At 44.5% G+C, this 144179-nt stretch overlaps 1 protein-coding gene across 1 annotated transcript; it reads right to left on the bottom strand.

Moving 5' to 3' along the window:
• Window positions 1-61726: 61726 nt before the first annotated feature.
• GPR176 (G protein-coupled receptor 176) lies at window positions 61727-143341 on the bottom strand. The gene is made up of 3 exons (XM_044272744.1): window positions 143152-143341; window positions 69584-69836; window positions 61727-62837 (listed from the first exon to the last, which is right to left on the bottom strand). Exons 1-3 carry the CDS (start codon window positions 143339-143341, stop codon window positions 61727-61729), a joined length of 1554 nt encoding a protein of 517 aa, XP_044128679.1.
• Between the last annotated feature and the right edge of the window lie 838 nt (window positions 143342-144179).

Raw genomic sequence — 144179 nt, 5'->3', positions numbered from 1 at the left:
TCATTTTTATGGGGCTGCACAATGTGCTGCCCGGATCCGGAAATGCGGACTCGCACTTCCGGGTTCGCAATTCCATTCCAGAAAAAAATAGAACATGTCCTATTCTTGTCCGCATTTGCAGACAAGAATAGGCATATTCTATTAGTGCCGGCGATGTGCGGTCTGCAAAATGTGGAACGCACATTGCCGGTGTCCGTGTTTTACGGATCCGTGGATCCGCAAAACACACACAGATGTTTGACTGGACCCTTAAATTAATGGGGACGTGTGCTGTCTGTGGAGAACACGTACAGTACACGTCCGTGAAACACTGATGTGTGAATGAGGCTTTAGACCGCATTCACATTTCCGTGTCTGTTTGACGTCCTTGGAAAATCCATCCTTGTTTCTCCTGTGAAGATGTCCGTGAAGAATCTGTGTTTGGTCCATGTGTCTGTTTTTTACCCTCTATGTGTGATAAGGGGATTTTAGCTTCTTGGAAATTGGAGATTTATGTACAGTACAGACCAAAAGTTTGGACACACCTTCTCATTCAAAGAGTTTTCTTTATTTTCATGACTATGAAAATTGTAGATTCACACTGAAGGCATCAAAACTATGAATTAACACATGTGGAATTATATACATAACAAAAAAGTGTGAAACAACTGAAAATATGTCATATTCTAGGTTCTTCAAAGTAGCCACCTTTTGCTTTGATTACTGCTTTGCACACTCTTGGCATTCTCTTGATGAGCTTCAAAAGGTAGTCACCTGAAATGGTCTTCCAACAGTCTTGAAGGAGTTCCCAGAGATGCTTAGCACTTGTTGGCCCTTTTGCGGTCCAGCTCACCTCAAACCATCTCGATTGGGTTCAGGTCCGGTGACTGTGGAGGCCAGGTCATCTGGCGCAGCACCCCATCCCTCTCCTTCATGGTCAAATAGCCCTTACACAGCCTGGAGGTGTGTTTGGGGTCATTGTCCTGTTGAAAAATAAATGATGGTCCAACTAAGCGCAAACCGGATGGAATAGCATGCCGCTGCAAGATGCTGTGGTAGCCATGCTGGTTCAGTATGCCTTCAATTTTGAATAAATCCCCAACAGTGTCACCAGCAAAGCACCCCCACACCATCACACCTCCTCCTCCATGCTTCACGGTGGGAACCAGGCATGTACAGTCCATCCGTTCACCTTTTCTGCTTCGCACAAAGACACGGTGGTTGGAACCAAAGATCTCAAATTTGGACTCATCAGACCAAAGCACAGATTTCTACTGGTCTAATGTCCATTCCTTGTGCTCTTTAGCCCAAACAACCCGATTATTCTGTGTATAATTACACCTCCTCCAGTCCTTCATATTCCCCAGGAGCAACACACAACCCTCGCAGATACTTATATATAAAAATAGTTTACTAATAACATAGACATGACAAAGCAATGGACATTATACATAAAGATACAGATAACACAATACATAGAGGACACCACCACACACAGCCACCTCCGTTCCTGTCCACCCTGGATGCTAAGCAAATGTGGCCAATAATGTGTATGTATATACAGTATCTCCAGAGTCCACCAATATACAGTCTGCTGGATCTACTCTTCTAACCAACTCCTTATTCCACGGACACTGCTCAGCTGAAAATTTATTTCCAGAGCATCTCCTACCAATGGTCAGAGGCGGATTGCGAACTAAAAGTGGCCCTGGAAAAAAGGTTAAAGTGGCCCCATGTTGCAGGTGGGTCCAAATTGACAGAATGTGGGGCAACATAGTTAGGTAAGGCCAACAGAAGTAGACAGGGCTAGCAATACCGTACTGCAGAACAATTTACCACCCCAGCTGAACCAAATACCACAGTGCAGCACAAAATACAGCCGCACCACAGTATTCCACTGTATCGCTGTCCTGACGATGTCGATACAGTTGAATTCAAGATGGCACCTGCGGCTGCTGGCCATCTGCGTAAGAGAGTATCAGATCATTATGAACCTGACTGGCGGCCATGAAGAGGGCTTGGTTGGCCCTCCTAGGCATCAGCCCACCAATAAATTTCCCTGTAGGGTCTATGCCCAATCCGCCCCTGCCAATGGTCCATGAAAAACCAATGACAGAACACGAATGTCATCCATGGTGTGTCAATAATTTTTCACAGACCCATAGATTTCAATGGGCATATTTGGTCTGCATCATGGACCAAAGTGGTGCATGTCTCCCTGATTTTTCACATGTATGCTGTCTGTGGAGAAAATAGACGGCACTCGTCTTTAAATTACAAAAGTGTGAACAAGGCCTTAGCCATCTTAGCCTGTCCAGATCACCTGTCTTGACACTGCATAACATCTTTTTGCACCCATTTATCTTTCACATGTAGAGGTGCCTAAAATTGTACAAAATGAAACAATCAGAGCAGCTGACCCTTGTAGGCTGATCGCTGGCATATTTAGATAGCTCATTTATCTGGAAAGAGCATTGAAACAAACATTCATTCCTGACAATTGGCTCAATTATCAGCCTGTGTAAGGTCCCTTTCACACGGGCGAGTTTTCCGCGCAGGTGCAATGCGTGAGGTGAACGCATTGCACCCGCACTGAATCCGGACCCATTCATTTCTATGGGGCTGTGCACATGAGCGGTGATTTTCACGCATCACTTGTGCTTTGCGTGAAAAATCGCAGCATGCTCTATATTGTGCGTTTTTCACACAACGCAGGCCCCATAGAAGTGAATGGGGCTGCGTGAAAATCGCATAGCATCCGCAAGCAAGTGCGGATGTGGTGCAATTTTCACGCATGGTTGCTAGGAGATGATAGGGATGGGAACCCGATCTTTATTATTTTCCCTTATAACATGGTTATAAGGGAAAATAATAGCATTCTTAATACAGAATGCTTAGTAAAATAGTGATGGAGGGGTTAATTTTTTTTTAAATTAAATTAAACTCACCTCATCCACTTGTTTGTGCAGCCCGGCTTCTCTTCTTTCTTCTTCTTTGAGGAAAAGGACTTTTGGTGATGTCACTGCGCTGATCACATGATCCATCACCATGGTGATGGACAATGTGATGAGCACAGTGACATCACCAAAGGTCCTTTTCCTCAAAGAAGAAGGAAAGGCTGATAACAAGTGGATGAGGTGAGTTTAATTTATTTATTTATTTTTGTTAAACTTTACACAACATCTAACCCAAACCCAAACTTCTGTGAAGAAGTCCGGGTTCGGGTCTGGGTCCAAACATGCCGATTTTTCTCACGCACGTGCAAAACGCATTAAAACGCTTTGCACTCGCACCCGCATCTGTTCCCGCACGTCACCCGCAACGCCGTATGAACCCAGCCTAAGGTTACTTTCACATATGCGTTTGACATTCTGGTTTTGAGATCCAGCAGAGGATTTCAAAACCGGGCCAAAACGGTTCAGTTTTGTCCGCATGGAAAGAGAATTGAAAGAGATCCTTTCAGGATGCATCAGGATGCTTTCCGTTAGCATTCCATTTTCCATGTAAGTCAACTGTGATGGATCAGATTTTTTAGGATCCTAAAAAAACAGATCCATCTCCCATTGACTTTCAATGTACTTAGTTACGGATCCAGTTTGTTCTGTTTCGATTTCACACAACTGCAATCTAACGGAACGTATGCCTTCTGATGTGTAATCAAAATGGAACCGTTTTTGTCAGGTTTGGAAATCCTCTGCCGGATCTCAAAACCTGAAACCAAAGCGCATATGAGAAAATTGCCTAAATGGGTGCTGTCGGCTCACCTTTTCAGAATCATCTATTCAACCCTAGACTTTCCCTTCTGATGTCATAGATCATTTGTAGCTATTCCCCCATCAGTAAGGTAAAGGGAGCCTGTCACCTACAAAACACATCTGCACCTGCAAATTGTTCCCCGCTGCTGTGAGTTTGTTTTCAATGGCTCAATGTGCAGGAGCAGGCTCTGGAATGGCGAGGACACAGCGCATGCGCAAGATTTCAGGCTGAAGGGGAGAAAGGGCTTTATTTCAAGGGAGAGCCGCTGCCTCCTTAATTTCATGATCCTAATTGACATACCGCCTGGGGGGCAATAAAAGTCTTTTTTCAGGGATTGGACACAGCAGACAGCAAAGACAAAAACAACTTTGGAAACAAGATGAAGATAACTGTAAGGTAAATGCTGGCGGTTTAATATATTACATTAATATACCATATTGCTATATTACAAAATATAGTTTTGTAGGTGATAGGCTCCCTTTAAAGGGGTTGTCCCATGAACAATAATCTACATTCTTCAAACCAGCACTTGGACTGAGTTATTCATTGAAATCTATCTGTATAGCGCCACCTGCTGTTTGCCCTTTTTCGAAATTCTCTGTCCAGCTCACTGAGGTTGACATACATGCTCTGTTTCATCCTTCAGCCGCCACCAGCTGCAGCAGAAAGGACATGCCTCCTGAAAAGTGCACCCTCCCTGAGCTGCCAGCTGGAAATAAATCTAGCAGAACAATTGGAGCCATGAATGGAGACATCTCTGGATCCATGGGAGGTACAGGGCTGGTTATGAGTTTGTTAGAAAGAGGTTGTCCTGTACTATATGATGTCTGATTTTCATTTTTTACATTAATTATGGGAGAACCCCTTTAACCTTTGTACAAATTGCACCACTATCTGCAACATGTGGGTAAGTCGGGGCATTGGGTCAGCAAAAGGTTTATTAGGTATGTTTTTGCTTTAGCTGTTAAACCATCTTTCAAAACTTCATGGGTGACTGTACTAAATATCCCAAGGAGTCTAAGAAGCGTGGATTTGGATGGAAGAACTGTGCGGTTCTTACACTACAGAGCTCTTTGGCCGTCCCTGGGCCCGTGTGTTACATGGCGGTAACATTGTGGTCACCAATGGTTTTCTTTCTTACGCTGGCTTAGCATCACAACAGATTGTGTTATGTCTAGTGCATGACTTAAATATTCAAAAAACACCAAAGAGGTGGGCCTGTGCCTGGGTCCTTCACCTTCCTCTCAAGCCCTGTATAATGCAATGGATGTGTTTTGCATGGAGTGTTCCTTTACATTTTTACTGGGTCTAAGTACCAAATGCAATCTAGTACCATGCGATATGATATAGAGCTAAATAAAACCACACTACTAAGAAAAGATACTTGTTTAACCTACATGCCAGAATCCATTATTAGACAAATAACAGCTCTCACACTTTTGTGTAGTTTGATTACCTGATGAACGAGCGAAATGTTTGTTCATCAGGTAATCTGATCCTTTGTGCACACACAAAAATTATGTTTTGCTGGCAGTGCTGTGTAAACACCATCTGCTGCCGGCAAACAAGGAGTCTGTATGGGGAAGAGCGATGGCATTGGCGATCACTCCTCCCCATACTGTGGAGGAGATCGCTGCATGTAAATGCAGCTGTCACGGACGGTGTACAGGAAACAATACAAAGCAACATGCATATATGACTCACTAGATCCAAAGCTAAGGAACCAAAAGGGAGACCCCTGCACAAGACCTAGCACTTTCCCTGGCTGCTCAGCCTATGCAAAGATCCCAAAGGTGGATGGTTGCATATCCACGTACCTCGGCTAGATAACCCCTGAACACCCTACAATAGTGAGGGGACATGACCACCGGCTCCCTACACCAGACACGGAGGGAGTCAGGGTCACCTGGGATCCAGCAAACAGAAAATAACAGATAAATGTACAGCACTTAACTTTGTAGCAGACTGGGAAACAGGATCAGCATGCACACACACTCCAGGAAGAAGTATAAGCCGCCCAGTAATGCATTATGGGGCGGAATTTAAAGGGATGCAATCAGTCCAACTACATGACAGCTGAGAGAGGCTAACGAGATGAGGAACTGAATACCACAACAAAGAAAACTCAAGGAGGAGGTTCTGAAAGGCTTCTGTCAGAGCTTCTCAGCTGTCTGGTTGTGACAGCAGCGCTCTCCTCCACCAGAGAGCAGCAAATTGTTGGGAAGGAACGTTTCCCTCCCACCAATCTGCTGCTCTGTGGTCCCATGTAAAGGGACCTTTAGACTTATAACACCTAGAGCCAACTCACTGTTTCAGTGAAAAAATAAGCAGATAAGATTCCAAATGTAATGCAGTTATGCATTAATAAATACACCTCTTTTCAAAGTTAAAGGGGTTTTCCAGGACCCCGGAAGAACATCAACCCACCTTAACTTGCCTGCAGAAAAACGTTTCCAATAAACTTACTGTCTCAAAGTTGCATGGATCGGCTGCTCTGGAACCTCTTCAGAAATCCTACATCTGCTGATGTCACATGACACAGCTGAGCATCAGAAGGAAGAGGATAATACAGTTTTCTGTAAAAAAAAACTATTACCTTCACTACAATTTACATCAGGTACTTTTCTAACTGGCCAGAGAATTAAATATTTGTTGGAGTTCTCCTTTAAAAACAAAAGTCAGGATATTTGGGGGTTTTATTGCCTGGTTTATAGATGTTGTTTTCTGGTTATACTTCGTTTTTTGTGTCTGTCGGAGGTTTATGTCAAGAGTTTTCGAATGCAAAGCACCGGAGGCCTCCGATATAAAGTGGCATATGCAGACCGTGTGGTATACGTTTTTTGATGTATCGATTTGTATAGAAATGCCCAGTGAATTTAAAAGTATGCAGACATATACACGGAATGCATCCTGCCCCAAGGATATGTTCGTAGTATATGTTGCAAGTCGAAGTGTAAATGATTTTCGTTACGTTAATGTTGCTAAATAGATTGGTTCTTCTCACTGACGATCTGTTCCATCACAACAGAGATTATCCAATTAACCCATGAACGAAGAGCAGAGACATAAGAACCGTCTTGCAGCAGCCTAATGGAATACATTGTAGCACTTTAAATAGACTCACACAATATTTCTATGAAAGTACAGAAGCAATTTCATTCAATATTTGGGGCCCGACTATGGGAAGGGCGAAAGGGAAAATTAACCAGCAGACTGCACCATCCAATTCCCTAGAAGATACTGGATAATATGCATCTTATAATATGACATACCGGCCTTTATCTTTCCAAACAACAGACCCTGTGGGAAAGTGGGCCAGCTGAATGCACATTAAATTGTTGTCGGGTCCTCAGTATATTGATTGGATATGCTGAGAGTTATCCACATTTTAAGTTTGGAGTAAAGGCCCCTTTACACAGGCCAACACAGCTAGCAATTATCAGGAATGATCTGTTCACTCCAGATAATTGCCTGCTTGTCAGAGGTGGTGAGAGCTGCATTTACATGCAGCAATCACATCCGCTGTATGGGGAGTAGGGATCACTGCTGCGATCGCTCATCTCTATACAGAATCATTGTTTCTGTTCAGACAGGGTGATCAGCTGCCCAGAAATGATGATTTACATGACTGTATCATCCATGCTTTCACCCGATGAATGAGTGTTTCCTTGTTCATTGTGTCATCGGCTGCAATTATACTAGGAATGCTCCTTCCTGATGATTGGCCCCTGTAAAGGGGTCTTTAACCACCTCAGCTCCCCTAGCTTAAACACCCTTAATGACCAGACCACTTTTTACAATTCTGCACTACACTACTTTCACCGTTTATTGCTCGGTCATACAACTTACCACCCAAATGAATTTTACTTTTCTTCTCACTAATAGAGCTTTCATTTGGTGGTATTTAATTGCTGCTGACATTTTAACATTTTTTGTTATTAATCGAAATTTACCGAAATTTTTGCAAAAAAATGACATTTTTCACTTTCAGTTGTATTTTTTTTTTTAAAAAAACGACATCTATATATAAATTTTTCTCTAAATTTATTGTTCTACATGTCTTTGATAAAAAAAATGTTTGGGTAAAAAAAAAATGTTTGGGGTAAAAGTTATAGCGTTTACAAACTATGGTACAAAAATGTGAATTTCCGCATTTTGAAGCAGCTCTGACTTTCTGAGCACCTGTCATGTTTCCTGAGGTTCTACAATGCCCATACAGTAGAAAAACCCCACAAATGACCCCATTTCGGAAAGAAGACACCCTAAGGTATTCACTGATGGGCATAGTGAGTTCATTGAACTTTTTATTTTTTGTCACACGTTAGCGGAATATGATGATTTTTTTATTTAATTTTTTTTCCTTACAAAGTCTCATATTCCACTAAGTTGTGACAAAAAATAAAAACTTCCATGAACTCACTATGCCCATCACGAAATACCTTGGGGTGTCTTCTTTCCAAAATGGGGTCACTTGTGGGGTATTTATACTGCCCTGGCATTTTAGGGGCCCTAATGCGTGAGAAGAAGTCTGGAATCCAAATGTGTAAAAAATGCCCTGTAAAATCCTAAAAGTACTCATTGGAATTTGGGCCCCTTTGCCCACCTAGGCTTCAAAAAAGTGTCACATATGTGGTATCGCCGTACTCAGGACAAGTAGGGCAATGTGTTTTGGGGTGTATTTTTACATATACCCATGCTGGGTGAATATCTTTCTAAAAGTCAACTTTTCCTATTTTTTTTTATACAAAGTTGTCATTATAGAGAGATATTTCTCTCACCCAGCATGGGTATATGTAAAAAGACACCCCAAAACACATTGCCCAACTTCTCCTGAGTACGACGATACCACATGTGTGACACTTTTTTGCAGCCTAGGTGCGCAAAGGGGCCCAAATTCCAATGAGTATCTTTTAGGAGGGCATTTGGATTCCAGACTTCTTCTCACGCTTTAGGGCCCCTAAAATGCCAGGGCAGTATAAATACCCCACATGTGACCCCATTTTGGAAAGAAGACACCCCAAGGTATTCTGTGAGGGGCATGGCGAGTTCATAGAAGGTTTTTTTTTGGCACAAGTTAGCGGAAATTATTTTTTAAAAAATTTTACATGAACTCGCCATGCCCCTCACAAAATACCTTGGGGTGTCTTATTTCCAAAAATGAGGTCACATGTGGGGTATTTATACTGCCCTGGCATTTTAGGGGCCCTAAAGCGTGAGAAGAAGTCTGGAATATAAATGTCTAAAAAATTGTACGCATTTGGATTCCGCGAGGGGTATGGTGAGTTCATGTGAGATTTTATTTTTTTGTCACAAGTTAGTGGAATATGAGACTTTGTAAGAAAAAACAAAACAAAAAAAAAAACAATTTCCGCTAACTTGTGCCAAAAAAATGTGTGTTTTGCGGATGCGATCTATGGATCCGTGGATCCGCAAAACACATACGGACCTCTGAATGGAGCCTTACAGGGGGGTGATTAATGACAGGGGGGTGATCAGGGAGTCTATATGGGGTGATCACCCCCCTGTAAGGCTCCATTCAGAGGTCCGTATGTGTTTTTCGGATCCACAGATCCATGGATCGGATCCGCAAAACACATACAGACATCTGAATGGAGCCTTACAGGGGAGTGATCAATGACAGGGGGGTGATCAGGGAGTCTATATGGGGTGATCACCCCCCTGTCATTGATCACCCCCCTGTAAGGCTCCATTCAGACATCCGTATGTGTTTTGCGGATCCGATCCATGGATCCGTGGATCCGCAAAACACATACGGACATCTGAATGGAGCCAGTCTTACAGGGGGTGATCAATGACAGGGGGGTGATAAGGGAGTCTATATGGGGAGATCACCCCCCTGTAAGGCTCCATTCAGACGTCCGGATGTGTTTTGTGGATCCGGACCCATGGATCCGCAAAACACATACGGACCTCTGAATGGAGCCAGCCTTACAGGGGGGTGATCAATGACAGGGGGGTGATCAGGGAATCTATATGGGCTATATGTCATTGATCACCCCCCTGTAAGGCTCCATTCAGACGTCCGTATGTGTTTTGCGGAACCGCAGATCCTTGGATCGGATCCGTAAAACACATACGGATGTCTGAATGGAGCCTTACAGGGGGGGTGATCAATGACAGGGGGGTGATCAGGGAGTCTAATATGGGGTGATCAGGGGTTAATAAGGGGTTAATAAGTGACGGGGGGTGTAGTGTAGTGGTGTTTGGTGCTCTTTATTACAGAGCTGCCTGTGTCCTCTGGTGGTCTATCCAAGCAAAAGGGACCACCAGAGGAACAGGTAGCAGGTATATTAGATGCTGTTATCAAAACAGGGTCTAATATACCTTTTAGGGGTTAAAAAAATCGCATCTACAGCCTGCCAGCGAACGATTACCTCCGGTTCCTGTGAACGCGCGTGCCTGTGTGCGCGCGTTCACAGGAAATCTCGCGTCTCGCAAGATGGCGCCCCGGCGCGTCTAGGAGGAATAACAGGGCCGTGTAGTGGTTAAAGGGGTTGTCCCATGAAAAATATTCTACTGTTTTCAAACCAGCTCCTGGACCTGAATTCTTTTGTAATTGCTTGTAATTAAAAAATTAGCATAGTCAGTGAGTTATTAAAAAAAAAGTATCTGTATAGCACCACCTGCTGTTTGTTCTGTTTCTTATTTCTTTGTCCAGCTCACTGCAACTGCCTCCTGAGCTGTGATAGGGAGAGCATGGACACGCCTCCTGAGCTGTGATAGGGAAATCATGGACACGCCTCCTGAGCTGTGATAGGGAGAGCATGGACATGCCTCCTGAGCTGTGATAGGGGAAGCATGGACACGCCTCATTAGCTGCAGCAGAAAAGACACTTCCCTTGAGATGCCAGCTTGATATAAATCTAGCAGAGCAATGAATGGGGAGATCTCTGGATCCATGTGAGGTACAGGGCTGGTTCTAGCTTTGTTAGAAAGAGCCCCTTTAATTCATGATAATTAACATCAGATCTGAATATGTAAGAAGAATAATAATCATAGTGAAGATAGGCCTAGGGAAATTAACAAACTGCATCAAGAGGTAGGTAGGAAACCTGACTTACTGTTAACATAGAATACAGTAGTTACAAAGTTGATTAGGTTTAAAAAAAGACACCGATCCCTCAAGTCCAACATTGTGATCCAGATGCAAAAAACCTCTATGAGGCAGATGCCAATTGCCTCAGATTAGGAGAAATTTCTTTCTAAACTTTAGTTATCCTGATCATAATAAAACCACATATCAATGTCCTATTCCCAGAAAATTATTTGCGTGTAAATGCATCTCTTCACCTCCATTGATGAGCAGACAATTGTCGGGAAGAAACGCCTCCTTCCCAATAATTGTGTGCTTGAACACTGCACGTAGAGGCAGCATCAGTGCTTCCAGCTCCCACGGGTCCTGTTGAGGGTCAGTGAATGGTCCTGACTCTTGACTGAAGCCTGACTTGGACTTGAAGCAAGCAGGGTAATGTCTCTGGAAGGAATATCTTCTGTCAAACACAGACTCAGAGCAAAATGTAGGCTAATCCCCCTTGTATAAGCTGTATAAATTAAATACTTTTAAGTCATTTTGAGTCAAATTACCTTTTAATATTTAAATTGATCTCTTACGTTAAATTGATCTCTTACGTTAGCTAATGAGGCGTGTCCATGCTTCCCCTATCACAGCTCAGGAGGCGTGTCCATGCTCTCCCTATCACAGCTCAGGAGGCGTGTCCATGATTTCCCTATCACAGCTCAGGAGGCGTGTCCATGCTCTCCCTATCACAGCTCAGGAGGCAGTTGCAGTGAGCTGGACAAAGAAATAAGAAACTGAACAAACAGCAGGTGGTGCTATACAGATACTTTTTTTTTAATAACTCACTGACTATGCTAATTTTTTAATTACAAGCAATTACAAAAGAATTCTACTATAGAAGAATTCTAAAGTATGTACTATATGATGTCTGATTTTCATTTTTGAAATTAGTCATGAGATAACCCCTTTAATTATACAACCATCTTATGCTATGCAACTGGGGGAAGGGCCCTCCACCAACTATTTGCTGAAGGGCTTCACCAACCTTGATCTATTCCTGATTATCATGAATTAAAGGGGTTCTCCGGGAATTAAGAAAATTAAAATACTTAAATATTACTTTGTTATAAATATATTCTCAAATACCTTTCACTATTTATAATGGCTCGTTTTGTCTGTGGAGCAATCATCAGGGGAAACAAAATAGCCGTTGTCTCATTAGCTCACACAAAACCTGTCCTGATCACACATGAGGACAAGTTACTTTACAACACTGAGGTAAAGAGCTGCCTCATCCCCCTCCTCCTCCTCTGTACTTGTCAGGGATTATGATCCTGAATACAGATGATAAGAACTTTAGCTGAATCTCTGGGGAATTTGGTTCATGAGGAGACATGAAGTACAGAGAGGACGGACAGGACAGGCTGTGGTAATGTGTTGCTGTGGTAATGGAGACTGTAAACAAGTGCTGCTGCTCATTAGCCACACCTCACCCTCATGTCTCCTCATCATCTCCATTCCCACAGATATTCACCTGTATTCAGGATCATGATTCCTGACGAGCAGAGCAGAGAGGAGGATGAGGCAGCAGTATGGCTCGTTGTGGTGAAGTGACTTGTCCTTCTGTGTAATTAGGACAGGTTTTGTCCTAATTACACAGTGTGCACAACGGCCATTTTATTTCTCCTAATAATTGCTTCCTAGACAAAACAAGCCATTATAACTAATGAAAGGCATTTGTGAATATATTATACAATAATATTTAAGTATTTTAATTTTTTTAATTCCTGGAGAACCCCTTTAAGGTGGGTTGGCCGATTATCGGGAACAAACGTTCATACAAACATGCATTCCAGATAATTGGCCCGTGTAAAGATGTCACAGATCACCGGATGAACACACCAAACAATCAGTAGCCATTGCTTGTCCCCAAACATTGGAAGCGATCTTTGCGTGTAAATGCATCTCTTCACCTCCATTGATGAGCAGACAATTGTCGGGAAGAAACGCCTCCTTCCCAATAATTGTGTGCTTGAACACTGCACGTAGAGGCAGCATCAGTGCTTCCAGCTCCCACGGGTCCTGTTGAGGGTCAGTGAATGGTCCTGACTCTTGACTGAAGCCTGACTTGGACTTGAAGCAAGCAGGGTAATGTCTCTGGAAGGAATATCTTCTATCAAACACAGACTCAGAGCAAAATGTAGGCTAATCCCCCTTGTATAAGCTGTATCGTTTAAATACTTTTAAGTCATTTTGAGTCAAATTACCTTTTAATATTTAAATTGATCTCTTACGTTAAAGCAATGTTCCTCCATTCCTCTGGGACCTGAGAAATCTTCAGTCATCTCCTGCTGCAATTCTATATAATTATCAGGCTCCGTGATTCAGGCAGTCATATGCGGTGGGGAGAATCATTAACATCAGATCTGAATATGTAAGAAGAATAATAATCATAGTGAAGATAGGCCTAGGGAAATTAACAAACTGCATCAAGAGGTAGGTAGGAAACCTGACTTACTGTTAACATAGAATACAGTAGTTACAAAGTCGATTAGGTTTAAAAAAGACACCGATCCCTCAAGTCCAACATTGTGATCCAGATGCAAAAACCTCTATGAGGCAGATGCCAATTGCCTCAGATTAGGAGAAATTTCTTTCTAAACTTTAGTTATCCTGATCATAATAAAACCACATATCAATGTCCTATTCCCAGAAATCTGGTACCATAACCTGTAATATATTTTTGAAAATAACATTCTTGAAAAATATTTCAAAAATCTTCTCAATGAACCATCATAACATTGTGTGAGAAAGGTTTCCATAGTCTCATTGCTCTTAAAGTGTAACTGTCATTTTTTTTCCTAATGTGTAGGGACAGAGATAGGGAATGTTTTTGTAATATACTTTATTTAGTGAATTTGTACATTTCTATTGCTCTGGTGTGGCCCTTTAGCAGGGCTCTCTAAATGAGCATTGCTAAGGAAAGTCCGTCTTCACAGTTCAGCACACCTCAGTACTAAACTGTTAAGATGCATCAGTAATAGATACTGCCCCCTTTCAGTAGTACCCATTTACAGTAGTTATGCCAACATTGTGCCCCCTTCATAGCAGTTATGCTGACATTGCGCCCTCTTTCACAAGTTACACCCACATTGTGCCCCCCTTTCAGTAGTGCCCCCTTTATACTATTTATCACCACATTGCTGTGAACAGAAAACTAAGCTGTAGAAACTAGTGTCAGGCAGCTGCTGCCAAGGCCATTAAGATAATGGGTTGCATCAAAAGGGGCATAGATGCCTGTGATGAGAACATAGTCCTACCACTTTACAAATCACTAGTCAGACCACACATGGAGTACTGTGTACAGTTCTGGGCTCCTGTGAACAAGACAGACATAGCTGAGCAGGAGAGGGCCAAGAGGAGGGCAACTAAAGTAATAACTGGAATGGGTGGACTACAGTACCCAGAAAGATTGTGAAGATTAGGGTTATTCACTTTAGAAAAAAAGACGAGGGGTCAGTACAAAGATCTCTCCCATCATCTATTTATCCCCAAGACTGTGACGAGGGGACATCCTCTGCGTCTGGACAGGGCTGGTGCAAGGATTTTTGCCACCCTAGGCAAAAGCTAATTTTGCCGCCCATTGACTCTGCCCATTGACCACGCCCCTTTACCCGTCCCTTTTTCGGCCACATATTGCATGCAACATTTTACTTGACCAGCTTATTTTAGATATTCTACAGAAGTCTGTTACAATCTCTCCTCCCCCCAATCAGCCTTTCGAGCAAATAATAAAAATAGTAAAATAGAACATTTAATTAAAACATTTTCATTATAAACATTTTCTCATATGCAAAACATAAAATGGCAGCATTGCACATACAGTACAGACCAAAAGTTTGGACACACCTTCTCATTTAAAGAGTTTTCTTTATTTTCATGACTATGAAAATTGTAGATTCACACTGAAGGCATCAAAACTATGAATTAACACATGTGGAATTATATACATAATTAAAAAGTGTGAAACAACTGAAAATATGTCATATTCTAGGTTCTTCAAAGTTGCCACCTTTTGCTTTGATTACTGCTTTGCACACTCTTGGCATTCTCTTGATGAGAAAACTCTTTGACTGAGAAGGTGTGTCCAAACTTTTGGTCTGTACTGTATATCAAGTACCAACAAGATTTCCAAACATAACATAAAAATTACAATAGAAATAGAAATATTAAAACAGTATAGAAGGGCAAAATAAATAACCAAAAAATGAAAAACACTTTGAGACAGGTGAGATATTAAAGACTAATATTCCAATATTTCTAACACCTCAAATACATTACAAAAAATAAAAATAATGTCAATAAACTGAAGTACAAAACTGCAAATTGTGATTAGATTATAGTGCAAAACAACAAAGTGCAAACTAACATAACAGTGCATAACAGTACAAACCTAAATACAATCAATAATGCAAGTGCCAAACTGTGATCTTTATGCTGTAAAAGTATAATGTCACCAAGGTTATTGGGTCTACAAAAAATTGACTTTTCTTGCTTTAGCATTAGCAAAGTCCTTCAGCAATATTTCTAAATCAATATCTTGAGCAATATCATTCTCAATAGACAGTATGGCAAGACCCACCAGCCGTTCTTGAGACATTGAAGATCGCAGATAATCTTTTATGATTTTCAGTTTTGAGAAGCTTCTTTCACCTGAAGCCACTGTGATGGGGAGTGTCAGCAGTATTCGAAGTGCTATTGCTACATTTGGAGCAAAACCATTCCTGACGGCATAGCCCAGAACGTCAATTGGTTTCATGCTTGGTGATACAACAGGAGCCAAAATAATGAGCTCTTCATACAGCTGCATTCCATCAATATCTTCATCCTTGGACTTTTTGTCAGTTAATACGGTTTGTAGCTCCATACAGCTCTTTAAGAGTTGCTCCTTATCCTAATGTCATACAAAAATTGAAAATTGTTGCTATTATCTTTAAGCTGTTCAAATCTCTCCAACAGATTTGATTACATCCAAGATGGTATAGAAACACTCAACCTTAAACTGTTTTTGTGGATCTTGGATTGGTTCATCTTGTCCCTCGTAGGAAAAAAGTCTCTTCTTTTTTTCTGTGCCTGTGCAATGTAGAAGGAAACACAGGATCAATTTCTATTTCTGATCCCATCGTTTTTGCTTCTGTAAGTAACTCCTCAAATCCAGTGTCAGACCGATAATTTTCCAAGTAGCTCTTGCTGGCTTCTAAAAGCTCCACCACATCTGGCAAGTAAATAGTTTGACTTTGGAAAAGTTTGCTTACTCTGTTTATGCGATTTAATATGCTATACCACATTGCTGTCAAACACACAAATGTAAAGTTGTTTAGCTCTTGTGCCAATGATGCAGCCTCATTTCTTGCAAGAGAAGAAAATGCTGCATCTTCCTCAATTTCTGTCAGTGTGTCATATATTTCTGACATTTGAAATCTAAAAGGACAAATTGCATCAATTCTGCATCTTGTGTCTGATAGTGGCTTCACAGTCAGCCTACTGATGTGCTTCTTTAGAATGTCCCAATGATTTGTCGAGCCAGACAAAAACACATAGATTTTCTGCAAAGTACCAACATATGAACTGGCTTGCCTACAACTCATAGCAGTGTCATTGACAACACGGTTTAACGAATGAGCACTGCAAGGAACATAGAATGCATGTGAATTCAAATCTTTGATTCTTTTCTGGACACCAGAGTGCTTGCCTTTCTTGTTAGACCCGTTGTCATAACCTTAACCTCTCAAATCCCTTAATGGTTTCTCAAGCTCTGCCAGAATTGATTCAGTCAAACTTTCTCCAGTTGAACTATATACTGAGATGAATACCTTTCTTCAATTTTCACTTCATGGCTTGCAGTTATTGAGTCCCCTTGTGTGATCGACACAAATCTAACAATGATGGTCATCTTTTCCACAAGCGCAACATCTGGAGGGCAGTCAAGGATGATAGAATAGTATTTGGCATTTGTTAAAAGTAACACAATCCGTCTTGTTATTTCTTTGGAAATGATGCCAATCAATTCATTTTGGATATCCTTTCTCAGGTAATGGCAATGCATTTCTGAATTAGTTATTTTTGTAAGGTGGTTCTGCATCACTGTATCAAAGGTAGCCAGCATCTCCACAAGTTTCAAGTAATTGCCGTTGTTTTCACTGTAAAGTGTATCATTGCTTCCTCTGAAAGCCAAGCATTGCTTACCAAGATATTGGACAATGGCTACAAGGCGCTGGAGAACCCTTTGCCAGTGCTGAGTTTCTGCTGTTAACAATCTCTGGTAAGACTGGTCAATAGTTCTTTCTGATCCAAGCCTCCTCAATAACTCATTCCACCTTCCCACAGAAGCAAGATGAGATGCAGACTGTTCGTGTGCGTGCAAAATATGAGATATATTTCTCCAGTCATCGACACCTCCAGCAGTCAGACTTATTTGTTGCTTTGCAAACAGTTTTCAACAAAAACAAAACACTCTGTTTAGCGTGGTAGAGTAAATTAGCCAATGTCTGTTCTGCACTTCTCCATTTCCAAGGTGTCGTTTGTAATGGACTGCTGTAAAACGTCTCTTAGATGCATCTCTTGGAAATGCAAAGTCTTTGCTTGGCATGGTATCCCGAAATGAGGTAGTAATGACATCTGGCCAGTTTGCTGAATCAGAGATATCCAGTGGTAATGCAGTGATCTCCTTTTCTTGTTCTATTCGTTTTGATGATTTTGGAGAGGTCACTTCTTCAATATCTGCGTAACTTTTCTCTATAACAGATTACTCACTAACAGTTGTTGATGTCATGCTTGTTGAAGGTCGTTCATCTGTGTCCATATGCACTGGATCGTCTTCAGCTACACAATATGATTCCTCATCAGCTTGTGTGGCTTGCTTTTGACCAACACTGAAGAATTTGCTTAACGATCCAGGCATTTTCTTGGCTTCTTCTTCTTGAAGTTTTCTTTTCCTGCACCTGACAACTTCTTATGTGGTGGTCCAGACATTGCTCAGCATGAATCAATCTACTGCAAAGGTGGCGTCGGCCCTGACCTAACCACAGGATAAGGCCTCATGCACACGACCGTTGTGTGCATCCGTGGCCGTTGTGCCGTTTTCAGTTTTTTTTTTTGCGGACCCATTGACTTTCAATGGGTCCGTGGAAAAATCGGAAAATGCACCGTTTGGCAGCTGCATCTGTGACCGGTGTTTCCTGGCCGTGAAAAAAATAGGACCTGTCCTATTTTTTTCACGGCCAACGGTTCACGGACCCATTCAAGTCAATGGGTCCGTGAAAAATCACGGATGCACACAAGATTGTCATCCGCGTCCGTGATCCGTGTCCGTGATCCGTGTCCGTTTCTTCCTATCATTTCAATGGCAAACTTGACTTAGATTTTTTTTTCATTTTTCATGTCCGTGGATCCTCCAAAAATCAAGGAAGACCCACAGACGAAAAAACGGTCACGGATCACGAACCAACGGAACCCCGTTTTGCGGACAGTGAAAAAATACTGTCGTGTGCATGAGGCCTAAAGGATAACAAGTTAATTGTTGGGGTTCGGACTGCTGAGCCTTCACCAATTACGAAAATTGTCTCCCATGGAGTGGCCAGTTATTAATCATCTATGTTTGGAGACCCCATAGAGAATAAACTAATTGCTGGCTGCGCATGTGCACTGAGGCTGCATTCCTTCAGGAACAATTGTCTTCCATTCTCAGCAATCTTTAATAGTTGCTGCTCGCCGCCAAGTAGCCCGAGCTGCGGGGCATGTAGTCACACTTCCTCCGCTCTCCTCTTAGCCTCCCCTGCTTGATTGACACTCCGAGTGTGCACCCTGAAGCACAAACACACACGCCGCACGTGTATGTATGTATGTATGTATGTTATATATATATATATATATATATATATATATGCCAGAAATAGGACAGCACTCCAAGACCGCAGCGGGCCGCAGCACGGGCACGGGTCAGTTCGTGTGAACTCGGCCTTAATGAGTGTTTATGATCTCTTAGTAAATTAGAGATAAGGGTTATTAGAGGACCACCATTCATACAGCTAGAGAAAAAGTTAACCCTTTGTGACAGAACGGTTCTATATTTGTAATACTGACAAATGGAAAAAATGATTTTAACCCTAAATGAGTAAAATGCAATCATAAAAAAAATTGCCTCCAAAGGGGTACAAATCCTTTAAGCCCTGTTACAAACAGCAATTTGCAACCAATAGCTCCCCCTGTTTGGGTAAGATGACATAATACAAGAGACTTGAAAACATTACACAGAATTGCATATGAAATGTACAAAATGCTGTAATTAAAGAACAGAAAAGTAATACCCCAAACTTTGGGGTATTACACATACTCCTCCTACACAGCCAAGCAAGTACAATGTGAAACCGCATTGTGCCTGCTGTGGAGCACGGCAATTAAGTTGAAGGGTGAAGCAGGGAGTGGCCAGCTAAGTGTTTCTGCATCCTAAAGACGCAGAGACAGTTGAGAATGGGACATACTTCAGCTGTCCTGGGACTGCAGGACAGCACTAAAATCCAAGACTGTCCTGCTGGTTCCAGGATGGTTGGGGGGTGCTTGTTTGTCAGCTGATCGCATCCTTTATGCAGACTAAAAACCAGTTCATTTGTAGAAAGGGGGTACTGTCATGCCCTGCTCAGGTTATGTGCGGAGGTCTGCCAGGTTAGCAGCATGTGTGTAGTTTTTTGTTTGTTTTGGGTTTGGAGCTGAGCTGTATCCGCCTTCCTTCAGGTGCACTGGGTGGGGTCGTTTGTGTGAGTTTAAATTACGCCCCTTCACAGTGTCCTGTGCGGGTTATAGCTTCTATCTTGCTTTGAGGAAAGGTGGATTTGCTGTTTCTGCTCTGCTACAAGATAAGTTGGTTTTGGTTCCCTTTTTGTGTTCTGTCTAGGCTTTTAGAGAGACACCTGCCTTTTCCAGGACTTGAGGAAGCAGGCTGCCTCTTTTCCCCTTTCCACCATCTCAGGGATTTTAGGGAATCTTCAGCCTTAGGCACGGGGGCATGTTTACTCCCACCTTTAGGGTCTGAACGTGGGCACAGAAATCCAGGGAGAGCTGGTAGGGAATTGTCAGGAGGTGACCTTTATCCCCAGCTTCTGGCCTAGACGCTTGTTCTGAGGTTTTCTGTGTGTTTATTGTATCTTGTATCCTACACCCTTTATCTGTGTCAATAGACTTGTAATATTTGCAGATGGTGTTTGTGAAAAGATTCTTACTGTAAAGGATGACCATGTATGACGACTGCAAAGCCTTCTTTCCTCTAAACGTAGAAGATGCCCACTTGTCATGATTACAGACCTAGGTGAAAAAGATCATTAGACAGGTCTCTGTACTGTTCAATCATCGGCTCGTCACAGGTGGCTACTGTTTCAATAATGGTTCTTTTAGTCAAGTCCCAGAAGGTTTTTCTCCTCTTTGGCGCTAGATTAGGGCCAGCATCTGATCATTCTGTGTGGGTGCAGCTAACATGGTATCCTCTCACCTAGCCGTGTTTGTTTTCTCTGCCCCATCATCTGTCTGCACCACCTCCATGTGGTGTATGACCCGACCACCATTCCAGCAGACTTGAAGAACAGATATGGCCCCAGACATCAGACTTCTTTCAAGCAGCTGGCCAGCTCCTGCTGATGGACTGACTGCAAAATAGAGCTCTGCTAGTGGTTGATTCATTGGTTTGGGTAAGTCTGTCTTAGTCCGTGAAGCTGTGATAGTGAATGATTGCTGCCCAGATCTCATGTAGATGGGGGCTGGAAAAATGAGTGACAATCATTAAATCATTAGGTGCCCAGTTAGGAGGCTTAAGTCACCCAGCTGGATGCCCTGGTATGGGGAAAAGCAAATGAGTCACCATTGGTGGCCCACAGAGAATGGAGGCCATAGAAACTAGTTTTTGGTGCCAGAATAAGGGACCAGATAAGGGACACAGACTGTGAAAGAGTGGCACTGCTGCAAGGCTGCTGTACTGTATTTAACTCCTTAACCTACCATGATGTGCCAGTACATCGTGAGGGTTAAGGGAACATATACAGTGAGCTCACATGCTGGTGGGAGCCAACTGTATAATACAGTGACCTCCGTGAAACAGTGCCTTCTCAGCTTGGGAAATCTGCCAGCATCTTCTTATTTGATATAAGCCCGGTCCTCTAACAGGATTATAAAGGGTGAGAAACCAACCCGAGGTACCTTATAACCAGGCCAAAACACGGACATGGGCACACTAGATATAATACAGTATACACAGAGAATATTTACAGTGGTCTGAGGTTACAGATACAGATTATTTGGGTACAACATGGTTAAGCAGAGCAAAAGTCAGTTACCGGGTAGATGAAAGTTCCTTTGGGTTATAATGGTGGAATAGTCCTTGGCTGCAGTCACGTAGGGCAGTGATGTCAGCTGGTTCTGGTCTCTCCAAACACATTGGCATGATGTGACCCCCTTCAGAAAAGGTACCACCCTCTGGCTTGCATAGGCTGATGACCTGTAGGCGGCCGCTCTCCTCACCGCCTATGGGTAGAGTCCACTTCTCCTTCTCTGGTGCTGGCAGAAAATGACCCATAAAACCCCCTTAAGGCTCATAGCCCCAGATCAGAATATCGCAGGAAGATGGTTCCGGGCTCAATTGATCCGCCTGGGTTTCGGCTACAACTAGAGTCCAAGCATGGTACCGTTATTTGGTTTCTGTGGGGAGATATACATATCTCCCCTCCTGGGCATCCTAGCATCAAGCCAGGACCACATGGATGTTTGGCTTTGCCCCAGGATCGCAAAAAGATAACCAAATTATGCACGGGATGGATGGACGATTAATAATTCCTTATAAAATGTAGGTGCCAACATGTCTGGGAGGCATCATTGATCCTGGGCAAAGGCTGAGACCTCCTGCTGGGGGTTTTCCTGCAGGATTAGCTTGCCTCCAACCTGTCTGGTTGAGGTGTGACTTTATCCACCTGGGGCCTTCTTGAAGCCTGGACCCCTGGGGCTTCCTCCCTTGCTAGCTGACAGCAGATGGCTGGGGGTTGAGAACATATTTTGCATGTAGACTGACTGTGTACATGCCAAAAGGTGAATCAAATGACAATCAGGGCTGCCAATAAATGATAATCCATATTACTCACAGTCATGTTTAGGGATGAGCGAATCGACTTCGGATTAAACATCCGAAGTCGATTTGCATTAAACTTTGTTCTAATACTGTACAGAGCAGGAGCTTCTTATAGTATTAGAACCTATTGGCTCCGATGAGCCGAAGTTATTACTTTGCGTACTCTTGCAGGACTTCTCACAAAAACTTCATAAATTAATTTGTACTGTAGAAAAACATTTCCCGAACTCAGGTTCGGTTCCAAGGTACCACTTATCCCTAGTCATGTTGCCCCACACCTCCCAAAAAAATGTAAGATTAAAAGAAGTGATCAAAAAGTCAAATTCATCACAAAATTGTACCAATAAAAATTACAGCTTGCCTGCAAAAAATTAGCTCTATAGGTGGAAAAATTAAAAGTTCTGGATGCCATAATATGGCAGTGCAAAAAAAAAAAATGGTTTCAAGATTTATATTTTTTATTAAAGTAGTAAAACATAACAGAAAGCATATAAAATTGGTATTGCCAGAATGGTACTGACCCACAAAATAAGAATGTCAGTAGTAAGAGGGGACAGCTCTTGTCAAACTCAAAGTGACAGGTGATCACGCCCATTTTCCGCCCATAACCCTGCTCACTCTGCCCATAACCCCGCCCACAATCCCACCCAAACCACGCCTAAACTAACGCCCATTCAAATTCCCTTTTATTCTTTCAGATCCTATAAGGCGTCAGTAATTCAATTAAGTTTTAATATGTTTAAAAATAAAATTATATTAAGCTTATATTAACCTCTTATTAAGCTATATTTGGCAATAGTTATTTGATCCGTCTAGCTTTGCTAAAGCTAAATGACCTTCGATGATGTCACCGAAGGTCCTGGAAGGTATACGATGCAGTCCAACATGTCAGTAATTTAGTTAAGTTTAATATGTTTAAAAATAAAATGCTATTAAGCTTGTATTAAGCTTATACCAACCTCTTATTAAGCTATTATAAATATTGGCAATAGTTATTTGATGCTTCTATCCAACTATCTATAGGACCTTTGATGATGTCACCGAAATGCCCTATTTTCTGACCATAACCCCACCCCACTCCGCCCACAACCACGCCCATCGTGATGTAATCGAAGGTCCCGCAAGGCAGCATAGCTATCTCATATCTATCTATCTATCTATCTATCTATCTATCTATCTATCTATCTATCTTTCTATCTAATATTTTATCTATTTATCTATCTAACTAACTATCCATCAATCTATCTATAAATCTATCTATTGCGTCCCATCTATCTATCTATCTATCTATCTATCTAACAATTTATCAATTTATCTATCTATTTACCTAGCTTCTAACAGCTATCAAGTTATCTACACTCACCTAAAGAATTATTAGGAACACCATACTAATACGGTGTTGGACCCCCTTTTGCCTTCAGAACTGCCTTAATTCTACGTGGCATTGCTGATAGCATTCTTTAGAAATGTTGGTCCATATTGATAGGATAGCATCTTGCAGTTGATGGAGATTTGAGGGATGCACATCCAGGGCACGAAGCTCCCGTTCCACCACATCCCAAAGATGCTCTATTGGGTTGAGATCTGGTGACTGTGGGGACCATTTTAGTACAGTGAACTCATTGTCATGTTCAAGAAACCAATTTGAAATGATTCGAGCTTTGTGACATGGTGCATTATCCTGCTGGAAGTATCCATCAGAGGATGGGTACATGGTGGTCATGAAGGCATTGACATGGTCAGAAACAATGCTCAGGCAGCCCGTGGCATTTAAACGATGGCCAATTGGCACTAAGGGGCCTAAAGTGTGCCCAGAAAACATACCCCACACCATTACACCACCACCACCAGCCTGCACAGTGGTAACAAGGCATGATGGATACATGTTCTCATTCTGTTTACGCAAATTCGGACTCTACCATTTGAATGTCTCAACAGAAATCGAGACTCATCAGACCAGGCAACATTTTTCCAGTCTTCAACAGTCCAATTTTGGTGAGCTCGTGCAAATTGTAGCCTCTTTTTCCTATTTGTAGTGGAGGTGAGTAGTACCCGGTGGGGTCTTCTGCTGTTGTAGCCCACCTTTCTTTCCCATTCTGACATTCAGTTTGGAGTTCAGGAGATTGTCTTGACCAGGACCACAACCCTACATGCATTGAAGCAACTACCATGTGATTGGTTGACTAGATAATCGCATTAATGAGAAATAGAACAGGTGTTCCTAATAATTATTTAGGTGAGTGTATTTATCTATCTATCATATATCTATTATACAGTTGAGACTCGAAAAATTAGAATATCGGCGTGCAAAAGTTCATTTATTTCAGTAATGCAACCTAGAATTAGAATATAGTGAAAAGGTTCAATATTCTAGGCTGAAAGTGTCACACTCTAGTCAGCTAATTAATTCATACCCCCTGAGCAAAGGGGACCTCAAAATTGTGACTTTGGGGTTTCATAGGCTGTAAGCCATAATTATCCAAATTATAACAAATAAAGGCTTGAAATATCTCGCTTTGCATGTAATGAGTCTATCTCATATGTTAGTTTCACCTTTTAAGTTGCATTACTAGATTCAAATATTCAAATTTTTCGAGTTTCACCTATCTATCTATCAATCTATTTATCTTTACATCACATATCTATTTATCTGACCATCTATCTTTTTATCCATATATCTATTTATCTATGTATACGCATATCTATTTATCAAGCTTCTAATATCTTTATATATATATATATATATATATATATATTTATATATACAGTACAGACCAAAAGTTTGGACACGCCTTCTCATTCAAAGAGTTTTCTTTATTTTCATGACTATGAAAATTGTAGATTCACACTGAAGGCATCAAAACTATGAATTAACACATGTGGAATTATATACTTATCAAAAAAGTATGAAACAACTGAAAATATGTAATATTCTAGGTTCTTCAAAGTAGCCACCTTTTGCTTTGATTACTGCTTTGCACACTCTTGGCATTCTTTTGATGAGTTTCAAGAGGTAGTCACCTGAAATGGTTTTCACTTCACAGATGTGCCCTGTCAGGTTTAATAAGTGGGATTTCTTGCCTTATAAATGGGGTTGGGACCATCAGTTGCGTTGTGGAGAAGTCAGGTGGATACACAGCTGATAGTCCTACTGAATAGACTGTTAGAATTTGTATTATGGCAAGAAAAAAACAGCTAAGTAAAGAAAAATGAGTGGCCATCATTACTTTAAGAAATGAATGTCAGTCAGTCCGAAAAATTGGGAAAACTTTGAAGGTGTCCCCAAGTGCAGTCACAAAAACCATCAAGCGCTACAAAGAAACTGGCTCACATGCGGACCGCCCCAGGAAAGGAAGACCAAGAGTAACCTTTGCTGCGGATGATAAGTTCATCCGAGTCACCAGCCTCAGAAATCGCAGGTTAACAGCAGCTCAGATTAGAGACCAGGTCAATGCCACACAGAGTTCTAGCAGCAGACACATCTCTAGAACAACTGTTAAGAGGAGACTGTGTGAATCAGGCCTTCATGGTAGAATATCTGCTAGAAAACCACTGTGTCACCACCAGATCTTTGAGAAGTTCTGATAGACGTTCTTCAGTACTTCCTGCATGATCTTCTTTTGTTTTGCTTTCGTTTTGACATCTCTCCTCCCTCTCCCAGCTGTCATCTATTAGCAGTGATTGCCTCCCTATATATCTCCTCCCCATACTGCCTCACCTTGCGGTTTATACAACTTCCTGGACTGTGCTGATGCTAGAAGCTGCTACTGCTGCATCCACAAGATAAGTCTGTTCCTTTATTTCTGTTTTCCTGTGGTCTTGATCCTAGGTGACCCTGACTCCCTCCGTATTTAATGTAGGGAGCCGGTGGTCGTGTCCCCTCACTATTATAGGGTGTTCAGGTGTCATACAGTCAAGGAACGAGGGTATGCAATTATCTACCATAGAGATTTTTGCATAGGCTGAGCAGTCAGGGAGAGTGCTAGGGCTGTTACAGGGCTTACCCTCTTGTTCCTTAGTTTTGGATCAAGTCAGCCGGATCTTCATTTGTGTCTTCTAGTTTTCTGCAACACCATCCTTGACACACTGCTAAGGACAGGCAACAAGCAGAAGAGACTTGTTTGGGCTAAAGAACACAAGGAATGGACATTAGACCAGTGGAAATCTGTGCTTTGGTCTGATGAGTCCAAATTTGAGATCTTTGGTTCCAACCACCGTGTCTTTGTGCGATGCAGAAAAGGTGAACGGATGGACTCTACATGCCTGGTTCCCACTGTGAAGCATGGAGGAGGAGGTGTGATGGTGTGGGGGTGCTTTGCTGGTGACACTGTTGGGGATTTATTCATAATTGAAGGCATACTGAACCAGCATGGCTACCACAGCATCTTACAGCGGCATGCTATTCCATCCGGTTTGCGTTTAGTTGGACCATCATTTATTTTTCAACAGGACAATGACCCCAAACACACCTCCAGGCTGTGTAAGGGCTATTTGACCATGAAGGAGAGTGATGGGGTGCTGCGCCAGATGACCTGGCCTCCACAGTCACCAGACCTGAACCCAATCGAGATGGTTTGGGGTGAGCTGGACCGCAGAGTGAAGGCAAAAGGGCCAACAAGTGCTAAGCATCTCTGGGAATTCAGTTTTTTTTGGTGTTGCTAAGCTCACGGGTGCGTTCCTTCTTTTTAAGAATTTTCCAAACAGTTGTTTTTGCCACGCCTAATGTTTTGCTATCTCTCTGATGGGTTTGTTGTGTTTTTTCAGCCTAATGATGGCTTGCTTCACTGATAGTCACAGCTCTTTGGATCTCATCTTGAGAGTTGAAAGCAACAGATTCCAAATGCAAATAGCACACTTGAAATGAACTCTGGACCTTTTATCTGATCATTGTAATTGGGATAATGAGGGAATAACACACACCTGGCCATGGAACAGCCGAGAAGCCTATTGTCCCATTACTTTTGGTTTCTTAACAAGTGGGAGGCACATATGCAAACTGTTGTAATTCCTGCACCGTTCACCTGATTTGGATGTAAATACCCTCAAATTAAAGCTGACAGTCTGCAGTTAAAGCACATCTTGTTCGTTTCATTTCAAATCCATTGTGGTGGTGTATAGAGCCAAAAATGTTAGAATTGTGTCGATGTCCCAATATATATGGACCTGACTGTATATATCTATCTGCCAATTATTCATTTATATCTTAATTTCTAGGAAGAAATAACACAGTAACAATATATTGTTCTAAGAAAAAAATGGAAACAGCCTTTTAATTTCATGAGGAATACAAGAATTTAGTAAAAAAAGGCCCTTCATGAGAGATAACAAGACCTCTTTAACACAAAGTAGCGGTGTATTTATTGTCAAAAGAAAAACGGCCTGCATTTTTATTTGTTTTGCATATCTTTGTTACAGAAGGTTTAGTTAACGTTGTAAATTTTACTTCGCCTGTATATAAAAATGTATGTAATATCTGATAATGTTTTTTTTACATATCTGAAATATTGAGAAAAACAGTACTACAAATTTGGAATAAGAAAAGACGCTATAAAAATTGGTGCTGCTCGTGCTTTAGGCTGACTTTACATTGAGGCCTTCTAAATTTGGCAGGTGTTTGTACAAAATGATCGCCAGCTGGCTTGTTAGAAGATAGATAGATCTTTTAAAGATTCTAAGAGGTTTGTGAAATTCATACGCTTTTATTAATAGCTTTATAGGCTTTTATTAGCTTGATGGGATTTAATAGCTTTGGGAAAGCTGGGTACTTCAAAGAAACCTGCTAGATAATAGATAAAAAGATTCCCCTGTTCCCCTGTGGGCGAGTCCAAGCCTGCTCATATCTATCTACAGTCGTGGCCCAAAGTTTTGCGAAAATAAACCCCCAAAAACTTTCCACTGCATTTCATTGCTGTCATTAAAGGACCTGCTGAGATCATTTCAGTAATCGTCTTGTTAACTCAGGTGAGAATGTTGACGAGCACAAGGCTGAAGATCATTATGTCAGGCTCAGGGGCGTAACTAGAAGTGACTGGGCCCCACAGCAAATATTTGCAAGGGCCCCCCCAGCGCCCTCTCTCCTCCTGTGTAAACCCCACTCCTTTGGCACAGTGTAGCGGTATACTGTATATTGTGGGGCACAGTGTAGCGGTATACTGTATATTGTGGGGCACAGTGTAGGGGTATACTGTATATTGTGGGGCACAGTGTATGCTATATGTGTATAAGATAAACATATTTCATATGAAAATTTACAATTACTTGGCATGACCCTTGGGATCTCGGACGCCACTTCAACACTTTGGCCGGGGGCTCGGCGGAGCTAATGTTGGGCTTTATCCTAATGAGAAAGATTTCATAATAAGGATTTGGAGAAGAGGCAGAGACTAGCAGAGCAGGGAGAGGCTGGTGCTGCTACTAGGGGGTCATACCATGGGGGAGTAATAATAAAGCCCACCATAATGCCCTCCAGTAGAAATAATTCTCCTTATAATGTGACAATGCAAAAAATACCCGCTTGTAATGCCCCCAATTGATCTAATGTCCCCATAGTGCCCCCATAATGTGCCAGTAAGTGTCCCCATAGATGCCCCTCCATCATGTGCCAGTTTTAAGTGCCTCTCCCCCCCCCCACATGTCCCAGTATCATAGTGCCACCTCCCCCCCAATGTGCCAGTATCAAGTGCCTCTCTCCTTCCCACCCCCCCAATACCCCTATATAGTGTCCCCAGTAAATGCCTCCATAGTGCTCCTCTCCCCCCTTCCTCCTAGTGCCCCCATAAAATGCCCCATATATAGTGCCCCAGTAGATTCCCCTCAGTGTCCGGCCTCTGATAGGCTGCCGGCCTAGTGTCCCCCATAATGCCCCCCATTAATGTGCCAGTAAGTGTCCCCATAGATGCCCCCCCATCATGTGCCAGTTTTAAGTGCCTCTCTCCCCCCCCACATGTCCCAGTATCATAGTGCCATCTCCCCCCCAATGTGCCAGTATCAACTGCCTCTCTCCTTCCCACCCCCCCATGTGCCAGTATCATAGTGCCAAACCCCCCCCATGTGCCAGTATCAAGTGCCTCTCTCTTCCCCCCATGTCCCAGTATCATAGTGCCATCTCCCCCCCCAAAAAGTGGCAGTATCAAGTGCCTCTCCCCCCCATGTGCCAGTATCATGGTGCCAAACCCACCCATGTGCCAGTATCAAGTGCCAAACCCCCCACGTGCCAGTATAAAGTGCCTCTCTCTTCCCCCCATGTCCCAGTACCATAGTGCCATCTCCCCCCCAAAAAAGTGGCAGTATCAAGTGCCTCTCCCCCCCATGTGCCAGTATCATAGTGCCAAACCCCCCCATGTGCCAGTATCAAGTGCCTCTCTCCTCACCCCATGTCCCAGTATCATAGTGCCATCTCCCCCCCCCCCAAAAAAAAGTGCCAGTATCAAGTGCCTCTCTCCCTCCCCCCATGTGCCGGTATCAGGTGCCAACCCCTCCCCCCATGTGCCAGTATCAGGTGCCTCTCCCCCCCCATGTGCCAGTATCAGGTGCCAACCCCCCTCCCCCATGTGCCAGTATCAAGTGCCTCCCGCTCCCCCATGGCAGTAACAGTCGGGTATTAAAAAAAAATAATAAACACTTATACTTACCTCCATGTCAGCGATGTGATGCAGCCTCTTCCTGTATGTCCATATATGGAGTCAGTGCTTGCATCTCAGAAAAGTTTCTGCTGGGAAACCCACAACCTTCTGTATCAGAGGCAAAGCACCTAACCACACGGCCATAAGAGCTGCCTTGCCACTGATTGAATAAATATGGGACTTCTACTGTTATAGCTGGCTAAGTGTACATCTATACACATGACAGCTGTCCTAGCACACTCAGCTATGCTATATCTCTATATATGATAGCTGCCCAAGCACACCCAGCTCTGCTACATCTAATACACATGACAGCTGCACCAGCACACTCAGCTGCTCTACTATATCTCTATATATGACAGCTGCCCCAGCACACCCAGCTCTGCTACATCTATATATCTCTAAGTATTGCTATACAGTAGATAGATATATAGAGATATAGCTAAGCTGAGTGTGCTGGGGCAGCTGTCATGTGTATAGATGTAGCAGAGCTGGGCTTGCTGGGGCAGCTGTCATATATAGAGATATCGTAGAGCTGAGTGTGCTGGTGCAGCTGTCATGTGTATTAGATGTAGCGGAGCTGGGTGTGCTGGGGCAGCTATCATATATAGATATATAGCAGAGCTGAGTGTGCTGGGACAGCTGTCATATAGATATATAGCAGTGCTGCGTGTGTTGGGGCAGCTGTCATGTGTATAGATGTACACTTAGCCAGCTAAGTCTCATATTTTTTAAATCAGTGGCAATGGAGGTTGTGGGTTCGAATCCCAGACACATCAGGAGACTTCAGAAGACAGTAAGATTAGATCACATTAGCGAGGGGGCCTGGTCCGCTGCTGCTGTGAAGGGGCCCTGAACATTAAGACAAGAATCAATCGATCATATTTAACTAACTTGAAAATAAACTGTCACACACGCTGTCGGGGCGCTGGGCCCCTTGGCAGCCGCTTCCCCGGTAGTTACGCCACTGGTCAGGCTGATTGGGTTAAAATGGCAGACTTGACCTGTTAAAATGAGGGTGATGCTTGAAATCATTGTTCTTCCATTGTTAACCATGGTGACCTGCAAAGAAAAGAGTGCAGCCATCATTGCGTTGCATAAAAATAGCTTCACAGGCAAGGATATTGTGGCTTCTAAGATTGCACCTGAATCAACAATTTATAGGATCATCAAGAACTTCAAGGAAAGAGGTTCAATTCTTGTTAAGAAGGCTTCAGGGCGTCCAAGAAAGTCCAGCAAGCGCCAGGATCATTTCCTAAAGAGGATTCAGCTGTGGGTTCGGAGTGCCACCAGTGCAGAGCTTGCTCAGGAATGGCAGCAGGCAGGTGTGAGCGCATCTGCACGCACAGTGAGGCGAAGACTTTTGGAAGATGGCCTGGTGTCATAAAGGGCAGCAAAGAAGCCACTTCTCTCCCAAAAAAACCCATCAGGGACAGATTGATCTTCTGCAGAAAATATGGTGAATGGACTGCTGAGGACTGGGGCAAAGTCATATTCTCCGATGAAGCCTCTTTCCGATTGTTTGAGGCATCAGGAAAAAGGCTTGTTCGGAGAAGAAAAGGTGAGCTCTACCATCAGTCCTGTGTCATGCCAACAGTAAAGCATCCTGAGACCATTCATGTGTGGGGTTGCTTCTCATCCAAGGGAGTGGGCTCACTCACAATTTTGCCCCAAAACACAGCCATGAATAAAGAATGGTACCAAGACACCCTCCAACAGCAACTTCTTCCAACAATCCAACAACAGTTTGGTGAAGAACAATGCATTTTCCAGCACAATGGAGCACCGTGCCATAAGGCAAAAGTGATAACTAAGTGGCTCGGGGACCAAAACTTTGACATTTTGGGTCCATGGCCTGGAAACTCCCCAGATCTTAATCCCATTGATAACTTGTGGTCGATCCTCAAGAGGCGGGTGGACAAACAAAAACCCACTAATTCTGACAAACTCCAAGAAGTGATTATGAAAGAATGGGTTGCTATCAGTCAGGAATTGGCCCAGAAGTTGATTGAGAGCATGCCCAGTCGAATTGCAGAGGTCCTGAAAAAGAAGGGCCAACACTGCAAATACTGACTCTTTGCATAAATGTCATGTAATTGGCGATAAAAGCCTTTGAAACGTATGAAGTGCGTGTAATTATATTTCACTACATCACAGAAACAACTGAAACATAGATCTAAAAGCAGTTTAGCAGCAAACTTTGTGAAAACTAATATTTGTGTCATTCTCAAAACTTTTGGCCACGGCTGTATATTTCTATCTATCTATCTTTCTATCTATCTCATATCTATCTATATTTATATCTATATTTCTATCCATGGATTTTTGTATATTTTAGATAGATAGATAGATAATAGATACATAGATATGTGATAGATAAATAGATAGATAGATAAATTGATAGATAAATGGATAAATTGTTAGATAGATTGATTGATAGATAGATAGATAGATAGATAGATAGATAGATGGATAGTTAGATAGATAGATAGATAGATAAAATGTTAGATAGAAAGTTAGTGAGATATAAGATAGATAGATGGATAGAAAGATAGATATAAAGATAGATAGATATGAGATAGATAGAAAGAAGCTTGATAAATAGATATATGGATAAATAGATAGATTGTTAGATAGATAGATAAATAGATATGTGATAGATAATTAAATAGATAAATTGATAGATAGATAGATAGATAGATAGATAAATGGATAAATTGTTAGATAGATGGATGGATAGATTGATGGATAGTAAGATAAATAGATAAAATGTTATATAGATAGAAAGTTAGTAAGATATGAGATATATAGATGTATAGAAAGATAGATATAAAGATATATAGATATGAGAGAGATAGATAGATAGTTAGATAGATAGATAGATAGATAGATAGATAGATCGATAGATAGATATGAGCAGGCTCGGACAGGCCCACAGGGGAATCCCCCGGTAGGCCCCCCAGTCCACCATCTGAAATAACCTATATCAGTGATGGCGAACCTATGGCACGGGTGCCAGAGGCGGCACTCAGAGCAATCTCTGTGGGCACTTGCACCCTTGAAAAAGTCTATGGTGTGGTGTACCAATATGCCTTTTCCTGCCATTCATCAGCACAGGGCGCACAATGAACAGCACTGGCAGCGTACTGAATGTAGGCAGGATATTATAGCTAAATGATAAAGTACATGGAACGTATACTACACTGGATTGTAGGATTCAGGTTAAATTGCCGTGTTGGCACTTCACGATAACTAAGTGGGTTTTGGGTTACAGTTTGGGCACTCTGTCTCTAAAAGGTTCGCCCTCACTGACCTATATCAATATAAAAACTGGGTAGACTATCCAGTTTATTAAAAATGTAAAAATCAGCGGCTCACCCCAATACTGAATGGACAGGGTGCACACCTCTCGGTCCACCCAGACCGCACAGAAGAAAAAATAATGTAATAAAGGAATGAGGGGCACTCCGTATAAGGGAACAGGAGACAATGGTTCACAATTTAAATTTAATATCACATAAATTCGCTATACATAAAATCAACCATAAGATCAATAAAATCAGATAAATTCTATAACAAATGAGAATAAGGATCCTAAATCATTGGTACTATTTCAAAAGTCCATAGAACAACAAACATCTGATACTCAATCACCACGGATGGTAAGGGCAGATTGCCGTTTCAGGGTGTCTCTTTCAAATGTATCACAAGGAGATACAAGATTTCCTCAATGTCCCATATATAACAGCCGAATTCCGACAATTTTAGGGTCAGGTATTAAGCAAGAAAGTTCTCTTGTATAATATCACAGCAACAGCCGAAGTATCTTACCCTCTGTATGTCCGCACCGCTTGCATGAGGACTCGAGGTAATGGCTGGATGAAGTTAACGCGGCGTCCCACGTGGTAAGAGTCTGACGTGACGTCTCACGTGACTCACCAACTAGATCGTAATAGCGTATTGCTGTATCGCTCACCGGCTCTGTATTCGGCTGGCTGTGTGGATGGCCCCGACCGAAGCTGTCGCTCAACGGTTCACTCGTGGTGTTTAGGGGAGAGAAGGCTCACTGTCTCGACTTGCCCAAATGCGTTTCGAGGTATACACCTCTTCCTCAGTGGTGGAGACAGTGAGCTCTGAACAGCCTTTTATATCCTCCCAGGAAGCCAGCTCAGGTGGAGCTGCATTGGTTGTAGCATCCGGAAAACATGGTATCGGAACCTAGTCCAGTTCCATATTAAATCCTGTTACCTTCATAGTATGAATACTATAAACATAAAATATCGCAACATCCTATCATCTGTATCAGAACAGCAAATGGCAAAGTGATATCATCCCACAATCTATTCAATATTTGACATCTGCAATGTCCAGTTGGACGTTACATGACAGACCACAGCTATATACGGAATGTTCCCATGGACCTCCTAGTTATCACACCAACATGAACATATCTCATTCTAATGAAATAACAATAAGAAAAATATAAAAAATCTGGCCTAATAACATTGCCAATAACACTATCATATCATTTTCAAACAAAACGCACAGAAAACGCATATGCGTTTTCAATGCGTTTTTGATGCGTTTTTATAAAAATAAAAATAAAAAATAATTTAAAAAACTTAAAATGATGCTAAAATCCCTTCAAATATAATAAAATAACCTCCTTATAAAATAAACGAAGCATCAGACAGTCAATTTCTTCCAAAATAGAGACCTGGGGAAATCCCCTCAAAGAAGCATGATATCCTTTCCAAAAAGGGGATGGAAATGTATATTTGTATATTTGTATGTAGATAGGGGAGGGGATATCCATCCCCTTTTTGGAAAGGATATCATGCTTCTTTGAGGGGATTTCCCCAGGTCTCTATTTTGGAAGAAATTGACTGTCTGGTGCTTCGTTTATTTTATAAGGAGGTTATTTTATTATATTTGAAGGGATTTTAGCATCATTTTAAGTTTTTTAAATTATTATTATTTTTTTATTTATTTTATTTTATAAAAAACGCATCAAAAACGCATTGAAAACGCATATGCGTTTTCTGTGCGTTTTGTTTGAAAATGATATGATAGTGTTATTGGCAATGTTATTAGGCCAGATTTTTTATATTTTTCTTATTGTTATTTCATTAGAATGAGATATGTTCATGTTGGTGTGATAACTAGGAGGTCCATGGGAACATTCCGTATATAGCTGTGGTCTGTCATGTAACGTCCAACTGGACATTGCAGATGTCAAATATTGAATAGATTGTGGGATGATATCACTTTGCCATTTGCTGTTCTGATACAGATGATAGGATGTTGCGATATTTTATGTTTATAGTATTCATACTATGAAGGTAACAGGATTTAATATGGAACTGGACTAGGTTCCGATACCATGTTTTCCGGATGCTACAACCAAAGCAGCTCCAACTGAGCTGGCTTCCTGGGAGGATATAAAAGGCTGTTCAGAGCTCACTGTCTCCACCACTGAGGAAGAGGTGTATACCTCGAAACGCGTTTGGGCAAGTCGAGACAGTGAGCCTTCTCTCCCCTAAACACCACGAGTGAACCGTTGAGCGACAGCTTCGGTCGGGGCCATCCACACAGCCAGCCGAATACAGAGCCGGTGAGCGATACAGCAATACGCTATTACGATCTAGTTGGTGAGTCACGTGAGACGTCACGTCAGACTCTTACCACGTGGGACGCCGCGTTAACTTTATCCAGCCATTACCTCGAGTCCTCATGCAAGCGGTGCGGACATACAGAGGGTAAGATACTTCGGCTGTTGCTGTGATATTATACAAGAGAACTTTCTTGCTTAATACCTGACCCTAAAATTGTCGGAATTCGGCTGTTATATATGGGACATTGAGGAAATCTTGTATCTCCTTGTGATACATTTGAAAGAGACACCCTGAAACGGCAATCTGCCCTTATCATCCGTGGTGATTGAGTATCGGATGTTTGTTGTTCTATGGACTTTTGAAATAGTACCAATGATTTAGGATCCTTATTCTCATTTGTTATAGAATTTATCTGATTTTATTGATCTTATGGTTGATTTTATGTATAGCGAATTTATGTGATATTAAATTTAAATTGTGAACCATTGTCTCCTGTTCCCTTATACGGAGTGCCCCTCATTCCTTTATTACATTATCCAGTTTATTATTATAGACGCATCGGAAGGTTAAGATGGGCTCTAGGAATAGAAGCAGGCCAGCTAGTATCCTCTCTTCCCTGGGACCCAGTTATTGCAGAGACCCCCATAAATCAATCATTTTGTAGCATCTTGTTGCTGCCTGCCTCCATGTAAGCAGGTAATATTTGCATGTCGCTGTTCAGTGGGCCCCCCGAATTAATTTTACTGGTGGACCCTAGGCATCCCAGTCCGACACTGTTCCCCTCCTATAACGTAATTACCCTCCCCCCAGTCCCTAGTTTAAACACTCCTCCAACCTTCTAGCCATCTTTCTCCCCAGCACAGCTGCCCCTTCCCCATTGAGGTGCAGCCCGTCCCTACGATAGAGCCTGTAGCCGATAGAGAAGTCGGCCCAGTTCTCCAGGAACCCAAACCCCTCCTTCCTACACCAGTTCTTAAGCCACTTGTTAATCTCCCTAATCTCCCGCTGCCTTTCTTGTGTGGCTCGTGGTACAGGCAGTATTTCGGAAAATTTTTACCCCTAACTTTGTCATTAGTTCCGATACGGACCATGACCGCTGGATCTTCTCCAGCCCCTCCCAGTAATCTGTCAACCCGATCTGCGATGTGTCGAACTCTAGCGCCAGGAAGACAACACACTGTTCGGCGATCACTGTCTTTGTGACAGATCGCCCTATCTGTACCCCTAATAATGGAGTCTTCCACTACCAGCACCTGTCTGGCCTGCCCTGCTCTACTGGTCCCCTGCTTACTGGAGCCGACATTCCCCTGACTGGCTGAGGAAGTGTCCGGCTGCGGCAGTGCCGTCCCTGAACTAACATACCCCTCATCTGCCAACCGTGCAAACTTGTTGGGGTGTGTCCGATTCGGGCTAGCCTCCCTGGCACTCTTCCCTCTACCCCACTTTCTAACTGTTACCCAGCTAGCTACCTCACTTTCCTCAGCCTCCTCTCTGTCACCCTCCCCCTCATCTACCCCAGAGTGCTTGCTCGGTGAGAAGCAAACTCTTTTGAAAATTGTCAATGCCTCTCAGTGTTGCAACTTGCCCATTTAGAGACTCAATTTGTGATTCCAAACGAGTAATTTGCTCACATCTTGAACAGAGATATACACCCGCGAACGCCTGTTCCAGGACTGCATACATCATGCAAGATGTTCACTGGACTGCATTGTCAATTGTGCAACACATACTAAATGGGGATTACACCAAAAAAGCGAAAAATACAATATAATGTAGTAATAAGAAACTGGCTAATTGCAGTCCCCCACTGAAGTCCCCACTTACACAACCACACACTTAATTAACCATGCGTCTGCCTATATAAATATAAATGCAGCTCACTACACCAGCCTGGTTTGTTTTCCCTCTGGATTCAAAAAACCTGTAGCACACCAGCTGTTACATTGCAGTTCACTGTGCCGCTTGTTGCCATGCAGGCTGGCTGCACACGCTCTTGCGTACTGGCTGCAGGCTGTTTTCTGTGTATGCTGGTTGCGTGGGGCTGCGTGCTGGCTACGGTCTTCTGTATGTGAACTGTGGTCTGTGGATGTGAACTCCCCGTGTCTAGGGATGAGTGAACTTCAGTTTTGAAGTTCGAGTTTGGGTTCGGGTAAATGGTAAAACGTATTATGGATTCCATTACCACGGACCATAACGCAATTCAATGACGGAATTCATAACGGAATGCCTCTAGAGGCATTTTGTTCTGCATTCCGTCATAATAGAAGTCTACGGACAGCATAAGGGATCCGTCCTGAAATTCGCTTATCCCCCTACCTGTGTCTGCATCACAATGTAGTTCCTAATACCGCTTGCCATGCAGGGTGACTGCATGTGCTCTGCATACTGGCTGAAGGCTGCTACCCGTGTATGCTGGTTGCTTGGGTACTGTGTGCATAGCATCGGATTTGAAGCGTGAGTATGCGTCAGCTTCCATCCTGACCTCCCAGCACTGATGATGATGCTATGTAACACCATTATAAATGAATATAATGCTATGCGCCCCCGTCAGTGCTGGGAGGTCAGGACAGGAGCTGCCGCATACTCACACTGCGAGTCCAATGCGTGGAACTCGCTCATCTAAAAGGGCTAATGTGCCCTCCCCGTGACGGCGTCGCAGAGTAGTTACTAACACTGCTTGCCATGCAGGCTGGCTCCATGCGATCTGCGTACCGGCTGTGGGCTGCTACCCATGTATGCTGTTTGCTTGGGTGCTGTGTGCTGGCTTTGGTCTTCTGTGTCTGAAAATGGGCCTGTGTATATACTGTAGATATTCCCTGTATCACAGGACAGTTCTATGTGTAGCCGTGTTGTCTTGCTGCCTGCGATACTGACTGTGGGTGTTTCCCATCTATGCTGATTGCTTGTGGTGCTTGCTGACTAGTGTGAACTGTCTCCTGTGTTTTGTATGTGTAACATCCCAGAGTATGTCACTAAAACTCTGTCACCCTGCTACATGATGCTAAAGTGTATATGTGTTATCATCTTGTGTAACCTGACATTACATTTGCCATATGGATTTCCTATGACTGTCTTATGTAAAATTTCTGTAATTATTCATGTACACCAGTAGGTGGTGGCAATATATAGGTAGTCTATAGAACAGTTTAGTATATCTAGGCCGGAATAGTCCATTCCAGTCTAGGCTCCCCTGTATGAGCAGAAGTGGGACGTTCCCATGTCCTGTATCATGAGGAGAAGTAGGAAGTCTAGTGAGCGTACTAGCCACCCCTGTTGGGGTAGGTTGTGTTAGAAGGAGCTCCCAGAAAACAGGGATTCCAACCCTGGATCCAACCTCGGCTGAAGTTCAGGATCCATCTTCCCAGCCTGAGTCATCTACCTCAGCTGGACGACCAGAGAAGCAGCATCCACAGAAACATAGATCTCCAGGAAGAAGACACCATACCCTGCGAGCTGTCCTGTGAGTACAGATCCCAAGACCAGGAGAAGATAAGTACCTCCTCAGCTAGTCAGGCCCACTACCAAGCAGAATACAGACAGAGCAGAAGACTAATACCTGCCAGATCTATAGGCGTATGTACCAGATGCAGAATAGATATAAAATTCCTGCCACATATTGCCAAAACCTGCTGGTACCCAAGACTATTGCTGTAACTTGTACGGATTTAAAGCTGCATTAAGTAAAGACGAGTTAGACTTTATTATCAGACTGGATCTCAATTATTTCATTAGAACTCCTATTAACAACACTCATTTTGTTGCATGTGAGCCAGGATACAGGAGTCCAGCCATACCAAGGTAGGAGACACCGTTGACACTGCATAGAGACATTATCCCCCTCTGGCATTCCTCACCTGGTATATGAGCTATACCATCTTAAAGGGCCCTGCTACAATACCTGCGCAAGCTGCAACTGGCGTCACAAACTACTACACATATAAACTGACCCACTGCATAGCAACCCCACTGACCCAGTGTCCTGCTCATTGCATATGCTCTGTGTTCACGTAGGGTTAATGTTTCCCTGGTCTGTGTGCTTGATTACCAATTGCTCAGGTGCTCTCATTAACCAGCTATATAGACCTGTCAGCTGTGTGCCTAAGGGCAGCCTGTCTTCAGCTTGGCTATGTGCAGGGTGTATGCTTCTGACCTGGGTGGTTGTCTAGTTGTTCATCGATGTCACCCTGTCTCTATGTTTTTGGCCTTGTCTGACTGGGAATGCCATACATCCGTTCCGTTGTCATGTCCATGTAGCTCTGTTTGTTACTGTCATGCATCTGTCCCGCATGTGGTCCAGGCATCTGTCTTTCTCATGTCTTAGCAGCTTTGTCTGTGACCGGCATGCATCCATTACGCATGTGGTCCAGGCATCTGTCTTTGTTTGCCTGTGTTCGCCTTATGTCCATTATTCTGTTCAGTAAGTGGTTTATGTCTGATCTGTGTCGTATGTTTCTGATTGTTTGGTTTCCAGTTCTTGTTTGTTTTTTTTTTGCAATTGGACCGCTGGTGTTATACACCAGCATTGGTTATCTTGCAGGTTTTGGCTAAGTTCACCAGGACCATTCCAGGAGGTAGCGACCTGGCAAATGGGTAAGTCTATCCCCACCATCAGTGGTACTGTGAAGATCGAGGGTTCACTAAGGGTTTGGCCCCAAGTCAAACCAGTGCTCTTAGTCCAGTGGTTATCCATCTGACACTGTTTACCTTGCCTGTTTGACCAGGTTCATGTCTTTCGTGTTTGGTTATGTTTATTAAAATCTTGTTTTATCTTCTCTGATTCATTTGCCTGGTTTTTGTATGCTTGTGATATGTGCAGGGGTTCTTTTGACTCCTGGAACATGACACCAGCCTTAAATGGTAACACAGCAAATTTGAACACACAGAGGTTGTGGTAATGTTTTGGGCATCAATGAATGACTTATTAAATGTACGTTTTTTATATACTGTAGATTTTGATTAGCACATAGCGTGGAATTTTCAATAATACAGAAAGGAAGAAAAGGGAAAATCATGAAATGGTACGACATAGCTCATACAGAGTCATTTGGCAGACCATCAAAATGCGAACATACACAATAAACATTGCTTGTAAATGTAAGATTTAATGTACAAAAGGTACAGTGCCAAAAGTTTACAGGTGTATCTCTGGGAACTGACCCTGTGTACCAGTTCATGAGACATTTTAAGGGGTCCAGGCCTGGCCCACTTAGCCCTCCCCTTCTTCATGTGCCCAGAGACTGGGTAATCATATTCACAAACGTCACTAGCTATATAACAATTTTAGATTGAGCCATAACTTTTGGCAGATCTTTCATAGAAAGATATTATGACCAGCAGGTTTCCAATCAAAGTTTCTACAAGTCAAGGGACATCAAACATTTCTATTAAATATTAAGAATTGGAAGTTGGGACCAATATCTGATTCTTAGGTTCCCCAAGGCCGAAACTTCTGGGACTTGCTACTGGAGAAGCATCTGAGTCTCTTGATTCTGAATATCTCAGTGGATTATTCCAAATGTGAACTATGACTGCGAGTTTTCAAATATTAGATGTTCTTTTGTCCTGCACAGAGCACTAGATCTTATCCACCCCCTGTGGTTTGGAGAGAAGGATGTCTTGTATGAATTTGTTAGCATCCAGGTCACAATAGCCCAAACTGCCAATGTGTAGAAGACTCTGTCTCAACTTCATTCCGCTCTGACTTGTCAGAAGGAGATTGGTGAAACATGTTGCAAATGTCGGTTTGTAGGGACTATTAGTAGCGTTAGGGCTTGGGGTTGCTCTTTCCAGAGCAGAAGCTAGCCAGAATCAGGGATAGCACTACAACACTAATCCAGAACATCTTTCTATGTTTCCATGTAGGTGTACTAAAACAGTAGATGCAAATATAATATATGGACTAAGCCCTCATTCTGATATAATAAAATATTTTGATCAAAACTTCTGTGCCCGCCTACCAGTGCCAAGGTGGTCTAAGTCAGGCAGTACCCTGTTTTGTAGCTCTGTATGTAATATTTTCCAATGTCTTTAACAGTAGGGCTGGAGGGAAGGGGTTAGGTTAAAAAATTGGCACTGGTGGGGAGGGGGGGGGGGGAATGCTGTTTCAGTTTTTGCCTCGGGCAGAAGAAAGGCTAGAGGCACCCCTCCATGTAGGTGTCTCTAAGATAAACAGTGTAGCCCAATAATTCCCAATAATTGCCCCGTGTAATCAGAAGTCAATGTTAGTCAGCAGAACAACCCTTGTTGTAAGGGAAGGGCTGCCAACAAACAATGAATCTATATAGGGACGAGGGATTGCAGTAATATGCAAAGTAAAAATCATTCATCCCAATACAGAGGAGATGATAAAGTCTAATATAGTTGAGCACCGCAAAAAAAAAAGCAGTGCTTCAGAGACCATTAGTAAAACTGTTTTTGTATAGCGAACGTGGAACCCATTATACCCCTGCCTGATTCCGGACAGCATGTATGGACGCATGGTGGGCTTGTATGCTTTACAATGCCAGGACTGATTTGTAATCCAAGTCCAGCCCTGTCAATTATTTACAGTACATGTACATTGTAATTAGATCTGTCTTTTTTCCAAACTGAATCACTCCACCCAGTCTCCTAATTTCCTTGGTAGCCCTTTTATGAACCTACTGTAGTTCAGCTATGCCGCCCTGTAGAGAGGTGCCCAAACTTGCACACGTTCCATGTCTGGTAGGCAGGCTCCGACTGGCCCACAGGGGTACAGGGTAATCCCCCGGTGGGCCCCTGAGCAAGGTGGGCCCCTAGTCTACCACCCCCTGCACAGATGGCACATAACACATTAGACTTACTGCACTGCACACATATATTCAATGTACAGCATCTCAACCAGCCTATGTTCATATAAAAAACATGTTAGATTATTTATTATATTTGAATGTATCTGTACGGTGGGCCCCCAAAATAAATTTTACTGGTGGGCCCTAGGTACCCCAGTCCGACACTGCTGGTAGGACTAGTAAAACTATGGGGGAAATTAATCATGAGGGGAATATTTGAAGACTACATTTTCAGTCTCAAGGGAGATGATAAATCTCCCTTCATAGTGTTTTAATTGTGTGATAACTTCAAGTGTGGAAGGAAAGTTTGGGAATCACAAATGCTGTGGCAGAGATCTCTACGACCAGAGAAGAAGAATATGGACCAGAGCCAGGAATTTAGCCCCTTCCCTGGCAATGTCCTAAGTCTGTGTGATAGAGTGGAAAAGGATGGGTAGGGGAGTCATCTGAATCGGCTAGTTCCAGAGATATCAGGTAATTGTTAAGATGTCTTTCCAAATGCATGAACCTTATGGCAAAGCCATATGAGGTGATAGAGATCTGCTGTATCATGCTGACATTATGGACATTTTTTTTAATTTATCAGTGTCAGAATCGGGGGCCGGCAAATCAAAGGCACGTATGGCTGCATGTATAAGTCTGAACTGGGTCACCCTCCATTCTTCTTTTATGATATGCTTATATAATTTCACCCTTCAAGTAAACGCAGTATTCGGTATATACAGGGCCCATTCCCAGGAGAATATGACTGCCTGAGAAAGCTTGACATATCTATTGTTCAGATTCTTATGTAATACAGAGGTCATTTTCCTAACCTGTTTACTGCCAACCAGCTTATCAAAGGGATTTAGGATGCTCTGCAATGAGTAATCTCGTAACTTTCTATGACAAAAGGAGGGGATCTGCAGATACTAAAAAGCCTGGGAGCGGGAAAAATGTGTTGTTGGGAGAGTTCCTCCAGCTTTATAAAGTCGGGACTCAGTATCATGTAGAATGTCTTTAAACAGGGTTTCTGATAGGGCATCAGTAACTGATCGGTGGGGGTCCAACACACAGGACCCCCAACAATCAGCTGTTTAAGAAGGCATCGAGGCTAGTAGTAGCGCCGCAGCCTTCTCTCTGGTCACCAAGCACAGCACCACACATTGTATAGTGGCTGTGCTTAGCATCTCAGCTCAACCTTGTTCATCTCAATGGGGCTAAGCTGCACTTAGGCCACATGACCGATGAACGTGAGTTCATTTGGCCTAGGAAAAGCTGCAATAAAGCGGTGGAGCAGCTGCGAGTACCGGTGCTTTCTTGAACAGCTGATTGGCGGAGGTCCCGGGTGTTGGACCTCCACTGACCAGATACCGACCCATCCAGAATTACTTTGAGTGAGTCTTACTTTTTGTTTCTATGGAGCAAAGAAGTTGTTGGACATCCTGGCAGGGAACTCACTATGGTGCCATAAGGGGAGGTACTTTGATAGACAAACCATGCATTTTCTCAGCGCCCTACACACCTTTACTGTATCATGGATTAGAATAGATTGGTCACCTCTGGAGGAGGTACAGGAGTGATCTAGTATTGCCTTAAGACTACGTGGGGTTACCAGATCTGATGCTGAGGAAGTGTTTTAGTAGAACTCTGATACACCCAGTTGATAACATGTCTCTCCAAGCACTCTAAGTTGTAGCCTTGGACCATCGAGATCCCTTGGATGATACAGATCAGTAAGGATTCGGGGGCGTTTACCTGCCCAAATATAACGTGTGAACGCAAAGTTCAGAGTTTTTTTGTTTTTTTTTGCAGAACTTTCTGCAAATAAAAATCTATTCCATTTACAAAAAGACATAGACTACTGCAAGCCCCATTGAACACAGTATATCCTGAAGGTGCTTGAAGTATGTGATGAAACCACTAGGTGGTACTGATGGACTGCGTACACAAAACTGCTCGGCTAGGTTTGCATCACGTATGTGTAGCTAAAGCTTTAAATAATATATCATAGAATTGTATAAAGAGCAATTCCCTGGTGTAATGTTTTTAGATTCTGCTTGTGTAGCTGCAGAAGGTGGAGAAAGGCTGTAGGAGATCTTCAGTCTCTTAGGTTGTGGCAGATCTTCAGAACACTCCTGAGGTTATCTACAGGAAGCATTTCAAGTAACAACCTTATATAAGAGAATTCCAGTATATGCCAGGGCTGGTACATGGTTGTATCTCCCTCCACTAGTGTTTGGAACCACAAAAGATTCAGATTGAAATAGGAGTTTTTGACATTCCCTGCAGATAAGGGGGCAAGCAGTTCTCGAAGTGAACATCTATTGTTAGTAGCACCTACAACACAGCTAATTGGTCTAATTATGACCATATAAAGGCTGGGGTTCCATGTTCAGGTTTTTGCTGTAGTTTTTGAAGCCAAAGCTGGGACTAGATTAAAAAGAATGTCCTCCCTTTTCATCGGTTCACTGCTTCCTTCCTTTTGTTCACTGCAGAGCAGCTTAAAAGTGTCTCTCTTCCCTGCAGAAAACTATTATACTAATATTTCTATTAGCTGCACTGCAGTGAACAGAGGATGACTATGCAGAGACCTGTCTATGAGGAGAAGTATTTGGATGTACACAGTGCAATACGCTTTGGACACCAGGTGGCACCATACTACATAAGTAAATGTCATAACTGTTCACTGGATACTTTTTAACAGCAAGTAAATGGCAAATATCCTTCTTGTATACAGGGTGGCCATGAAAAAGTAGCCCACCTCCAGCGATAGTATGACAAGATGAACGAGCAAGTGGATTGTTTTTTTCCATTACCCACAAGTCACAAAAGATGCTGAAAGTAGTCTCTGTTCACGTCTGTGCATCTTTGGGAAGGTCAGATTATGTTGGCTGATACTGCCTGCAGCTCTCCTGCTTTTTCCAACAAGATGGGGCAACAAGCTGCACCTCATGGAACTCACTGGCACGGGTTCATGAACTGTTTACAGAGGAGCGAACTGTGAGCAAGGGGTTATGGCCACCACGTTCCCCAGACTTGTCCTCATGCGATTTTTATCTGTGGGGAAATGTAAAACAAAAAGTGTTCGCTAACAATCTACATCTCCTGGATGAACTCAAGAAAAACCTCACAAGCACCATCCCCAGCATCACTACTGAAGAGCTGCAGGCAGTATCAGCCGACATAATCCGACCTGCCCAAAGATGCAGAGACGGGATCGGGGACCACTTTCAGCATCTTTTGTGACTTGTGGGTAATTAAAAAAAACAATCCACTTGGTCGTTCATCTTGTCATACTACCGGGGTATCGCTGGACGCGGGATACTTTTTCGTGGGCCACCCTGTGTAATCTATAAAATGACTGACATGTAATGGTGGGACAGCCCCTTTAACCCCTTCCCGCAAAATCACGTACATCTACAGTACAGACCAAAAGTTTGGACACACCTTCTCATTCAAAGAGTTTTCTTTATTTTCATGACTATGAAAATTGTAGATTCACACTGAAGGCGTCAAAACTATGAATTAACACATGTGGAATTATATACATAACAAAAAAGTGTGAAACAACTGAAAATATGTCATATTCTAGGTTCTTCAAAGTAGCCACCTTTTGCTTTGATTACTGCTTTGCACACTCTTGGCATTCTCTTGATGAGCTTCAAGAGGTAGTCACCTGAAATGGTTTTCACTTCACAGGTGTGCCCTGTCAGGTTTAATAAGTGGGATTTCTTGCCTTATAAATGGGGTTGGGATCATCAGTTGCGTTGTGGAGAAGTCAGGTGGATACACAGCTGATAGTCCTACTGAATAGACTGTTAGAATTTGTATTATGGCAAGAAAAAAGTAGCTGAGTAAAGAAAAACGAGTGGCCATCATTACTTTAAGAAATGAAGGTCAGTCAGTCTGAAAAATTGGGAAAACTTCGAAAGTGTCCCCAAGTGGAGTCACAAAAACCATCAAGCGCTACAAAGAAACTGGCTCACATGCGGACCGCCTCAGGAAAGGAAGACCAAGAGTCACCTCTGCTGCAGAGGCTAAGTTCATCCGAGTCACCAGCCTCAGAAATCGCAGGTTAACAGCAGCTCAGATTAGAGACCAGGTCAATGCCACACAGAGTTCTAGCAGCAGACACGTCTCTAGAACAACTGTTAAGAGGAGACTGTGTGAATCAGGCCTTCATGGTAGAATATCTGCTAGGAAACCACTACTAAGGACAGGCAACAAGCAGAAGAGACTTGTTTGGGCTAAAGAACACAAGGAATGGACATTAGACCAGTGGAAATCTGTGCTTTGGTCTGATGAGTCCAAATTTGAGATCTTTGGTTCCAACCACCGTGTCTTTGTGCGACGCAGAAAAGGTGAACGGATGGACTCTACATGCCTGGTTCCCACCGTGAAGCATGGAGGAGGAGGTGTGATGGTGTGGGGATGCTTTGCTGGTGACACTGTTGGGGATTTATTCAAAAGTGAAGGCATACTGAACCAGCATGGCTACCACAGCATCTTGCAGCGCATGCTATTCCATCCGGTTTGCGTTTAGTTGGACCAGTATTTATTTTTCAACAGGACAATGACCCCAAACACACCTCCAGGCTGTGTAAGGGCTATTTGACCATGAAGGAGAGTGATGGGATGCTGCGCCAGATGACCTGGCCTCCACAGTCACCGGACCTGAACCCAATCGAGATGGTTTGGGGTGAGCTGGACCGCAGAGTGAAGGCAAAATGCCCAACAAGTGCTAAGCATCTCTGGGAACTCCTTCAAGACTGTTGGAAGACCATTTCAGGTGACTACCTCTTGAAGCTCATCAAGAGAATGGCAAGAGTGTGCAAAGCAGTAATCAAAGCAAAAGGTGGCTACTTTGAAGAACCTAGAATATGACATATTTTCAGTTGTTTCACACTTTTTTGTTATGTATATAATTCCACATGTGTTAATTCATAGTTTTGATGCCTTCAGTGTGAATCTACAATTTTCATAGTCATGAAAATAAAGAAAACTCTTTGAATGAGAAGGTGTGTCCAAACTTTTGGTCTGTACTGTATGTGGGGGAATGTGGTGCCTTAGCGCATTCCCACGTGCATGTACGTGATGTGATCGGGCGGGTGCAGGCGGTGGATCCGGCCGATCCGCAGCACAGGCCTGGCTGTTACTGATAGCCTAGCCCCTGCTGCATCCGCCGGCATCGCTGTCTAACGTCCCAAAAAAAATTAAATATTATTTTCTAAATTATCCAAACATGAAGTAGACATATGGGGAATGTAAAGTAATAACTATTTTTGGAGGTATTACTATGTATTATAAAAGTAGAGAAATAGAAATTTGGAAATTTGGAAATTTTTCTAAATTTTTGGTAAATTCGTTTTTTTTTATAAATAAAAATTAAATATTTTTACTCAGTTTTGCCACTGTCATGAAGTACAATATGTGACGAGAAAACAATCTCAGAATGGCCTGGATAAGTAAAAGCGTTTTAAAGTTATCACCACATAAAGTGACACTGGTCAGATTTGAAAAATTAGACTGGGTCCTGAAGGTGAAAAATGGCAGGGTCCTGAAGGGGTTAATGTAAAGGGTAACTTCCAGTAAAGTGTATATGAAGTATAGACCACGTTATCTCTTAAAGGGAATCAGAATCATCATCATTAAACTAAAACCATTGTCTTGCAGCACTTACTACCTCCTTGCCACACGTGCTTTTCTTTCCTTGCTGCTTGGTTTCTATCTTGAAAAAATCCACTTTATTCCTTATGCAAAGGAGCCAGTAAGGTGCCCAGAGGGGTGTAATTTTTTTTCAAAGGTGCCCAGGAACGCCCCCATCGAGCGCCCAGGCCCGTCCTCCAGCAGAGCCCAAGCACACCTCTCCCCGGCTCATACTCTACGCCCCCACCAGCGCCGTTGCTGAGCCCACTACATCACTGACAGCAGAGAACCTCGCCCTGAAGGCAGGGGTGGGCAAGGTTATCTGCTGCCTTCAGTGTCACTGACAAATCCAGCCGTGCTTCTTCTCTTCGAGCAGAGGATGAAAACGTCACTAGGCTAGGGTTATCTGCTGTTAGTGATATAGTGGGGGGGGGGGGACAACGGCGCTGCTGGGGGCGTAGAGCATGAGCCGAGGAGAGGCGTGCTTGGGCTCTGCTGACGGACGGGCCTGGGCACTCAATGGGGGTTTTACCTGGGCACCTCTGAACAAAAATAACGCCCCTCTGGACACCTTACTGGCTCCTTTGCATAAGGAATAAAGTGTTTTTTTTCAAGATAGAAACCAAGGAGCAAGGAAAGAAAAGCACATCTGGAAAGGAATTAGTAAGTGCTGCAAGACAATAGTTTTCGTTTAATGGTGATGATTCTGGTGACAGATTTCCTTTAAATTTAGTTTATTGATAGCTAGTACATTGTTCTTTACCCACAAGGGTTAATTTATTTGGGCTTATTACAGATCTGTATTATATGGACCCATAATATGGCACCCATAGAAACCTATAGGTCTATACTGTACCTCTGTGTGCCACTGATTTATTATGGAAGCATGTTTCAGAGTATGCCAGTATGCCATATTATATATTTTTTTTATATAAATGTATTCTTTTGTTTTTGAAAACATATACACAATCATCACATCAATACTGCAATACAAAAATCCGTATAACAACTTTAATAAATATATTCCATATTATATTTACTGTGAGTCCTAGTTTTTACAGCATACTCACTGACGTTGGGGCCACTTCCAAGAGTGTTATCTAAGTTCCCTCCCCTTGTTTTTCAACCTTTAACCCTATACAGGGATCTGGACATCACTGCAGGGGAAACACCAGGCCACTACCTCTCAGAGTAGTCTCTGTTCAAATGGTTCCTGTCCCAGGGGAGGTCAAAAGACACCGTGGCAAAACATGGAGGGGTCAGGCAAAACCGTAGTCAGGACAGGCAGAGTACTAAACAGGAAATCCAATAAACAGTCCAAGGTCAGGGTGGGCCGCTCAGGGTCAGAAGAGAAAGCAGGCAGCGGTCAGGTCAGGCAGCGAAGGGTCAAACCTGGGAAACAGGCAGAAGTTGGTACAAGGACATACAGCACACCTTTGTAGGATACTAGCAGACTACAACCTATTGCTCAGGCACCCTCACACAAGGGAAGGTGCCTTAAAGCGGACCTGAGTTTTTAAAAACAAATGTTTGTATAATGGCTATGCTTCTTTGCACAATCATAACTGTGAAGGAACAGTTATGTTTGGGCTTCCGTAATGTTTTTTTTCAGCCATATTATTACCTGTTTGAGCTGCACAAATAGATGCATTTCACTCAGGAGCAGGGGGCGTCTCCCTTCTGCCAGCAATGTACTGCTGTGACATCCTTTCCCTCATTTCCCACTATGTTTGTTTTCAGCTCCGGAGCTCACAGAACAGATAAGGAGGGATAAATCACAGTTACAGAAAAGCAGGAGACCCCTGTAATGTTCAGAAGCAGTGTAGAAGCAGTTCTTTTATCATGCTCACAATCTCAGCTAGCTCTGACCCCCCCCCCCCCCCATTTCCTGTGAACTGTATTCCGAGTCTCTGTTACTAGGTAAGTATCTTGCCTGACAACAGTCAGTGGACTGAAACTTAGGTGGAAGTGAGACAACTAGTGGCCATGACTTTACAGCTTTTTTCCAGGTGGATGCAGGCATGTTTTTTAAATGAAGTGATTTAGAAATGTCCTAGTTACACTATTCTCTATGAAATGAAATTGTGTGAAAGTACAGTGACTTTTTAGGTACCCGTGGGTGGCCAGCCAAAGGCTGAGGAAGATTAGGATGCGCGCTGGCCCTTTAAGAACCAGAGGGAGCACGCACCTACCAGCAGTGAGAGGCATTGTCAGCAAATATCAGACCTCAGCTTGCAATCAGGATCAGCCGGTGGGTCCAGTCACATGGGAGCAGATGGTTAGTGTGGTGTCGGTGCTCGCCAGGGAGAGCAGAGCGGCGGTGGCCATAGGCCGCCGGCAGAACAATATTGTGAATGCAGTTTCTCAGAAGGGCTAATAGGGTATTAATATTAACTACTAGATACCTGATGGAATACTGCCTACACACCAGAAACATAAATATTAATATGCTTGGATACAGGGATTGAAATATGAATAAATCACAGGCTAGAGACATATGGATTAACCCATTAGACACCAGATAAATTAGAAAACACTGCATTGTTTTAGCCTGAAAAACATCAGGGATATACTGTAATTAACCCACGAGCCACCATGGGTGTTATTTAATTCATTGGACATCATATAATTAAACCAGTAAATACCAGTGATGTTATAGTTAAACCCATCACCTATTTTATTGTTTAAGGGGTTGTCTGACAGTTTAAAAAAATCTTCGGAGGAACAGAGAGGCTTAGAAAACAAACAAAAACTGTTTAATTTTATTCACGTAGATGCTCAGCAAAATCACTGCCCTCAGCAGTCATGTGCCATTTAGGCCTCTTTCACCTGGGCATGTGCGCCCCGTTGCCATATTGCGGACCGCATTTGCGGATCCGCAATACATTGGCACCATACGGATGCGGACCCATTCACTTCAATGGGTCCGCAAATCCGAAGATGTGGAATGGTGCGGAACAGAAGCACGGAACCCTACGGAAGCACTATGGAGTGCTTCCGTGGGGTTTCGTCCCGTACTTTCGTTCCGCAAAAAGATAGAACATGTCCTATCTTTTTGCGGAACGGCCGGATCACGGACCATTTCAAGTGAATGGGTCCGCGATCCGCTGCGGCTGCCCCACAGACTGTGTTCGTGCATTGCGACCCGCATTTTGCGGGCCGCAGCACGACCACGGGGCGCACACGTCCGTGTGAAAGAGGCCTTATGCAGATGTGTCCACTGAGGCCAGTGATGGCTGAACAGTCACATGAACTATGGACGTGACGTTATAGTGTTGAGCAAATCGAACTTCACGAAATGGAATTTGGTCTGAATTTCAGGAAACATTTGAGTCGTCGCGATGCTGAATATGCTCGGCGGTAAAAAATAAATAAAAAAATCATACTTACCTCATCCGTTTGAGCGCGAAGAGACGACCACCGCCATCTTGATGCAAGATCTTGCACGAAAACCTGTGCGTGGTGACGTATGATGTCACAACGCCGGGCCGACGTGAAGATCGTCATCACGCGCCGCGCAAGATTTCACGCTAGATCTTCAAACAAGATGGCAGCAGCCGGCTCTTTGAGATCAAATGGATGAGGCAAGTATGGTTTTATTTTTTTACATTTTAAACTGTAATATTACTATTATAAATATTAATATTACTATTAATATTACTATTATATATATTAAAAAGAGACTGGGCACACCTCCAGATATTTGGCCACTAATTTTAATAGTTAAGATGGTTAAAATAATTTAGACAGACAATAGTAAAAATAATGTTCAAGATAATATTGAGACTGATAATTGGATATTCAGACAAATAGTGATCATAAAACTTCCAATAGATAGTGAGCACTAGTGGATAAAATACTAAATAATCAGTATTACTAAAATACTTGACTCATAAAACTTCAAACACAATAAAAGACTTAGGTCACATGAAATATCAAAGCATTAGTGGTGGTTTAAAATGGAGCTCGATAGCAGTCATATGAGTGGCATATTGGTCATAGCCTAGTTGCGGAGAATGGCTAGCACTAGTATGGGAGAGTTCATTGAGAGTTGCCGTAAAAGGAAATAAACTCCGTATCTCACAGGCGGCTTTGTACTGCCTATATAGCGCATGCAGTGAAAGCAAGGAGAAGTTGAACAAACAGCGGCGTCCCGCTGTATGTGTGCTTCTGCAGTGGTGTCCTGTTATATTGTGGGTATAATGACCTCTAGGTCGGAATGGTCTTACCCTCTTGGTGCGGCTCCAGCCGTCCTGCAGAGATCGAGTATACTTGCGTTGTCTTTTCCTCCAAAATATCTTACCCTGGCGTAGACTTGTACACGTGGGTCCGCCGGTTTGGCTTCGGATCCAATTGAGTGTAATTTTCTACGTGGGTTTTCAATGGACACAGAATAAGGTCTTTGTCCTTGTGGGTAGTGCACTACTCCTTTGGTTGATGGTCGGACCCCCCATCAACCAAAGGAGTAGTGCACTACCCACAAGGACAAAGACCTTATTCTGTGTCCATTGAAAACCCACGTAGAAAATTACACTCAATTGGATCCGAAGCCAAACCGGCGGACCCACGTGTACAAGTCTACGCCAGGGTAAGATATTTTGGAGGAAAAGACAACGCAAGTATACTCGATCTCTGCAGGACGGCTGGAGCCGCACCAAGAGGGTAAGACCATTCCGACCTAGAGGTCATTATACCCACAATATAACAGGACACCACTGCAGAAGCACACATACAGCGGGACGCCGCTGTTTGTTCAACTTCTCCTTGCTTTCACTCCTTGCTTTCACTGCATGCGCTATATAGGCAGTACAAAGCCGCCTGTGAGATACGGAGTTTATTTCCTTTTACGGCAACTCTCAATGAACTCTCCCATACTAGTGCTAGCCATTCTCCGCAACTAGGCTATGACCAATATGCCACTCATATGACTGCTATCGAGCTCCATTTTAAACCACCACTAATGCTTTGATATTTCATGTGACCTAAGTCTTTTATTGTGTTTGAAGTTTTATGAGTCAAGTATTTTAGTAATACTGATTATTTAGTATTTTATCCACTAGTGCTCACTATCTATTGGAAGTTTTATGATCACTATTTGTCTGAATATCCAATTATCAGTCTCAATATTATCTTGAACATTATTTTTACTATTGTCTGTCTAAATTATTTTAACCATCTTAACTATTAAAATTAGTGGCCAAATATCTGGAGGTGTGCCCAGTCTCTTTTTAATATATACAATTTCCATTTTTGAGTAGTGGGGTGTTACTACTCGACTGTGGGCACCCCGTATGGTGGTCATTCAGACCTGTGCGTCTTAAACTCTCTTTAATATTACTATTAAACTGTAATATTAATGTCAGATGCCGCAATCATGTATGAATGCGACATCTGAGGGGTACAATGACGGGAGATGGCGCAATCTCCACTCCCTGTTATTGCACCCAATACTTACAAAGAAATGTGCTGCGTCACAAAGCAAATTTTTGGGTAAAATTCCGCGAAGCAGCCAAAACAATTTTTTCAATATTTCGCTCCGCTCTAGTCATCACTTGTGGTCAGCTAATATGTAGCCAACTATCGTGAGATAATTTACCAAGCAATGAAACTTAAAGGGCGCTGTCTCACATAAAAAAGTGTTTTTAAACCAATTCCTATATCTGATTACTTTTGCAATTGCATGTGAGCTATTCAATAAAATGTGTCTGTATAGCGCCACCTGCTGTTTTCTTTTTGTAATTTCTCTGTCCTGCTCACTGTGACGGACGCACATGCTCAGTTCCATTAGATGCAGTAGAAAGTGCACGCCCCCTAGGCTTCCAGCATGAAATAAATATAGTAGAGCAATTGAAGTGATGAATGTAGAGATCTCTGGATCCATGTGAGGTACAGGGCTGGTTCTAAGTTTATTAGACAGAGAATGTAATGTACTGTATGATGTTGGATCTTAATTTTTTACATTAATCGTGGGAGAACCCCATTAAGGCCTCATGCACACGACAGTATTTTTTCACGGTCCGCAAAACGGGGTTCCGTTGTTCCGTGATCCGTTTCCGTTTTTGTTTCCGCGTGTCTTCCGTGATTTTTGGAGGATCAGCAGACATGAAGGAAAGTAAAAAAAAAAGTTGTTTTGGTGTCCGCCTGGCCGTGCAAGTCAATGGGGACGGATCTGTTAATTGTGCGGATCACAGCCCCCTGTAAGAGATCGGGTGCTGCCAGGCAGCAGGGGGCAGTCATGTACACAGTTCGTAGTGTATTCTAACTTGAAGCGTCCCCATCACCATGGGAACACCTCTGTGTTAGAATATACTGTTGGATCTGAGTTTTCACAATGTGAAAACTCAGATCTGAAAAAGCTGTTATGCAGACGGATCTGCGGATCCGTCTGTGCGAAAGTAGCCTACGGACACTGATTACGGACGCGGATGACAATCTTGTGTGCATCCGTGTTTATTCACGGACCCATTGACTTGAATGGGTCTGCGAACCGTTGTCCGTCAAAAAAATAGGACAGGTCATATTTTTGGGACGGACAGTAAACACGGATCACGGACGCGGATCACAAACTGTGCATTTTCCGAGTTTTCAATGGACCCATTGAAAATCATGGAAAACGGAACAACGGACACGGATGCACACAACAGTCGTGTGCATGAGGCCTAAATAACATATAAAGCATTGTCCTACCATTGATAAATACACAAAAAGATAAGTCATTCAACTGAAGTTTATTGCAACATACAGCAGACACGGCATGGGACAACTATTCAATGTGCATATTACAATGGAGGTAACCAAAGACAGGTTAAATTAATAAGATAATCTATATTAACCCTTTACATGCATGTACTGAACCATCAGTCAGTTCTGTTGCATCCTGCTACTCTCATGCTCTTTCTCATAATGAGTCACAGTGCTAATGAGCATTAGATAGTATGCAGGTACTACAACCCCCATGATCAATTGTGCCAGCACTGTTATGTTGCTTTTTTTAATACAAAAATAAAAGTCAGCAATTACAAAAGATTCTCATTTCAGCCTGTTTGTAAAAATGGACCAGCTTGGACTTTATACAGCAAGACATCTGTAATAGAGGGCTCTCGGATCACACATTGTCACTATTGCTGGTGCAGATCAAATGACATTGGATATAACACATAACAATAAGAGCGCTAAGGCATCAGCTTGAAGACTGTCCCACTCCCACCTCTAAAAGGGCCTTAAAGGGGTTGTCCCATTTGGGACATTTGTTGCATATCTTTAGGATATGCGATAAATGTTAGATACGTGCGGGCTCCACCTCTGGGACCAGATCTCATCTCCGGGATGAGGCTTCCGAAGTGCACGGAGAGAAAGCAGCGCATGAGTGGCCACCCTCCGTTCACCACTATGGTAGAAGTGAACATTTTGCATGGTGTAATGTAAAAAGGGAGAGGTCCTCATGGTAGGACTAATGTCTTGTCTTGGTAGGCCGGGGGTAGGTGGTCGGAACATTTTTATTTAAAGGGGTTTTCCCATATCAGACAATGGGGGCATATCGCTAGGATATGCCCCCATTGTCTTATAGGTCCAGGTCCCATACCTACACCAAGAACGGAGCCCTGAAAGTGGTGGAGGGCACACTGCACATGCACAGCCGCCCTCCAATTATTTCTATGGGGCCGCCATAGAAATGAATGGGAGCGGTGGCCACGCAAGCGCGGTGCACTCCCATTCACTTCTGCGGGGAGAGTGCTTGGTGGTGGCCGGTCCCGGGATCCTCCGTCCACCACCTTTCCCACTACGTTCTTGATATAGGTGCTGGTCCCAAAGGTGGGACCTGCACCTATCAGACCATGGAGCATATCCTACTGATATGCCCCCATTGTCTCAGATACCCATTTAACGAAACTAGGAAATGTTCCTGGATCTTTTTCTTTAAAAAGCTGCACGTGTCGTATCACATGTACAAACCTCAGGAAAAGAAATTACAAAAAAATGATATCTGGATGTAAATCCTAAAGTTACCTTCTCACATGCCGGAAAGCAGCCGGATCACTGCTGGACTCCATTATAGTGAATGGGGACCAGGCAGTGAACTGTAGAATGCGGCAATACTAGATCTGGCGAAATCCGTCAGTCTGCTCTCTGCCGGAACAGCCTGCCAGATCCGCAGCCGCAGATGTGAACGTACCCTAATTAATATGTCTTTGGTGCTGATCCTTTAAAAATACAATCTTCTTTGCACAATGTAAACCAGCAAAAACAAAACGGTATATAAAACAATGACAAGAAAGTGATTATCCAAGAAATACAGCTACATCGTAATTGAGAACTAGATGCCATTTAGTCGCTGTTGAAATTTGGTCCCTGAATCCTCACATCATTGAGCACATACCAGGGAGCACTGTTTTCTTACATAAACGCATTCAAACCCATTGCATACATTATACATATAACAGTATAATAGCAAGTAAGAGCATGTATGATGCTCAGATATAAAAGCCATTGTTTTCACAAAAATGTTATGTTTCTAGATATAACTTTTACTAAATACATTTCATGCCTGCAAGAGTTAAAAGCTGCTCGATGAGAAGTAATTTAACAATGCCATTACGTTTATATCAGTTCTGATATAGGAACATAAAAACGGATCCGTCATATGTTGGACCACCAGCGCCCAATGGATCCCATTGACTATAATGGGGTCCTTTGTGGATTCTGGCATTCTGCCGGACATATTACCTGTATTTTGTTCTTGTTTTCGCCAGAATCTGCGACATAGGGTCCTGCCAGAACCTCCGCCACATTTGTGAATGTTGCTTTACAAGGGATATGGCGGTAATGAGAAATTAGCAATTATCCTAAGGCAGAGTTAGCAACATTTTTGGTTATCCACCTGTTGATGAACCTAAAGGGATATTCCAGGATTTTACTACTGATGGACATCAATTTCTGATTGGCAGGTGATACTCCGCACCCCCGCCGATCAGATTTTTCTGGCAAACTCCAGCACTGGAAGTTGACCCTGAAACTACACAGCTATGTCCACTGACACTCAGCTCAGTAGGATCAGACCTGTGTAGTTCTGGTGCAGACTTCCGCCAACAGCTACTGCAGAACAGCTGATCGGTGGGGAAGCGGGTAAAATCCTGGAATGAGCATTTAAAGAGGATCTGTCAGCTCTCTTGACATGTATGTTTTAGTAAATAATGTATTCTCCATGAAATAAAAATTCTGGAGTGAATTTTTGTGAACTATGGTGTCCCTCCACTATTCCTACTAGAAATTTCCCTTGTTAAAGCACTGATTGGTCATAGTCAGACTGTAAGGATATCCCCACCCCAATTGGTAACATCCAGTTTCCAATTTATTCTTACATTTCTGACAGGAACAGTACAACATAGAGCTATAAGTAAATGCTTCTCTGAAAAACACGGAAAACACGGATCCACAAAAAATACGGATGACGTCCGTGTGCATTCCGTATTTTGCGGAATGGAACAGCTGGCCCCTAATAGCACAGTCCTATCATTGTCTGTAATAAGGACAATAATAAGACATGTTCTATATTTTAAAAAAAATTTACATACAAAAACGGAATGCACACGGACTAACTTCCGTTTTTTTTTTTGCAGACCCATTGAAATAAATGGTTTCGCATACGGTCCGCAAAACAACGGACACGGAAAGAAAATATGTTCCTATGTAAGGTGAATACAAGGATTTACTAAAGCAGACAGATCTGTACAGCTCCATCTTTAAAGAGCCTTTGTCCACCATCCCAGAAGACTAAAACAAGTCTTGTAACCGATGCACTTCTTCTAATCAAGATCAACACAGAAGAGAGGGGGCTCCAGAGCAAACATCCCAATGGACCATCACTATGGACCTTTTTTCATGACCCTTTTTTTTTATATCAGTGCAGCTTTTTTGAAGAGGGAGCCCAAGGCCGCAAAGTGCATGGGATGAAACAGGGTTGGAAGCCCTCTCCATAAAGGATCAGCCTCTAAGCTCAGAATTCAGCTTTAAATATCTCTTAGCGTATGCTCATATGGAGTATTTTCAGCTGGGGATTCAGCTAGGATTTGGTGCCAAAAACGGTCTGAATCTGCACTGAAACCACCTCCCACACACCACAGTACATGGGGCACACAGCTTTTGCCCCACAGTTTTCAAGACTGCGCCAAGAATGTACTGGTCCATTCTTGGTGCGGTCACCGAGCTGACCCCTCGCAAAGCTGCAGCCAGAGCCTGCTCACAGTTTAGCTCCATTAAGAACAGATCCGCATGAAAACCCACTGCAGAACCGTCAGCACAGCATAGCGCTTTCTGCCATGGGGTAAGCGGGGGATTTTATCATGGACAAAATTCTCTGTGCGAACATACCCTTACAACTTTTTTTCAAAAGTACTTGTCTTTCACTGCTTATCTGCTTGCGATTGAGAACATTCTTTCTGCAAGGTTCTACTTAGTGCTTGTTAATGGGATAAACAGAAGTAATATCTACAATCTAAAGATCCTTTCACATGGACTGATATATCAGGCAATTATTGGGAATGAATCCGATGTTCCCGATAATTGCTTGATTGTCAGTGGAGAAGAGGGTTGCATTTACATGCAGCAATCACCTCTGCTGTATAGGGGCGAGCGTTCGCTAGGGCATTTGGTTGTCTCAATAGAAAATCATTGTTCCTGGGCTGCAGATCGCTGTTTAGAAAGTCGGAACGATGAATTTTGGTGCCACCAGAACGACAGGAGCACCTGATGAACAAGCGTTTGCTCATTCTATGGGTGATCACTGTTAACTTTTAAACAGGTCAATTATCGGGAACAAGCTTTTCTACAACTGCTCAGCCCTGATAATTGCCCTGAGTATCGGTCCATGTAAAAGGGCCTGCAGACTCAGTTGTTGCTTGCTCTTCTTCTTCTTGTCATCAAATGATGGAAAAGATCTCTGAAGCAGAATGCCTTTGGAAAGCCATGTCATTGATCCTTTTTATGTCATCCATTCCATTGTTTTTGGGGTAATTTTACTGAAAATTACTCTGTTTGTTGTGAACCCATAGTCTGAAAATTGCAAATTTCTAAGGCACAACTCGCCTTATGGCAAAGTGATGTTAAACCTTCAAGACGACTTGACCTCAGCTCAGTAGACTTTCCCTTCATTGCAGTCAGCACAGTGATAGATTAGTTTGAGCTAAACAGCTGCATCATTTGAGACAGTTTAGTTGCTTTGGATGTACTGTCTGACACGTACACCCATTTACATGTGGTTGTTAGGCAGCACACCCTTAAAGGAATTGTCCAGGTTCTAAATATTAATGACCTATATTCAGGAAATGGGCCATGAATATGTAATTGGTAGAGGTTTAAGCAAAGGGGTTGGAGCACTCTCTGGAGCACCATGTCTCTTCATTGCCTGTCCAGTATACAGTATCCACCAGGGTGTCTGTGCCCATTCCAATAAACAATCACAATGATGGCCTTTGAAAATTCTGGAAGCGGTTTAAAGGGGTTGGCCACCTTTTGATTTTTATTTAATTTATTTTTTAATGGCAAACACCCCTCCTGGCCGGACCTGCAAAAGAGAAACATACTTACCTGCTCCCCATCACTAGGTCCTGCCTCCTTCGTTCTCAGTCCGCAACTCCCTCGCTCAGGTCCCCCGCTGTCATGATTTAATTTGACACTGCTGCAGCCAGGGGCGTAGCTATAGGGGGTGAAGAGGTAGCAGCCACTACCGGGCCAAGGAGACCCTTGAGCCACATAAGAAGACACCGGTATTACAGAAGGTGCATACAGGCCAAGTTACATCTCTGGCAGTAGGGAAGGGGTAAGGTCAAGATTTTGTCAAAGGCTATGTACTTCCCTTCCCCTGGCCACAAAGCACTAAGGGAAGGGGGGCCCAAGCTGAAGTCTTGCACCAGGGCCCATGAGTCTTTAGCTATACCCCTGGCTGCAGCCAATCACTTTCAGCCATTCTTGCCTCATATGACCAATTAACCTGGTGCAAGGGGAGCAGGTTACTGCTGCAGCCAGTGATTGGCTGCAGCAGTGTCAAAGCGGATTTTGACAGCAGGAGACCCAAGTGAGGCAGCTAAGGACAGGAGCGAAGGAGGCGGGAACCACTGTCTAGACCAGGTTAGTATTCTTTCCTTTTGCATGTGTCGCTAGGAAGGGCATTTGCCAAAGAATCCCAAAAAGTGGCCAACTCCTTAATGTAAAAGTAATGTTGCAGCACTCTAGTCCTGAGTGTCAACATCTGCATTGGGTGTGTATGTTCCCCCCATGTTTGCATGTGTTTCTTCGGGGTTACTCTTGTTTAATGTCAAACTTCTAATAGATTGATTCATTTACTAAAAGAACAATTAGATTGTGAGCTGTGCTGGGGTCTAATGTGAACGATTCCAAATTTTGTACAGCTCTGCAGAATGCAATGATGTACAGTTGCAAGAAAAAGTATGTGAACCCTTTGGAATGATATGGATTTCTGCACAAATTGGTCATAAAATGTGATCTGATCTTCATCTAAGTCACAACAATAGACAATCACAGTCTGCTTAAACTAATAACACACAAAGAATTAAATGTTACCATGTTTTTATTGAACACACCATGTAAATATTCACAGTGCAGGTGGAAAAAGTATGTGAACCCTTGGATTTAATAACTAGTTGAACCTCCTTTGGCAGCAATAATTTCAACCAAACGTTTCCTGTAGTTGCAGATCAGACGTGCACAACGGTCAGGAGTAATTCTTGACCATTCCTCTTTACAGAACTGTTTCAGTTCAGCAATATTCTTGGGATGTCTGGTGTGAATCGCTTTCTTGAGGTCATGCCACAGCATCTCAATCAGGTTGAGGTCTGGACTCTGACTGGGCCACTCCAGAAGGCAGCAGTGGCTTCCTCTGTGGTATCCTCCCATGAAATCCATTCTTGTTTAGTGTTTTACGTATCGTAGATTCGCTAACAAGGATGTTAGCATATGCCAGAGACTTCTGTAAGTCTTTAGCTGACACTCTAGGATTCTTCTTCACCTCATTGAGCAGTCTGCGCTGTGCTCTTGCAGTCATCTTTACAGGACAGCCACTCCTAGGAGAGTAGCAGCAGTGCTGAACTTTCTCCATTTATAGACAATTTGTCTTACCATGGACTGATGAACAGCAAGGCTTTTGGATATACTTTTATAACCCTTTCCAGCTTTATGCAAGTCAACAGTTCTTAATCGTCGGTCTTCTGAGAACTCTTTTGTGCGAGGCATCATTCACATCAGGCAATGCTTCTTGTGAAAATCAAACTCAGAACTGGTGTGTGTTTTTTATAGGGCAGGGGAGCTGTAACCAACACCTCCAATCTCATCTCATTGACTGGACTCCAGTTGGTTGACACCTCAATCCAATTAGCTCTTGGAGATGTCATTAGTCTAGGGGTTCACATACTTTTTCTACCTGCACTGTGAATGTTTAGATGGTGTGTGTTCAATATAAACATGGTAACATTTAATTCTGGGTGTGTTATTAGTTTAAGCAGACTGTGATTGTCTATTGTTGTCACTTAGATGAAGATCAGATCACATTTTATGACCAATTTGTGCAAAAATCCATATCATTCCAAAGGGTTCACATACTTTTTCTTGCAACTGTATATGGAGATAGTTATACATGTGTAAATATAAAATGATGTAATAACTGATGGAGCTAAGCATCAAACAGAGTGACAGCCATTAGAAACGACACACGTGGATTACCGCAGGCTACAGTCATAGATTCTCATATCAGATGAAAATTAACCTGAGGCGCTGCTGTGTTGTGTGATGACAGTTTCTACATAGGCCTTGTACAACTCAATTTCTCTGGTTTGCCATGAAACAAGAGTCATCAGATCTGATACTGAAGCCCCGGCGCTCTCTTCCAGCACCATAGCATTCTGAAGCCATCTTCTCTGATTTGTCACAGAATGTCACAGTTGCGCAGAGAACACACAAGGAAATCTACTGCAGCACGCTGTCTGTCTTAATAAGGAACACTTTGATTGTGCGTCTCCTTCCTGCCATGTATGCTGTTTAGCATATGTAACAAGGCTGGAGCTCAGATCCATAGGATCTTTTTGGGGTTCTGTAGCTAGGCTGTGCTAGGAATCCACTTTCGGAAAAATACTAACTTTATTGTTTCGGCTGATTTTACGTTCAGCTTTACATTTGGGCTGTTTGGTCTGAATGAGCTCCTCGGGGGTGTTTCCAAGAGGAGGCAAAAGACGTTTCTTGCTGTTTCTTTTATCTGACAACCACTGTGGGGGCAACTCAAAGGGTCCATATCCAAATTGCATGGAGTACTTGTCATTAAGCAGTTCGGCTTCACCAGGCATCACCGGGGCTACTTGTGATGATGATTCTGTGCTCTGAGGAATTAACTTTTGGACCAAAGTTTGTTCTACCTCTTGGCTGGTACTGGACATTGCTTCCTTCAGTTTATAGCTTTTGGAAGCCTCTAACTTTACCTCATTGTCCTCCTCATCCTCAACAGATTTAAATATTTGTTGCTGTCCAATATGGAACATCTCCAGAAGTTGGCTTCCTGAGCGAACACTGGGCTCCAAATTCACCTCTGCCACTGATCCTAGGGTGATCACGTTCCTACGGCTGTACCGACGATGGAGTTGAACAATGGTACCCAACACACACTTGCGCACAGACTTGTTGACAGTCAAAAATAGGAGAGGATTGGTGACCAGTGAAACTTTAGGCAACCAAATGGCAGTAAGCATTAGAAAGTCTGAGATATGGGATACATTGAGCACAGTGCTATAAACAACCATTGTCAAGTAGGGAACACTGCAGAGAATGAATACAAGGACCATGGACAGCAGCATAGCATGCAGCTCTGCCTCCTTTTGGGAAACATAGGGGATCGATATGGAGTTCTGTGGGGTCCTCAAAGCTGCTATGATCACCTTTTTTTTCTGACTTGCACTTAGTGCTCTGCGTATGAGTAGCATAAATAGGAAAACCACAGCAACAGGTATTAATACAGTGGTGATATTGTACACCAGGACATATACCAAGTGACCCAGAGAGTAGCCCCAAGACTGGGAGCAGGTGGACATGGCATAGATGTCAGTCACGTTAGTCACAGCAAAAACAGGGACACTGGCGACAACTGCATGAGCCCAAATGTAGATTAGCAAGTCTCTGGCCTTGGAATCTGATATCTTCCGCTCAAGAGGGTAGAGCACAGAGTAATATCTGCAATGACATAAAAAAAGGTTTAGCTTAAAAAGACAGAAGTTTTACTAAGTAATTAATATTAAAGGCTATGAACACCTTCAGGGGCATTTTTTAGCTTTTTACTCATTTTGGGCTAAAAATATATATATTTTAATTGGCCTTTATTTAAAAAAAAATGTAAGCTACTTTTGAGATACAAGAGTTAAAAATCAATCTGTCACTTTGTCTGCTTTGAATCCCGTCTTCTGAGGGCTCATGTGTAGCTCTCATTTCTGATTTCCTGATTTGATAAACAAAAATTTAAGTCATATTCTTATCAGTTTCATAAGAATTGAGATATAACGTGGATATATGTAGCATTCCGCACTAACAGGCTGTTCTGTTGCTATTTCATGCTCCGATGCTCTCCCTTGCCCAGTGCAGATCAAGGGCTTCTTTGTTTGTTTTTACACTGCTAGGCAGAGGCTTCCTCCTAGCAGTGTTGCCAGTGTCATCACGAGCACTGATGGGCGGGCTGTAGCATTGCCCTAGCCATTTTACAGATAAAGCATTTAAAGCCTGCCCATTAGTGCCGTTGACGTCACCAGGCTCACTGCTAGCTGGAAGACTCCGCATAGCAGTCCCTATGGAGAGCCCAGTACGTCACTGGATCTCTTAAAAGCCTTTGCCCTGTGCAATTTGTAAGAGTAAAGGAGAGCATCAGAGCATGAAGTGCTCTGATGCTCATATTAGGGGGGCTGCCTGGGTGAAAATGGGGGTATGTCCGGGTTCAGCTCTGAACTCAGACAACCCCTTTAAGAGGAATCTGTCACATTCTTTTCACCTATATAGCAGCGTTGCCCCACAGAAGATTGCAAGCACATTCCACACTTACCTGTGTGTACTTTGTGTCTTTATTCCATGTACAGAAAAAGTGCTTTTATTATGCTGGAAAACAGCTCCCAAGTGCCCGGCTGGGCAGGGTTTGCTGCTCCAAGTGCCCAAAGCAAACCAGACTTAAAGGGGTTATCCGAAAATACCCCCCCCCCCATATGCCCGGGTCCTTACACTGATTCTACTTACCTGGCTCCCCGCAATGCTCCTGATCCCCGCATGGTCGCCGCTGCTTCTCCCCGTGTGCGGATGAAGCAGCTGTGGCCATGCAGCTTTCAGACAATACCACAATCACAGCATTATATCCATTACAACGGAAGATATAGCTGTTAGAAATCGAGTCAGGAGTGAAAGCAGTGAAACCTGTTTTTACTTTCACTTTAACCTGCATTCTCTGCCATCCCGATTTCTAACAGCTATATCTTCTGATGTAGTGTACTTAATGCTGTATTGTTTGAAAGCTTGGAATGTAAGGTTTCAAACAAGACCAGGCCCAAATCTCTAGCTGCTACCAATCCCAAGATATGAGCAGCTAAAGCAGCCTCCGCTCTTCTTAAGTCTGGTGTCTGGTTTTCTTTTTGCACAGGGAACAGCAAACCGCACCCAGCCGGGCCCTTGGGAGCCATTTTCCTGCAGAAGAAAAGCACTTTTTCTGCACATGGAATAAAGACACACAGTACAAACAGGTAAGTTTGGAATATGTTTGCAATCTTCTGTGGGGCAGTGCTGTTATATAGGAGAAAATGACGTGACAAATTCCCTTTAGGGCTCATGCACACAACAGTATTTTGCGTTCAGTATACTGGACGTTTTTTGAGTTCAGTATGCGGAACATATACTGAACCATTCATTTCAATGGTTCAGCAAAAAATACTAAAGTGTCTCCGTGTGCATTCCGTTTCAGTATTTCAGTATTTCCGTGCCGTGAAAAGATAGAACATGTCCTATTCTTGTCCGCAAATCACGGTGCTTGGCTCCATTCAAGTCAATGGGTCCGCAAAAAAAACGGAACACATACGGAAATGCATCCATATGTCTTCAGTATCTGTTCCGTTTTTGCTGAACCATCTATTGAAAATGTTATGCCCAGCCCAATTTTTTTCTATGTAATTACTCTATACTGTATATGGCATACGGAAAAATGGAACGGAAAAACGGAAAAACAACGGAAATAAAAACGGAACAACGGATCCGTAAAAAACGGACCGCAAAACACTGAAAAAGCAATACTGTTGTGTACATGAGCCCTTAAAGTGAGTCTTAATGAGTACTGAAGAATTTGTACACCTGTGAGAAAACCACAGTCAATCAGTCAGAGTCACTGGTCAATTCATAATTTTACAAATTGGAAGAAGCAATGTCTGGACAGCAGTTCTGCTTTCAGATTGAAACAATGCAGGGACCTCGCTACACAAGGCATCAGAGGCCCACAGAAGGAGACAGAAGGGGGTGAGCGCTTCCCTTCCAGGGCAACTTCACACGTGGCAGATTTTGTTGCCTTAATTTCTGCAACTGAAAATCATCTCCATTTACATGAATGGGGTTGTTTTGGTGAAATGCACATGGATTTCTGAAAGCTCCAATCAGGTGAGTGGAACTGATTTTCGGTAACATACATTTTTGCAAGAAAATCTGCCACGTGTGAAGGAGCTGGGTATTACCCTTACGGTGCATTCATCATTTCCTTGGTTTACAATGATGTGTGTTCTTTTTTTTTTGTTTGTTATTATGTTCTTTTAAACATTTGGCAAGTATTGAAGAGGACCTGTCACCTCTCCTGATACGTCTGTGTTAGTGTCACGACCCATCGCTGACCCTGTTGTTCCTGGGGTCAGAAGGTGGCAGCGGGTGGCTCGGTTTCAAGGGAACGCTCCATGGCCTTGTTGTGGGAATGGATTCCGCTCCAGGTTTTCTTGCTTAGGTTTGCAATCCTTTTTGTCCCATTTAGGAATCTGTAGCTTTTCCTTTCAGCTGGTCTTTGTCAGCCACTCCCAGCTACTATATATTCTCCCTTTCTACTTACCTTGTTGCCAGATGTAGACCTTTCTTCCAGATTTTCTATTCTGACCTCTGGTGGACTTCGAGGAGCTGTGGAGCTGTTGGAACAGGTGCTGTCGGATCTCCGGTTCTCTGGTTCTCTCCTGTTTGTTGACTCCCTTTGGGGATTGTTTGTGGTGTTAGTGTTATTTGTCCTTTCCCTGTTGTTACCCTAGGTGTCAGTGGTGAGGACTAGTGCTCCCACCGCAATACTCACTACCTAGGGCTTCTTTCAGGGTAAGTCAGGGACGAGGCATGTGGTCGGCATACATGTTAGCAGCCCGTCTAGGGATGTCAGGGCAGCCAGGTGCCAGTACCAGGTGAGTTAGGGGTCACCACTCCTCCCTCTCCCTACTTCCTCTTTGCGCCGCAAGTCTGTTACCTGCCATATCAGACATGATTAGTAACTACTTGTAATTGCCCCATTCTGGAGCATACCTCTAATAATAATTCTGGAGCATCTGTTGTTATGACTCTATAATGCACCGTTAACTTCTAGCAGGAATAATAAAGTATGAATGAATTTCTAGCAGCTTACAATAAAGGACCAGATGGGTGTTACCAGTTTGGGATGTGTCCCTGTACATTCAAACCCTGGCAGCACTGATTGAATCGTCTCAGACTGAGCAGGGATGCACCTCCAACTGGTAACATCCATCTGGACCTTCACTGCAAACTGCTAGCAATTCATTCATAACTTCTAGCAGGAATAATAAAGGAATGGCACATTATAGAGTCATAAGAACAGATGCTCCAGAATTATTATTAGAGGGACACCAGTAAATAGCTAAAACAGACATGTCAGGTGAGGTTACAGGTCCTCTTTTAACACATGAAGAAAAAAGAAATTCAACAGGATAATCCACTAGATGGTGCTACTCTAATAATCCCATTGTAAATAGCTGTTTCTGTGTTTCTGCACTGTACAACATAAATGTATGTTTTAGATATTAATATATTCATTGTTATAATGGATTTCTATTGTCTGTTTAATCTGAGAATCTGCAAATAAATGCTGACTATTGTTGACCAGGTAGAATAATTTGTCTTTTTTTTTTAGAGCTACTGGAAACATTAAGTGACAGAATGAGGATCAATTCCTTTTCATGTTATTACTGGAATCACTTTCTTTACAATTAGGAATGATCAAGCAATTTTCATCCCTGCGGGAATTGTTACCAAATTAAAGTTGTTCTTTACAGCAGGCTATGTTCTGAATTTAAATTTTTTAACTAAGGCTTAGTTCACACTAGTGATTGTGCGCCAAAACCAGGTGCAGGTCAAAAACACAGAACAGGTAGAAATCTTTCCATCATACCTGGTCTCTGAGTAGACGGCACTCTTGGTTTTGGCGCACAATCACTGATGGAAATCATTGATCAAATCACCGAAGTGTGAACTAGGCCCGAGAGCCCATTCACACGACCATATGGCTGTGCTGCCCATATTGCGGACCGCAAACAGCACCGTGTGAACTCTGTACTCCGGACACATTGACTTGAATGGGTCCGCGATCCGCAAGATACAGCAAATGATAGGGCATGTCATATCTTTTGCAGAGCGGAGACATGGATCAGAAGGCCACGTAAACACTCAGAAGCGCCATTCAAGTCAATGGGCCCGCGCCACAGCACGAGCTGGTGCCTGTGTAATGTGGAGCGCTATTTGCAGTCTGCAACAAAGGGTACGGCAACCATACAGTCGTGTGAATGAGCCCTAAGACGGTGGTGATGAGCTATTTGATTAAACCATCCACATAAGACAGGACACTGAGTAACATTTCCTTTATCACTGACTTGATTAATTTGGTCATTTTACTATTGATATAAATTTTTACTGTATTCACTATTTATGAATTATGAATAACAATGCTTAGTCTGTGTATCAATTATCGATTATTTATTACGTACTATTTATTCTTGACACAATTGTATTTGCACTTTGCACTTTTTTACTGTACTTAGATAAAAATAGGTATGCCTTTTTTATTTGATGTTGATAAAGAATTGGACATGTATATGGTGTAAATAGGATACAGCGAGAGACCCAAGAAAGGGCATAGGTTGAATCTGACATGATCATAGCCGTGATTTACCTGTGCCACTTGTGCGCATGACCGCTCGGCCCGTGCGTCCGTTTCCACCCTCTCTCTCTAGTGCAGGTCTGGCGGTGGCGATCAGCATCACAGCTGTGTGACCGCCCTCTCCGCCGCCGGCCTCAGGGGGAGGGCGGAAGTCAGGTGACGTGGCGGGGGCGGATTGGCCATGCGCCGCGGTAGTGACACACAGTCATGTGATACACCACATGACTTATATCCGGACATATGATTGGTAAGCGGCACGATTTTAAACTTCCCCTTTTCCCCCTGTTTTTAACTCCTCCTGAGGAAGCGAACTACACGCGGAACGCGCGTCGAGGGGCGCCATTGCCCTGGTGTCAGTCTCAGCTATTCTGGTATGTTGCTCTACCTTTTTGTGCACCTCCAGACTATTAGACTTGTTTGTTCTGAGCCCTGGTAGTGTTGCCTTGATTCATGTAGGGTATACATATACGCGTATATACACCTTACATTCCCTGATCGACCATACAGATTAGGACTTTGATTCCAATTTTCTGATCAATTGGGGGTATAATGCTTAATATTACTGTGATAGGGCTGACAGCAGGGTGATGTATGACTGTGTTAAATCCCTGCTTGTGTATGTATATTTATTACAAAATCATGTTTACTTTTAATTAACATATCAATAAAATTCATTTTATTGCTTAATATCGGTGTGTAATGCACTCCCTATTTTGTTGTGTTATCTTATATAATGTGGGAGTGTAACCTTTTCATTGAGACCACAGGTGATTTAATCCTTTACCTCAGCCAGACTGAATTATTCATTCTGTCAATACAGAGTCTAAAATAACAGCATTGTGTTAGGTCATTTCTGCTAATACGAGTGTCTACTATAATGTTTAAAGGAGAATTCCACCTAAATGTATCATATAGAAGGAATAACCCAGAAACATATTCCTCTGGTAGCATTGTAAGCTAGACAGCTGGACCTATTACAGTTTAGTACCCAAGCTTAAGTTTCACTTTTTTGGGGGTACTATCTCTCCTTGGGGAGAGCGCCTTAATCGGCATGAGAAGACTTTTAGGCCATACATGCTCCTCTAGAATTCTGGGAAGAAAGGGATGCAAATGAGCTCTTATTAAGCTCTGCCTCTAATGCCACCAGATGTAAGGCAGATATCCTATAAATCAATGTTCGACCCTTTAAACAGGCCTTGAGACATGACTAGGATAATAAATAAGCCAGCACCTCATCTGCAGACAGCTGTTTCAGGGTGATTGGCCCTCATTAGTGCAGAGCAGAAAGTACTGGCTTAACTGCTAGGCCTAAGTCAGGATTCCTTGCATCCCTTTCTTCCCAGAATTCCAGAGGAGCATATATGGCCTACAAGTCTCCTAACGTCGACTTAGGCACTCTCCCCCCCAGGAGAGATAGTACCCCCCAAATCCTGACTTAGGCCTCTCACACAGTTAAGCCAGTACTCTGCTCTGCACTGATGAGGGGCAATCACCCCAGAAACAGCTGTCTGCAGATGAGGTGCTGGCTTATTTTATATCTGAGTCATGTCTTCAGGCCTGTTTAAAGGGTCAAGCACTGACTTATAGGATAGCTGCCTTACATTTGGTGGCATCAGAGGCAGAGCTTGTTAAGAGCTCATTTGCATCGATTCTTCCCAGAGTTTCACTTTAAATGGTTATTGAGTGATTTAGTTCACAAGAAACATACACTCGTAACAAATGAATTCTAAAAGATTCTTTGACGATTATACAAAAAAAAAAAAGCATTTACCTATCCAAAGCGATGGCGGCAAAACTAAGGATGGTGACAGAGCAGAAGACCTTGTGCAAGAATTTGATGGTCTTACAGAAAAGCAGGGTGTAAATCCACCAGCAGCACTGCGGGCTGGCGCTGAGCACAATGTCAAAAGGCACACACACCAAACTGGCGCAGATACCAGAGCAAGCAAGGTTCTTCATGAAGCGGTTGGTCACAGATTTCAGGACGGTTGTTCTGCAGGTCGACCAAAGTACAACAATGTTCCCTAAAAGACAAAAGTGAAATGCATATCAAGATTATTTTACAATACAAAGTTTTAAAGTATTTTTACTATGAAAAAGCTGTATGATGTGTCAGTCATGTGCATCACAAAAAGTCCAGCGCAAAAGGTCTGCCAACTGGGACCCCGACCAATGGAAAGGCGCTCATTCATTTCAATAAACTATGCATAGAAAGATTATCATAAGGTTAAAATGGGGGTGGTTGTCCATGATATTCTGCCATAAAAGGAAAGGTTCTGGGGAAGAATACCTCCGCACATGCTGATAAAGCACTCCATAACTTGCTTTTTGTTTGATTTGTACAGAATAGACACATGCACCTATATGGTGAGTGCATGAGCCCCAATCCATGTTAGGCTATAGTCACACATGGCAGAAATTACTAGTTCTGTTCATCTCAGTGGGGTTGTCCATGCAGCAAGCACATGGATTTCTACAAGCTCAATTTGAAGGTATGGGACCCGTAAATTCTTACTGTTGGTCATAACAATTTTGTGACTTGTCTATTGCTAATCAGTGATGTATCTTTATGGTTCATGAAAAGAGTTGTATGAAATTCGCTCATCTCTACTAATCACAGTTATGAATTTCACCCTCTCCATTTCAAATGTTGAAATCCCTAGTAGAGATCCCCAGCATAAATTGACATGCTGCAGATTTCATATCCGCACCGCAGGTCAATTTACTCTGGAGATTTTTTTTATGCAGCATGAGGAGGAGATTTCCTAAAATCTGGGCAATGCTGCGGATTTGCCACATGAAAATCTGCAACTGCAAATCTGCAGAATTTCATTCATTCATGTCCCTTTTTGGCATTGTGTCTGGACAAGTGTAGGCAACGTAGTTGCCGTATTTGTGGGAGGAGAGGCTCCCGCACTCACTACTTAAGGCACCTCCATGCCCTCCCCCCTGGCAGCTGTCGTTACGATTCCCGGCACTGCAGCGTGTGCAGCGTCACTTCCGGGTCACGTGGTGGATTAGCGTCCGACGGCAGCCGTCCCGCGTTTACTGCGCTTCACCTCCGCTACCCACAGCCGCTCCCGTCCGGCAGGTATCCCGGCACAGGCGTGCCATCCCCCTCCCCCGCCGGGCGTCAATGGGTACATGCAGCCGACAGCATCCTCCTAGCGGAGGGACCGCCTAAGCTGCGCACGTCCTGTTCCGCCGGAGAGTGCTGTCGGCACCACACTCACCGGATCCCCCCTCCCGGGCACTCCATGCCCGCAGCCGCCGCGGCGTGTACTTGGCTCGGTGTCTGCTCGGGTCACACGAGGCTGTGGGTGCGGATGTCAAGCTGTTCCTCCGTCCGGCGATGCTGCCGCCACTGTCAGTGATCGCACATACAGGTGATGTCATCGGCTGAGGAAGAGGCCACAGCGCTCATTTTGGCCTCTTCAAACAGCTGATCTTTAACCCTGGGTTCACACCTGAGCGTTTTACAGCGCGTTCAAACGCGCTGTAAAACGCTTAAGACATGAAAACCAATGCTTCCCTATGGGAAGGGTTCACACCTGGGCGTTTTACAGCGCGTACGAACGCGCTGTAAAACGCCCGACGCTCAAACAAGTACTTGAGCTTCTTTGGGGCGTTTTGACGCGCGTTTGTGGCCATAGGACACTGCAGTCAATGACACAAACGCGCGTCAAACGCGCGTTTACTATTACAAAAAACGCGCATAAAAACGCGCGACAAAAACGTGCGACAAAAACGCGCGTTTGAGGAACGCTTAGGTGTGAACCCAGGGTAAGGGTATTCTAATACTGACAGCCTATCCTGAGGACAGGCCATTAGTACTGACATCACGGAGACCCCTTAAATGTTTACCTGACTTGAGAAAGGTAAACTATTGACTACATAAAATTACACTTAGCCCTAGGATAGATTATCATTATCCGAACGGCAGGCCTCAGGCTGTCCAGTCTCCGTGGTCGCTTCCCGCATGCTGCCGGGTTCATATTCGCAGAGTGACAGCATCCACGCAGTCGCACGGTCCATGGTCCCTCCCACCACTCACTAATGGCATCGTTTTCTTACTGCAAAAATCGCATCACACGCACTGAACAGGCGCACGAAAGTTGATCGAATATTCGCAATTGCGATCGCCTTTAGCGACGTTCAGGAAGTCGCGATTTAAATCGCTATGCGAATATTCGTGTTCAAGAATACTGGTCATACAGTGGCGTCAACTGTACCGCTCTCGAGATCGCACCGGCCAGTACGCAATTTGCAGCATACCCACGCCGGGCATACGTAATTATTCTGAAGCTTGTCCCGTGCATCTAGCTCTGGACCAACATACTCGTCCGGTGTTTTATGTTTCACAGGTTGTTCACTATGGCCACTAGGTTGTTGGCACCGTCGATATCATTGCTGTATTTTATCCCTTAACAGGTGTCTTCACAGGCTTCAGGGGTTCGGACGGTCAGAGTATCAAACTCTCACAAATCCTGGTGCAGGTAGATTTCGGAATCATGATTAGGTCAGGTTTTATTTTTATTTTTTTTATTTATTTGTTTTGTTGTTTCTGTCCCCTAAGCTGACCCGGTGCTCTGTTTCGTTTCACAGTCTAGTAGTCACGTACTTCTTCCGTCAGGATCCTCCTTGCTCTCTCTCTCTCACCAGGGGTTCCACTCCTCACCAGGGGGTTCATGTACAGCCAATAAAAAAATAAAATAAAATATAATAATAATAATAAAGGGGAAAAAAAAAAAAAGGGGGTGCTCCCCACGTCCTCAGACTCACACGCAGTTCCGGCACGTTCAGCCTCGGCAGGTCTGTCACGTCCTCAGACTCACACGCAGTTCCGGCACGTTCAGCCTCGGCAGGTCTGTCACGTCCTCAGACTCACACGCAGTTCCGGCACGTTCAGCCTCGGCAGGTCTGTCACGTCCTCAGACTCACACGCAGTTCCGGCACGTTCAGCCTCGGCACGTCTGTCACGTCATCAGACTCACACGCAGTCCCGGCACGTTCGGCCTCGGCACGTCTGTCACGTCATCAGACTCAGTTCATAGTCACGACATATTTCAGCCGCCCCACTTCTGACACGTGCTCAGACTCTCACGCCAATTCCGTCACGTTTCAGCATTTGCCAGTTCTGTCACGTCTTCAGACTCACCGTAAGACCTGTCACGTCCTCAGGCGAACTCGTCAAGTCTGTCACGTCCTCAGACTCAGTCTAAGTCCTGACACGACTTCAGGCATACGCAACTCTGTCACGCCTTCAGAGATAACGCAAGTTCTGTCACGGCTATAGGCGCCAGTATAGTCCCAGCTCGGTACGGCTTACAGTTCGAGCGTACAGGTCTCCTGCCTCACAGGCATCCACTTTAACCCACTCACACGCAGTTGCGGGCCCCCACGGTCCTCAGCTGTCACGGCTGTACATGCCCCGTCACGGGGTACTCTAGGTGGCAGGGGATGTCACGGTACACGGGTGTTGCGCGTAATTTCCCTCAGGCACAGCTTGCACGGTTAGTCTTTCTTCCCTTACTAGTTCACCAGCGTGTATGGTATGGGCTATCGTCACGTGTAGCTAGCCATCGTGTCATGCTTTTCATGTATTCTAGATGGAACTGCCACACAACCAGGTTCCGACTGCATCTGCGTCATCCCAAGCCAGCGGGGACGTACAGTCAGAAAGAGGCACGACCCTCTCCCTTAGGTCATGGACCATATCCAGAATAACTACGGAACTGTTACGCAGAGGGATTCCTTTCCCGGCATCTGCTAGGAAGGCCAAACTTTTTCGTTTGCTACAGTCCGAACCAGGCTCCAGTCAAGAGTTGCTTACGCCCAACACCATACAGACTTCCATTACCCAGCTACATGCAGCAATTGACAACATGGCGTCCTCCATGTCTGGCTTTCATAGCAGACTAGAGGAAATTCATAACAGGGCATCCACCTCCAGCGCTGGCGCACCTACACTCATGTCTCCGTCAGTTCCCTCCATGTCTGCGGCGAACCCCCCCCCCCCCAACTTCCCCAATGTCGCACCATCGCATTTCATTCCGGCCAACGTTAGGCAGGATATTCTAGACGGTAAGGATGTCAATTTAGCCTGCCTACTCATCGCTACACACGAGGTACCTGATAATAAGACCATCGCCTGCGGGGAGGTGTCTGTCATACTCAAGTCACGGGACATCAGGCTAAACCGCAAACTCAGCATCACTGAGTTTGTGCTGGCGTTTAGCTTATACCGGGACGTCATCTGTTCCGTGTCGCCCAGTCACCGTGAAGAATTAGACCTATACCTCTACAAAGTGGTAGACCTAGGCCACAAATACGGTGGCACGGCCTTCTACGAGTATCACAGGTCTTTTTCCGCTAGGGCAGCAGCCTTACTCACACAGTTTCAGCACACCGTCGACTGGGCTGTGACGGACACCGAGCTTTTTTGCCGCCATTTTGCTGGCTTGAGAGCCCCCGCTTGTTCGACTTGCAGTTCACACTCCCACACCGCAGTGTGTGCTCCTCCAGCAATCCTCCGTCAGGCAGCTCCCAGACTAGACAGGCACCCGATAGCGTCATGCCCAAATCCGCCACAGGGGTTGATAAATTAGGCAGGCCCATCAAGTATTTAGGCAAATCACAAATTTGCAATAACTTCAATTACACAGGGTGTTTCTACAGCCAATGCCGGTTGCTGCATTTATGCACCAACTGCTTCAGGGCTCACCCCAAGACAGCGTGCCCCCAGAAAGGCCTTCACCCGGCATGACTAGGCAGGGTACATGTTGACACGCTAGCCACATTCCTGGCTGATCATCCAGACCAACAGTGGGTGAGGTTCCTCCTAAACGGTTTCACCGTAGGTTTCCACACAGGCCAGATATCCCTACCACAGACCACGTACGAATGTAGGAACTTGCTGTCCGCGGTGAGGAACCCCGAGGCAGTCAGTGGCCTCATTCAAGCAGAGGTGGCAAAGGGCTACCTGATAGGTCCTCTGCGCCAGCCCCCTTTCGACTGCTGGAGAATTAGTCCGATAGGCATGGTTGTTGGCAAGTTCTCCAATAAAAAACGCCTGATTTATGACCTGTCAGCTCCACATTCTTCTGACGTGCCTAGCCTCAATGCTCTCATTCCCTCCGAGGAATTTGGCATGAAATATGCGTCCATAGATGAGGCAATTCAGGTCATACTGTCTTTGGGGCAGTACACGTGGCTGTCAAAAGCAGATATCACCGACGCTTTTAAACTGCTGCCCATTCACCCCCAACTATGGCAGTGGCATGGCGTTAGGTGGGACGGGCTGTATTATTTCGCTAATCGTCTCACTTTTGGCTCAAAATCAAGCCCGTGGCTGTTCGATCAGTTTGCCAGCAGTCTACACTGGATCCTTGAGCACACCTTCAGTGCCCATCACGTCATCCACTATCTGGACGACTTTCTGCTGATCGAACCTCCGTCACGGCCTCCAGGTGATCTAGGAGTCTTGTCCGAAGTGTTCAGCAAACTCGGTGTTCCAGTAGCGAATCATAAGCTCGAGGGCCCACACACCAGTTTGACCTTTTTAGGTATCCAACTAGACACCGTCACGTTGCAAGCTAGTTTGCCTCCCGACAAACTACGTAGAATCAGAGATAATATCCACAAGTTAGCTTGCGCAGGCATTTGTTCCAGAGTGGAGCTCCAAAGCCTGCTTGGCATGCTCAATTATGCCATGAGGATCATCCCGCAAGGCAGGACTTTCATCTCCAGACTCCTTAGCCTTCTTCCAGCTACCACCGACCAAGATAGCCAGGTGAGGCTAGATCAACAGGCTCTGGCCGATCTAGTGATGTGGGACCAGTTCCTTTCCAACTGGAACGGCATTTCGTTGTTTACTCCCTCAGTGTCCAGCCACTCCCCCGTCCTCCACGCCGATGCTTCATCAGCTCTGGGCTTCGCCGCCATTTACGGCAACCACTGGATGGCCAGTGCTTGGCCACCTGAGGTTACTTCCATACCTGGGTTTTCCCAGTCATCCTCGCTGTTCGAGATCTACCCCATTGTCGCTGCAGCACAGGCGTGGGGAGCTTACTGGCGCAAGCACACAGTGTTGATTCTGACCGATAACGAAGGTCTAGCAGCACTGATCAATAAGGGGAGGTCAGTCTCCAGTGAGATCATGGCCTTCATGAGACGGTTCATCTGGTTGGCTTTACAGCACCAATTTCATTTCGAATGTGCACATATTCCCGGCAAGGTAAACGTGGCAGCAGATGCTCTATCTAGAGGTAAACGGGAATTTTTCTTTCAGATTTCACCAGAGGCGGATCCCGTACCAACCCCTACACCATCGCACAGCCTGTTAGTCATGCCTTGAACACGCACCTGGTCACAGCCAGGCTCCTCATGCAGAAGTCATTGTCCGACAATACGGCCAGGATGTACAAGACAGCGTGGTCCCATTTTTCTAGGTTCCAGCTAAAGTGTCCACAACTGGGCATGGACTATATTACGTATTTACTCGCGTTTATAGCTTTTTGCCACTCAGACCTCAAACTAGCACACGGCACAATCAAGTCATACTTAGCTGGTATACAACATTGCTGGCATATCTCCTACCCAGATAGACCATCGCTGTTCTCCGCTCACCCTATTAAAACGATCCTCAAGGGGATCCAGAATTCAGCAGCCGTCAGCACAGTTTCCAGGAGACCCTTCTCCGGGGACATGTTTAAGTCCTTATCGGCCATCCTAGATACCAACCCCTTCGGATTAAGGAATAGCGCCTTAGTTAAAACCGCCCTATACCTATGCTTCTACGGCTTCCTACGACCCGGGGAGTTCACGTGCCCCATGTCCCGCAATACTTTCATTCAGAAACAACACTTACTACACTTAGGCTCCCACTACGTGCTCACACTTAACCATACCAAAACGACCAGACCCGGCGAGGCATCCAAGGTTAAGTATTTTCCCACGGGCAATGCATGGTGCCCAGTAGCTATATTTAACGAATGGTCGGTGGTCATCAAACATGACGCACCTCACTCCCCTTTGTTGGCTTACGATTCCAGCCCACTCACTATCCAGACTTTCCTCAGGTTCATCCGCACATTGTTGCCGGGACTGGGGGTGGATCCTTTGAGCATTACCGGCCATTCCTTCCGGATAGGCGCAGCATCAGCCGCCTCTAAAAACAATGTACCGGGTCACATCATTAAGAGGTTAGGGCGTTGGAAATCATTATGCTACACTCGCTACATCCCCAACCCTAAACGCGAGATGTCTTTAGCTTTCCGGAATTTGTTACTGTGATGCGTGTTAATACAGTTCTTTGTTCACATTACTGTGTCGTGTATTTTTGGCCCCTTTAGGCTACCCTTTACAGCAGTTCCGCCACGCCTCTACTGCTATGCTTAAGGCACGGTTGTTCTGATAGTCGATCCGAGTACAAGTGTAGGCAACGTAGTTGCCGTATTTGTGGGAGGAGAGGCTCCCGCACTCACTACTTAAGGCACCTCCATGCCCTCCCCCCTGGCAGCTGTCGTTACGATTCCCGGCACTGCAGCGTGTGCCCCTCCCACCCAACCCCTTCTTTTATCCTTCCATATAGGGTGGCCCCCTTTAGGCTACCCTTTACAGCAGTTCCGCCACGCCTCTACTGCTATGCTTAAGGCACGGTTGTTCTGATAGTCGATCCGAGTACAAATGTCACTTGAAGCCGTGGCAGGTGTCAGCTTGCGGTTTAGCTCCATACAGGTGTCAGCTTGCGGTTTAGCTCCATACAGGTGTCAGCTTGCGGTTTAGCTCCATTCAGTGGCGCTAAGCTGCTAGCAGCTCCATGTCATCCAAAATGAACAGCCGCTGTAGATTTTGACTGCACCAGAATCTACCATGTGAACATGCCCTTAAAGTTTCTGTCAACGTTTAGCATGAAGTTAAGTGAAGGTTCACCTCCAATGTAGGGATTCGTTTTCAGTGTACCCCATCTGTGCTTTACTTCTGTCATGTTATAACCCCTGCCCCTAGTAAGTATTTTTGTCTGTTTTTCTCTGTAATCTATGAGGCTTTGAATTCGGAATGATATACACACAGCAGAGAATGCATTAGTGGAAACGTATACGTGTTTGCTATGGAGTTGATTAAGGCTGAATGCACACGGCTGTGAGCGGTCCGTGGTATCCCGGCCTGGATTCCTGCTGACAGCAGGAGCGCACGGCGTCATTGGTTGCTATGACGCCATGCGCTTCATGCCGCCGCTGCACTACAGTAATACGCTCGTCTGATAGCGGCCTTTATGCGATGGCTGCATTTCCTGGACCAAACACTGCTCCTCTCACCCAAACTCACAGCTGCATAATGATTTATGATGCTGTGAGTTGATACCTGACTGTGGGTCTTCTACTATTCTCAAAACCCAGGACCCAGTTTGGGTTTTTTCCGTCCGGATTGCATGTGTTTTCCACCCACGTGAAGAAGAACTGAAAAATAAAAATCATTTCCTAGCAAACATCAGTGAAAAACACATTGTATTCGAATACTGTTCGTTTCTCACGCAAGCCCCATTAACTTCTATGGAACCAGAGCTGCGTGAAAAACACACAATATAGAACATGCTATGATTTTTCCTGAATGCAAAGATGATTCATATATTCACTGATATTAATGGGTCAGGATTAGAGATGAGCAGATTTTTTAAACATTCAATTCGCTGAATTTTTTGGGGAAAATTCAGTTCGATCCGAATATATTCGCGGCGAATTACGTTAAAAACTGCTATTTCCTGGCTGCAGAGAGCCTTTATAGTGGAACACTGTGCCTGCAGTCTGTATGACATGCAGATGACAGGGGTCGCTCTTAGAATCACACACTTCAGTCACGGGGGCCAAAACTGACCAAACAACTCAAGTATGAACTTTTACACCGTCGTCAGCTGATTCCACGTAGATGTCTACAGAACCTGTTCCATTAAACGCTTATACAAGTAGAGCCCCCATGACAGAGTAGAGAGGGTGTCAGCAGTAAGTTTGTGTTCACGTCACTGATTAATTTGCCCTTCCTCTGATCCGTCCGAACAATAACCCCCCAAAAAACGGATCCTGTCTGTGGAGCATCCGCCTTCACTCAGTCAGCATTTGGTCAGTAATCCATCAGTATTACTAATGCCCCAAAAAAACAGGAGTGGATCTAAAATGGAGATGACACATGAATGGAATATTTGCATGTCTTCTGTGTTTTGTACCCACTCCTGCTTTTGGCTACCAAATCATAAGCCAATTCTGATGGGACCATACAGGCCTTTTAGCTGCTACACAGACAGGATCCATTGTGCGTCTCATTTTCCTTCCTTCTTACAGTTCAGAAGAAAGGTCAAATAAATGATGATGTCAGCCAGGCCGAAAGCTAACATAGTGGACCAGTAGTGAAGTGGGAAGGGTGGTAACAGCAATGGACATCCACAGAGTGGACCTATGGCATAGTGGTGAGGTAGAAGCAGCATGAGGAGACCACAGAGTGGCCCAATGACAGAGTCTGGAGGTGCGGAAACATCAGGAGGCCACAGAGTGGCACGACAACGAGACATTGTGGAGATGGCAGCAGCATGAGGAGGGCAAAGAGTGGCACAACGACGAGAGATTGTGGAGATGGCAGCAGCATGAGGAGGGCACAGAGTGGCATGACGATGAGAGATTGTGGAGGTGGCAGCAGCATGAGGAGGCCACAGAGTGGCAAGACGACAAAGTGTGGAGGTGTCAGCAGCATGAGGAGGCCAGAGTAGCACAATGACGAGAGATTGTGGAGGTGTCAGCAGCATGAGGAGGCCACAGAGTAGCACAACACCGAAAAATATTGAAAAATATTTGGCACCAGGGGTGTGTGAGGACACCATCATGATAGGACGGGTATGCCATCCAGGGCAGATTGTATATGTGGGCGACATACTGAATATAACCAGGAAACAGACTGAAGAATGGGGACAATTCAATCTAATAACTGGCGGCAGTCCTTGTAATGAATTATCTGTGGTTAACCAGCACCGGAAAGGCTTTATGGGGGCAGTGGACAATCTGTGCGGAAAAAATCTGCATCGTGTGCACTGAGAATTTCAAATTCTCGTAGAATAAAATGTACATGACCTACAGTGCGGATTTTACTCACGCAAATCCGCGCGGAAAATCCGCACACACTCTGTGCATGGCCTGGTACTTCTCTGTCTGACATACTTTTAGCTGAATGAAATAAATTAAAAGCAAATTAAAACACCCCTAAAAGCGACAAATATATTTTTATTTTTGTACCACTAAATGCTTTCTCCATAAATAACTGCAACAGTGAAATGCGTATATATATATTTTTTGTACTAAAATAGGACAGTAAACACTTTCACCACATATAGCTGCAGAAGTGAACTGAGAATGTATATATATATTTTGTAATGAAATACGCCACTAAACGCTTTCACCACATATAGCTGCAGAAGTGAACTGCGTATATATTTTTCTTTTTCCACAGATATAAGCCACTGAAGGCTTTTCAACATAGCACTTGCACCCCAAGAACAAATTGCTGGAATGACAGAGCTGTATAAATGGCTATTTGGATCCCCAAATAATCTTTTCCTGCACTTGTAAATTGCTTATCTAGCACTGTCCCTAGCTCCTTCTGAGATCTCTCCCTGCACTAAGATGCTGTGAAATGATTCCTCCCTATTCTTTGCAAAGAAAAGGGGTTTAGTTAGCACATCTCAATGTGCAGGTGCACGCTGCCATGGCTAAAAACATATAGAAAAAAAGCACAAGGCCCGCAGCCTATCAGAGGAACAGGGAAGGGAGACGCATCTCCCTCCCCTGCCACAGCACAGCAATCTGTATTGTTGTCCTGAGGACGGCGATGCAGATCACTATGGAGATGAGCGCAATGGAAGCGCAGCGCTCACCTCCTGCTGTGCCCTGCAGCCGCCACCGCTGCCTACAGAATTGCTGAAACGGCGAAAACACCCGGCGGGCCGGATCCGTGTCCTCGGAGGGCCGCATGTGGCCCGCGGGCCGTAGTTTGAGGACGGAGCTGGTAACTACAGTGCTGCTCCTATTCACTTCAACGGCAGCAGCTTTGCAGTAACCAGCCCGGTCCACTATACAATGGATAGAGCTGTATTGTTGGCGCCACAGGTACTGCAAAACAGCTGATAGGCAGCGGTGTGAGGTGCCAGATCACCACCAATCAGATATTAAAGGCCTATCCTGAGGATAGGCCACCAACAGTAAAATCCTGAAATACCCCTGTAATGCCAGGAATAGAAGGACTTTAGCGTCAGGCTACCTCTCCCCACAGACCACATAGCGTGATCTGCCTCAATGGTAGGTATGCTTCTGAATATAATACTTCTAACTAGTAGGTAAAGTGTGGCCAATGCCCAACTTCATTAATACTTCATTAATGCACAGAAGTAATTCCAGTCCATGCCGTTGAACCTCTTAGGCCAAATTTACACCAGTCAGAAGCACTATGGGTCACTTCCGTGGTATTTCAGTCCGTGCCTCCACACCACAAAAAAATAGAACATGTTTTCAAGTGAATGGGTCCACATCTGCAAACGGCAGGCATATGGCCGGTGTCCATGCATTGCGGATGACTATTTGTGGTCCGCAGCACTGGGCGCACATGGTTGTGGGCATGAGCACTAACTGATGAAAATACCTGACCAAATAACGAAGTATGAACTCACCGTTAGGGGCGTCAAGACAGCAGATTACTTTTTGTCACATACAGTGGTCCCTCAAGTTACTACAGGGTGGCCCACAAAAAAGTATCCCGTCTCCAATATCTTCAAATAGTAAATCTGTTGTCCATAGCAAGCAATCAGAGCTCAGCTTTCACTTTACCAGAGCCCTGTAGGAACTGAAAGCTGAGCTCTGATTGGTTCCTATGGGCAACTAAGACAGATTTACTATTAGGCAGTTTGATTTGGAGATATTGGAGGCGGGCTACTTTTCATGGGCCACCCTGTACATTAATTGGTTACTGGGCGACTGTTTTATGTTGAAACCGTTGTAACTTAAGTCTATAACTCTATGGAAAACTAGTAATTGGTTGCAAAACCCCAAAATGTCATCTAAATGTAAGAGAAAATTAAGAAAATAAGCAGATATCTAAGACAGATAAAGCAAGTCCTTCCATATCAGGAATAGATGCTGGAAGCTGTAAATCACTTTCTATTATGTGGACTGGAGCTTCTTCAGGTTCTTATATAGCACACAATGGGTGAGATTTATCCACTGGTGTAAAGTAGAACCGGCTTAGTTGCCCATAGCAACTAATCAGATTCCACTTTATTTTCCAAAGGAGCTGTGAAAAATGAAAGGTGGAATCTGATTGGTTGCTGTGGGCAACTAAGCCAGTAAATCTCCGCCAGTGTACCAGAAAAATAACACGGAGGCGCCCCCACCTGACATCCAAAGGAGCAGCTCATCCTGGTACAGACAGAGGGCGGTACAGGATGTGTAATACTGCAATGTACTGTATAGAGACGCTACTAGATACCAATACAGATGTTCTACTAGAGAAATGGCCATGTTGATTGGTTGGATCTAAGGCATTGTATGTTATTATTACTATTATTATTATCACTTATATAGCACTGACATATTCTGCAATGCTTTACAGACATTAGCATCAACCTGTCCCCAATGGGGCTCACAATCTAAGGTTGAGTCTAGTTTCAACTTAGGATGGTCCAGGAAAAAACATTGTTAGTTGAAAATAATGTATTCTGAGGCCTTTGTATCTTGAGGGACCACTGTATTTAATATATATTAATATATATCTGGTATAAAATTACTTGCATGTTATTTAAGTCTGTGCGTATATATATTTACTTTTAAAGCAAATTAGACAAGCAAGGAGACAATACCCGGGCGATGCTAGAGGCAGTACCCTGGTGATTAGCTCTAGAGTAGTCGGGGACCAAGTTATTTCTCAGTAGGGTTCTGTTGGCTTACTCTACTGAACTAGCATACTAAATCCTAATTAATTCCCTCACCCCTGTGTGATCTAGAAATCCTTTACGGTCCACTCTTTTTATAGAGTCAACATAGCTATTACAAAAGCCCTTCATCTACAGTATAACCACCTGACCTACTCCTACATATGCCCTTTTTGTACCAGTAATTAGAAGGAGCTTCTAGACCCCCTGACTAGCAGACTGAAGTGGTCCTTACAGAAGATGGAAAAATCCCATCCTTGTAACTGGCAGCCTGTGCCTGAGCTTATGGCTTCATTACATGATGTTCTGTGTCTGATCACAGCTGTTGCTTCAATGATAATTTAGCCGCCAATTGCTGTAATAAATGCAGGCGCACAGCTGTGCTCCAGACATGTGGCACAATCTTACCGAGCATGTCTTTAGTCTTTATGTACAGGTGAAACTTGAAAAATGTTTAATATCGTGCAAAGTTCATTTATTTCACTAATGCAACTGAAAAGGTGAAACTATGTTTAAACCGTTTTTATTGAACCTTTTTCAAAAAGTCAAAGTGGTACAATAATGCAAGCTTCAAATACGTATTTGCAGAACTGATATACCAATATGAGTTGTTGTTATAATACTCATCAATAGACAATTGTACCTTGCGAATATACAGTATCTCATATAAAAGTAACTACCGTAAACATATAGATATTTAGGTTAAAGAATATGAAAGAAGAAGGAAGAGGAACAGGAAAGAGTGAAGGGAGAAAGAGAAAAAAAAGTCCCACCTTCTAAACGAGAGGGAGATGTTTATACATTGAACATCAATAAGTTAACCTCCAGGCTTCGTTCACACCAGCGTTCAGCCTTTCCGTTCTCCTGCTCCGTTATAAGAGCAGGAGAACGGAAAGGACAGATTGGGCACATGACTGAGCTGAACGGAGCCTACGGATCCCATAGACTATAATGGGGTCTGTTAGGTTTACGCTCAGAAGATGATTTTGGAGCGGAGACGAAAGTAGTACATGCAGGACTTTTGTCTCCGCTCCAAAACCATCTTCTGAGCGTAAACCTAACGGACCCCATTATTAGTCTATGGGATCCATAGGCTCCGTTCAGCTCAGTTATTGTCATGGAACCATGAACCAGACGTACAACAAGAGATGAGTGGAAATAAGAAGGCTTTATTGAAAATAAAGCTGTAAGGCAAAAGTCCAAACGGATGGCTAAACCGAAGCAGGGTCTTGCGTAACCAGAGATCAGGAACCAGAAGGGTAGTCAGATGAAGCCAGGATCAGGAACCAACAGGGTAGTCAGACGAAGCCAGGATCAGGAATCAGCAGGGTAGTCAGACGAAGCCAGGATCAGGAACCAGAAGCAGCAGCAGTCTTAGAAGCATGTGAGCACAGGAGGACCAAGCAGGGAACTGAAGCCACAGACCTCCTATATATATGAGCTAGGCTTCCAGCTCCTCCCAGTGGGAAGGAGGAGCCGCAGGGTGGGAGGCTACAAGAAACCCAGAAACCAAGATGGCCGCCAGCACATGTCAAACGAAGGAGAACAGCAAGGAGGTAAGACCATGACAGTACCTCCCCCTCAAGGACCCCTCCTCCGCGGAGTAAGGAACGGTTTCTGAGGGAAGCGTGCGTGGAAGGCTCGGAGCAAGGCAGGAGCATGGACATCTGCGGAGGGAACCCAGGAACGCTCCTCTGGACCATAACCACGCCAATGGACCAAAAACTGCACCCGGCCGCGGACCAGGCGTGAGTCCAGGATATTGCTCACCTCATACTCCTCACGATTGCCCACTTGGACCGGACAAGGCCGAGGAATCGAGGAAGTGAAACGATTACACACCAGTGGCTTCAACAGGGAGACATGAAACACGTTGGAGATCCGCATGCCAGGAGGAAGCGCAATGGCATAGGCTACCGGGTTTACCCTGCGAAGCACTCGGAAGGGACCAACAAAGCGAGGCGCCAGCTTGGGAGTTTGCACTCGAAGGTTGAGGTTGCGGGTGGACAACCATACGCGGTCTCCGACCTGGTAGGAAGGAGCGGGCGCTCGTCTGCGATCAGCCTGGAGTTTCTGGCGCTGCGCAGAGACCTCAAGGGACCTCTGGATCTGTACCCAAGAAGCACGTAGGACGGAAAGGTGATCCTCCACAGCCGGAATATCCTGGGGAGAGAATACCTCCGGTAACACGGCAGGTTGGAACCCATAATTGGCCATGAAGGGAGACGTCCCAGAGGAAGAGTTCACCGCCGTGTTCCTGGCAAACTCAGCCCAAGGCAGGAGGTCAACCCAATTGTCTTGGTGATCGGAGACATAGCAACGAAGGAATTGCTCCAAGGCCTGATTGGATCGTTCTGCGGCCCCATTGGACTGAGGGTGGTAGGCCGATGAGAAAGAGAGATGAATCCCCAACTGGGAGCAAAAGGCGCGCCAGAACCTGGACACAAACTGACTCCCCCGATCCGACACAATCTCCTTGGGCAAACCGTGCAACCGGAAGACCTCCCTGGCAAAAATCGAGGCCAACTCTTGTGCAGAGGGTAACTTCTTGAGAGGTACACAGTGGCACATTTTGGAAAACCGATCCACTATCATGAGAATGACCATATGGCCTCGGGATGCAGGGAGGTCCACAATGAAATCCATCCCCAGGTGTGACCATGGACGCTCCCCGGTGGCTATGGGTTGCAAAAGGCCCAACGGAAGGTGCCGAGGGGACTTACTCTGGGCACAAACGGAGCATGCCGCTACATATGCGGCGATGTCGGAACGTAGAGAAGGCCACCAGAACAGACGTGAAACAGCCCAGGACAGCTGATTCTTTCCAGGATGCCCCGCGGCCTTGGAGTTATGGTAGGTTCGCAACAACCGAGTGCGCAACTCCTCAGGCACAAAACACCTGCCGTTGGGTCTCCCAGAGGGAGCACCAGATTGAGCCGCCAAAATCTGCTCACCCAGGGGAGAGGTCAGGCTGGTGCGAATGGCGGCCAGGATCTGATTCGGAGGTATGACCGAAGTCGGAATCGACTCCTCCCCGGACAGCTCGGAGTACTGCCGTGATAAGGAATCCGCTCTGATGTTCTTGGAACCGGGTAGGTAGGAGACCACGTAATTAAAACGTGACAAGAACAGAGCCCATTTAGCCTGACGTGGTGTCAATCTCTTGGCCTCAGAGAGGTAGGTCAGATTCTTGTGGTCCGTCAGGATGAGAACCGGAACCACCGAGCCCTCGAGCAAGTGCCTCCATTCTTTAAGGGCCTGCACGATGGCCAATAACTCCCTGTCACCAATCTGATAGTTGCACTCCGCGGAAGACAGTTTCCGGGAGTAAAACCCACAAGGAAGCAGAGGACCCTCTGGTGTTCTATGCTGAGACAGGAGGGCGCCTACTCCCGTCTCAGACGCGTCCACCTCGAGGACAAACGGCAACCCAGGGTTGGGATGCGACAGAATCGGAGCCGACACAAAGGCGGACTTTAGAGCCTCAAAAGCTCGGATGGCCTCGGGCGGCCATACCTGGGGATTACTGCCCTTCCTGGTCAGATCCGTGAGAGGCTTGGCTAGCATGGAAAAGTCCCTGATGAACTTCCGATAATAATTGGCGAAGCCCAAAAAGCGCTGCAGGGCACGAAGACCACTGGGCTGGGGCCACTGTAAGACAGCCGAAACCTTCTCAGGATCCATGGAGAACCCCTCAGCGGAAATTATGTAACCTAAGAAGGTTACCTGGGATCGGTGAAATTCGCATTTCTCAAGCTTACCGAACAGCTTGTTCTCTCGTAAGCGTTGCAACACTCGTCTGACATCCAGAATGTGGGCCTCCATGGATTTAGAATATACCAAGATGTCATCCAAATAGACCACCACACACTGCTGCAACAGGTCACGGAAAACATCGTTGATGAATTCCTGGAAGACTGCGGGCGCATTGCACAACCCAAAGGGCATAACCAAGGATTCATAATGACCGGTCCTGGTGTTAAACGCGGTCTTCCACTCATCGCCCGCCTTGATCCTTACCAGGTTATATGCCGCCCTCAGGTCGAGTTTGGTAAAGACCGTGGCCCCTTTGAGGCGATCGAACAGCTCGGAAATCAAGGGTATCGGGTAAGCGTTCTTGATCGTGATGCGATTGAGACCCCTGTAATCGATGCAAGGCCTCAACTCACCGCCCTTCTTTTTCACAAAGAAAAATCCAGCCCCTGCCGGGGACGAGGATTTGCGAATGTGTCCGCGTGAAAGCGCCTACCTCACGTACTCCTCCAGGGCCTCATTCTCCGCTACCGACAGTGGATAGACTTTGCCACGAGGAGGAACGGCACCAGATTGTAACTCTATGGCACAATCGTATGGGCGGTGCGGAGGTAGGGCAACCGCACGCACCTTATCGAATACATCCCGGTACTCCTCGTATTCAGGAGGCAACAGAGAGTCCGAGGAAGTACACAGCAACTTGACAGGCCCATGGATGCAACTAGCCCCACACTGCGGTGACCACGAGAGGATCTCGGCCGATCTCCAATCGAAAGTCGGATTATGCTTCTGGAGCCAGGGGTACCCCAAGACCACCGAGTAGTGTGGAGACGAAATAACCTGGAGACAGACCGACTCTCTGTGAACGGCACCAATGGCCATCCCCACTGGAAGGGTCTCATGAGTCACGTGTGGCGGCAGAAGGGGTCTGCCGTCTATCGCCTCAAGAGCCAGTGGGGAACCTCGAGGCTGCAGAGGAATGGAATTGGCGGCAGCGAACACACTATCAATGAACAAACCACCAGCACCAGAGTCCACCAACGCCTGGGTCGTCACCGAGCCCCCGACCCAGGAGAGGACAACAGTAATCAGTGGTTTGTCAACACGGGAAACCGGGGACGAGGAGACTCCACCCAAGATCTGCCCCCGACAGGATCTCAGGTGCGAGCGTTTCCCGGACGGTTCGGGCATGCCAACCGAAAATGCCCACCGAGACCACAGTACATGCATCGGCCCTCGCGTCTCCGGAGTACCCTCTCCCCCTCGGACAGGTGAGCAAACCCCAGCTGCATGGGTTCACCCCCAGACAAGTCATCCCCAGGAGGCGTGGGAGGAGAGGGAGGCACGGGTGGGACAGCAAACGTAGGCGCCAATCTGTTAGAAGGCCTCCGCAGGCTCTCCTGAAAGGAAGGTCTCTCCCTGAGTCTGGTGTCAATCAAAATCAGGAAAGAAATAAGAGACTCGAGCTCCACAGGTAGGTCCTTAGCTGCAACCTCATCCTTCAAGGCATCCGAGAGACCATGAGAGAAAGCAGCGACCAGAGCCTCATTATTCCAGCCCACCTCTGCTGCCAGGGTACGAAACTCAATGGCGTATTCAGCTACGGAGCGTGAACCCTGTCTGATGGACATAAGGAGCTTCGCAGCAGAGGCAGCACGAGCCGGCACATCGAATACCTTCCGAAGAGAAGCAACAAAACCGGAAAACTCGGCAACCACCGGATTGTTGTTCTCCCATAAAGGGCTGGCCCAGGCCAAGGCCTTGTCCGAGAGCAGGGAGATCAAGAAGCCCACCTTTGATCTCTCAGTAGGAAAGGCATGTGGCAGCAACTCGAAGTAAATGCCCACCTGGTTAAGGAAACCTCGGCACTGAGTTGGCTCTCCCCCAAAGCGCTGTGGAAGGGGGGCAGAACCGGTCATACCCCGAAACACCGCAGACGCAGCAACAGGTGTCGGGGTAGACTCTGGCGCAACAACCGGAGCGGCAGTAGGAGCGGGCCCAGGAGCGACAACCGACCCATCGGCAACGGAAGCTAAATGAGCCGTGCGTTCATGCAGGGTTTGCAACGCCACAGCGAACCGACCCAACAGGTGATCCTGCTGATCAAGTCTGGCAACCAGCGTAGGTAGCGAGGATGGCCCTGTACCGTCAGAATTCATGGCTTGGTCCTAATGTCATGGAACCATGAACCAGACGTACAACAAGAGATTAGTGGAAATAAGAAGGCTTTATTGAAAATAAAGCTGTGAGGCAAAAGTCCAAACGGATGGCTAAACCGAAGCAGGGTCTTGCGAAACCAGAGATCAGGAACCAGAAGGGTAGTCAGATGAAGCCAGGATCAGGAACCAACAGGGTAGTCAGACGAAGCCAGGATCAGGAATCAGCAGGGTAGTCAGACGAAGCCAGGATCAGGAACCAGAAGCAGCAGCAGTCTTAGAAGCATGTGAGCACAGGAGGACCAAGCAGGGAACTGAAGCCACAGACCTCCTATATATATGAGCTAGGCATCCAGCTCCTCCCAGTGGGAAGGAGGAGCCGCAGGGTGGGAGGCTACAAGAAACCCAGAAACCAAGATGGCCGCCAGCACATGTCAAACGAAGGAGAACAGCAAGGAGGTAAGACCATGACAGTTATGTGCCCAATCCGTTCTTTCCGTTCTCCTGCTCTTATAACGGAGCAGGAGAACGGAAAGGCTGAACGCTGGTGTGAACTCAGCCTTACAGATACAGGGTGTACCTATACGCTCTGATGTCTGAGTCCTTGAGGATTTTTACAAAAATGCTTATTTGGTATTGTCACATCCGTAACAACCTGCTGTATAAGAATAGCTCATGATCTAACCTGTCAGTGCCTTTCAGTTTAAACAGTGCCAAAACAGCTATTTTTTTTGTTAACTTGCCTCACAAAAAGTGTAATATAGAGCAACCAAAATTCATCTGTACCCTAAAATAGTACCAACAGAACTTCAACCTTATCCCATAGTTTCCAAAATGGGATTACCTTTTTGGAGTTTCTACTCTAGGGGTGCATCAGGGAGTCTTCAAATGTGACATGGCAAGTTAAAATTATCCCAGTAAAATCTGCCCTCCAAAAACCATATGGTGTTCCTTTTCTTTTTTCGCCCTGCCGTGTGCCCATACAGCAGTTTACGACCACATATGGGGTGCTTCTGTAAACTACAGAATCAGGGCAATAAATATTGAGTTTAGTTTGGCTGCTAATCCTTGATTTGTTAGCGGAAAAAAAATATAAAAATGGAAAATCTGCCAAAAAAGTGAAATTCTGAAATTTCAGCTCCATTTTTCATTAATTCTTGTGGAACACCTAAAGGGTTAACAACGTTCTTAAAAGCAGTTTTTAATACCTTGAGGGGTGTAGTTTCTAAAATGGGGTCATTTTTGGGTGGTTTCTATTATGTAAGCCTCACAAAGTAACTTCAGACCTAAACTGGTCCTTAAAAAGTGGGTTTTGGAAATTTTCTGAAAAATTCCAAGATTTGCTTCTAAACTTCTAAGCCTTGTAACGTCCCCAAAAGATAAAATGGCATTCCCAAAATGATCCAAACATGAAGTAGACATATAGGGAATGTAAATTAATAACGATTTTTGGATGTATTACTATGTATTATAGAAGTAGAGAAATTGAAACTTGGAAATTTGCTAATGTTTCCAAATTTTGGGTAAATTTTGGTATTTTTTTTATTAAAAAAAATGAATTTTTTTAAACTCCATTTTACCAGTGTCATGAAGTACAATATCTGACGAAAAAACAATCTCAGAATGGCCTGGATAAGTAAAAGCGTTTTAAAGTTATTCACACATAAAGTGACACAGGTCAGAGTTGCAAAAAATGGCCTGGTCCTTAAGGTGAAAATAAGTCCGGTCCTTAAGGGGTTAAGCAGCTAGTAAAGAAAGAAATTCAGGGAAATTCTGAGAGTCTATTTAGCTCGCCCAAGTCTTTAGGTATTTTGAGGACTGATCTGTTGCTTCCAAGGAAATATCCTCCATTCTGGCAATATGCTGCATTTCCTGAAACCATTCTCTCATGGTAGGTACACGTGCCGAGCGCCAGTGTCTAGTTATTACTGATCTAGCTGCTGTGATACAGAATCTCAGAAAGCTCTTTTTTTGGGATGCAATGGAGCCTGGTAGAATGGAGAGTAGCGCTATTTGAGGAGGGTTATCAACTATCTTCTGCGTGATATTATGGAAAATTCCAGAAATCTTGTCCCAGAAAGGCTTAATTAGTTCACAACCCTACCAAATATGTACCATTGTACCTTTTTCTTTGCCACATCGCCAACAGGAGTCCGGGACAGTAGGAAAAATTATATGTAGTCTAACTGGATATCTAACTCTGTTGATCAGAGCATTACAGCTAGTTCCTAATTCCTGTTCCTGTAGTGTCCCACTCCTGTGTGTATGGTCCACTCCAAATTGTTGTGTAATATGTTATTTCATACTATTTCTTTGTCTATGCTACTAAACCCATATTTTAGGCTGTTAACCTGCACTACATACTTTTCAGCACTAGAGGTTTCTAACACACTACTTATATAGTGCAGACGCAGGAAGTGAAAGGGGAGTAGAGAATAAGAGTGGAGATGATAGGAGGCAGGAGAGGAGCCTTGCACAGGAGAACTAACTGGTTTCAACCATTGAGTCCAAAGATCAGGACTATAGGATCCTACGCTGTAGAGTACCCATAATAAGTGGATTATGACTTTGAAGACCACAACCTTTTCAAATAATGAAGCAGAGAGTTTGCCTGCCATGAGGGAGATCACCCTTGGGTTGTTGGATCATTGAACTAAAGACTATATTGACAAAAGAAGAATCCAGACTCCTTTGCATCAGGTGGAGAGATTGTAGGCTTCCGGCAGCTCCACCATAATCAAAGACAGAAAGGCCATCTGTCAGAATACTCATTTACAGAGGATCTAAACAAATAGTGAAAGGTTGAGGGATCAGAGCAAGATCAGGAACCAAATTAACTAGGTTTGGTTGGTAATGTTGATGTACTAATCCAAAATATATTTACTGCCTATATAAAGTAGGCTAAAATCAGTTTATTATTTATTATATTAAATATCTCCACAAAATAGGCTTGATAGGGTGAATAGGGATATCTCAGACTGATGATGCTGATCCCTACAAACACTCCTATCACTAGAACTCCTAAACGTAAGGAGTGTGCTTTGTTGGTATAATTCATCTACCAGTAAATAGGGATGTATGAACATCCAGTATCAGTGTACCTGAATGAACACAGTATATGGTGTATCAAATCTCCTTGTTGCTAGGAGGACATATACAATATGTAGTATCAGGTTACACTGTGAGGATGGTTCAACCCTAAACTGGTAACTTTCTAAACAGGAATGAACCACTAGGCTCCAAAAATATCAACGTGAGTCAGTCTGCATATGTGACTGCAGAGATGTATTGCTCGACGCGTTTCCCTATCCAACTGGTTGTTGGTTCATCAGGAGCAACTAACTAAGTCCACTGTTGCCGCTTGGTATTACCCCCTCACACTGGGTATGCAGCAATTGGCAGAGAACTTAGGAATATCTGACTAAGAATATGCTGCACGCCACTGATGTCGTGCGTGCAGCAATGAGCCTCCGGCATATGTGGCCGTAACCCGCGCATAGCGCGGACTTGTTTAAATGGAGGAATCTCTTGATTAAACTGAACTCCACTGTAAGAAAGCTCAGAGAACGAGACATTACACAAACCCTAGAACACATTGCTAAATTGGAGGCCATAAACAAGCCCGCTCCTACCTTTCAATGTTCCACTGAGCTTAGAGAAGCACGGAATAAGCTTAGTAGCCTACTTTTCCAAAACTACCATAAATCTCTCCTACGGCTTTGTTCCAAATACTACTCTCAGAGCAATAAAGCGGGTAGACTTTTGGCGCAAAGTCGAAGTCCAAAATATCACACTTGCTCCACCCCATAAATAAAGCAAAACTGACAGATCCCCGTGAGATTGCCAACCAATTAAAAATATATTACCAGACGCTTTACAACCTAAAAGATAGCACTCCTCTTCCTGACAACTACTCTACCTTGGTAGAGAACTTCCTCACACAGGCGACTCTTCCTACTCTCACTCAAACACAATTGTAGTCCCTCAATGCACCATTCTCACTCGCAGAAATTAATAAGGTTGTTATGTCTCTCCAGATGGGTAAATCCCTGGGTCCTGATGGACTCTCTAATGAATACTATCGCCACTTTCAGCATATTCTTGCTCCCTACATGCTATAAAATCAACAATGCCAAATCTCAAGCTCTCCCTATTAACATACCACTAGCGAAGGTAGCCTCTTTAAAATCCTCTCATTACTTAGACTGGCAAACATCAGAGCTCCCATACTTAGGGGTTAAGATTAACTCTCCTTGCTCTCTACTTTACAATAGAAACTACCTTCCCCTTCTAGATACCATGTTGAGCAACCTTAACAGCTTCTCTATGAAAGCATTATCCTGGGTGGGTAGAGTGGCATCATTTCAAATGATGACCCTTCCTAAGTTTATATACATATTTAGAGCCCTCCCAATCCCGATCCCTATGACATTTTTCAAAAAAGCACAGATGACTTTGGGTAAATACATATGGGGCCCAACCAAACCTAGAGTAGCACGGGCATTACTATCCAAGAAAAAGCACGCTGGCGGACTAGGCCTTCCTGATATTAGGGATTACTTACGAGCAATAGCACTTTCCTTCGCCCGGGAATGGTGGACCCCAGATGACACAAAAGCCTGGTCCCCCGTGATGAGTGGCAAGGAGTGACAAGTAGAAGAGCACAAAGGACATACTTAGAGATAAGTGCTTATCTCTAAGTATGTCCTTTGTGCTCTTCTACTTGTCACTCCTTGCCACTCATCACGGGGGACCTGTATTATTCTCCTGTGATGTCACAGGGAGTTCGGAATGTATTATAATGTATCTGTTTACTTTTTGTGTCCCCGTTTATTCTGAAACTCAAGCAATGCGTCACAGACCTTTCATTATCCCTCCTTTCTGTTGCATTGACCAATACAGTGAGGGCAGTAGAAGTATACGTCATCTCTTCATCCTCCCCCCTATGAGTGACGTTAACAGGTGGGCGGAGCCAGGCTTTTGTCAGCCCTGGATCGATGAGATGAAGGATCGCGTGTCATCTGGCTGTGACGGAAAGACTGGGCGCAGTTAGGTGACGTGCTTCACTCTCTATTGGATACTCATTATGGGTCGGTCAAACAGATGGGGGGAGATTCCTCCATTTAAACAAGTCCGCGCTATGCGCGGGTTACGGCCACATATGCCGGAGGCTCATTGCTGCACGCACGACATCAGTGGCGTGCAGCATATTCTTAGTCAGATATTCCTAAGTTCTCTGCCAATTGCTGCATACCCAGTGTGAGGGGGTAATACCCAGCGGCAACAGTGGACTTAGTTAGTTGCTCCTGATGAACCAACAACCAGTTGGTTAGGGAAAAGCGTTGAGCAATACATCTCTGCAGTCACATATGCAGACTGACTCACGTTGATATTTTTGGAGCCTAGTGGTTCATTCCTGTTTAGAAAGTTACCAGTTTAGGGTTGAACCATCCTCACAGTGTAACCTGATACTACATATTGTATATGTCCTCCTAGCAACAAGGAGATTTGATACACCATATACTGTGTTCATTCAGGTACACTGATACTGGATGTTCATACATCCCTATTTACTGGTAGAGGAATTATACCAACAAAGCACACTCCTTACGTTTAGGAGTTCTAGTGACAGGAGTGTTTGTAGGGATCAGCATCATCAGTCTGAGATATCTCTATTCACCCTATCAAGCCTATTTTGTGGAGATTTTTTATATAATAAATAATAAACTGATTTTAGCGTACTTTTATATAGGCAGTAAATAAAAGATCAGGAACCAAACACAAGTAAGAACATCATCCTTCACTCAAGTGGGCAGGAGGTAACCTATGCACTTCACCATAAGTAGCCTGCTAATTTGGATTTTGCAGCTTTACCCTTTTTGCCATCTGTATGAAAGACAAAGTGATGTTATTGGATGCCTTACTACATCTGACAAGTAAAGTTCCTGTTTGGTTCAACCACTGCCTCTCTCATCATTCCACTTCTCCTCCTCATTGCACCTTATGGTGCTGGCGTCACGAACACAGGGGCCCAGCCGCAAAAGCACCTTATACCAATTACCATCAAGGGCACCTCAATCAACATCTGGCTGGTGTTTCCTGCAACAGACAGTGCCCCGGAGGATTTTGTACTGTCTTTCCATCCACTGCACTGCCGGAGGGATAACTAAACCGTGAGTACTACTATCCTCGGAACCTTATCACTAGTACGCTCACGCTGCATTCCCATCCCGGGATAAAGCTCTGAGTATCTTTGTATGAATCTGCCAGTAAGTTCTGGTACAGCAGAGAGATTAGGTGTGTCGGTGGAGAGGACATTGTAAACAACTTTTCGGTCTCAGTTAAGGTGGATCTGAAAGAGGACTGCTCTCCCCTGGACAAAACATATGATTTTAATTGTTCATACTCTAGCCAGGATATCTGTGTATTTGGGAATTTTGTGGATATCGTGGAAAATGAAGGTAAAGGATTTCCCGACAAGAGATGGTGGAAACGGGGATTGTGTGTAGCTCGCATACCAAGAAAAAAATCCCTATTCATGCCAGCAGGGAAAGCTGGATTATAGAAAATTGGGGTGAGTGGATTGAGTCTACTAGCGCAAATACCCTTCTGAGTCAAGGAATTCTATAGTTTAAGCGTTTGTTGCAACAAAGTGTTCTGTCTGTTTATTTGTGGACGGACCTCAGGGGCAATCCATGGAATGTGTTTAAGTGGAAGAGAGTAGAGATTCTGCTCCAGTCCCACCCATTGCTTTGTTGTTCCATTGTGTTGCCAATCTAATAGTCTAGTCAGGGACGCCGCTGTGTGATATAGTTTGAGGTCTGGAAGGCCTACCCCACCTTGAGCTTTAGATCTGATTAAGGTGGAAAAGTCAATCCGTGGTCTACCATGTCCCCAAATAAAATGGGCAAATGCTGTTTTCAATTTTCGAAAAAAGCAGGATGGCGGTATAAGGGGGTATAAGGGGTATTGCTTGAAAAACATAAAGGTGTTTGGGTAGAATGCCACGTGCCTGCTCCGCCTGCTTCATTCATAAAGTAGGTGGAGCAGGCACGTGACCTCAGTGAGTTACGGCCGCCTGCAGCCCGGCCTGCCTGCTAGCGCTTACTACAGGAGACGGAGTGTGACATGTACCGGTAAGTACGGTACAGATGAGGAGCATGGGGAGCGCAGTTTAGATATTATGATTAACACTATGTATACAGTACATACTGAGCGGCGGGCCAGAGTACAGTGCCTGCACTGCCCGCCGCTCTCCCCATCTACTACAGACCCTCGTCACTAATACATCGCAGACTGCGATGTAAATTGCCAGCATTCGCCCCATAAGACGCAGGGGCACTTTTCCCCCACTTTTGGGGGGGGGGGAAAGTGCGTCTTATGGGGCGAAGGTAAGTGATTTCCATCTGCTGGAATATATATTCCTAAATATTTAAGAGAGGAGGGTTGGTGTCTAAACTGAAATAAGGTAAGAAGTCTTGCAAACTCTGCCTGAGGGATGAAAAGGTGAAACTAACATATGAGATAGACTCATTACATGCAAAGCGAGATATTTCAAGCCTTTATTTGTTATAATTTGGCTGATTACGGCTTACAGCGTATGAAAACCCCAAAGTCACAATCTCAGGTCCCCTTTACTTAGGGGGTATGGATTAATTAGCTGACTAGAGTGTGACACTTTGAGCCTAGAATATTGAACCTTTTCACAATATTCTAATTTTAAGTTGCATTAATGCAATTCCTTTGAAGTTGCATTACTGAAATAAATGAACTTTGCACAATATTCTAATTTTTCAAGTTTCACCTGTATATAATCAATATTATTTCTTTGCACTGTCACATACTCAATAGCAAGGTCATACTTGAATTCCTAAGTACACAGTATATTCCATAGATCTGCAGTTGCAAATGAGAAGAACAGTAATTTACATCTTTAAAAACCTGGAATATACCATACTAACATAAAACGGCTTGTAGAGGTTTCCTGACATTCTGAGATATGAAGACTTTGCTTGTCAAATGCACAATGTTTGGCTAAAATACATACCGCTGCATGCACGTGGAAAGAACGTGCATGCACTTCTGTATACTTTCCTAGGTGCAATGCTTCTAGTTGCACAATTCAACATTGTAACCTTGCAGCATTTCATATTGTGATTAAAAAGAATACGAATTTGGAACTACAGTATGTTTAATTATAGATTAATATCTTAATATTTATGTAAAGTTTGTATGTTTACTACACTTTCAACCAACTTTACATACCGTATTTTTCGCCCTATAAGACGCACCTGCCCATAAGACGCAACCTAGGTTTTTGAGGAAGAAAATAATAAGAAATATTTTTTTAATCAAATGGTCTGCTTTTGGTGGGTTTTGATTGAACTAATGGTGGTCTGTGGATGACACTATTATGGAGGATCTCTGGATGATGCACTGTTATGGATCTGTGAAGGACACACTATTATGGGGGATCTGTGGATGACACTGTTATGGGGGGGATGTGTGGATGGCACTGTTAAGGGGGGATGTGTGGATGACACTGTTATGGGGGATGTGTGGATGGCACTGTTATGGGGGGATGTGTGGATGGCACTGTTATGGGGGATCTGTGGATGGCATTGTTATGAGGAGGATCTGTGGATGCCACTGTTATAGGGAATCTGTGGATGGCACTTATGGGGGATCTGTGGATGGCACTGTTATGGGGTATCTGTGGATGGCACTGTTATGGGGGGATCTGTAGATGGCATTGTTATGAGGAGGATCTGTGGATGGCACTGTCATGTGGGATCTGTGGATGGCACTGTTATGGGGGGATGTGTGGATGGCACTGTTATGGGGGGATCTGTAGATGGCATTGTTATGAGGAGGATCTGTGGATGGCACTGTTATATGAAATCTGTGGATGGCACTTATGGGGGATCTGTGGATGGCACTGTTATGGGGGATCTGTGGAGGGCACTGTTATGGGGGATCTGTGGATGGCACTGTTATGGGGGCATCTGTGGATGACACTGTTATGGGGGCATCTGTGGATAACTCATATATAGCATCTTATGCTATATCTGTGTCATCCACAGATATCCCCCATAACAGTGTTCTTATGTACAGTAAATAGTGACCCTAATACAAGTGGAGGCCGGCAACTGGTGTTAAAATCGCTGCTGGGCCCGGTGCTGTCACTGTACTCTAATACACCGGGCCCCACACACACCAGTATTTAGATGTAAACTGTAGGCAATTGATATGTTAACTGTAGGCAATCCATATTTAAACTACAAGGTAGCGCAATCCGCGTACCTTAGTACTCACTATTGAACGCCCGTACTTGCAGGCAGGCTGGCCAGTCACACACTTCCTCGCGGCGCATGCTCCGCTTGCTTCATTAATAAAGTGGGCGGAGCATGCACCGTGACTGGCCAGCCTGCCTGCAAGTACGGGCGTTTAATAGTGAGTACTAAGGTACGCGGATTGCGCTACCTTGTAGTTTAAATATGGATTGCCTACAGTTAACATATCAATTGCCTACAGTTTACATCTGAATACTTGTGTGTGCGGGGCCCGGTGTAAGAGTACAGTGACTGCACATAAAATTCTTTGCAGATTCTATACACTTTCTATGTGACGTGTGTGTGGATGAAATTTTAATTTCATGCACTTAGACTACTATTTTAAAATGCTGAGGATTTTCTGCCCTCAATTCTGTGATGTAAAATCTGCTGCGTATACACCCAGTGAGGATGCACCCTAATGTTTGTTTGCGTGATACTGTTACGCTTGTTGGTTTGTTAATCACTCCTGATGACACTCAATATTTGAACGTTGCAGAACATTGATTTAAAGGTAGTCTATGCCCAAAGCCGCTCTTCTCTTCTCAGTAGGCACAGCCGCCACATTGCTCATCTGCTACACCTGGTCTCTCACAGCTAGGACCCGCCAGCCTGGTAGTTTCCCTGCAGCGGATGTGCAGGGGTTAAAGGATGCAAAATAGGGGGGCTACTTAGGTAGGAGTAGCCCCAAACCTAATCTGTTCAAATGACACAGCACATGACCACCAAGTATGGGTGATCGTGCATACCTCAGTATTGCACCTTCGGCACAAGTCTGAGACTGCTGGATAGCATCTATGAAGGATATCAAGGAAAGCAACTAGAGCTATTGTATTTTGATTTTTTTTTCCTGTGCCTGACAGACCATCGGCATTTCGTCATTCTGTCTCAAAGTCAATGCCAATTCTCGTTCACAAGCTCTCACAAATTTAAATGGAGAAGTATGAGGGTTAGTTAAAACAGGACAGTGCCATTCGATTAATTTGCCATTTAGGGGAATCAAGTTTATAGTATAGTAACATGGGGGCACATTTATTAAGACCGGTGTTTTAGACGCCGGTCTTAATAAGCCCCTGCTCCGTCGGTGGATCATCAAGGTTATATAGAGGCACTGGCCTCTACATAACTTCGGCGTATCCACCGGCGATGCTAAATGTAAGACGGCTTCCTTCCTGTCTTACATTTAGACCATTTTCTACACCTAAACCAGGAGTAGAAAATGATGAAGGAGATGGGCCTACAAGCCAACCCCCTTCTCCACCCGAGCCATGCCCCCTTTTTTAGACCTGGCATGAGCAGGGAAGAAGTTGCAGATTCTGCTGCCACATGGCGTGCACAACAAAAGTGGCGTATATATCTGTTCTTAATGACCCCCATAGTTGCTGAAAAAAGACATACGTTCATTCAGTTCAGCCTGTTAACTTGCAAAGTTGATCCTTCCCGACTCCAATCAGGAAATCGGAGTAATTCCCTGGATCAACGACCCCTCTCTAGTAACCATAACCTGTAATATTATTACACTCCAGAAATACATCCAGGCCCCTCTTGAACTCTTTTAGTGAGTTCACCATCACCACCTCCTCAGGCAGAGAGTTCCATAGTCTCACTGCTCTTACCGTAAAGAATCCTCTTCTATGTTTATGTACAAACCTTCTTTCCTCCAGACGCAGAGGATGTCCCCTTGTCACAGTCACAATCCTGGGGATAAATAGATGATGGGTGTGATCTCTGTATTGACCTTTTTGTCAAGTGCATCTATGCCCCTTTTGATGCACCCGATAATCTTATTGGCCTTGGCAGCGACTGCCTGACACTGGCTGCTACAGTTTACCGTCAGCTAAAATGTCTAAGTGCTTTTCCACTTCAGTGTTTCCCAGTGTTCATTTACTATGTACTGGTGATTTAGTATTTTCTGTCCCCAGGTGCATATCTATCTATCTATAATCAGTTATAGGGCAAGCATTATAAGCCTGTAGTCTACACACACCATCGGCCCCACGCTGTAACGCTGCAGCTAGAAGGGCCACATAGGTTCTTTCAGCTGGGGCCAGACATTTTCCTGCCACCACAGGTCATTGATGAGTGGTTCAGGAGAAACATCCTTGCTGTGATCTCTAGGGAATAAGAGACTTAAGGAACTCTGTTCATCTATCTCTGTGTTGCCTTCTCCTCTATTGACTGTGTCTACAGGGAGCTCACATGCACTTCATCAGTTCACACAAATTAACTTATTAAAGGGAACCTGCCACCAGAATGGCCCTATTGAGCTAATTACGTGTTCACACTGGTCACGCTGCCTTGTTTCCTAGGCTAGTTTTGGTGTGGAAAGACAACTTATAAACTGTCCCTGATCAATATGGTATTAGTGGAGTCACTGGGGCATGTCAATGGCAACTAGACAACCAGTAAAAGTGTTTTACCAGTACTGACCTTTTTTTCATCTAAACAAAAACGGATCTCAAGCGGAAATGGCTCAAATGGATGCCAAATGTGCATAACTAATGCACAGGATCAGTTTTTTTTACAGGATCCTATTAGAATTTTTCTGTTCTTCTGACAGGTCAGAAAAATGGAAAAATAACAGTTATGTGAACTCTCCCTTACCCAAACAATCCTCTTAAATAAGCGAGATTAAAACATAAAACTTTTGATGTTTGTTAGAAACATAGTAACATAGTACATAAGGTCGAAAAACGACATTTGTCCATCCAGTTCGGCCTGTCATCCTGCAAGTTGATCCAGAGGAAGGAAAAAAAAAAAAAAAAAGTGAGGTAGCAGCCAATTTTCCACACTTTAGGGGAATTAAAAATTCCTTCCCGACTCCAATCAGGCAATCAGAATAACTCCCTGGATCAACGACCCCTCTCTAGTAGCTATAGCCTGTAATATTATTGCGCTCCAGAAATACATCCAGGCCCCTCTTGAATTCCTTTATTGTACTCACCATCACCACCTCCTCAGGCAGAGAGCTCCATAGTCTCACTGCTCTTACCGTAAAGAATCCTCTTCTATGTTTGTGTACAAACCTTCTTTCCTCCAGACGCAGAGGATGTCCCCTCGTCACAGTCCTGGGGATAAATAGATGATGGGATAGATCTCTGTACTGACCCCTGATATATTTATACATAGTTATTAGATCTCCCCTCATTCGTCTTTTTTCTAAAGTGAATAACCCTAATTTTGATAATCTTTCAGGGTACTGTAGTTGCCCCATTCCAGTTATTACTTTAGTTGCCCTCCTCTGGACTCTCTCCAGCTCTGCTATGTCTGCCTTGTTCACAGGAGCCCAGAACTGTACACAGTACTCCATGTGTGGTAGGACTATGTTCTCATCACGGAGATCTATGCCCCCTTTTTGATGCAACCTATTATCTTATTGGTCTTGGCAGCAGCTGCCTGACACTGGTTTTTGCAGCTTAGTTTGCTGTTTATTAAAATTCCTAGATTCTTTTCCATGTCAGTCTTACTGAGTGTTTTACCATTTAGTATGTATGGGTGACTTGCATTATTCCTTCTCATGTGCAAAACTTTACATTTGTCAGTGTTAAACCTCATCTGCCAGTTCTCTGCCCAAGTCTCCAATCTATCCAGATCCCTCTGTAGTGGTATACTGTCCTCTTCAGTGTTAATTACTTTACACAGTTTAGTGTCATCTGCAAAAATTTATATTTTACTGTGCAAGCCTTCTACAAGATCAGTAATAAATATATTGACGAGAATAGGGCCCAGTACTGACCCCTGAGGTACCCCACTAGTGACAGTGACCCAATCTGAGTGTGTACCGTTAATAACCACCCTCTGTTTTCTATCACTCAGCCAGTTACTTACCCACATACAGACATTTTCTCACAGTCCAAGAAAATGTCTAAACAAGACTAAATAATTTCAATTATGTTAATCTTTTTTCCCAACTAAGACCCTTCATGCCGCTTATGATTTTAGTCGCTCTCCTCTGTACTTTTTCCAGCTGCAGTGCGTCCTTTCTATGGACTGGTGCCCAGAACTGAACTGCATATTCCAGGTGAGGCCGCACCAACGCTTTTTAAAGTGGTAATATTGCATCCCTCCCCCGCGAGTCCATGCCTCGTTTAATACATGACAGTATCCTGGTGGCCTTAGAAGCAGCTGATTGACATTGTATGCTGTAATTTAATCTACCATCTACAAGGACACCTAAATCCTTCTCTATAAGTGACTCTCCCAGTGTTACGTCACCTAGGACACATGAAGCACAGAGATTATTACTACCAAGATGCAGAACTTTACATTTGTCCACATTGAACCTCATTTGCCAAGTTGATGCCCAATCACTCAGAGTGTTCAAGTCAGCTTGTAGTTTATGGACATCTTCTATAGACTGCATAGTACTACACAGCTTAGTGTCATCTGCAAAAATAGAAATGGTTCTATTAATCCGGTCCTCGATATCATTAATAAATAAATAAAATAATAGAGGGCCCAGCACTGAACCTTGGGGTACACCACTTTTAACCCGGGACTATTCTGAATAGGAATCATTGATCACAACTCTCTGGACACGGACTTTCCAAGCCTATAGACCTTACTTTATCTATAAAACATCTATGAGGTACAGTATCAAAAGCCTTTGCAAAATCCAGAAACAATAAATCCACAGCCGCCCCTCTGTCCAGGCTTCTACTCACCTCCTTATAAAAAAAAATCAGATTAGTCTGACAACTTCTGTCCTTGGTAAACCCCTGTTGGTTATCACTTATAATATTATTTACAGTCACATACTCCTGTATATAGTCCCTTAAGAGTCCTTTAAACATTTTTCCCACAGCAGAAGTTAAACTAACTGTGTCTATAATTACCTGTGGAGGACCTAGATCCTTTTCTGAAGATGGGCACCGCATTTGCCTTGCGCCAATCACTTGGCACAAGGGCACAGCAATGACTGAACTGAGCTCTTTAAGCACTCTTGGGTGTAATCCATCTGGACCCGGAGCCTTGTTCACATTTACCTTATTTAACTTATCTTGGACATATCTACAGTTAGCCAAGTGCAGGGGCGTACATAGAAATTATTGGGCCCCATAGCAAGAATCTTAATGGGGCCCCACTAACTCTGTCCACTGGCCCATCCCACCACCTGCCCTGGCTTCTCCCCTGCCATACCCCCAGCAGTTGCAGCCGTGTAGACATTAGGAGCTACTTTCACACTTGCGTTTCTATTTTCCGGTATTGAGATCCGTCATAGGGTCTCAATACCGGGAAAAAAACCTCTTTTGATTGTCCCCATTCATTGTCTTAGGGCACTTTCCACTATAAGCAGCACACAAGCACAGCTCATTGGGGGTGGGGGGGGGGGGGGGGTCATGGTGGTGCTGGCATAATAGTATACCAGTGCCACCATAGCCCCCCTTACCTTATGAACTGTCAGAACCTCCTAATGCATACCTCAGCTGCTGCAGAACATAAAAAGCTTTGTTCACATCTGTGTTGGGGCCTCATTCGTGGATCAAGTCATAAATGCTGGACACAATTTTATAGCCTGGAAGATGGAAACCTGACAGATCTCATCATAGTCAGCGGGATCCGTCGGGTGTTGTCGTCCATGAAGTGAAGTGCCAGATCCGGAACTGCAGTGATTTTCGTTGATTTGCTCCTATGACGGCAGAACAGCGAACGTCACCAGCACAGATGTGAACAAAGCCCAATACACACCTCAGCGGCTGCAGAACATTATAATAGTGACAAGGGAACTACAAGTCTCATCATCACCAGATTATTATTGGAAATTAGGGAGCAACACAGGGAGAGGTGAAAGTGGAGAGAACTACAATTTCCAGCATGTCCAGGCTGTTATGATCAGATACAAGTAGATATTACACAGAGTATAAGGCCGGGTTCATATCACCATTTAGTTTTCAGTTCTTCTGATCCGTCAGATGAACAGAAAAATAAAGAAAAAAAATGATCCTGTATTTCAAGCATCAGTTCTGCACATTTGGCATCCGTTTATGCCATATCTGTCGGAGATCCGTTATTTTAGACAGAAAAAAGTCCTGCATGCAAAACGGAAAACTAAACTGTGATGAGAATCCAGCCTAAGAAAAGAGAACTACAACTCTCAGCATGTCCAGATTATAGGACATCATCTAGTTGTACCAGGTAAGAGCTTTAAAAAGAAATAACTATAACCCCCAGTATGGCCAGACTTATTATGGGGCATCAGTATACATTCAAAAGAGGGGGTATAGGAGGAGAGAACTACAACTCCCAGCATTACCAGCCTGTACTAGGGCATACGTTTAAATTACATTGAGAAACATATAATACGACAAAACTACAACTCCCAGCTTTTCTAGGATGTTATGGGTTATCCCAGAACACCACTAACCTCTCCTCCAGGCACCACACAGAAGCTCCGCCCCCTCACAGTGATATGCCACAGGTCTTTCACCAGTCCTCTGCACTGGTCACATGATGATGACATCAGCAAAGGTCCTTTAGACTTCTGCTGCTCTGCTATTTATTGGCTTCCTGCACTGGTCACATGGTTGATGACATCACCAAAGGTCCTTTAGATTTCTGCTGCTCTGCTATTCATTGGCTTCCTGCACTGGTCACATGGTTGATGACATCACCAAAGGTCCTTCTCCACCTCTTACTTTCTCAGGTAGCCATACAAGTGTAATTAGTGGGCGGGGCCTATCCTCCACTGCGGGCCCCCTTCCCCCAGGGGCCCCATAGCAGCTGCGTGGTCTGCCTCTATTGGAGGTACGCCACTGGCCAAGTGAGATATTACTGGATGTACTAACAGCCCCAGCACCACAGATATCAGCTCCTTTCTCTTCTTTTGTATATACAGTGCTAAAAAAAACTCTATTTAGTAACTCTGCATTTTCCTTATCTTCAGTGACTACCCCCGCCCTTTACCATTATTTAGGAGACCTACCTGCTCAGACCTAGGTTTTTTAGCATTTATATATTTAAAGACTTTTTTGAGATTTGTTTTGCTTTCTTTTGCTACCTGCTGTTCGTTTTGTATTTTTGCTCATTTTATCTCCTATTTACAGATTTTATTAAGCCCGTCGTAATCTTCAAACGCTACAGCTTACCCCTCAGATTTGTATTTTTTAAATGCCCTTTTTTTGTCTTTTATTGCCTTTTTTACAGTAGCTGTTAGCCATGGGGGGGGGGTTTAATTTTACCAACAAGCTCTGCATCATTAGAAATTACCAGATCCAACAGAGCATCGCCCCTAGTGGGAGCTTCTACAAACTGGCCCATAAAGTGGTCCTTCAGCAAGTTGAGGAATTTTCTCCCCTTTGCGGTTGAGGCAGAATTATGACCCCAGTCAATGTCTGGGAAGTTAAAATCTCCCATTATGACCACTGTACCAGCTTGTGCAGCCCGCTCTATTTGGTTATACAGTTGCGTTTCTAGCTCTTCTGTGATGTTAGGGGGTCTATAGATTACACCAAGTATTATTTTTTTCAGCGTTTATATACCTTTATACTTCCACCCTTAAGGTTTCTACATCCTCACCATTCACACCTTTCACACTTGTCTTCAGATCACTCCTCACATACAGGCACACACCACCGCCTTTTCTATTCACCCTGTCTTTCCTAAATAGTGTAAAACCTCAATATTAACAGCCCAGTCATGCAAAGAATCCAACCATGTCTCAGACACACCAACTACATCTATGTGTTCTTCTAGTACCATAGCCTCCAGCTCCACCTTTCTTCTAGCTAGACTTCTGGCATTTGTGAAAATACATTTTAAATTACTATTACCTGTAAAGTGAATATCTAGGATTTTTGGATTACCTTGGTTGATGTTTGTATGTAACAGGTTCTTGTTACCAGCAGTTCTATTTTTCATAAGTGTATAGTTATGCCCAGTCTTCTCCCTACTTTCCTCGTTAACCCCAGCCCCCAAGTTTTTACTTCTGTACATGTATAATTGTTACCTGCCTGTGTTGATACTGTACATGCTTCATAATATTCTTGTGATCATCTGGTTGTTGTACAATTTGACCCTACTTCAAGTCCTGAGGGTATCTAAGTACTTTGGAAAAGCGACTGTTATAGGAAAAGTTCAGTTCTGCAGTCTTGTAAACAACCAGCAGTGCAGTAATCAATGCAGAAATCCAAATCATTTCAAAGGGTTCACTTACTGGTCCAGATTTACTAATCTTAAAGATGGCATAAGCTTAGGCTTGTTTCACATCTGCGTTAAGCAGTTCTGGCTGAGAACAGCCTGCTGGATTCATCACTGACGGGCACTGCCGAAATTCCGTCCGGCCTCATTCACTATAATGGGGACTAGCGGAGATCCGGACGTAACCTGGAATTCCGGCAGTACCGCTCCACAGGAAACAATGCGTGGTGTAATGAACGGGAAGCAGAGCGCGCATGGAGTGCCGCCTCCTCTTCAAACAGCTGATCGGTGGCAGTCCCAGGTCTCAGACCCCTACGATCAGATATTATCCTGACGATAAGTCATCAATATATATTTGCAGGACAACACCTTTTAAGGCTTCATGCACACCATACTTTTGGTCCGCATTTTTTGTGGATCGTATACGGACCCATTAATTTCAACTGTGCCGCAAAACATGCGGACAACACACCTTGTACTGTACTAATCCATATGTCCTTTCTGCCATCCTACAAAAAAAGAATATGTCCTATTTTCGTTTGTTTTGCAGACAAAAATAGGCGTTTTTAACATGTGGTGGGACGCACGGAACGGTAAAATGCATGATGCACACGGCAGTCTCCGTATTTTGAATATCTGTGAGTTGCAGACCGCAAAACAGATACAGTCGTGTGCATGAGACCTTAGGAAGACACCAATGACAATTCAGTGTATTACTGCTCATATTCCATCCTTAAACTGGTTGTGCAGAGATTTATGTTAATGACCTGTCCTCTGGATAGGTCATCAATATCTGATCGGCTGGGGTCCGACACCCGGCACCCTAGTTGATTAGCTGTATGAAGGGGAGGCGGTGCTCCATGTGGGCGCCGCTTCCTAGTCATTACACTATCCGTCGTCTCCTGTGGAGTTGCGGCCTAGTGTAATTACAAGTACTCGCTCCATATGAATGGAGCGAGTACTTGTAATTACACTGCACTTTTGAGACAAAGTGCAGCGTAATGAAGAGGAAGGAGCGCTCGCATGGAGAACCACCACCTCCTTAAACATCTGATCGGCGGGGGTGCCAGGTGCCGGACCCCCATTGATCAGATATTGATGACTTATACTCATGATAGGTCACCAATATTAATTGCTGGACAACCTCTTTAATTTATCCCATCTGGAAACTGAATGAATCCAGGATGAAGGTGAGTCGGGATGAGCGAATTTTATATTTTGAAGTTCGTGTGCGGGTTCGTGTTGTGGTATTTACTGAATTGCAGTATGGATTCCGTTACCACGGACCATAACGCAATTTCATGACGGAATGCCTAACGGAATGCCTTTAGAGGCATTCCGTTATTCATTCCATCATAATAGAAATCTATGGCCTGCATAACGGATCTGTCCGGTTTCCGTTATGCTGGAGTCCTCTCCTGCATAACGGAAACCGGATGGATCCGTTATGCTTGCCATAAACTTCTATTATGACGGAATGAATAACGGAATGCCTCTAAAGGCATTCTGTTATGCATTCCGCCATGAAATTGCGTTATGGTCTGTGGTAACAGAATCCATAACGCAATTCAGTAAATACCACAACACGAACCCGCACACAAACGTCAAAATATGAAATTCGCTCATCCCTAAAGGTGAGCGGTTCCGACCACAAGACATAAGTGGTACTGAACTAGGCATATATTCCCGGATAGCGGTATGAGGACCTACGGCATATCTTACAGTATGTGACTCTCACGGGCACATATGGTAAATAATGATTGCACTTCCTTTTCCATTTCCTATAATCGTGTATTAATATGTCTCCTTCTAAATATAACCTTCTGCTTTGTCTAATTACTGCGTATTCAGGCTGCTAAAAATAAATCCCCTCCTGCTCTCCTCATACTCCTCTCCCCGGAGTCTGTCACTACCCCTGGTTCGGTTGCCTTGGTAACCGTGTCTTTTCACACATCCCCCCGCTGGCGTACGTAATTTGGAAGTGTTTTTTCTTTTAGTCGATCTTCTTACATTTACTCTACTAAACTTCCATCAATGACACATTCAGGCTCCGAGCTTTAGTGCTATTAAATAGAACCTCAGTGTCCTGCTGGTTGTGACATGTACAACATGGCCTCCTGCATAACGCTGCCTTTACACACAGCAGTGGCCTCTCCAATAATGGAAATATACAGTTCCTTTTAAAAAACATTTTCATATTTTGTTACATTACAGCCTTAAGTTCACTGCTTTGTTAATCAGAATTTTATGTGTTGGATCAGGACACAATAGTCTAAGTTGGTGAAGTGAAATGAGAAAAATATATAAATAAAACTATTAGAAATAGAAAACAGAAAATTTGCATGTGTGTAAAGGCAGTATGTATTCACCCCCTTTGCCAGGAAGCCCATAAAAAGCTCTGGTGCAACCAAATACCTTCAGAAGTCACATAATTAGTGAAATGATGTCCACCTGTGTGCAATCTAAGTGTCACATGAATTGTCATCACATATACAGACCCCAAAGGCTGCAACACCTAAGCAAGAGGCATCACTAACCAAACACTGCCATGAAGACCAAGGAACTATCCAAACAAGTTAGGGACAATGTTGTTGAGAAGTACAAGTCAGGGTTAGGTTATAAAAAAATATCCAAATCTTTGATGATCCCCAGGAGCACCATCAAATCTATCGTAACCAAATGGAAAGAACATGGCACAACAGCAAACCTGCCAAGAGACGGCCGCCTACCAAAACTCACGGACCGGGCAAGGAGGGCATTAATCAGAGAGGCAGCACAGAGACCTAAGGTAACCCTGGAGGAGCTGCAGAGTTCCACAGCAGAGACTGGAGTATCTGTACATAGGATGACAATAAGCCGTACGCTCCATAGAGTTGGGCTTTATGGCAGTGGCCAGAAGAAAGCTAAAAACAAAAAGGCACGTTGTGAGTTTGCTAAAAGGCAAATGTATGGAGGAAGGTGCTCTGGTCTGATGAGACTAAAATTGAACTTTTGGCCATCAAAGAAAACGCTATGTCTGGCCCAAACCCAACATATCACATCACCCAAAGAACACCATCCCCACAGTGAAACATGGTGGTGGCAGCATTATGCTATTGGGATGTTTTTCAGCAGCCGGGACCTGAAAACTGGTCAGGGTTGAGGGAAAGATGGATGGTGCTAAATGCAGGGATACTTTTGAGCAAAACCTGTACCACTCTGTGCGTGATTTGAGGCTAGGACGGAGATTCACCTTCCAGCAGGACAATGACCCCAAACACACTGCTAAAGCAACACTTGACTGGTTTAAGGGGAAACATGTAAGTGTGTTGGAATGGCCTAGTCAAAGCCCAAATCTGAATCCAATAGAAAATCTGTGGTCAGACTTAAAGATTGCTGTTCACAAGCGCAAAGCATCCAACTTGAAGGAGCTGGAGAAGTTTTGCAAGGAGCAATGGGCAAAAATCTCAGTGGTAAGATGTGGAAAGCTCATAGAGACTTATCCAAAGCGACTTGGAGCTGTGATTTCTGCAAAAGATGGCTCTACAACGTATTGACTTTAGGGGGGTGAATAGTTATGCACATTGACTTTTTCTGTTATTTTGTCCTACTGTATTTGTTGTTTGCTTCACAATAAAAATAAATAAATCTTCAAAGTTGTGGGCATGTTCTGTAAATTAAGTGATGCAAATCCTCCAACAATCCATGTTAATTCCAGGTTGTAAGGCACCAAAATAAAATAAAAAAGTCAAGGGGGGGGGGGGGGGTTGAATACTTTTGCAAGGCACTGTACATACATCTCTAAGACTGGCAGTTCTATGGTAACTCTGCGTCCGTCGATCTGAGCATATCTTTTACATTCATAAGAAAAATGGAGAAGAAAGATGGAAATTGCATCAAATATATATTGTGTGTTTGGCTATCACTGCATTATCACGGCTATCACGGCGATTCAATACAGGCAAAAAATAATAAAAAATTGGATAAATACCACAAAGGCAACACAGAGATGGAGAGGACCCTGCCTCGGTGGTTCTAAAGTAAAAAAAAAAATTCTGCCCCCCTTCCCAAACAAAAAAGGGTACAGATTCCAAAACGTTATAGGCACCCGATTATCACACTTAGAATACATTTTAATAAACTTTTTGTGAGCGTGTAGGTACGCTTTAGAGGGGTTTTCTAGGAGTAGAATATTGTTGGCTTATCTTTAGGAGTACCTGATCAATGGCGGTTCTACACTCGGCATCCTCTCCGTTCAGCTGCTTGAAGAGGCTATGGTGATCTAGTGAGCTCTATGGCCTCCTCGCATCACCAGACATTGTATAGTGGCTGTGTTTGGTATTGCAGTCCAGGCTGATGTCAATAAATGTGACATCACTGCCCTTGGAGGAGGCTGCAGCGCTCACCGGAGCACCGTGGCCCCTTAATACATGCTTCATCAAGGAGTCAGACCCCAAATCTGTCCTGAGGATAGGTCATCAAAATTTTACTTAAAACCCCTTTTAAATAAATCTCTGTAAACCCACAGTTCATAAATAGTCATATACAGTATACAATAGACATATATTCCAATTAATAACAAGTGGGGTAAAAGTCATAAGCAGTGTAACCCATTAAAATATATAAAATTTGACTAAATACATTAATATACAGTACAGACCAAAAGTTTGGACACACCTTCTCATTCAAAGAGTTTTCTTTATTTTCATGACTATGAAAATTGTAGATTCACACTAAAGGCATCAAAACTATGAATTAACACATGTGGAATTATATACATAACAAAAAAGTGTGAAACAACTGAAAATATGTCATATTCTATGTTCTTCAAAGTAGCCACCTTTTGCTTTGATTACTGCTTTGCACACTCTTGGCATTCTCTTGATGAGCTTCAAGAGGTAGTCACCTGAAATGGTCCTCCAACAGTCTTGAAGGAGTTCCCAGAGATGCTTAGCACTTGTTGGCCCTTTTGCCTTCACTCTGCGGTCCAGCTCACCCCAAACCATCTAGATTGGGTTCAGGTCTGGTGACTGTGGAGGCCAGGTCATCTGGCGCAGCACCCCATCACTCTCCTTCATGGTCAAATAGCCCTTACACAGCCTGGCGGTGTGTTTGGGGTCATTGTCCTGTTGAAAAATAAATGATGGTCCAACTAAACGCAAACCGGATGGAATAGCATGCTGCTGCAAGATGCTGTGGTAGCCATGCTGGTTCAGTATGCCTTCAATTTTGAATAAATCCCCAACAGTGTCACCAGCAAAGCACCATCACACCTCCTCCTCCATGCTTCACGGTGGGAACCAGGCATGTAGAGTCCATCCGTTCACCTTTTCTGCGTCGCACAAAGACACGGTGGTTGGAACCAAAGATCTCAAATTTGGACTCATCAGACCAAAGCACAGATTTCCACTGGTCTAATGTCCATTCCTTCTGTTCTTTAGCCCAAACAAGTCTCTTCTGCTTGTTGCCTGTCCTTAGCAGTGGTTTCCTAGCAGATATTCTACCATGAAGGCCTGATTCACACAGTCTCCTCTTAACAGTTGTTCTAGAGATGTGTCTGCTGTTAGAACTCTGGCATTGACCCGGTCTCTAATCTGAGCTGCTGTTAACCTGCGATTTCTGAAGCTGGTGACTCGGATGAACTTATCCTCCGCAGCAGAGGTGACTCTTGGTCTTCCTTTCCTGGGGAGGTCCGCATGTGAGCCAGTTTCTTTGTAGCACTTGATGGTTTTTGTGACTGCACTTGGGGACACTTTCAAAGTTTTCCCAATTTTTCGGACTGACTGACCTTCATTTATTTAAGTAATGATGGCCACTCGTTTTTCTTTACTTAGCTGCTTTTTTCTTGCCATAATACAAATTATAACAGTCTATTTAGTAGGACTATCAGCTGTGTATCCACCTGACTTCTCCTCAACGCAACTGATGGTCCCAACCCCATTTATAAGGCAAGAAATCCCACTTATTAAACCTGACAGGGCACACCTGTGAAGTGAAAACCATTTCAGGTGACTACCTCTTGAAGCTCATCAAGAGAATGCCAAGAGTGTGCAAAGCAGTAATCAAAGCAAAAGGTGGCTACTTTGAAGAACCTAGAATATGGCATATTTTCAGTTGTTTCACACTTTTTTGTTATGTATATAATTCTACATGTGTTAATTCATAGTTTTGATGCCTTCAGTGTGAATCTACAATTTTCATAGTCATGCAAATAAAGAAAACTCTTTGAATGAGAAGGTGTGTCCAAACTTTTGGTCTGTACTGTATGTAATAATAATGTTGGACTGATTCATATAAAAGGACAACCACTGAATAAATAGGAATATTTTGGGGTTAGCTCTAGAACCCTAAAGTACCAAATCGCTTTCAGTCCTGTGAAAGTGCTTGCAGCAATTCAGATTTCCCTTATTAGTATTTATTGTTCCGGAAATAGTCACTATGGAAAAAGCGACACACGACCGTATGTATTTTGCGGTCCGCAAAAAACTGATCCACAAAAAGTACGAATGACATCCATGTGCATTCCATATTTTGCAGAATGGAACAGCTGGCCCTTCTTAGAACAGTACTATCCTTGTCCATAATGCGGACAATAATAGGACATTAGTTCTATTTTTTGCGGAAAGGAAATACGGACATATGGAAACGGAATGCACACGGAGTAACTTCCTTTTTTTTTTTTTGCGGAACCATTGAAATGAATGGTTCCACATACGGTCCGTAAAAAAACGGAACGGAAGCAGAAAAAATATATGGTCGTGTGAATGAGCCCTTACTTAGATATGTGGAAAGGGTTTGTCCTAATCGGGCCAGCCTTGGAGATGTGAAACCTGTATAACACGAGGCATCAGCTGCACCTGCATCAGCAAGGGTTTCTGCAGATCGCCTAGCAGCCAATGCTTTTGGTCACCACAAATCTTGATGATAATGATATAACAGTATTATTTGCATACTGAATAGCTTATATCACATGCCTTTACTTGTATGACTGCCAATCTAGATTCCCGTTGGAAACTCAGGGATGCCGATTTTCTCACAGAATATGTGCATGTAAAAATGCCATGTGTACAAGCCTTTATGCTGGTCCTCCTAGAACAATCCCTTCAGTTCTAATCTGTTTAAAATGGATCTCTAGTTAAGGTTTTTTTTATTTATTTTTATTACCGCTATACACACAGTATGAATGTGTCCCATGTGCCGGCAAAGCTCGCAATTAGAGATGAGCAAATTGATTTTTTCATCAGAGTTCGTTTTGGTCTACTTTTTGGTGGATGGTGACCTATGGATACATTTCCCACATATACATTGGGAGTAGAGATGAACAAATTGATTTGTATGAATAGATTTGCCCATCAAAACAAAGTTTTTGAGCAGAAAAGGGCTGTCCCCGCTGACTAGCCCTGACTATATCGTGCCTGCGCTGCTACTTGGAGGAGTGGCGCAGGTGCGAGATTGTCAGAGTCGGGCACAAAGTGATGTCACAACTAGTGTTGATCACGAATATTCAAATTGCTCATTTTTATCGCGAATATAGGCACTTCGAGAATTCGCGAATATTTAGAATATAGTGATATATATTCGTAATTTCGAATATTTGAGATATTTTTTTATCAGTACACATGATCCCTCACTGCTTCTAGCTTGTGGGCCAATGAGAAGGCTGCAGTATCTTTGACTTTAGGAGTAGTGTTAATTGCGAATTTTCATAATGCAAATTTTCTATTGCCGAGTAAAAACATGATTCCTCCCTGCTTCTTGCTTGTGGGCCAATGAGTCATTGGCCCACAAGCAACTTAAGCAGGAAGGAATCATGACTTTAGATGGGAAAAATTACGAATATTCTATAAAACGAATACCGGTATATAGCACTATATCGAATATATTTGTTTTTCGAATATTCGGAATATTCTAAAACAAGAATATATAGCAATATAGCGAATATTCGAAATAAAACGAATATAGAGCAATTTAGCTAATATAGTGCTATAATCTTTGTCTAATAGTTGTCATTTTTTTCTCATCTGAAGTGCAGATTGGAGAAAAATCACAACTATTAAAAAAAAGATTATAGCACTATATTAGTTAAATTGCTCTACATTCTTTTTTTCGAATATTCGCTATATTGCTATATATTCTTGTTTCAGAATATTTCGAATATTTGAAAAAATGAATATATTCGATATAGTGCTATATATTTGTTTTTTAGAATATTCGTAATTTTCCCAATACTGTAAAGTAGACTAATAGGGTGGCTCCCCCTCTATGCCTCTGGATAGGTGCTAAAAACCCAGAAATTGAATCACCCTGTTCAATGAATATAGATAAATACAATAATACTGTAAAGGAATCAGGTGCAAGATAGCATTCTATTACAAGGATAATGCACAATGAACATAGTAATGTCAGGGGTAATAAACACAATGTTAAAGGGCATCTGTCAGCAGTTTTGTACCTATGAAACTGACTGACCTGTTACATGTGCACTTGGCAGCTGAAGGCATCTGTGTTGGTCCCATGTTCATATGTGCCCGCATTGCTGTGACAAATAATGTTTTAATATATGCAAATGAGCCTCTAGGAGCAACGGGTGCGTTACCGTTACACATAGAGGTTCTGCTCTCTCTACAATTGCCGCACCTTCTGCACTTTGATTGACAGGGCCAGGCTGCTCCTACTCCTCCTGTCCTGTCAGCTGAGTAGAAAAACCACCCATTTCTCTACACATTGCCTGTGCTCCAATGTCCTCCACCTCCTCTTCCAGTTGAGCCCCCACAGAGCTCATGTGGCCGTGAGCTCTAGGCGACACATATCCTGTCCCCTGACCAGCCATTGTTACCAGCATTTGTTCAGGACATGAAGCAATAGAATGACGTCATTCAGCCCGTAGTCCTGGCGACTGACAAATAACGTGGCGTCCTCAAAGGGGCTGAGGAAATGGCAGGTGTCACGCATGAGCTGCCACTGGCTGACATCAAAGTTACACAGGGGAGTACTCCTATCCGCTTGCACCATCAAGAAATCGTTGATGGCCTTTCTCTGTTCATATAGTTGGTCCAACATATGGAGGGTGGAATTCCAACGGGTGGAAACGTTGCATATCAGCCTATGTTGGGGAATGCCTTTCTGCCGCTGCAGCTCAAGAGGGTTGTGCTTTGCGGTGTACAAGTGGTTGAAGTGCATGCAAAGTTTCCTGGCCATTTTTAGGATGTCTTGAAGATGGGTGGAAGACTTCAGGAACCGTTTGACAACCAGATTGAACACATGTGCCATGCAGGGCGCATGGCTCAGCCTTCCTTGACGCCACGCCGACACTATGTTCTTCCTGTTGTCGTTCACCATGGTTCCGATTTTCATTTGTCACGGAGAAAGCCAGGATTCGATTTCTTGATGAATCACACGGAGCAGTTCCTCCCCTGTGTGACTCTGTTCGCCCAGGGAAACGAGGTGCAGAACAGCGTGACACTGCCGAGCCCTGCACATGTGGTATGCTGGAGGAGCAATGTGACTTGTCCCTGCAGTGGAGGCTGAGGACATGGTGGAGGATGAGGAGGCACAGGCAGACATTGTCGCAGGACCAACAGCGTGACAACGTGGAGATGGAAGCGGCGTGACCTGGCCAAGTTGCTCGTGTGGCTGTGCAGGAACCACATTCACCCAGTGAGCCGTAAAGGACATGTACTGTCCCTGACCGTAGTTACAGCTCCACATGTCGGCGCTGCCGTTCACATTGGCAGACACCGTCAGGCTCAAGAACTGGCCCATCTTCTGTTCTACATATTTGTGCAGGGCTGGTACTGCCTTTTTCCGCAAAGAAATGATGACTTGGGACTCTCCACCTCGGATTGGCACAAATCATCAGTTCTCTGAAAGGTGCAGAGTCCAACATTTGGAAAGGGAGGGACTGCAGCACTAGCAACTTGGACAGGAGCACACTCAGTTTCTGCACCTTTGGATGCGTGCACGCATACTGATGTCTCTTGGCAATCGCTTCGGTGATCGATTGCTGACGAGGAGTATGAGGAGCAGGAGCATCTGGACCAGCAGAAGAAGGGAATGACAGACAGCTCCCTTCGGCTGAGGTGGTGGAGCCTTGACTGGCTGAAAACAGATGTGTGCCACTGGGTGAGGCAGCGGTTGCTGCAGCAGGCTGGACCACCACATCAGAGCCATGGTTCTCCTAGGCCACTTTATGGTGACGCTGCATATGTTGATGCAGGGCCATGGTGCCAACATTAGCACTCTGGCCACGCTTCACCTTCTGCCCACATATTCTACATATGGCCATAATGACCTCCTCCGGCGGCTTCACAAAAAACTGCCACACTGCCGAGTACCTTATTTTCCCCCCAACAGTCCGCACTGAGTGACTGCTACCGCCGCTGCCTCTGTGAACCCCTGCACCTGCACCACTACTTCCCGGGCAGGTAGACTGCTGTGAAGCAGGTGGTCTACCCCCCATGCTTCCACCTTGCTGGCTCAGCCGCTGCCTAACGGGCAAGCTGCCACCCTCTTCTCCTGATGATGATGAAGCCCCTTCTGCACCCGGCTCCCAAGTGCGATTGGCTTTATCATCGAGTACTGTCTGCACGTCACTGATGTCCTCCTCTACGGTCTCTGGGTCAGGAGCCTGACCACTCGCAACACCTCCTCCCACGCCACTCTCCTCATCACTACTTTACCGCCTAGTGGAGGAAGCGGCGGATGTCTCCTCCAGATCTTGGGTGGCCGGTAGCTGTTGACTGTCCTCTAGTAGCTCGTCATCGCTGAAAAGTGGAGCTGAGCCCACAGCATGTAGTACTTCTCGCGGTAAGGGAACAGAAAAGGCCAGAGGCAGGTTCAGGACAGGTGAGGACACAGGGCCTGCTCCTGGGCCATGCCAACTAAGGGTTGTGTCTGACGAACCCACTGACTGTTGCCTGGGGGTGTCTGATGTCACTTGGGATGATGTGGATGACCGAGTTATCAAGAACCGCACAGTAGGCTGGTCAAGACACGACTAGATGACACCTAGAGCTCAGGTCTCTCGCTGCGACTCCTGCTGCCACGCCCCCCTTACTCTGCCACAACCTGTGCCTGCGCCAGAAACATTTAGGCCTCTGCCACTCCTGTGTGCATGGCCTGGCACTTCTCTGCCTGACATACTTGTAGCTGAACAAAGCAAATTAAACGGAAATTAAAACACCCCTAAAAGCGACTAATATATTATTCTTTTTTACTGCAACAGTAAAGTGTGTATATATTTTTCTTGCATTACTGAAATACGCCTCAATACGCTTTCACCAGAAATAACTGCAACAGTGCAGTGCGTATATATATTTTCATTTTTTTACTGAAATACACCACTATACACTTTTAACAGAAATAACTGCAACAGTGCAGTGCGTATATATTTTCCATTTTTTACAATAATACGCCCCCATATGCTTTCACAAGAAAAACTACAACAGTGCAGTGTGTATATATTTTCCTTTTTTAAATTAAATACGCCCCTATACGCTTTCACAAGAAAAAACTGCAACAGTGCAGTGCGTATTTATTTTCCTTTTTTTTACAGTAATATACCCCTATACGCTTTCACAAGAAATAACTGCAGAAGTGAATAGAATTTTTTTTTTCTTGTAGTACTGATATAAGATAATAAAGATACTAAGATATATAAGCCAGTAAAGGCTTTCAACATTACACTTGCGGCCCAATAACAAAAAGCTGGAATGACAGAGCTTTTTAATGACTATTTGGATCCCCAAATAATCGCTCCTTGCGTTTGTCAATTGCTTTCCTATCAATGTCCCTAGCACCTTCTGACATCTCTCCCTGCACTAAGATGCTGTGAAATGATTCCTCCCTATCCTTTCCCTGCACTTCTAAACTTTCCCTGTTTTCTATTTTTTTTTTCCACAATAGTTTTTCCAATTGCTGTCCCTAGAGCCTTCAAACGTATGTCCCTGCACTCTGAACACTGGAAAATGTCTGACTCCAAGATGGAGTCAGACATAGGGCTGTAACATCACAGGGCTGGCTGCATGCAGGCATCCCAATCAGGATGACCCCGCCTTCCCAGAGTTCCTTGCCCCATGTCCTCAGTCCTCACATGTGTAGCCGCCATTTTAGAAAAAATTAGATTCGTTACCATGAAGAGCGAGGAAATTCACATTCGTTGCAAATCAAAGTTTTCCTGAAATTCTAAACAAATTCCACTTCATCAGCTTCGATTCCCTCATCTCTAGTAGAGGGGTCCAAATTGACAGAAGGTATGACAACACAATTAGGCAGTGTCAGCAATACCATAGAGAACTATACCGTCTTAGCAGAACCATATACCGCTGTGCAGCACACTATACTGCCCCAAAAGATGTCCCTCTGTGGTGGTCATCAATAGATGCCATTTTCTGTCCTCCTCCTCCAGTTGTCTCTGATTAAGATATAGGGCAGGGGGCTTAGGAGGTGAGATGCAGGGCCACAGCAGTTGAATTCAGGAGTGCATGTGTGGTCGCTAGTGGGGTACGAGTACCTACTTCTCACAGCGTTAATTACTGCTGAGAGCTCATTATGTACCTGGTTAGCAGCAGAGAGAAGGGCTTGGGCGGCCCCCTGGGCATCGGCCCACTAGGAAATTTCCCTTTAAGGTCTATGGCCAGTCCGCCCCAATCTAATCCCCTGTGATGATGTTTACACTGCCTGTCCCTGTAACGCCCCCGTTGCTCCTAGAGGATTAATTTGCATATATTAAAACATAATTTTTCTTAGTAATACAGACACATATGAACATGGGACCAACACAGATGCCTTCAGCCGCCAAGCGCACATGTAACAGGTCAGCCAGTGTCACAGGTACAGAACTGCTGACAGATGCACTTTAAAGTGGAAAGTCACTGATAGCGGTATATTTTCTCTGTATCTTCAGATATTGTTAAAGATGCTTTCTGATATACCTGTAATCTGCCAAATAATACTTACTCGATTATTGTGAAAACCAATAAACAGATATTTGTTTAAAAAAAAAAAAAGTGGAAAGTCACTGGTATTCCCTTTAGTGGCAGAGTGATTATTTATTAGGCCTCATCAGGTCTGGGTGCAACTGAAAATTCTTAACCCCTATAGTTACGCTGCTGTAGCAATCACAGACCAGAACGAATGATGGGAGACTACAAGCATCTAAACCCTTAATGAGGAAAACATTTTCAGGTAACTGTTAACGAGTCAGATCAGTTGAAATATGATTTATCTTGTTGTTTCTTTTGATGCTGCTCTCTGGGTCGGCCAGTCCATACTTCTGAGAACACCGGCAGCTTCTCTGTATAACACATATGTCTTGATCTTCGACTTTTGCTACTGGATGTTGCAGCGTCCCACTAGCTTATGTGGGAACTGCAAAAGCTTTTTGTTGTCTGTATATCATGCTGTAAAGTGTCATCCTGTGATGTTCCTATTTACCAGGCTGTCAGGTGCATTGCATACATCCACCACTAGATGGGGGTAACACCACAGTATAAATAGTGCAGTTCAGGCCTGGTTAAGGGGTTGAGATTTAGAGTGTGAAGGAGAGAAGATGGAGTGAGGAGATAAGGGAGAAGGAAAGGCCCCCTCATCTCTCAGCTCTCTCTGGAGCTCCACGGCCCACAGAAGCCAGAGTACACTTCAGGATAAGAGCCAGGAAGAAGGGCAGAGGACATCCCACATTCTACTACTTACTCTTCATGAGCAACAAGTGAACTTATGGTATTATTAGATCAAGACAAAGGAAGGACAAAGCCATTGTATCTAGGTGAAGGACTTATTAGCTTCTGGCAGCCTCACCGTTATTCATAAGACAGATAGGAAATTCTGTTACCTCACTTGTGTAGAAAATCAAGATTGGGACTACCTCAACCAAGACTGGAGCAAGGCAAGGAGCTGATTATCAGTGAGTACATAACTAACTACCCTAGCCTGACACATTACTACCAGCACAGCCTGTTAACGAGATTCATCACATTTACCCTGCATGAGAACAGAGACTGTTTTATTGCTGGATGTAAACTGTTATCAAGAACCTGGTTATAGTAAAGTTTACTGTTGGATTCAAACCTGCCTCATTCTTCTAACTCCACATCACTATTACTGTCAACACTCTGCACCACCAAGGTGCTGGCGTCACAACAATACATAAACCAGGGGCTCAGCCGCACAAGCACTCAGCAACCATCCACCATCAAGGGCACCTCAATCACCGCCTGGCCGGTGTCCCCTGTAATAGAGTGCCCCGGAGAATCCAGTGCTGTTCTCCCCTTCACTGCACTGCTGGCCCAGGGAGGCGTCTGCTAAACCGTGAGTATCCGATGACCTATATGTACATCCGGCGCACCGCGCACCTCGCGTGTTCTACCCCTGCGGACTGGCACGTTGCAATGTTTCTGTGAAATAATTTCTTCCCATCAATTGTTCACCAGCAGTTACCACAGGATGTAACTGCTGGATGTAACCGCTGGTAGAACCGCGTGTACAGCCGGCAGCCAAGCAACATGTGGAGCTGGTGACTTTTATTTTTCATCAAAAACATTATGAAAACTGCTAATGTGATGCGTTTGATCAAAAATAAATTACAAATGTCACATGTTGCTTCACTGATGCCAGGCATGGGATTCCGCTGGTTCCAGTACATAATAATAGGCTGACACTTCCTCTTCTGTGGAGATCAATTTTCAGCAGTCATTTTATTTTCAAAGGCCAGATTACACTGAATAGTAACACCTATAAAAAGATAACACATGATCATACCATTCACAACAGGTGATGGTCACAGCTCCCTCCTCCCCATCTGCTTTCTGTACATCATTGCTACTGGCTTTGAAATCACAGAAAATGTCAATCATACAAGAGAGGGAGCCCGAGGTAGAGTTACTGGTAGAGCTATGGTGCACCGAATGGAGCAGCCCCTCCCATGGTGCACTGAAAGCCATTTTTGCATCAAAATAAAACAAAGCATTTCTCAGGATTAAGCCTCATGCACACAACCGTTTTTTTTTTAAGGTCCACAAAAACGGGGTCCGTAGGTCCGTGACCGTTTTTTCGTCCGTGGGTCTTCCTTGTTTTTTTGGAGGATCCACGGACATGAAAAATGAAAAAAAAAATTACCACAGTGCAGCACAATATACTGCCCCAGCAGAATCAAATACCACAGTGCAGCACAATATACTGCCCAAGCAGAACCAAATACCACAGTGCAGCACAAAATACCGCCCCAGCAGAACCAAATACCACAGTGCAGCACAATATACTGCCCCAGCAGAACCAAATACCACAGTGCAGCACAATATACTGCCCCAGCAGAACCAAATACCACAGTGCAGGACAATATACTGCCCCAGCAGAACCAAATACCACAGTGCAGCACAATATACTGCCCCAGCAGAACCAAATACCACAGTGCAGCACAATATACTGCCCCAGCAGAACCACATACCACAGTGCAGCACAATATACCGCCCCAGCAGAACCAAATACCACAGTGCAGGACAAAGTACTGTCCCAGCAGAACCAAATACCACAGTGCAGGACAATATACTGCCCCAGCAGAACCAAATACCACAGTGCAGCACAATATACTGCCCCAGCAGAACCAAATACCACAGTGCAGGACAATATACTGCCCCAGCAGAACCAAATACCACAGTGCAGGACAAAGTACTGTCCCAGCAGAACCAAATACCACAGTGCAGCACAATATATTGCCCCGGCAGAACCAAATACCACAGTGCAGGACAATATACCGCCCCAGCAGAACCAAATACCACAGTGCAGGACAAAGTACTGTCCCAGCAGAACCAAATACCACAGTGCAGGACAAAATACTGTCCCAGCAGAACCAAATACCACAGTGCAGGACAAAATATTGTCCCAGCAGAACCAAATACCACAGTGCAGGACAAAATACTGTCCCAGCAGAACCAAATACCACAGTGCAGGACAAAATACTGTCCCAGCAGAACCAAATACCACAGTGCAGGACAAAATACTGTCCCAGCAGAACCAAATACCACAGTGCAGGACAAAATACTGCCCCAGCAGAACCAAATACCACAGTGCAGCACAAAATACTGCCCCAGCAGAACCAAATACCACAGTGCAGCACAAAATACTGCCCCAGCAGAACCAAATACCACAGTGCAGCACAAAATACTGCCCCAGCAGAACCAAATACCACAGTGCAGCACAAAATACTGCCCCAGCAGAACCAAATACCACAGTGCAGCACAAAATACTGCCCCAGCAGAACCAAATACCACAGTGCAGCACAAAATACTGCCCCAGCAGAACCAAATACCACAGTGCAGCAAAAAATACTGCCCCAGCAGAACCAAATACCACAGTGCAGCACAAAATACCGCCCCAGCAGAACCAAATACCACAGTGCAGCACAATATACTGCCCCAGCAGAACCAAATACCACAGTGCAGGACAAAATACCACCCCAGCAAAACCAAATAGCACAGTGCAGCACAAAATACTGCCCCAGCAGAACCAAATACCACAGTGCAGCACAAAATACTGCCCCAGCAGAACCAAATGCCACAGTGCAGGACAAAATACCATCCCAGCAGAACCAAATACCACAGTGCAGCACAAAATACTGCCCCAGCAGAACCAAATACCACAGTGCAGGACAAAATACCATCCCAGCAAAACCAAATACCACAGTGCAACACAAAATACCGCCTCAGCAGAACCAAATACCACAGTGCAGCACAAAATACAACTCCAGCAGAATCAAATACCACAGTGCAGCACAAAATACTGCCCCAGCAGAACCACATACCACAGTGCAGCACAAAATACTGCCCCAGCAGAACCAAATACCTCAATGTAGCACAAAATACCACCGCAGCATAACCCAATACCACAGTGCAGTACAACATACCACTCCAGCAGAACAAAATACCACAGTGCAGGACAAAATACTGCCGCCCGCAGTATAAAACTATTATCATCCTGAGGATGGCAATACTGTTGAATTCAGGTGGGCACCTACAGCCTCCTTATGTACCTGGCTGGTGGCTAAGACGAAGGCTTGGGTGGTCCTCTGGGCATCGGCCCATTGAGAAATTTCCCTATAGGGTCTATGGCCCTTGGCTAAAGCTGGCCATATACATTAGTCTTTTGTTGGATGAAACCGTCGAGACCTGCGGGTTCGGCCGCATGTGGGTGGGGAGCTTCCGAGTCTGTACTGACAGATAATGTCAGAGGAGACAAGGATTGGCAAAAATATTAATTTCGCTTGATCCTTTTGTTGTCCAGGAAGATAAGCCGGCGCCAGAAGTGTCTGGCAGCTGCTATCTCGCTCTCCCCATAGAATAGACATATACTTTCGGCTGAGATGAACGTTTCTGTATGGAGAAGCCGGGAGGGAGTCAGCCACTAGTTATTGAATATGTATGGGCAGCTGAAATGCACACAGCAGGGAAGTTTATGCATATTTTCCACACTGATTTTTGAGGATTTTGCTACATTTTCAAAACAAAATTCGCATGTGATTTTGCAGCTGATTTGCCCCAGATCTGCACTGAAAATTTACACAAACAAAATCCGCACACAGGTCGATTTCCGCATGGAAAAAAAAAAGCTATCTACATGAGATCTGAAAAATCAAATGAACTTTGCTAGTACTGTATTACACTGCAGCTTTTCCTTGCAAAAAATGTGTGTAATCCGCTCAAGTGCATATACCCTTATAATTCTCAGCCAATCCTAATGGAAAAAATCTTTAAATTTTAACTATGGAAAAATTGAAGTAATCAGGAGTTTAGTTTCATAGTACATGTAGATGTAATTGTTCATGTGCCCTTTGTTCCAGCTGCTTAAGAGGAGAAATACTGGGCGACTACAATATATCCGTGGATAATGTCAAGCTTTTATGTCAGATTGCTACTTCATCCATACCAAAGAGGGACACTTATGTTTAATTGTGTGATTTTCCTGCATATTTATACACTTCAATAGTTTTCTTTTGCACATTAGGGGAAAAATTATATGAATATGGAAATTTCAGAAAAATCCAAATTGCATTAAATAAAGAAATGGTATAGAAGGTGGACTCTAATATTCAGATAGGAACCAGACAAACACTTTCTGGATCAATGTTGTAGACGTAAACGTTTTCAAGAAATCTACAGTAAGTCCAGTTGCCTTGATTTATTTTTTACAGATAATGTTGTAGACGTTATTTCTGTTTTTCACTGACGTGGGCTGTCTGCACCCGTACCCATTGATTTAAATGTGTCTCTTCACGTTTAAGTATTTTTTTTTTTCTACTGACGTGGGTCAGTAAAAAAAAATTGCAGAGATATGCACTGCTTTGATCTGTGATGCGGACCAAAACTTCTATGGGTATGTGAAAATTATGGACACAACACGGATGGCGTCCGTGTTGCATCCGTTTTTCACTGAAGACTGATAGGAGATTCTTTGGAAATTAATTTTCAGCTGAGCAACGTCCGTGAATTATGGACAACACACAGACCAACCACTGATCCTTCACAGACATCTTCACGGATGAAACACGGACGCTTTTTTTCAGGGACGTGACCCTGACACAGAAACGTGGACAAGGCCTTAGGGAGCAAAGAATGACACATGAACTTGGGTCAAAAATAGGGACTGTCCCTCCATAGAGGGGAAATTTGAGAGATCTGAGTGTGTTGAAATAAAGCATCCTAAAGTTTAAGCCTTGTAAAGTGTTTGTGTAGGACTGTGGTCTGCCATTTACAGCAGCCTGCATTCTGCCTATGATGCTGCAGGATAATTGGAAATATATTAGGGATTAGTAGGTGTCACAAAGTAGGGGGAGGGGAGGAACACCAGAATGACAACAGAAGGAAAAAGACCAGAAACTAGGCCTCACGGCTAGGGAAAGGAAGAGGTCACCACCTAGGAAACCCTAAACCTAGCCCTGACTCCTGTCAGTATGAATAGACCCTGAAGGTGGGAATATTCATACACCAGAAACCTAGGGCCTAGAAACCCTAGAAATCCTTAGGAGTAGTGACTGTGTCTGAGACCAATGGTTCCTTCCCAGATGAACGAACCAGCATCTCCCTGAGACCTAGTAAACAACGAGCAAATGGGAACAACAAAATACAAAGGGAAGTACACTTATCTTCAATAGAAAATGGCTGAGCAGGAACACAGATGAGGACACCACACCGGCTCTTCCAACTCCAGGCACTGGGGGATCCGGGGGGGGGGGGGGAGGGGGCAACAGGGCAATCCCCCCCCGCCCGAGCTGGCGGCGTGGCCCTGCTCAGAAGTGGGGGGGCGGCGATAGAGGGGCACAGGGAGATGAACGCTTCCATTGTGGAAGCGCTCATCTCCATAGTCTTCTGTATCGCCGTCCTCAGGAAAGTGATACAGATGGAAGTGCTGCGGCGGGGCAGGGGAAGGAGAGGCGTGTCCCTTCCCCTTCCTCTAATAGGCTGCAGGTACCGGTAGCCTATCAGAGGCCGGCGCAGGTGGCACGATGACGTCTTCGCTCCGCCTGAGCTGTACAGGGTGGGACACAGGCCGGAAGAGGCCTGCATTGCATCGCTGACATGGAGGTAAGTATAAGTGTTTTTTTTTATTTTTTATATGTACAATACTTTTACTGGTACATTGGGGGGGGGGGGGGGGCTCTTGTTACTGGCACATGATGGGGGTTCTTATTACTGGCACATGATGGGGGGCTCTTATTACTGGCACATTGGGGGGGCTCTTGTTACTGGCACATTGGGGGGGCTCTTGTTACTGGCACATGATGGGGGGCTCTTATTACTGGCACATGATGGGGGGCTCTTATTACTGGCACATGATGGGGGGGCTCTTATTACTGGCACATGATGGGGGGCCTCTTATTACTGGCACATGATGGGGGGCTCTTATTACTGGCACATGATGGGGGGCACTTATTACTGGCACATGATGGGGGGCTCTTATTACTGGCACATGATGGGGGGCTCTTATTACTGGTACATGATGGGGGGCTCTTATTACTGGCACATGATGGGGGGCTCTTGTTACTGGCACATGATGTAGGGCTCTTATTACTGGCACATGATGGGGGGCTCTTATTACTGGCACATGATGGGGGGGGTGCTTCTATTACTGGCCCATGATGGGGGGCTCTTATTACTGGCACATGATGGGGGTGCTCTTATTACTGGCACTTGATGGGGGGCTCTTTTTACTGGCACATAATGGGGGGCTCTTCTTACTGGCCCATGATGGGGGGGGGCTCTTATTACTGGCACATGATCGGGGGAATGCTTTTATTACTGGCACATGATTGGGGGGGCTCTTGTTACTGGCACACAATGGGGGGGCTCTTATTGCTGGCACATGATGGGGGGGCTCTTGTTACTGGCACATGATTGGGGGGCATCTTGGGGGCACATTTTACTGGCACATTATTTGGGGCACTTATTACTGGCACATTATTGGGGGCACTTATTACTGGCACATTATTGGGGGCACTATAGTGGCATCTACTGAGGCCACAAAGAAGGGGTATTTTATATTGGGGGCTCTGTACAGTAGCATTTTATACTGGGACACATGGTGGGTACTATGGGAAAGGGGGAAGAGGAGTACTAAGGGGTCATCTATGGGGGGCACTAAGAAGGGGTATTTTATACTTCCAAATTATGGGGGACACTGAGGGCATCTACTGGGGCTCTATATATGGGGCATTTTATACTGCTTCCACAAAATAATGATTGAGGGGTGCTATATACCTGTTTCCGCCAAATACTGATTGAGGGGTGCCATTTACCTTCTTCCACAAAATACTGATTGAGGGGTGCTATTGCTATATACCTTCTTCCACAAAATACTGATTGATGGGTGCTATATACCTGTTTCCACCAAATACTGATTGAGGGGTGCTATATACCTGTTTCCACCAAATACTGATTGAGGGGTGCCATATACCTTCTTCCACTAAATACTGATTAAGGGGTGCTATTGCTATACACCTTCTTCCACCAAATAGTGATTGAGGGCTGCAATACACCTGCTTCCACAAAATACTGATTGAGGGGTGCCAAATACCTGTTTCCGACAAATACTGATTGAGGGGTGCTATATACCTGTTTCCGTCAAATACTGATTGAGGGGTGCCATATACCTTCTTCCAAAAAATACTGATTGAGGAGTGCTATTGCTATATACCTTCTTCCACCAACTACTGATTGAGGGCTGCGATACACCTGCTTTCACAAAATACTGATTGAGGGATGCCATATACCTGTGTCCGCCAAATAGTGATTGAGGGGTGCTATATACTTCTTCCACAAAATCCAGATTTGGGGGTGCTATATACCTGTTTCCGCCAAATACTGATTGAGGGGTGCCATATACCTGTTTCCGCCAAATACTGATTGAGGGGTGCTATATATACCAGTTTACACCAAATACTGATTGAGGGGTGCTATTGCTATATACCTTCTTTCACCAAATACTGATTGAGGGCTGCGATACACCTGCTTCCACAAAATACTGATTGAGGGGTGCTATATACCTGTTTCTGCCCAATACTGATTGAGGGATGCCATATACCTTCTTCCACAAAATACTAATTGAGGGGTGCTAATGCTATATACCTTTTTCCACCAAATACTGATTGAGGGCTACGATATACCTCCTTCCACAAATACAGCTCTTCTCTATGGACTTAGGCAGAGGGTCATTTAGAAAATGACAGGCAGAGGAAGAGGCAGACCGTTCCGCAGGAATGGTAGGGGTCAGACAGGTGCACCAGGCCGGAGCCTAAGTGGGAAGTTGGAGAAGGCGCGTGCGATAACTTCAAAGCGTGCACCAGAGTTGGTTGAATGGCTCACTCAGCCTACCACTTCTGCACCCTTCTCACTCTCTGCTGTGTGCACCCCAAAGACACCACCAGGAATTATTTTCCCATCCATTCCCAGACCATACCGATGCGCAACCATTCTTGGCATCGGATGAGGAAGAGGAGGTAGCAACGGCTGCCACCCAGCAGTCTGATGACAGTAACCAGATCAGCCCAAGGAGGGTGGTCCCCGCTGTTGCTGCCTACTCAGAGATCTCCTATGTCAGTGGTGGTGAAGGGGACGATGATGACGTGTCAATGGATGTCACATGGGTGCCCACAAGAGAGGAAGAGGAGGGGAGTTCAGAGGGAGATACGGAGCAGAAGATAGGGTGGAGAAGGAGGAGAAGCAGGCAGAACTCGCAGTGCACAGGAGGCAAAAAGCAGACTGCAAATGTATCTAGAGTGAGCCATCCACCATGCACGATCACATCTTGCGCTCTCAGGATGCGGGCACATGGCTCCGCAGTGTGGGATTTTTTTAACGTGTCAGCTGCTGACAATAGTGTTGTCATCTGCAGCCTGTGCTGTCAACGCATAAGTCGCGTTAAACCCAACACTCACCTAGGGATGACCGCCTTAAGAAGGCACCTGACCTCCCATCGCCGAGCCCAGTGGGAGCAACGCCATCAGAACCCACAAAGCCACACTCCCGGCGCTCCACGTCCTGCCTCTTCTCCTTTTCCTCTCTCCTCCCATTTGTCCTCCACTCCACCTTCCACCGTGCCGACGTCGCGTTCATCTGGCACAAGGCAGGCTTCCGTGGCCCAAATATTTAAGCGTAAAAAAATGATGACGCCGGATAATCCTCTTGCCCAATGGCCGACCGCTGGCTAGTCGGAACTGCTAGCCCGCCAACTACTGCCATATAAATTGGTGGACTCGGAGGCCTTTAGAAAATTTGTGTCCATTGGCACACCGCAATGGAAGGTCCCCAGAAGGAAATATTTCTCCCAGAAGGGCATCCCTGAACTATATGGCCACGTCCAGTGGCAAGTGTGTTGGCACCCACACAGTGTGGGTGCCAATATACATCTGACCACAGACACATGGTCTAGCAAACACGGGCAGGGAAGGTACATCACTTTTTCTGCCCACTGGGCGAACCTTCTGACGGTCGTCAAGCATATAACCCGTGGCACCCATATGGATTTGGTGTTACCGCCACGGATTGCATGCAGGCTTGCCTCTTCTTCTCCTCCTCCATCCTCCGTCTCCTCCTCGGCAGACTCCTCCTTTTCCACTGCTACAGACTCTTCCGCTGCACTCCCCAAGCTCCCCAGAACCTATTCGACGTGCCATGTGAGACGCTGCCATGCTGTGCTGCGGCTGTTATGCCTGGAAGCCAAGAGCCACACCGGTCCTGCACTCCTTTCAGCTCTGCGGTCACAGGCCGATCAGTGGCTAACCCCGCTCAATTTGACAGTTGGTAAAGTGGTGTACGACAACTGTGCCAATCTGCTGAGCACGCTGAAACAGGGCAAAATGACACACGTGCCGTGCATGGCACACGTCCTGAACTTAGTTGTGCAGCGATTCGCTGCCAAATACCCCGGGGTCCAGGACATTGTACCTTACGCCTTCTTTCTGGAGTGTGCATTGTGTCGTGTCATTGATCAAGCCATCGAGGAGCAGGAGCTGGAAGATGAGGAAGTCGCAATGCTGAATGAATTCCCAGGGGATCTACTCCATCTGAGACAAGTCAGCAGGAGTCTGAAGAGGAATCAGAGGATGGTGGCTGGGGGGGGGAGGAGGAGGAGGAGGAGCAAGAAGCGCAGGCTTTAAACTTTTTAGGGATCCCTGGTATTGTCCGTGGCTGGGGGGGGGGGAGGAGACCGAGGACGACATTATCCTGGACGATAAGCAGGAGCCAGGGCGCTCCACCGCTTTTAATTTAGTGCAGTGTTTGAAGAGGGACCCCCGTATAAAAAGTATAAAGGTCAAGGACCTGTACTAGGTGGCAACGTACTTAAACCCCCTGTAAAAACACAAAATAGCAGACATGTTACCAGCAGCATGTCTAGGCCTTGCTGCGAGAGATGCTGCATTCTGCTGTTGCGGGCACTGGCAGAGGAATTTCAGGTGTGGTACCAATCCTACCGCGCCTGCAAAAAGAAGGTGTTTTGAAGATGTGTTGGTCACTTTGGATCTGAGATCATTCTTGCAGCCAACCCATCGACAGCCTCCCTCCGGATACAGCCTCAGGAACGCCTAGACCAACAGGCGTCCGACTACATCGGGTTAACCGCCGATGTGAACGCTCTGAGAAGTGAGGAACCCCTTGACTACTGGGTGTGCAGGCTTGACCTGTGGCCAGAGCTGGCACAATTTGCAATGGAATGCTTGGCTTGCCCCTCGAGTGTCCTGTCCGAAAGGACATTCAGCGCAGCAGGGGGGATCGTGACCGATAAGCGCACTCGCCTAGCTCACGACAGTGTGGGCTACCTCACTTTTAAAAAAATTAATGAGGCATGGATCTTGGAGGAATTCAACACCTGTGATGACCACGTGTAATTGAATTTCCTCATGCCCGCACACACATATCCGCCACCACACAAAACAAAAATTGGTCCTTGCCTTATGTATATACAGCGGCATAAAAGGCCTTTTATGTCAGTTGTCAGTTGAATGCCTAATTTTTGGGGCCTGTAATGGCAGACAGTTACATTTTTATCCTGTGACCGTCTAATGTACCTCCAGCCAGGGCTGCCATCAGAAATTTTGGGGCCCCTTACACAGCTCAAGGCCTGGGCCCCCCCTCCTACCCGCCCCTTTAGAATCCGTCCTGACTCCACCTCCCCTCAACCCCCAAGGACCTACCCCCAATTTCATAATTTTTTTACAACTACAAAGACAGTAAAAAGTGATAATCAGTGATTTCAGTAAGGAATTCATTTTTGACCAAATAATATGAAGCCTGCTACCACGACAAGGTAGACTCTTTTAAGCAGGACCCTACACTAACCCCAACTACACTCCCTGTTCTTATCTGCCCTAGCAATCTTCCCCTGGCACATTTAAAAAAAAAAACGAAAAAAGCACAAGGTTTACTGTTACAGTGTTATGGGGGGATCTGTGGATGACGTACTGTTATGGGGGGAATCTGTGGAGGACTTACTCTTATGGGGGGAATATGTGGATGACACACTGTTATGGGGGAATCTGTGGATGACACACTGTTATGGGGGAATCTGTGGATGACACTGTTATGGGGGATCTGTGGATGACACACTGTTATGGGGGAATCTGTGGATGACACAGTTATGGGGGATCTGTGGATGACACACTGTTATGGGGGGAATCTGTGGATGACACAGTTATGGGGGATCTGTGGATGACACACTATTATGGGGGATCTGTGGATGACACACTGTAATGGGGGAATCTGTGGATGACACACTGTTATGGGGGAATCTGTGGATGACACACTGTTATGGGGGATCTGTGGATGACACACTGTTATGGGGGAATCTGTGGATGACACACTGTTATGGGGGAATCTGTGGATGACACACTGTTATGGGGGAATCTGTGGATGACACACTGTTATGGGGGAATCTGTGGATGACACACTGTTATGGGGGAATCTGTGGATGACACTTATGGGGGAATCTGTGGATGACACTTATGGGGGAATCTGTGGATGACACTTATGGGGGAATCTGTGGATGACACTTATGGGGGAATCTGTGGATGACACTTATGGGGGAATCTGTGGATGACACTTATGGGGGATCTGTGGATGACACACTGTTATGGGGGAATCTGTGGATGACACACTGTAATGGGGGAATCTGTGGATGACACACTGTTATGGGGGAATCTGTGGATGACACACTGTTATGGGGGATCTGTGGATGACACACTGTTATGGGGGAATCTGTGGATGACACACTGTTATGGGGGAATCTGTGGATGACACACTGTTATGGGGGAATCTGTGGATGACACACTGTTATGGGGGAATCTGTGGATGACACACTGTTATGGGGGAATCTGTGGATGACACACTGTTATGGGGGAATCTGTGGATGACACACTGTTATGGGGGAATCTGTGGATGACACTTATGGGGGAATCTGTGGATGACACTTATGGGGGATCTGTGGATGACACACTGTTATGGGGGATCTGTGGATGACACAATGCTATGGGGGATCTGTGGATGACACACTGTTATGGGGGAATCTGTGGATGACACACTGTTATGGGGGAATCTGTGGATGACACACTGTTATGGGGGAATCTGTGGATGACACACTGTTATGAGGGAATCTGTGGATGACACACTGTTATGGGGGAATCTGTGGATGACACTGTTATGGGGGGATCTGTGGATGACACACTGTTATGGGGGAATCTGTGGATGACACTTATGGGGGAATCTGTGGATGACACAGTTATGGGGGATCTGTGGATGACACACTGTTATGGGGGATCTGTGGATGACACAATGTTATGGGGGATCTGTGGATGACACAATGTTATGGGGGATCTGTGGATGACACACTGTTATGGGGGGAATCTGTGGATGACACACTGTTATGGGGGAATCTGTGGATGACACACTGTTATGGGGGAATCTGTGGATTACACACTGTTATGGGGGAATCTGTGGATGACACACTGTTATGGGGGATCTGTGGATGACACACTGTTATGGGGGATCTGTGGATGATACATTGTTATGGGGGATCTGTGGGTGACACACTGTTATGGGGGGTCTGTGGGTGACGCACTGTTATGGGGGATTTGTGGGTGACGCACTGTTATGAGGGATCTGTGGATGACACTCAACCACTCTCAAACCCAACTGGTCAAACTTGTTAAATGGATCCCAAACACAATATGCAGAATAACACCCCCCACCCCTCCAACACTTAATTAACCCCTTCATGGCCTAAACATTTTTTTCAAAGCTGAACACAAAGCTAAATAGGGCTGGGTGGGAAGGGAGGGGTTAATAACAATGATGGAGGATAATCCAGAAAACAGCTTTGCATTTTACCCCTGAGCAAAGACCACACAACAAGTTGATGCAGTACTTTTAGTCCGGCGGCCGTCGTGCTGGGCCGGAGCTCCACCCCCGTCCCCATTATAGTCAATTGGGACGGAGCGGTGGTCCAGCGAAATAACGGCAGGACGGATCTGACCGGGTGAACAGCCTGTCGGATCCGTCCTGCCGCTAGTTTGAAAGTAGCCTTACAATCTCATGGCTTCTGAGCAACAGATCGCGTGGTCTTCACAGTCATCTGTCACTTCTCTTATCTCTCTGCTCCTGTCCCTTAATCTTATCACTGCTGCAACAAAAGCATCAGCCTCAGTGTAAACTGTTCTAGTGACTCGCGGCTCTTTTAACTCAAAGAATCGAATGAGTCTCTAACTAAGTCTGATCTTTAGATTCTTTTATAGGGTTTCTACCACATCGTTTTGACAAATTTAGCTGTCAGACACTAGCGATCTGCTAGTGTCTGCTCTACCAAACAATCCTAATATAATAGCTTTTTGTACAGCCGTTTCCATAAAAAACGAACTTTTATTGATATGCTAATGAGCCTCTAGGTGCTATGGGGGCGTCTTTTCAGCACCTAGAGGCTCGGTCTACCTTCACAAAATGCCACCCAGCGCGTCCCTCCAGCACACCCATCTCCTCTGGAATGCGATCCTACCTCTGAGTCAGCGGTCGAATTCTCGCGCCTACGCCGTGCGCGTCTGTCTTCGGCGCAGTAAATGTCTGACCTCTGCCTGCACAGACATCTCGGTCATCGGCGCAGGCGCAGTGAATGTCTGACCGCTCCCTGCACAGACATCTCTACTGCGCCTGCGCCGATGACCGAGATGTCTGTGCAGGCAGTGGTCAGACATTCACTGCGCCGAAGACAGATGCACCGAAGACAGAGGTAGGATCACATTCCAGAGGAGATGGGCGGGCTGGAGGGACGCGCTGGTCGGCATTTTGTGAAGGTAGACTGAGCCTCTAGGTGCTGAAAATCCCCCATAGCACCTAGAGGCTCATTAGCATATCAATAAATGTTTGTTTTTTATGGAAATGGCTGCACAAAAAGCTATTATAATAGCATTGTTTGGTAGAGCAGACACTAGCGGATCGCTAGTGTCTGATAGCTAATTATGTCAAAACGATGTGGTAGAAACCCTTTAACCTGTGACTCATCCGATTCTTTCTTAGACTCCCTGTACAGTGTGACTCAGAGCTGCTAGTGCTTGCCTTGCCTCAGCTCTGATTGGTTGGTGGGCGGGGAGGGGAGGGGCTGGCAGAAGCAGCTTCCACTCTAGGATCAGATTACACTCCTCCCGAGCCCCTCCCCTCCCTGCTGCCAGCGGCTCTGCTATTGTGTGCTGTGTGACTCACTGACTCAGACTGAGCGGCTTCACACGGATCGGTTCAGTGAACTGAATCGATTCAAATGAATGATTCGTTCATGAACTGGACATCACTAGCAAGGAATAATCAATTGCCCCCTCTAGCGATGCAATAAAGTTCAACTCAAGTCACTGACAAATGAGAGGGGGTAAAAAAAAAATATATATATATATTTTATTTATTTTTTTACATTGGAACTAGCCGGGCCCCCCACAGGGTCTGGGCCCCTCATTCACCATAAGGGCCATCTAATGTCACAGGGTCATGTGACTGTGCCCCCCACCCGGTACTGTGCCCCTCACCCCTTACTGTGCCCCCTTATACACTGCGTTGTGCCCACTTACCACACCCTGTGCAGTGCCCCTAGTCATTTCCTGTACTGTGCCCTCTTATACCCTTTTATCCGGTCATGGTAGGGCGGTGTTATCCGGTCACTGTACAGAGGTGTTATCCGGTCAATGTATGGCAGTGGTATCCAATAACTGGATGCCTATAACTATATCCCTTTCCGTGCCCACGCCATCCTTTTTGAAGACCTGGCATGAGCCGGAAAAATATGAAGATTGTGGTGCTAAGGACCTTTGCGCCACAATCTGTGTCAAAAATACGCCTAATATAGATATATTTCTATATAATAAATGACCCCCTAATTGTACTATTATTCGGGGGTAGGGCTAATATCTTTATATTATATAGATTCTAGTGTATTATACTGGGCCCTGTATTTCCCAGTAGAAAATGATCCTTTGGAAACACAGTCCTCATCCCTGACCACCAGGACCAGGTAGCGCTCTGTCAGTACATGGCGGCCTCCCTTACATGCTGCTCCGCTGTGTACTGGTGCTTATTCTGACACTAGGGCTGAGTTCACATCCCATTTTTGCCATCCATTTAATGCATACCAAAAATGTATGCGTTAACAGATGCCTCAGACTGATGCCGTACAGTGGCGTCTGTTCACCATACAGTTCCATGGTAGAAAAAAAAATTACGTTAACATATAATTTTTTTTAATGGACTCTGCAGGATACAAAAACATGGAGTGCTGCACATTTGTATACATCAAACCGATAGGAAACAAAAATTTTCTAGGCTCCAGCAGGGCACATTTTTGAGAGTTTCCCTTTAAGACGCATTAAAAATGGCCCCTGATTAAAATACATATTTTTTGTGGGAATTTTTGCCAATGATCCCCCTCTGGTATGTCACTGTCCATGTTGTGGGACTATTTGTATACTCATAGTTTGTATTTGGTGGCTGCAAATATGACCCGAAGGTTTTTCAGGTTCGCCTGCTATTAAAGTCAATGGGCGCGATGCGAACGCGCGGTTCGCAAACATTTGATTGCGAACGCGCATTCGCAAATCGTCCCGGCCGATGTTCGTCCATCACTAGTGATATATCCGGCTGCACCAATATAGGGGCAGAAGAGAAGCACTCCTTAACCGCCTCCGGACCGCCTAACGCAGATGTGCGGTCCGGAGGCGGCAGCCCTGCGCTCAACGACGCATATACGCGTCATCTCGCGAGGGCCGGGATTTCCTGTGAACGCGCGCACACAGGCGCGCGCGCTCACAGGAACGGAAGGTAAGCGAGTGGATCTCCAGCCTGCCAGCGGCGATCGCTCGCTGGCAGGCTGGAGATCCGAATTTTTTAACCCCTAACAGGTATATTAGTCGCTGTTTTGATAACAGCGTCTAATATACCTGCTACCTGGTCCTCTGGTGGTCCCTTTTGCCTTTTGTTAGGATCGACCACCAGAGGACTCAGGTAGCTCAGTACAGTCGCACCAAACACCACACTACACTACACCCCCCCCCCCCGTCACTTATTAACCCCTTATAAACCCCTGATCACCCATGATCACCCCATATAAACTCCCTGATCACCCCCCTGTCATTGATCACCCCCCTGTCATTGATCACCCCCCTGTCAGGCTCCGTTCAGACGTCCGTATGATTTTTACGGATCCACGGATACATGGATCGGATCCGCAAAACACATGCGGACGTCTGAATGGAGCCTTACAGGGGGGGTGATCAATGACAGGCGGGTGATCACCCATATACACTCCCTGATCACCCCCTGTCATTGATCACACCCCTGTCATTGATCACCCCCCTGTAAGGCTCCATTCAGACGTCCGTATGATTTTTACGGATCCATGAATACATGGATCGGATCCGCAAAACACATTCGGACGTCTGAATGGAGCCTTAAAGGGGGGTGATCAATGACAGGCGGGTGATCACCCATATACACTCCCTGATCACCCCCTGTCATTGATCACCCCCCTGTAAGGCTCCATTCAGACGTCCGCATGATTTTTACGGATCCATGGATACATGGATCGGATCCGCAAAACACATGCGGACGTCTGAATGGAGCCTTACAGGGGGGTGATCAATGACAGGCGGGTGATCACCCATATACACTCCCTGATCACCCCCTGTCATTGATCACCCGCCTGTCATTGATCACCCCCCTGTAAGGCTCCATTCAGACGTCCGCATGTGTTTTGCGGATCCGATCCATGTATCCATGGATCCGTAAAAATCATACAGACGTCTGAATGGAGCCTTACAGGGGGGGTGATCAGTGACAGGGGGGTGATCACCCTGATCACCCCCTGTCATTGATAACCCCCCTGTAAGGCTCCATTCAGACATCCGCATGTGTTTTGCGGATCCGATCCATGTATCCATGGATCCGTAAAAATCATACAGACGTCTGAATGGAGCCTTACAGGGGGGGTGATCAGTGACAGGGGGGTGATCACCCTGATCACCCCCTGTCATTCATAACCCCCCTGTAAGGCTCCATTCAGACATCCGCATGTGTTTTGCGGATCCGATCCATGTATCCATGGATCCGTAAAAATCATACGGACGTCTGAATGGAGCCTTACAGGGGGGGTGATCAGTGACAGGGGGGTGATCACCCTGATCACCCCCTGTCATTGATAACCCCCCTGTAAGGCTCCATTCAGACGTCCGCATGTGTTTTGCGGATCCGATCCATGTATCCATGGATCCGTAAAAATCATACGGACGTCTGAATGGAGCCTTACAGGGGGGTGATCAATGACAGGGGGGTGATCAGGGAGTCTATATGGGTGATCACCCCCCTGTCATTGATCACCCCCCTGTAAGGCTCCATTCAGACGTCCGCATGTGTTTTGCGGATCCGATCCATGGATCCGTAAAAATCATACGAACGTCTGAATGGAGCCTTACCAGGGGGGTGATCAATGACAGGGGCGTGATCCGGGAGTCTATATGGGTGATTACCCCCCTGTCATTGATCACCCCCCTGTCATTGATCACCCCCCTGTCATTGATCACCCCCCCCTGTAAGGCTCCATTCAGAAATTTTTTTGGCCCAAGTTAGCTGAAATTTTTTGTTTGTTTTTGTTTTTTCTTACAAAGTCTCATATTCCACTAACTTGTGTCAAAAAATAAAATCTCACATGAACTCGCCATACCCCTCACGGAATCCAAATGCGTAAACATTTTTAGACATTTATATTCCAGACTTCTTCTCACGCTTTAGGGCCCCTAAAAAGCCAGGGCAGTATAAATACCACACATGTGACCCCATTTCGGAAAGAAGACACCCCAAGGTATTCCGTGAGGGGCATATTGAGTCCATGAAAGATTGAAATTTTTGTCCTAAGTTAGCGGAAAGTGAGACTTTGTGAGAAAAAAACAAAAAAAATCAATATCCGCTAACTTATGCAAAAAAAAAAAATTTCTATGAACTCGCCAGGCCCCTAATTGAATACCTTGGGGTGTCTTCTTTCCAAAGTGGGGTCACATGTGGGGTATTTATACTGCCCTGGCTTTTTAGGGGCCCGAAAGTGTGAGAAGAAGTCTGGGATCCAAATGTCTAAAAATGCCCTCCTAAAAGGAATTTGGGCACCTTTGCGCATCTAGGCTGCAAAAAAGTGTCACACATGTGGTATCGCCGTACTCAGGAGAAGTTGGGGAATGTGTTTTGGGGTGTCATTTTACATATACCTATGCTGGGTGAGAGAAATATCTTGGCAAAAGACAACTTTTCCAATTTTTTTATACAAAGTTGGCATTTGACCAAGATATTTCTCTCACCCAGCATGGGTATATGTAAAATGACACCCCAAAACACATTCCCCAACTTCTCCTGAGTACGGCGATACCACATGTGTGACACTTTTTTGCAGCCTAGATGCGCAAAGGGGCACACATTCCAAAGTGCACCTTTCGGATTTCACAGGCCATTTTTTACAGATTTTGATTGCAAGGTACTTCTCACACATTTGGGCCCCTAAATTGCCAGGGCAGTATAACTACGCCACAAGTGACCCCATTTTGGAAAGAAGACACCCCAAGGTATTCCGTGAGGGGCACGGCGAGTTCCTAGAATTTTTTATTTTTTGTCACAAGTTAGCGGAAAATGATGATTTTTCTTTTTTTTTTCTTTTTTCCTAACAAAGTCTCATATTCCACTAACTTGCGACAAAAAATAAAAAATTCTAGGAACTCACCGTGGCCCTCACGGAATACCTTGGGGTGTCTTCTTTCCAAAATGGGGTCACTTGTGGCGTAGTTATACTGCCCTGGCAATTTAGGGGCCCAAATGTGTGAGAAGTACCTTGCAATCAAAATGTGTAAAAAATGGCCTGCGAAATCCGAAAGGTGCACTTTGGAATATGTGCCCCTTTGCCCACCTTGGCTGCAAAAAAGTGTCACACATCTGGTATCGCCGTACTCAGGAGAAGTTGGGGAATGTGTTTTGGGGTGTCATTTTACATATACCCATGCTGGGTGAGAGAAATATCTTGGTCAAATGCCAACTTTGTATAAAAAAATTGGAAAAGTTGTCTTTTGCCAAGATATTTCTCTCACCCAGCATAGGTATATGTAAAATGACACCCCAAAACACATTCCCCAACTTCTCCTGAGTACGGCGATACCAGATGTGTGACACTTTTTTGCAGTCAAGGTGGGCAAAGGGGCACATATTCCAAAGTGCACCTTTCGGATTTCACCGGTCATTTTTTACACATTTTGATTGCAAAGTTCTTCTCACATATTTGGGCCCCTAAATTGCCAGGGCAGTATACCTACCCCACAAGTGACCCCATTTTGGAAAGAAGACACCCCAAGGTATTCCGTGAGGGGCATGGCGAGTTCCTAGATTTTTTTATTTTTTGTCGCAAGTTAGTGGAATATGAGACTTTGTAAGAAAAAAAGAAAAATAAAAAATCATCATCATTTTCCGCTAACTTGTGACAAAAAATAAAAAGTTCTATGAACTCACTATGCCCATTAGCGAATACCTTAGGGTGTCTACTTTCCGAAATGGGGTCATTTTTGGGGTTTTTCTACTGTTTTGGCATTGTAGAACCTCAGGAAACATGACAGGTGCTCAGAAAGTCAGAGCTGCTTCAAAAAGCGGAAATTCACATTTTTTACCCAAACCATTTTTTTTTTGCCCTAACATTTTTTTTTATCAAAGACATGTAGAACTATAAATTTAGCGAAAAATTTATATATGGATGTCGTTTTTTTTGCAAAATTTTATAGCTGAAAGTGAAAAATTTCATTTTTTTGGAAAAAAATCGTTACATTTTGATTAATAACAAAAAAAGTAAAAATGTCAGCAGCAATAAAATACCACCAAATGAAAGCTCTATTAGTGAGAAGAAAAGGAGGTAAAATTTATTTGGGTGGTAAGTTGCATGACCGAGCGATAAACGGTGAAAGTAGTGTAGTGCCGAAGTGTAAAAAGTGCTCTGGTCATGAAGGGGGTTTCAGCTAGCGGGGCTGAAGTGGTTAATCGCCCTTTCTTAGCCATGTCAGTTAAGGGTTTTACTATTACTATATATCGAATAGTTCTGAATACATTTTCAGTAATAGTTGGTGAACCCCAAAAAACGAATGAGAGCCTTCAGATTTTCGGGTCGATCCCAGTGTAATACAGCACGGACTTTCTCTGGATCCATTTGAAAACCTGAAGATGGAGCCCAAAAACTGCACCTCGTGTACAGCAAAAACACACTTCTCTAATTTTGCGTACAATTTATTATCTCTTAGGATCTGTAACACCTGTCTAACGTGATCCTGATGTATCTCCATGTCTGAAGAATAAATTAGAATGTCATCCAAATGCACGACTACAAACCTCCACACCAGGTGATGAAAAATGTCATTCACAAAATGCTGGAAAACCGCAGGAGCATTGGTCAACCCAAAAGGCATGAGCAGGTTTTCAAAGTGCCCCTCAGGAGTATTAAAAGCTGTCTTTCATTCTTCCTCTTCCTTGATCCTAACTAGATTATATGCCCCCCTTAAGTCCAACTTGGAGAACACCTTGGCACTAAAAATCTGGTTTAACAAATCGGGAATCAAAGGAAGAGGGTAAGGCTCACGGACAGTAATCCGATTGAGTTCACGGAAATCCAGACATGGCCGAAGACCTCCATCCTTTTTTTTTAACAAAAAAGAACTCTGCTCCCACTGGAGATTTGGAAGGTCTTATGTGTCCTTTAGCCAATCTCTCGGCAATATACTCTCTCATGGCCAGTCTTTCAGGTCCAGAAAGGTTATACAATCTAGATTTTGGCAACTTAGCTCCGGGAATAAGGTTGATAGGATAATCATATTCCCGATGCGGAGGTAAATCCTGGCATCCACTCTCAGAAATTACATTAGCGAAATCAGATATAAGAGGGTAATGTCTTAGTAGTTAAAACAGAAAAATATGTATTTAGACAATTGTCAATGCAATAATCACCCTAATCCAGAATTTGTCTGGGAGGGCAGTTTTAGGCTCCAGATAGGCCTGGTCTCCACCAGGACCAACAGCATGTGATCTCTGCATCTGCAAGACGGCCGTGCGGTGGTCAGCTACCTCCAAAGATAGCCCTTGCAGCTGACCTGCCAGTGCAACAATAGGACCCATGGCTGCACACAAACAAAAAATGACGGTTTTGGTGGTTTATAATGTCACACTTCGGTGTGGGAAGGGGGAAACAGGGAATGAGGCCTGAGAACTGGGGAAGAAAAATGGACACCTCCTAGTGAAAACCCTAACCAAAATCCAAAAACCAGTATGAACAGACCCCAAAGGTAGGCGAGTTCATACGCAGGAATACCTAAAGTCCTATCAAGCCCTATAGGACCCTGGTACTAATGGCAGGGATGAGACTACCTGTTCCTCCAAAAGGAAGGGCGAACAGGAGTCTCCTTCAGGCCTAAAACAAACAATAGGGAAAAGCAACACACAGAACCCAAACAAAATACAAAAGGGAAAGAAAAGACTTAACTTGAAAGTCGCAATGGAAGCACCAGGAACTTAGCCGAGATCCAACCACAAGCTATCCAAAGGTCCAAACAGAAGCTATAAACCGCACAGCATTGTGGGAGTAGCAACTATAAATGGCGAAGGTTAAATTACCCTAATAGCCACACCTGGGGAAAGAAGGTGTTGCAAGCACCAGAAACAACACAGACATAATTTAATCTAAACAGAAAACATGTCAGATCAAACCACGTGTTGTCAGTCTCACCGATCACCTGCCCCCTGTCGTGGGAACGTCCCTGACAATCTCCTAGAGGAACCAAGTATCATACAAGTGGAAACCCAACCTTGTTTTTCCTGAACAGCAGAAGTTGGTGGAAAGTTGGACTGCCCACATACACATTAGCTTGGCTGATCCCGCTAAAATTGTTGGGATTTGCAGACATTTATCTAATGTGTACACTTGGCTTAAGTAATGAAAGCAGAAGAGAGTTGATCAGTTCAAGTTATGGAAAGATGGGCCCTGATTTATCAAGCCTGCACTCTAGAATTCTGGCTCCAAAAAGTCGCAAAATGGGGTGACTTGCACAAACATTGTGCGCCTTTTTGCTTTTTTACACCACTCACTCCCTTTTTGCATTATAGGTGGGAAAGTGACCGTGGTCGGCTATGTTAATGAGTTTCACTCCAGATTTATCACTGAGACTTTTGAATCTGAGATTGGAGTAGGAAAACCGGAGGAGCTTTTCCAGACAAAAGTGTTATGCTTAAGGATAAGACAAATATATCAAACAAGCAACATTGGATACATGTGGCATAAAGTACTCCAACATAGAATCAAACAAAACTGACTTCAAATATTACCCTCAATATATCCCACCTCCCCCACATACAAAAAGTATTTTGATCCCTAGAGTAATAAATTTGCAAATGTTGTACAGATTTCAGATATGTTTTTGATGTAACGGTAGCTTAATCTGAAGTCAGACTTGACTTTATATCAGCTCTTAGTCTATTATGGACTGTATACAATCTTGTACAGCAATCTCCAGAGCAATTTTGTAGGATTGTGAGGCTGTTAGAAATCTAAGACTGCAGCAATACAGTATGAAATCATTTGGAGGTGAGTATGGTTGTGTAATCATCCATAAATATTTAGCAGGTTGTGAAAGCATGGTGAGTAAAGGCAGGCACAAAGGTAAAAACTAACCTCCCCCATCAGACGAATGATCATATAGTTATGCAATATTAACATTTCCCTGTTAACACCAGACTACAATAAACAAGGTAATTAAATCGCAAATTCTTCATCTAATGCTTTCATGGTGCTGGTAACAAGTAACCAATAATGCAAAAACAAAGGTTGCCATCAATCAAGATCGGATCAGCAAAATTATTATTCATTTTTTTTTTTCATTCTTTAGCAATCTATATAGACGTAGACGTAATGAACTGTATATTTATGACCTGGAGAAGCAAATCTCAAATACGAAACTTACCCAACAGGGACCCAATGAAAATGATAACTTGGACGCTTGTGGTAAAATGTCTGTAGCTCAGCCCATCACTGTTGCTGCGGTTGCTCCACAAGACTTGTGAATGAGATACATTTCTGATTTCGAAGGCTCCAGCCTGGAAGAAGCCGATCTCGCTTGTATTTCTGAAAATCAGGCTGCCATTATAACCCATGGCCATTCTTCTGTCGCCTACTGCATTTGCTGCACTTGCTCTCCTCTAGCTGTTGGTCCAAGGATCAAGGGTCTGAAGCCCACAGCTCTGTAGGTTCCCTGGCTCTGTGCGCCCATCTCAGAATAATTACCTGACATGTCCACATAGGATGCATTTTGTCTTTAGCCTGTCTGGCTCTTGACATGGCAAGGAGAACACAAGCCTCTTTCTCTGCTCTTCACCCCCAGCAAACATCTCCAATGCAAGATCATGTCAGACGCCTGTGAAAAAGGAGGGGGGTGGAAAGAGCTGACCCTGAATCTCATTGCTTCTCTGGCCCCTCTCTGTAAGTCTTTAACACGAGCTCTCCGCCTCTCTTCTTCTCACAGTCTCTGATAAGAAGCGGAAAAAGAGAAAAGGCAGAATCAGTCACAGAGAATCCTTGATGAAACCTCTCTTTCCACCTAGACGAGCAAGGCAGTGATCACATGAGCAGGCACACACAATATGCAGACTGCCTACATCTAGGTCCAATTCATGGGGATATCCTATTCCATTCCACGGTCTTTGTTTTGCCTTCTATCATGAGGAGACTACAATCCCAAAATGCCTTGGGAGTCACGAAAAATCCAATGTGTCATATAGTCAATTATCAGAAGAAAGCAGATTCATTTTTATTAGAGAGACCCTGACCTTGGTTTCTTTTAGTCGGCTTCATGCTGTCGCTCATTGGTTTTAGTTTTCCTACCCATCTTCCTTTTTGTTTGTCACCTACGTATTATTACCGACATTTTATGGAAATTGCCCCCTGTCAAACTAATAATCCTATATTGTAGCATATAGCTTTTATATGCGCATG

The sequence above is a fragment of the Bufo gargarizans genome, chromosome 11 (assembly GCF_014858855.1).
Source record: "Bufo gargarizans isolate SCDJY-AF-19 chromosome 11, ASM1485885v1, whole genome shotgun sequence".
Lineage (NCBI taxonomy): Eukaryota > Metazoa > Chordata > Amphibia > Anura > Bufonidae > Bufo > Bufo gargarizans.
The sequence above is the reverse complement of the archived record's forward strand: the minus strand, read 5'-3'. Positions and strand labels throughout refer to the sequence as shown.

Coding starts and splice junctions, on each gene's coding strand:
- GPR176 (XM_044272744.1), bottom strand. CDS start 143,341: ATGGGTTATAATGGCAGCCTGATTTTCAGAAATACAAGCGAGATCGGC. Junction 69,837..143,151: donor TTTCATTGGGTCCCTGTTGG/GTAAGTTTCGTA, acceptor TTTGTCTTTTAG/GGAACATTGTTGTACTTTGG. Junction 62,838..69,583: donor GCCGCCATCGCTTTGGATAG/GTAAATGCTTTT, acceptor ATGTCATTGCAG/ATATTACTCTGTGCTCTACC.